The 105,142-nt window shown below is 32.8% G+C and overlaps 1 protein-coding gene across 6 annotated transcripts; it reads left to right on the top strand.

The window, feature by feature from the left end:
• Nucleotides 1-6,279: 6,279 nt before the first annotated feature.
• LOC124543249 (potassium channel subfamily T member 2) lies at nt 6,280-104,212 on the top strand. Of its 6 annotated transcripts, none has more exons than XM_047121397.1 (23): nt 6,280-6,504; nt 83,475-83,554; nt 87,055-87,154; nt 90,609-90,807; nt 91,369-91,443; nt 91,913-91,996; nt 92,079-92,173; nt 93,073-93,256; nt 93,939-94,166; nt 94,435-94,592; nt 94,695-94,892; nt 94,977-95,126; nt 95,201-95,616; nt 96,746-96,898; nt 96,976-97,129; nt 99,305-99,655; nt 99,733-99,867; nt 100,070-100,181; nt 100,252-100,437; nt 100,639-100,848; nt 101,983-102,099; nt 102,769-102,974; nt 103,046-104,212. In XM_047121397.1, exons 1-23 carry the CDS (start codon nt 6,299-6,301, stop codon nt 103,635-103,637), a joined length of 4,389 nt encoding a protein of 1,462 aa, XP_046977353.1. In that variant the 5' UTR covers nt 6,280-6,298; the 3' UTR covers nt 103,638-104,212. The 6 variants fall into 6 exon arrangements, with proteins under 6 accessions (XP_046977353.1, XP_046977352.1, XP_046977351.1 ...); XM_047121396.1 differs by having other exon boundaries at nt 93,073-93,265; XM_047121395.1 differs by having other exon boundaries at nt 93,073-93,265; nt 100,237-100,437.
• The last annotated feature ends 930 nt before the right edge of the window (nt 104,213-105,142 follow it).

Below are 105,142 nucleotides of genomic sequence, written 5' to 3'. Positions count from 1 at the left end.
TTCTAATATAAGGTACTGCTTACTACCACAGAATAGAAATCGTACGAACAGCGTTAAAGATGGGTTGTTTGTTTAGAGAAAAACATTTTCATCGTTTTATAATAATTATGCTAAAAATATGTTAGTATTACATACAAAATATTTATTCTACTGCTTTTATTTCAGGTGAAGAAACTACCAAGTTAGCTCGATGAATTAATACGCATATCGATTGATTATTCGTCAGAATTCTGACAACTATTTAGTTTCGTCGTTTGCTTCAACAGTATTGGGTGTATAATAGGTTGGGGAAAAAGTTTCTTCGTATTTTATATGAAAATTCAAAAAGTTTTTTTTATAGTTTATTTACATTTGACTAAAGTATGTAGGTGCCATTTTGTTCCATAACTTTTTGCCATCTTGTTGGTAGTGACATGATCCCATTGCTGTAAAAATTTTGGGGCTTCTGGTCGAAAAACTGCGACAAGTGGTTTTGGCAGTCCTCTCGTGATGTTAACCTGACACTGCCTAAGGAATTCTGCAGAGACCGAAACAGATGAAAATCTGAAGGTGCAAGGTCAGGACTATCCGGCGGTTGCATTAATACCTCCCAGCCAAACTCTCGTAATTTTTGTTGAGTGGTTAAAGATGTGTGAGGTCTAGCGTTGTCATGGTGAAAAACCACACCCCTTCTGTTGATCAATTCTGGCCGCTTTCTCTCAATTTCTTGCTTCAATCTCATCAATTGTTCGCAATACAGTTCTGAATCGATGGTCCTGCCGGGCGGTAACAGCTCATAATGAATGATGCCCTTCCAATCCCACCATACACACAGCATTACCTTGTTGCGAGTTAATCCGGGTTTTGCCACAGTATGTGAAGCTTGACCGGCCTTTGACCACGATCTTTTTCACACGTTCTTGTCGTATGTGATCCACTTTTCATCACCAGTTATCAGCTTCTTCAAAAATGGTTCGGTGTCATTACGTCGTAATAAAGAATCACAAATGAGTACACGGTTCATTAGGTTTCTTTCAGGGAGTTCATGAGGCACCCATATATCGAGCTTTTTTGTGTACCCAGCTTTATTCAAATGAGTCAAAACCATTTTGTGGTCAATTGCCCGTTCTTCAGCTACATCGTAACTACTAATATGCCGATCTTGCTCCACTTTTTCAAAAATGGCATCAATTTTGTCCGTAACAGGGCGACCAGAGCGAGATGCATCTTTGATATCAAAATTTCCGGCTTGAAAACGCTTAAACCAAACTTGAGCTACTCTCACAGATACTGCATTAGGTCCATAAACATCACAATTTTTTTTCGCGGCTTGAGTTGCATTTTTACCTTTTTTATAGTAAAATTTTAAAATGTATCGAATTTCTTCTTTAGATTCACTCATTTTAACAACAACAAAAACAAATGAAAATCACACAAATTCCTAATTTGAATTTGGAAGTGCCTTCTTTAAAATTAAAACTTTTTAATGATACCAAAACCAGCCAGATACAAATGGTATAGCCAAAGAGATTTTCTTACAAGTTCATACATACTATATGAGAAAAGACTTTTTCCCCAACCTAATATGTACGTCGAGATAGAAACGGAGCGCTTAACTTTCATTCGGTTGAACCAAGTCAAAATGCGTTCTGATGAGTATATCCATCTACGAGATGCAATTATTACAGAATCAAATGCAGCTGATATACGATTAACTATTCTGCCGGCAACGTACATAGGTATTCCGCGTCATATGCATTAATACATGCAAGATGCAATGACATATGTTGGTCATTACGGTCGGCCAGACCTCTTTTTTACCTTTACGTGTAATCCAAAATGGATAGAAATTGTTCAAATGCCGCTTTTACACCAAGTGATCGATGCGACATCACAGCACGTGTTGCCTGAATGCAAAAAAGTGGTCCCTAATGAACTTCTTTGTTAAACAACGCGTCTTTGGATAAACTCGATGTTGGGTGTATTCAATCGAATGACAAAAAAGAGGCCTGCCTCATGCACACATTCTTATTTAGTGAGTACTTTCTGCTAACCAACAACCAATTCAACCAGACCAAATAGATGATACCATATGTGCCGAGATTCCCGATCACGAAGCCGATCCAGACCTACATGATGTTGTAATCACAAATATGATTCAAGGACCATGTGGCGCCATCAATCCTCAATCACCTTGCATGATCGACGGCAAGTGTTCCAAACGATATCCACGGAAATTAACAGCGAATACCGTCACTTGCAACGATGGTTATCTACTGTATCGGTGCCGATAACCGGATGATAACCGTCGAACTATTACAAAAAAGTTAAAGGAATGGATTTTGTGGTCGACAACAGTTGGATTGTTCCATATTCTCCACTTATTTTCAAAACTTTCATTGTAACGTTGCGTATTGCAATTCAGTAAATTCGATTAAATACATCTGAAGATGAACGTCATCAAGAACGGCAGCGATAGAGCGGTTTTTGACGTCCAAGCCTCCAATACGAATGATGAAATTGCGCGCTATCAAGTTGGTCGGTATGTGAACTGCAATGAAGCGATTTGGCGTATATTCTCATTCTCTATACACGAACGTCATCCTACTGTAGTGCATTTGAGCAATTTTGGTCGCTAAGAATAAAGATTTAGATGACTGAAACTACATAATTCAGAATGAGATCATTGGTACACTGCATGCTTTCAAATCTATTGACTGTGTAACAAATGAAGATGATGCCACCAAGTATCCAAATGAATTTTTGAATTTCCTTGGATGTACCTGGCTTACCACCGTACAATTTACGACTAAAGATTGGTTCTGTAGTAATCATGGTTCGAAACTTAAACCAACCAAAACTGTGCAACGGAACACGTTTGGTGGTATGTAAATAGATGAACAATTTGATTTACGCCACAATACTCAAAGAAAAATTCAAAGGTGAGGAAGTTCTCATTCCGTGGATCCCGATGATCGCAACCGACATGCCATTTGAGTTTAAACGGCTTCAATTTCCGATCCGTCTAGCATTCGCCATTACTGTAAATAAGTCACAAGGCCAATCGTTGAAAGTTTGTTGTGTTAATCTCGAACACCCATGTTTTTCCCATGGCCAATTATATGTGGCATATTCACGGGTCGGAAGACCTTCCGCGTTATTTGTTTTCGCGCCTAATGAAAAAACAAAAAATATAGTTTATCACAAGGTGCTACAATAAATGGTAAATAAAGAGTCATTAAATACTTGTACCTATCTTTTTTATTTACAATTATCATAATTTAAAATGTAAGAAATATGGTCATGTGCTATTGCCTACAAGAAGGAACAAAGTTCGTCGGGTCAGCTAGTTGTATATAAACCTGCGTAAGTCTTAACAGTAGAAGACTACAATGATAAATACGAATAATTTTACAGGTTTTACTACGGTATAACTGACAGTATTATTTTATTAAGTCTGGGGTGTAAAACGTTAATCATTAGACAGACGCTCGTTGGTGAAATGTTCAGATAACGAGAGTGCTACCCTTACAATGACTCGAGTATATAGAGAAAAACGGGACTTACCTTCGAAATTTTCCATGTTCTCCGATGAAAAATTGAACAAAAAGGCCGAAACAACTTTATGCGTGGAGTACTTACCAATCTAAAAAAGAATTTTTAAATTACTCCGTCACAGATTTCATAAACTCGCAGAATGATTCAGATCTATTGATAGTGAACATTAGACTGTCAAACGCCTTATCATAAAAATGTACAAAAAATAAATTAAATATTTGTCTTGCCAGAAATGTTTTTTTATAAGGCTTTGTCTATGGGATTTTATTAATAAAATTAACTTACAAAATAAAGGCTGTAATAAAATTTAATTTAGCTGCCTTTACCTTTATGATAATCGTTTCACGCACACTAAGCATCTAGTAAGCTCACTAATGAATGCCGATAATCATTTACCATGAAGGGGCACGCCTTCGTGAGTGAATAAATACTTAAACATCTTTTTCTCATCTAAATAACAGTAGAATGGCGATTATAAATAATAATAACACTTACATAATAAAACTTATTTTAAATTAAAACAGCCTAAGAAAACGTTTAGCTCTACAGTCAATTAGCTAACTAGAATTTATTCAGGTACCTAATAACAACTTTGGTATAATATATAAATAAATATTTGACAACATCACATACATTACTCTGATCCCAATGCAAGCTAAAGCGATTGTGTTATGGAAAATTAGAAATTACTTAGTGGTAGGGCTTTGTGCAACCCCGTATGGGTAGGTACCACCCACTCATCAGTTATTCTACCGCCAAATAACAGTACTCAGTATTGTTGTGTTACGGTGTGAAGGTTGAGTGAGCCAGTGTAACTACAAGCACAAGGGACATAACATCTTAGTTCCTAAAGTTGGTGGCACATTGATGTAAGGAATAGTTAATATTTCTTACAGCTTCATTGTCTATGGGTGATGGTGACCAGTTACCATCAAGTGCCCTATATGCTCGTCCGCCAACCTATACCATAAAAAAGACTACGACAAATACTCAGATCCAAGACAAAATACAAAACTAATGAACTTTTTCTACATCGACTCAGCGGGGAATCAAACCCGGTGACCTCGGACTGGTGTACCCATGCAAACCTATTTACACACTACTCCACCAGGAAGTCGTCAATATACTTATGTATACTCAATTTATTATAGGTACGTCTTATTAGCAAATGTTACTCGAAGACAGATATTTTCTATACTTGATAGTAAAAAGAATATCACATGGTCGATAAATTTAAGCAACCTATGTTTAAAAAATGACATAGTATTAAAATCTACGTTAAAATATTACATATATATATACCTCACTGTATAATAATATGCTCGTTTTATCGCTTTCAATAATAATAATAGGCGTAAGAGCTGGGATTGGTGACGTTATATCTAAGAATACGTACGTTCCTTTAATGCGGATATCGCAAGCAATTCTAGTCGTTTATTGGAACCATGAAAATTTAATGAAAAAGAGAAAGCCAACGCATGTAGTCAATATTGAACTACGTTTTCTAAAACTGTTCTCCTATAAGTTATTTTGATAATAACTATCCTATTATTGCAGCATCTTCATACAATATGAGTAAAGATGTGTTAAAATAAGGTGTTGTATGTATTAAAATTAGGTAATACATAAAAATATACCTATAATCAAAACATAGCTTTATATGAATATCTCAAAAGTATTTCTAAAGCTGGATATACAAATTATACGTATCAAATGACAAATAGTATAATTAAATATACAAATACCTACTTAACATAAAAACTATAGTGTTTTTAGTTTCAACAGACTATACATTAAGACATAGAAAAGTTTTATTTACAAAAAAAACATGAATTGTAGAATTTCGAGTTAATTTTAAAATGTATTCATAATTACTACAATAAAATGACATTTGATATTTTATCTTAATTGGTGGAATAGCGCTATACCGTTAAAGTGGCTGAAAGGCGAACTAAAAGGAAAGTAAGTATGCGGCGAGGCAAATCGATCGGTTTTCAGTCCCCACCCTTAGCTATCTGTGCGCACTTCACGTTAAACATTCCTTGCTCACTTCACGCTCTTTACTTCATGTATGAAACGTAGTATCTATACGCATTTTTGTTTAGCTAACCCCATTAACAAAGATCTGACACTCGAAGGTCAGTCAAGCAATAGTATTTTGTCGACGGCTTTGGCTCTGTTTCTGATCTTTTACTATACCTGCGAACACTACGCGCGTTCCAGCAGGCCATTAGTTAATCTAAGGTCGTGGCATGTTAGTTGTACTGAGAGTGTGATGCTTTGATTTGTAAATCTGTGAAATTTGATTTTTGTGAAAGTTATAAATAAATCAAATATCGGGTTTATTTTATTTACTTACTGTTGCTGAAACTATGAATAAATGAATTTTTGAAACTGTTATCCTTGTATCGGTGACTTGATAAATAATTGTGAAGTGAAGAAGGTGACGTTCGAAAGTTGAGGTTTCCGTCTACTTCGATAGCTAAAGGAGGACGTCACCACGTTCCGTCACAGCAAGCTGCGTTACTCAAATCACTTTCCTGCACGAGGGTCACCGCTAAGGGCCCGCGAGCAGTCCGTTAAAGCAGCGTCATTGAGCCGTATAGAAGCCGGATCAAGGGCGGGCGCGGTCAGCGAGTGCGGCATTGGCGCGCCCGCCGGCGGCGGCGTCCGCCCCGGCTACGGTTATGAAGCTCTCTCAGCGGCCAGTGACGGCAGTGACCAAGATCTTGACGAGGCGCCAGAGTACGCTCCATTCGAGATGGAGATGTCCGGCGGAGGAGAGTCCGCAGACGGTCCGTCGTCGCGCGGCTCAGCTAAAGTTAACTTTCCGCCAGATGTTGAGTTGGAACGTCGTCCGACAGGCACCTTTGCGGGCGCAGCGGCGGCGGCCTTTCATCGTGGTCGTGGTCGCTCTATGAGCGCATGGAGCGACATAAGTCGCTCGAGCATCAGGTTCGAGGAACGGTAAGTTATCAAGTAGAAAGGTAATTTTCAATATTATTTCTGATACATGAAGCTACAATCAGCAATCGGTAGACGTTTCGCATTCCATACAGACAGAATATGTTAAAGGGACACAAACATGCGATAGAATTTTGTTGAAAGGAAAAATGTGCGACAGGTGAATAAATCATTATACGGAGAGTTCAGAGAGAAGGGGCATTAATTTTTGATTAAGGGGTCTACACATACTTACCATATTTCATAATAAAAAGCAATAAACGTAGGAATCATAAACATGGCGGGCATGGGATACACAGAACACGCCTGCCGCGATGCGGCATGCGCAGTAGGGAGCAGTGGGGAACGACACTATAGGTACATGTCTTGAGTACACATGTTTTTCATTCTATTTCAAGTTATTAACTATCAAAAATTTCTGCAATTATCATAGGACACTATCGAAAGCCTCTGGTAATTGTAGTGCTTTCTAGTTAAGTGAAACAAAAATAAATAAATAATTATATTATTATTTGCAGTTGCAACTGACTAATATGGACTCGCTATTTGATTTTTTTATGATTAATCTGATAACAAACTCAAAAGTACATCCTCAGATTTAAATTGGAGCAATCCTTTTTAAGTAAAAGTGAGATATGGTTTTTTAGATTTTTTTTTTAAATTAATAAACTATTTACAAACATACCTATGTAAAGATAATTTTAGAATTCAGTTCTAAATATTTTAAAGCCATGAGGTAAAAAACATTAAAAAAGAACAATCGAATTGATAGCCTCCTAATTTCCTACCAGTCGGTTAAAAATGTAACAAACAAGTAGACATTAGAGATTATTGGTAAGATTAGATAAAACTCTGATTTATATACATGGTAAACCTGTAAATTTTAATAAAATAAATCGTTAATGCTATTATTTATACAATTGAATATTATTTAATGGGTATATACCCATAGATATATCCGTTAGTACCGCGTGCAATAGTTTAAGACAACAAAAAATAAAACGAAGTAAGTAGTAGTAGTAGTCACATACGCATATGAAAGAGACTAACAAACGTATGGCAAAGTAATAAATATATATCTAAATACCGTGTAAGTGTAAGCAACGAAAGTAATCCGTTGTATACATTAAATGTTCACTCATCCAATTTCCAGACGATTTCGAGCTTTACAATTATTCCCATCTCAAAAAGTTGCAAGTCGCTACACAACATGACCTCATTTTCATATTCTGCTAACCTAAATATTTAAGTGTGCTCACAAACTCGTCGTCTAATTTATCCGTATAGTTATCCAAAAGATTGCTATGATATTTGAAGAGCTTATTAAATTTTGTGTATCGTTGTGATAACGTCATCACGTAAATGTCAATATTGTGCGGTATAAGGAGGCCCAAAAAGTAATGTATTAGACCAGAGCCGGAGTAACCTTATTTTTTATTTTCTATAAAAGACTTTCTATAAAGAAGACGTTATAAAAACCACAGAAAACGTATCGTTTCCTAATTTCCCATCTCGAACTTTTATTTGAAATATCAAACAAAATTTTAAAGCAAAATATTTTGATATGTGATATATGCGTCTTTTCGCAAAATTAAAAATTTTAATTAGTGAAGGAGGCATGAAATAATTTTAACAGAAATATACTGCAAACGATATTGTAAACAACCTCAAGAGATATCTCCCGAAGAAAAATATACTACAGATAAGAAGTTCGTAACATAATAAGTCGAGTCGGTCTTAAAACTGAGGTGACAGCAATAAGTCAAAAGAAAGATAATTTCTTCACTTTTTAAGTGTTGTTGGTTCTTTTTGTGTAAATGTTACTAAACAGATACGCGGGTTAATCTTATTGCCGAGATCATTGCGAGTCGCAAAGACATAACTGCCGTTTTATATATATACTATTCTCTACCCGTGGCTTCGCTCGCCTGTGGGTAGGTGTGGTAGTAGGCAGGACTTTTTTTTATTCTGCACCCTGTCAGTCTATCTGTTGGATTATCAAATGTTTTTTTTAGACAAAACTTAATTTCTTCTAAAAAGTATTTTACGTCATTTACTAAAAAATATTTGCCTGCTACGAGCCATTAATATCCACCTATTTTAAAATATTGTCAATTTAAATTTGTCTTTAAGAGTATCTTAGAATATTTACTCATTTGGTAATATAAATTTAAATTAAAGGGAGCTCTCTCTATTATTTAACCTTAACCACCTGTACTTTCCAATATTTAATGATGATCGGTTGTGCAGTTAATACATTAAAGAATATCAATCAAACAACACAAACTTACTCACTCACCAGGATTAAAAGAATGGAATAAGTTCGAGCACTTATTTCACTGATGAAATGACATATATTTTTAATAATACAAGACCAGACGTAGTAATTCATCAAATAAACAATTATCATTCTAGTGGCAACCTTCACATTTTTTAAGTTAAAGCTTTTTAATTTATTTCAAGAAGTTCAGTGACCACAAATGTCAATGACATTGGAAATCATAATCTGCTAGACAAGCACAGTCGTAGCTACTCGATGGCATGCAACAAATGTCATAAAGTTTTCAGGTGCCAAAAGACATCAGTTTTCCAACAACAAAATATTCATTTTGTATGAAATTATAATGATATTGGCATCCATATTCACACATAAAATCATAGAATTCACTTCAACAAAGTGTGAAGGTCATTGTTCTACGATACTCTCATATTATCACAGCAGAAACAATAGTTAAACACACTTAGAAATAAATATTTGAAAATTTATAAGAAAATGTAGTGTGAAAACATAACAATAATCATTGAAAACGTTAAAACTTCAATGTTTGTAAAAATGTCAATGAAATTCAAAATCATTTTGACGATTTTATTTTCGAGTTCGAGAATTAGGATTAAAAACAGATTAAGCGACAAGAGAAGTAAAAACAAAGTTTCCAAACATACAAATATAATATAATTTCTTATTTCTTATATTTATCAAATGGAAGATGATGAATGTTCAACCAACCAACGCCCGATAGACAATCAACATTGTAAGATAAATTATTCCTTTTATTATGCTCCTCCAACCTTGGCAACTAAATATAGTCCCTTATGCCTGTAGTTACACATTAATACTAAGATTGCTGTTTGAGAATAAAGTACAATTAATTTATTCTTTGATACGAAAAAAAGTGTAACTATTTTTTAGTTACTTATGTAGGTCGATATGAGAATTTATTAAACATTCATAATTCACCAAATAATTAGAAGAAGAAAATCTTATTTTGAAGATTGTTATGAACATATGTTAACAACATTATTTCAACCCTAAAATTCCCGAAATTAACGTAACGAAAAGCTTCAGCGGAAGGCGGATATCTAATAAAATCGAACCATTGCTTTAAATAAATTCTACGACACATAAAAAAAATCATTATTTAGTTGTGTAAACGTAAATAAATCTGAAACAAAAAATTTCAGTAACCTCTTGAAAAATGTTTTACTTGACAAAGTAATTTCACCTAATTGTCCTAAACAAGTCAATAAAATACTGAACGCCATGACAATATTGCTGTGAGACAAATAAAATGAACAATCGAATTTAACTTAGAACCAGACAAGAGAATCTGATAAATGTGAGCGAAATAAGTAGTCACATTTTGTGTGACAGTAGCGGTTTGGGGAAAAATACAAACATTACAACTCTTAAGTCACAACATTATGGAAGATAGTTCGCTATTCTTTCTTTTAAAATTGCTTCGACATTTGAGAAGATTTTGCTTATGATGTTGTTGTACTTGTTCTCAGTCGGTTTATTTATCAGAATATAATTTCATTAGTGCAGTCGCACGTTTTTTCTATTCTTCTTCAATTTTGGTGGATCCTCAATAAATACCCAAAACACAAGACACAAAAAACAAAACAATACACCTAAAAAAAATGTACATATCTTCATCATATAAATTATACTTTGTAAATGAAAAATATTGCTTTCTAAATAACCTATGACGGTTCTACCAAAATCTACACTATCCACAAAATGTAAGCTTAACAAAAAAATAACGAGGACAGCGTCAAATCAATCTCGACGAAATCTTCCCTTGACTATATCTCAGAGACAGCACAGCGAGGTGACTATTTTCGGACGACCTGCACTTGCCTAGACGTGTAAGATCGTCACCTCGTTTGTATGCGCAACGTGCTCTTAGAATGTCGTTGAGAAAGATCCCAACGTCGTTCGCAGCTGATGTGCGCAGAAGACACCTATAAGACGAACGTCTTACTTTCCCAAATATTACGTAAGACAGAAATGTTACCTTTGATTTAATAGTGACAAGGAATTAAATTGATTAAATAATAGCTCGTATTATAATACATTTACTAAAACCATATGTGATATATGTTTATGTAAAAGTTTAAAAATAATCAATCATTAACGTAATATGTATTGTGCTGTATTCTGATTATTCAAAATGTTTCCTTAAATTAATAATAAGAATTAATAGCGATCGTTTATATATTAACCAATGGCTTAGTAACATATCCACTGAACGATAATAAAAAAATAGAATAAAAGTAGAAGGGAATTGAGATGTAAACAAGACATTATTTCAATGATAAAAATTTACTAAATTTACGTAGTAACAAAGCAATTTTGCAATGATTTATTCGATTACGTTACGTCCTCATTTTAGTAAACAATAGCTTCAGACTTAATATGAAATAAGTAACAATGAATGAACTACAAAGCCGTTTGTTAAGTTTGGCATTATTTAAAAAAGACCTGAAATTATAAAAAAATATGAAAACTTACTTGAACCTTGCTGGCTCGCATAGAACAAACTGCGCTACCAGACGATTGTTGAAACATTCGTTTGCCATTGTGTTCTTACAAATTTGATAATAATTAAATAATTATAATAACGGCATTATTATTACTTGATTATAATAAAGTCTGAAAAAAAAATTACACTAAATTATTCTTGACATATTAAACTTCAATAAATGTGTTTTTTTTTAATATTATACATTGCAAATAAAACTGGCCAGTGTGACACTGTATAAAAATACGGACAATGAAAAAGGTTTATAGAACGCTTCCATTCAAACCGTTTGGTATATCGTTAAGAAGCTTTTAAGATTAAATCTATTCTCGTTTATCATGTAAGGTTTGAAATGTACACAACAAATACACGACTGTACAATTTAAAAAGTCTTTAAAAATAAATATATCCACTGTATTTAGTAAAAAGGTTTTTTTATATAACAAATCTGCTGTTATTTTGTTATTCAATTATACGTTGTCGGCCTTGTAATCATACGCAATCTGGATGTACAAATTATAAGTTTTCTGCTTTTATTTTTGTTCATAGTCAGTGTTTTCTGTAACCATATCGAATTCACATAGCCTGGACTCTAATAAAGATATTTGTAGGTGCAACTAGGTCACGACCCACTCGAACATCCTGTGAATATCAATTTAGTTTGGAATGAAAGGGACAATGGTAAATCTTCACTACAAATATAGCAGATGATATGTCTCTTAATTTGCAGAATTGGTAAACAAAGTAGAACTCTAAATGTTTACATTTTATTTTTCTTAATGTATATTGTATGTAAAAGCATATGATGCGTTTAATAGTAGGTAGATGATATACATAAAAAGATTATGCTATCATCTGAAACGTTTCTCTTGCTTATATTTCATAAATTATTTACTCTTACTCAAAACCTTAAAGTGCACGGAAAGTGTTGTTCACGGTTGGATGACAAGTTTAATTATTATTTTATCCTTTGTGAAAAAAACACGTCAAGTTTCGAAATACAAAAAGTTCTTTGAATATCGTACGTTAAGTGTGAGTGAATGTAGTGACATCATGTTTCGCTAATTAGTGACATCAAAGTTTAAAAACTACAATTTTCGTAAGAAGAGTCCCGAATAGGTCTGTTGATTTTAACGTGAACGATGCACGCCCCACGTTCCATTTTCAGAGTTCATTAACAAATATGATCCATTTTTTACAGTCATATTTTGGTCATCTCACGCACACCAAGAAATCTTGTAAAACATGAGCGTCACACATACTAATGCATATAAAAGGCCAGTGTCTATCTTTATTTAGTAGCCTACTAAACTATCAGTTACTCTTAATTTATTTTCGAGTTCAAGCGTTTCCGGAATATTTATAAACAATACATTACTCTAGTAAAATATGGAATTGTAATTTGATTTTTTATTTTGTTTAATTTTTTTTAAGTGGATTGTGAATTTAAATGAAATTATTAAAACACTGATCTTATATAAAATAATATATTCGTCTCCAAAATTTCATGCCTATTACATTTCTCGCAATCACTTACTGATTGAATTTGGCTTTCCTACAACGACATCAACGAGAAAGTCCTTGAAATGTCCGAAGCTCCTGACAACCATAACTACATATTGTTGGCAACTCTATGGTATAACTATAACATTTCCATGAATAGTTTTTTTTATATATTATTTTTACTAATTACAAATGTGCTTGATAACTCCTTCAATCTGAACAAGCATACTTAGTCTCAGAATAAATGATATAGCATAAGGTTATAATTTTAAATCGCGTCATACAATCGTACTAATATTTGCATATTACAATAAAGTTTTGCATTGCAAATTTTTAAGATTATACACCCGTATTATCAAAATCAAAATATATTTTATTCAAGGAGGCTTTTACGAGCATTTTTGAAAATTGTCAATCCAGGCTTTATTGAAGCAAATCTCAGACTATACATAGTTTTAATATATTCTTTTAGGAATAAAACATAAATGGGGCAGCAAGATTAAAGAATAAAAAAAAACGGTACTGATATATTTAAGTTGGTTTAACGTATCTCTTTAAAATAATTTGATTATAAAACGATAAACATTAGCTAATGAGAGTTATCACAAAAGGAAAGTCATCTATGGTGAAGGATCAAGGTGTGACGAGATCAGCCAGAGGGGATACGCGGGGAGTGCGATACTAACGGTGAGAGGAATGGGACGGGGTGTGCAGGACGGTGGGCCGGGGAGCGGTAGGAAGGGCATCTCGTGGCGACTCGCGAGCGGACTCAAAGCTCAAATCACGTTCGGCGTTGCTGGCGCACCACGCACTGACGCCGCGTCACGCGATCTACCACGCGCGCTCTCGGCCGTGTCATGTCTTACGCGATCAACACTGTTTAGCTTGTTATGGTTACCGTTAATAAGTAACGATTTTATCGCTCTGTAGGTACCCACTCGTATATATATATATTTTATTATGTATGTATATATGTATATATTTTATTTATATATACCTTAACATTTCGGGACACTACAATTGAGCTGGATGGCGAGTTGCTGTTATGGACGACGAATTAGACGACGATATATTTTTCATTTACGGACGCAGCGGGTTTGTATAACAAATTCGTTTATGGCAATGTAAATTTTTCAAACTTTTATTTATTAGACGGCGCACCGAATGCTAATTTGTCTTGATTTTTCAGTAAAGTAGTATATAGTATAATCGAATCGCCATATCATCGACAACAAATTTATACATAATAAAAATGAATGTAAAGTTTTGTACTATTCTAAAAAAAGTAGTTATTCACATGCTTAGACGCCCATTTGCTAAATCATAAATCATTTTAGAACGCATGGAAGTATTTTCCGAATCAAAATTTTCCGAGGTCAAGTATATGAAACAAGTAGAAACAAAAAAGTCCATTGTACAGCGACGCGCCATCCCAGACACATTCTTCTTTTCTTTAGAAGTTTGCAGCCACTTAGCTATACAAATGCAACACTCGTTTTTGTCTTTCTAATTATTATTACACAACCATAACAAATACCAATAAAACGTAGGTACCTACCTAACCTCAAAAGTTAGCCGTACCGTAAAAATATCATTCCTTTTTTATTTTATACATATAACCTTTTTTATTTATTCACTCATAAATAGTTTATAGATAAAGTAACTGTAATGAGCATACCTTAATTTGTACCAAAACACTCTGAAAGTGATACACTTCATTATATCTTAGAACCATTATGGCGCTAATTTATTGTCGCTAATAACAGTGTATCACGTGCCAATACAACGTCGGGTTCTGCTTAAGGTATTGCCATCTAATTTTACTCTGCGATTAATTTAAACGAGTGTTTTATTAGGACAGAGAAAACAACCACAACCTTTATTTAAAACAATTTGAAAGAACAGCAGACTTTTAAAAGATAAACAGAGACACTTTAATAATTTAATAAAAACAAAAAAATATAATAACAATTTACACATGCTTTAAAACAAAAAACGATCTACTTAACATTAATTGTTTATAACTATACTACAATCGCCCTATTATTTAATTAAGTTTAAATATACGAAATATGTGGTATTTCTTTACTTATTTATGTAGTAATGTTGCCATTGTCGCTCTTCAAATGTTTATATTCAAACATACCGGACTATAGGGATCAATATCTAAGAATATTACGGTCCAAGTTAAATGGTAATGCTAACGTAATAACATAAAAATGTGGTAAAGGACTACAACTTGATTTTAAATTTTGTTTTACTTGTCTCGTACATATATATTGTTGAAACCTTGCATAAATATCATATTGAATATAATTATTTATATTATTTTATTTAATTGCTGTTCAAATTATAATATAATATCAACATCTTATAAAAATGTCCAAGTTGTTTATTTTTATGGTATAGGTATTATATAATATAATCCACTTTAAGAATTTTGGTCAAATATATAAAATTATAACACCTTACTACTTGTTATTTTGTAACCAAACTTTCAAATTTTTTGTACGATTATTTATAACATAATTTTTTAATTACGTTAAAATTATGTTTCTTGTTACATGACATTTGACATAAGATGAAGGATTACAAATTTAAAAGGTACAGATAATATCATCGTAAATAATTATAGAGCAATCTATTCAGTGAAGTAGCTTAAAATAATGAAACACCTTCTTATATTAGGTACCTTTGCAATTCTCGATGATCGATATTTTTATATTAGACATTTTGCTATTCGGTCGAATAAACATCGATTAACTTGATTAATGATGAAATAAGTTTTATTATTTTAGTAGGTATATAATTTTTCAAGCACTGATTTCCAGTTGTCAGTAAAATATTTTCTTTTTGTCGAAGTATTGCATGAGTTTTATAGTCAATATTATAAGTCAGTTGACGTTTTGTTTCAAAAATTTTTGTTAAATCTCATCTTGTTAATGGTAACTTAGTTATCAAGGTCATATCTTTATCAACTTTTTGCAGTTTTACGATAGACCCGATCGATAATTATCGATAAATATAGATCGTTAAAAAATAATAATATTTAGTCGATAATGCCATTCGCAAAATTCGTATAATTGAGATATTTCGTTATTAAATCCATAAAATTCAATGACGTGACAGTTCAACGGGCGGCCATGTTTGACGTTTACGGGTGATGTTATAGATTATAGATGTTTGATAATCGCAGCGTTTATGAAAAAGTAATGTTACATATATGATAAGTAAATGACAAAATATACTTATTTTATATAATTAAACATTTTATATAATAGATCTATCTATTTTACACGAGCATATACGGGTTTTCATGTATGATGTAGTTATTGTTATTTTAAAGCATTTTTCATATTTTAATTACGCGTTCGTATTTAAAATGCATATATAAATGATGACTCTGTTATTAATTATTTTGTAACCTTTTGCTGTCTTTGGAAATATTGAGATTAAAAATAAAACTCTTGTTGTTTAACTATCATATTAATATTAAATTTAACGCCCAAACTTTCAAAAATTGGCTATAATTAATAGACTTTTTAGATTAAAATTAAGCGTTATCAAAAAAGTTTAACGAGAAAACAGCTACGGAGTTGCTTGTTGCTTGACCCGTTTCCATAATAAAAGAATGATTTTAACATACAACTCGGAGTCGAAATGGTTTAGGCACAATACAATGGAACTTTTCACTAATGAGAGCCGACCCCGATTGCAATACATACAAGATATCCAATTTCATGACATGGCATGTCAAATCAAAACGATTACCGAAAGGAAAGAAAAGGTACAAAAAGTTATTAGTTTGAGTAAAATACTAATAAGCATTACTTTTTAAAGAACAATATATGTATACAGTATCGAAAGCTTTATTTTGAAGATATTCGGATACATTGTAGTAAATATTATTATAGTATTTGCAAATACCTAAATATTCTGTTATTGTAAATATAATTAATTTTTACTTTAATAATTGGGTCATCTTTATACGAGTTTTGTTGTTCAATGTAATTTAATTGTTACCAGTAATTCCGATTTTAGCGGAACTCGTCCATGAAATGTTAACTCACGCTGGAATATCGTAAAGTTAATATTTAAAATACGTACATTACGCAGTATTTGTAAAATAATTAAAGGAATGAGAATATTATTTAATTATTAAACGAGACTTATTTAATTATATTTTAAGAGTAATAATTGAAACTATTGTCGTTGCCAACTTAACATTATTTAATAAAAGTGTTAATAAAATATACACACTATTCATGTAATTGTGAGGCTTCTAATTATGATATATATTATGTTGATCGTGAATGTCTACCTATTCTTAATTCGCACTAACAGTAAACAGTTCAGATAAGGGTTTCCACTACTTTTTATAAAAGTAGATTTTTTTAACGGTATTAAAAAAAGTACTTACTTATAATTTTAGTTTTTTCATGTCTGGCTTTCATCGAATGAATCCCGCCTTTTTAGGGTTTCGTACATCCGAAGAAAACATTAAACTTTTATATAGGATCACTCTTGTGTCTACATGACGGAAACTTTTGAAATATAACAAAAGATATAAGTAGTTATATAGAGGTGGGATTCGGACAAGCAACTTGGATTGTTTTTCACAGTTAATATACCTAAGTATTTTTCTTGGAGCACAGAGTCGAGAGTTCGTTTTAAGAAACATTTTATATATTAATAGCACAAGCCGAAGCAGATTTTTGTTCTAGTGATTATGGGACGATAGGTGCACATAAAAATCGGTTATGGTTATTTTGAATAGCTACAAAAAAAGAAGCGATTTGTGGTACTTATACCTATTTTATAAGCAAAAAAAATGTAAACTAAATTGATACCGAATTCAAGTTCTAACTTAAATAAATGTATTTGATATTAAAAAAAATATTTCAAAAAACTTTCATCACTTTGGCGCCAAATGTAGATGAATGTCATGCATTTTACAATGAAATGGAATCAAAACAAACCTTGTCACATGTTTTAAAATTCCTAACAAATCTTTTGAATAATCGCAAAGACGACCCAGTAGTAATTATAAATTGCATAGTTCAATATTTATACGTAACATACACGTACTTTTAAAATAAAAATGCGCATAATATTACCTGGACAATTTGTGAAAATAATCTAGTAATTTGGTTATGTTACCGTAGTGGCGTACCTATTCATACGCTGAATTGTATTTCTAAATTTTGTTAATGTTTTATGTATATATTTTATAGATTATAATTCCTTTCAAAAAAATCGTGTCAAATCTTGAATCTGAATTATAAATGTCAACTGCTTGAATTGATATTTGTAAACACTTGTTTTTTAATAACATTTTTTCAATCAAGTTCAGTTTTCGTTCCTTGAATTATTTATAAGAATTTCTGTGGAGCGTGAGCACGTTTTTTTCTTTAATTTCTATACAATAGTATAAGGAAGTTCTAATTATTTATGTACAATTTTTCTATCGTATTGTACTTTTGAAGACTGTGAGTAAGTAGGTGCCTACATATTTTTCTTTACGAAATCTATGGGTAGTTCAAAACACGATGACGAGACCCACAGTTTTTTTCGATCACTACACTGCAAGTGCGCAATATAAGATGCTAGAATGCGAGTTCTATTGTTACGCACATGTTATATATGTATGTATGTGGGGTGAGGGCACGCACACTACTGTATATTCCAATCGAAAAATGAGTAAAGGTAAACGAACCTTGGTTGTGCGTATTCTATCTATACTATACACTACGAACAGTTCTTGATGAATGCCAATTTATTTAACTAGCAAAGACAAAACTTTTTCATTTAACTACTTACTTTTACTTCTAAAGTTGCGATGATTAGGCCCACTTTTTTCACCAATCCGTATCAATTACCATAGATTGTTTAAATTCTCGTCCAATCACATTACGTCAAATTAATGTAAAAGATTTTTACTTGAATTTATTTCTATCTTACTTGGAATGGCATACAAGTCAAATGACAAAAGAGATCAATCAATAGGCAACTGGAAAGATGTTTCACTAGACATGATCAAATTTAAATTACCATATTTTATTAATTGAGTGTACAACAACATTAAAAATTAACAGTGTACAAGTATTATTTTTGAATAATATTGTTTTTGAATTAAGGAAAAGTATATGTGATGATGGCATTTAGTCAATATAATATATTAGTCTAAATTTTTTTATAAAGAGTATATAACAACTTATGATATAACAAAGATATTTCACAAAATGAAATATTAATAATATTATAGCTGTTTTGTAGATCAAAAAAAAAAATTATCAAAATCGGTCCACCCAGTGAAAAGTTATGAGGTAAACATAAAAAAAATACAGTCGAATTGATAACCTCCTCCTTTTTGAAGTCGGTTGAGAATAGGTATGTGTTGCCGAGCCTCAATGCTTGGGTTGAATTTGACGCACGTCGCGGAAAACAGCGGGGTTGCGTCTTCACGGATTAACTAACTACAATTTAGTAGTATATTTTCCTCTCCAAGTAAGGCTGACTTGTATTTGATTATCCTGTGTGGCTTCAAAGGTATCAAAGTGCAGCTTTAGTCAATTTTGAAAACTTTTTAGTTAATAAGAATATTACTACTTAGTTTCACTTCGACTTGAGTAAGCAATTTTTAAATAATATTAAACCTATGTATTTGAAATTAAATATAACTATATTTTTTTTTAATTTTAGTGTTACAACTCAATTTATATTTAAATATTATAATTTAAAAAAAAAAAACATAAAAGATAATATTTTGTAATGCGGTCAGTATAATATTTATACCATAGGTTAACGTGTATTCGGCCATCGAGGCAAGTAATCGTAGTAGAAAATGTGTATTTTCTCTCTAACTTTATTTACCGCGTGGTGTCTCTCGCTTCTGAAATATGCAATATCCCAAATTATTTTCTCGTCCAGCGCCAAATTATTCGTAATAAGTTTTTTTAGTTACTTTTTCGTTTTATTTTGGTATTTATCCATGTAGTTTTGTATATTTATTTTAAAATTAATTTCAAATACAAATTCTTATATTTCAAGTTTTATTTGAGACAAGTCTTTAATATCGACCTTGAAACAAAAGTTTATTTTAACCTTAATGGCTTTGTACTTAGTTTAAATAATAGGTGCAATTTAATAAACGAATATAGCGAAAAATAATGCGTTAAATTGTAATCATATTTCATTTTTCACTCAGATAGATTGTAATCTAGTGAATTTTGTAATCTTTCGGTGACATATATATGTTATTACATCAATTATAATGCTTGGTACGGTCTGAACATGCGGCTGTATCCGTGCGAAATAAAATACAAATTTCCAAGCCTCGCCATCACCCTTTTAGGCTTTTAGTTTCGTAAAATCCCTTCTGAGCGAATGTCTACTACCTATAAGCATTGGCGTCGTAAGGCCACATAACATTGGGATCTGAGAGTACTGTAAACAAAAAAAGGGCCTCGCAAACTGTCTTTTGCCCACATTAAGATTCGATCTAGCTCCGCCACTGCCTGTAAGGAATCTTCCTGGCAAATTTTAAGTTGATTGGTATTATAGTCACTGAGATTTCCTATTGATGGTCGTAGTATTGCTAAATAAGGTAATTTAAATCGAAATGTGTAGAATCGTTTAATAGACATCGTAATATTACACTATTATCCTGTGGTCTTCGAAGTAAAAATTAATGACGAAATATAATTTCATAGGTAATTTTTAGACTTATTTGTATAAATTATTTCTTAATTTGTATTTGTTACTTTTTAATTGGAACATAAAATCTCCAAGAACCGGTGTTGCCCGGCTACAGTTAAATGTCTTCAATGGGAAGTAAGTTAGTTATAATCGAACCAAAAGCAATAAAACATTTGTAACTAATTAAACTTTGTATGGCTCAACAAGATCTAATATTTAACTTGTAAATATTATTTGCATTTAATACGTTATATTTATTGCTCAGAAACTCTTTTAAAATGTACTAATTAAAAATTATATTGGCTTATTATTGTATGTTATATAATTTAAAAAAAATATACAGATGGAAGTATTTAAATAATATGGACTGGTATCGGTTATTGGCGAAATTAAAATCAGATATATGCTCAGATATAACATTGTTACTGGAGATTTTTTAATTCGTTTTGTTTCCTTTTTACAGGAGCTACTTACTGTTAACGTATTCATGTTCAGTGAACACATATCCTTTGTAATGAATCTTTATAGATATATTGTAAACTCACACCACATGCCCGCAAACAGAATAAATACCTAAATACTGCAGTAATAAAAGTTGCGTGTATGAGTACCTATATGTACGCGCGTGAGTAGTTCTACTTTGTCAGCGTGATTAAAAATAGTTTTTAATTGCATGCAAATATTTTTTTACAATTATAAAACAATAATTATTATTATAAATGGATTTTTTCTTTTTTTCAATACCATAACACTTGTAAATTTAAATTTGTAATCTAGGTAATAAACAAAGAAAAATTAGAAAGTGTGTGCGCGCTTCATAACAGTTCAATCTCACTAATATTACATAGCGTGCCAAAAGAAATATAACTTTTAAAATGTAGGAAATTTTTCATTATCGTGGAAGCCTACCTACACGCACACTGCCTCATGTATTTTCTACAGAGCTCTCTCGCAACGATGTCACACATGGTAAATTTCTATAAGCACAATGTTCGTTTCGCACGCTGCTTTTTGTTTTAAAATCAGATACACCCTTATGATAAAAGTAATGTATACTCATTTCAATAAATATTACTTGGTTGTTTTTTTTTTCTAATACAGATCTTTCCTTATATATATAAATGTCACAATTAGATTCAAATATAAAGATAAAAATAAAAAAAGCTAACAGTTTTTTTCTAAGATTTGAATGCTGAATGAAATCTTGATAAAATCTGTACACAAAGTTGTATAAAAGATTTTCACTGTGCCATCTATAGGTAGCTTATATAGTTTAGTTAAGTTTATTTTTTATCTCGGAACTACGCTAAGTTATAAAGGGCAGTGGAAAAGTATAAATAATAAAAAAAAATCATAAAGAAGATGCTAAGACACATAATGACAGATAATCTAAGCTTTTTTATTAAATTGTTAAATTAATTCTCCACAAAAATAGCAACTAGATAAAATTCCAAGAAATCGAACAGTTTTTTCTTACTCTTTGTCTTTGTAATTAGTTTAGTATATATAGATATAAGGTAGTACCCCTGTCGCATGCCGCCGAGGTATCCTTGACATTTGACGTCTGCGCTTCTACATTGAGTGTTCTCTACGAGAATAAACAAAAAGGGTGCATCAATTATTGCAAGCTTTTGCGTGGTAACATCATCATTAAAACGGGGAAAGTATATTTTAAATAAAAGAGAAAATATATACTTATAAGCCACCTAAAATTCTTGTGAACATTTTTTCTACTGGTCATGTAGATTACAACGTTGACCTTTCATAAGTTCATACTTTAGGATTTTAAAAATAAACATAAAAATTGAAGTAGGCGTCTATATCGGACAATGGAACGGTTGAGACTATAAAATATGTAGGAGAAGTTCTGCGCAGGTGGAATTTTATTAGGCCGTGAAACTCGAGTCAAATAATCGAACTTAATTTGGGGCGATTGTAGTATATACATAACAATATAAGTCTATTTTCAATCAAATATTTTAATGCTCGTCGAATATTATCTGTTAGAAGAAGAATTAACACAAACAAAAACGCTTTTCGATATATCTTTCGTTACCACAGACACAATCGTTACTTTCACATCATTTTATTTTCTTTTCCATAGCATTATACTTATTTCACAAGTACTTTACTCGGTTCGTGACTTCAATGGAGTAAATGAAATTGTTTTTCGCAAAATCGTTATATAAAGACGCAATAAAGGAGCTGCGTCAAATATAATGTCGATATTTTTCTTCCGATTTCACAACCTTCGTCGTGCTGAAGAGAACCGTAAGAAGCAAAACAGAAATTCGAATGATACGCGAAACATGAGCTCCGACACGCTCACCGCTCCGTCGCGGCTGCTCGAGCGGCCTCTCAGCGTGCCCGTCGACAGCCTGGACGAAATCGCTCTTCAGATACCCAGGTGCCCGACACTTCCATACGCTTTAGATGTAACTTACGTGTCGTCCGCTCTAATAAGCCTCTCATTGACCGCTCGTAAATCTATGGTTCGCTGTGCCACTGTATTGCCGGTCTATTGTGTCGCGATAGCTCTAGAAAAAACTATTTGAATATTTCATCCTGCTGGCTGCATGTGAACTTATATATGCATGAACTGGGTGCTTTTTGAAGCCAAATTATCGCTTTAATATTGACTGTCATATTTGCATATTATTTTAATTGTAAAAATCGCATATGTATCTACCGCAAAATCGGTAAAATTATCAAAGTGGACGTATATAAATCTTAATTTGTTTCGTTTCTCACATTTGTTTGTATAAAGAAAATATAAAGTTAATTAGAATGCATGCTATGCGACTTCAGTTTCATATTTTATGCACGACTGTTTAATGTGATATAAACATTACATAGTAAATACGTATATACAAGGTAGACTTTAATCTAAGAGGACGTTGTCCGCACACTGTCTATCTAATTAGATCTTTCCCTCATTTTTCGATTAAAAACAAATCCCAATCAGGAGAATCATCTCATACCAATCATGGTATCCATGTAATTCATCCATTTATTATATATATATCATGTTGTTTATAACGATTTGTTAGGATGCGGGTTGGTAAAAACCATAATGTTAAAACGTTCAATAAGTTTATTTTGTATGTTTCTATTAACATTTATTTGAATTTAGAAAATATTAAAATGTTTAATTGTATTCCATATTGTATATTATGTACTAAGGCTTTGGAGCGAGTCAAATGAATTTTCATAAGAACTGTATAAATCATGACCGCGTCGACCGACAAGAATGTATCCCTTTATTCATACGTAATTTCGCTCCGCGGGAAAATTGTTTCAGTTCTCCTATCAAAACGCAGACAATCACATCGAGATTTTTGCTTTAAACAATTGTATTAAATCTTTAGTAAAACAGGAATGTCATACTGATAAAATATGTAATTTAACCATACTAACCCATAAATAATTATAATCAAACCTTACATGCATAAGTAGATATCTTCACTCAAATATAGAATATTATAAAAACTTACATTTAATTTATTTTATATAAAAATGTATTCATATTTTTAAAAACAAAATCGTCACAGGTTAGTCAGCGGTACGTACTTATCTTCTTCTATAAGCACAAACTTATACCAGAAGCAGTACGTTTCGTATAACGTTTCAGTATATAATAATATTATATAAGTAGTTGCTCTTTGCAGTTTCGCTCGCTTTAAATATGATTTAATAATCGTAGAGTTCGTGTAACTTTGACGACTTAACCCATTGACATCATAATATTTACACAAGATAATAATTATTTTAAGAGTCAACATAGATACATTATAGATAAATATAGATATAGATCGACAGAGATAGATAGATATCGATAGGCACGGTAGTAATTCTTTATTAATACGAGTAACTAAGGGTAAATGTTATATATTTGCTTAATATTGGTGTAGTATTATCCTTATTCGCTTGAAATTAAGATAGGTATTATATGGTACCTATATGCTTTAGACTCGCTTTAAAAATACATGCCCGCGTCTAGGTGAACTGTAGGGTATGTGAGACTCAGTGAGCGGATTTCTTAATACCAGTTCTGTCCTTGAGTGGCGGTTTTCTTGCTCTTGCCACCGTAACGATGGATTCAACATCCTGGATCAAATTCTATAACGTTTATAAAAGCTTACTGTGGCGAATTTGTGAGAGTAAAACAAAGTTCCGAGATATATTTTAACCAAGCGGATATAAAAATTAATACTATACTATTAACTGCGCACTTTGCTTATGGATCATATAACAAGTGCAGCAGCTGCTTTAAAAAAAAATGCTAACTGTGATTCCAAAAAAATATAATGACATTTACTATTCTTTAGATATTTGGGAGAATCATATTTTTTCATTATTCTATTTTTTTCGGACACAATACTTTTGACAGCGTTTGGTTCGAAACTGTCTCTACAATTTTGTTTACGACTACATCTACATTGTATGGGGCTCCAAAAAATATACACCACATTAACATACTATAAAGCCTACGTCCGACTTAGTATTATTATTATAAGTTAAAATAATATGAAAGTTATACCCAATGATAATAATATCAATCGTATTAGTTCTTTTTCTATCTTGATATCTGAAAATCAACGACAGCGCGTTTTTTAAGAGAAATTCTACCCTGCACAATCACTCTGTGGAAACAGTTTTCGTTGGCGGTTATTCCGTACCGATACAACTTGGGAACCATCAAGAAAAGAGTGTACCTACTCCTTCCTTAAAGACCGGCGAGGCGCCTTCAAGCCCCAATCCCATACGTCGTGATAATCACTTTCCATCAGATGAGCCTCCAGCTCGTTTGCCAACTATGACATAAAATGTGATCCAGTTAAATAACATATTTTATGAACTAATAATATTAAAACGATTTTTTTTCCTCAAAATGATTAATCATTTTTATAACGAAATTTCAAATGTCTTTTCATTTGTACGTTCGAAGTTCAAAATTTGTTATTCTTTTCTCGTTTTGAAGTCCCAATAGAATTACCAAATATAAAATGAATACTTTGATTTGTATTTTCGTATGTTCCCTGTTCGTTCGTTTGACACGTACATTTGCATATTCATAAGATAAAAATCGTAATTATTAATTTTAAATGAATGTTTTAGCTTCAGTAATAGAATACTGGTAGTCGATATCTTCGACAAAAGAAAATACATTCGGCTCATTATTAATTCTATTTACTTGTTTGTTTGGAAATAAATAAAAAACGATTACATAGAAAATGCAACGACGTATAATGTTGGAAAGAATAGGTGTATAAGCTTACATGTCATTTGAAAAATATATTTATAGTAAGAGGACATATAATCGTCAACTACTAAACAAAGTAGGTTGCGTTCTTATATGCCAACAGTTTGTTGATAAGAAGTTGTATTTACTGAAGTTGTTAAAATACAATAGATACAATTTAATTGTAATTATTAAATACAGACATAGCCCAAGCAAGTTGAAGTAATCCTACTTTTGTTGAACTAAGTACTATCATTAGGATTCTTATTAAAGTTCACTGAATCACTTCCGGATAATATTTGCATAATAAAGAAGGACGGAAGAAAGAAGAAAAGGAAGAATATATAATTTGCTTTCCGATATTAATTAATTTTAAGTAAAAATATTACAATATACTTCTTAAATAAAAAAAATATCGGGTCGAAAATGAAAACCATCTCTTTTTATAAATAGTTAAATTGAAATACAGACAATTTTTTTTTTAATTTTCGCTCTTAATTTATAACACAGAATAAATTAACTGAAAAACTTATTACATCTCACTTCTTATGTAAAGAATATTTTATGCTATAAGAGTAAAGTAACATTTAGCCCTAACGCGGTTCTTGTAAAATGTGCTCTAGAATAGAAATATGTACTTTACATGTAGACGCGGTTCAAGGCGATATGATCTTGAATGCTTTGGAAAATGCAACGTTTGTGATGTTTATGGTTCAAACAACATCAAAGTCTCTTAGTTGACGTTTGTGCGCGTAACGAAATTTAAATATTCTTCGGATAATGGATGCAAGAGACTCACTTATACGCTATTCGTTTCATCTCTGTTACGTTTTACTTGGAGAATCTTTAAATTGTTTATGACAATGATTTTTTTGAAGATTTACTAAAATTAATGTATATTTACGAATTTCATACGCATTGGTTCCAAAGGGGTCTTTATTTAGCTTACCCACCTTTATTTATTTTTATAAATTCATAATAAATAATAACATAAAAAATAATAATCTTTAAACATACCTAATTTAATTTTGATTGATATCTGACTTTTCACCACAGTAGTAAAGACATCAGTAGTATAATCCATTATAAAGCATTCCTCTCGATATATTTCAATTTAATGAAAAACAAACGCAATCTGTCGAGATGAGAATGAATAGACTACGGAACGAGTACCTAAGAGGAAGTTGAAAGTAGCTTCCGTGACAGAAACGCTTAAGCAAACAGATTATCATGGCATGTAATGCAAATGGCGGTGGGGTGAATGTCTTAACTCGCCTTTCGTTCGTGTAGAAGAATGAAAGGTTTGAATGTGGATGTAATGCATGAGGAAGATCGAAAAAGACGGATTAGCCGGGGCTTGTCATGTGCAAGGGAGAGAAAGAGATAAATGTAGAGAAGAAAACACAACAGTGACAACAAATAAATCAAACAACGCCTATAGGAATTCTATAATCTTTACATGTGGTATGTCCATTTATGTATTTTAAAGAGACATGTTTGATTGATACTTTATTATGATAAAAATCCGGTTCCATGTCGGATGAACGATATTCGTTTAACAGAATCAACATAAATTTTATGAATGAATGAATTATATTTTATTTGATTTCATGTATATATAGTTTATGTTCAATGTAATGTAATCTTTTATATTATATTTAAATGAAAAACCCCTGACTGATCATAAGATCTCAAATCCCATTGAATTGAAATTAACTATTTCACAGTTTCTGTTTTTGTGATTTAAAGGGTAGGTGGGTAGGTTATTTATATGAATTTTACCCGTAATAAGCCGGGACGGGTAGGTAATAAAGGTATAATGATAGTGAACAATGTATGTGTAAATGTTAATATTTAATCTTTTTAAGTTGGAACTAATTTCTCACAGTTACAGGATTAATTTATTTGGCTACCCTTACCCTTTCTAAAGGCTTGAACAAATATGATTATACTCGCACAATTTTCTTAAATCAACATAATATCATATAATAGGATAATTCAGGACTTCTATTGTCTTATAAATATGCGGTTAGAATACACATGTTATTAAAATGATCCGCACTCTCTTTAATTTTAATTCGATCGTAGTAGTAGTGGTGAACACTATCCAGGTTAACTTAATATATATAGCCTTAAATTACGTTAATATGTGAACGCGATCGAGTTTGAAGAGGTGGAGGCTAACAAGGAGCGGGTCGAGGGGCGTACGAGTGACTCGACAGGGAGCACTCAACCTTTTAAGCATTATAGTAGTTAGAAAAACTTCACAGTTTCTATTAAAAATAAAAAGTATAAAATTTCTTACTATAAATATGACCATATATTATAATAAGGATATGCTAGGACTTCCTACGACATTTTTGTGTACTGATGATTTGTATAAAAATCAGTATAAAATCTAAAAATTAATAAATATTTTTTATATTTTATACTGTTGTAAGGAAGTAAATATTTTCTCATGAGTTTATTATTTTCATTTTAATAAAATATATGTTATGTTATGCATATTCAACATAAAACAACATACAATGTAAAGGTTGTAAATTTCCCACTGTTAGGGTATGGTCTTCTCTTCCTCCTGGGAGAAGATTAGTACCATATTCTACCAAGCTGGTCCATTGCGTGTTGGTAGAAATTTCACCAATTTCGTTGAAATTAGACATATACAGGGTTCCTCACGATGTTGTTCGCCGAGTATGAGGTGAATTAAATATATGAATATTCAATAATGCTTGCCTGGGCTTAAACCCACTAATAAATAATAAATAATCGGCTAATACGTACGCGTTCTTACCACTAGGCCGTTTCAGCTCACATGTTATATCATACACCTGAATGAATACAAATAAATATGTATATACATGACATATTCATTTTTTATAATTGAAAGTAAAACACTTGGGAGTTTTTAGGGCACATTTTATAATCTAAATAATTTAATGGTACAATTTTAATATAACAATTATTATATGAGTGATCTTAAGTATTTAATTGTATCGAAATGTTCAAAAAATTCAATTGAACGTGACAGTTTAGTTTTTCTACTTTCTGTGGTTACTACTAAGATTCATTGATATTTCTAACAGAAAATAAACAAAAAATATACAAATAGAATTATGCAGTTAAAAAGTACTTAACTGAAACAATATTTGCAAAACAAGAATGGTAAGAGAAAAATCAATTAATTAAGGTTAAATTACAAAAAGAATAATGCATTACGGATATTGTGCATCCTTTTGTTAGAGTGCCGCAGACTCAACAATTACACAAACTAATTAACGAGCCAAGAGCCTCTCCATTGCAGCGACGGGAGTACTGTGACAGGAATGTGATAAAACCGAAAAACTTGAAACAACACATGAATTTCTTTTACTTTTACTTTATGTGTCAACTAACAATATACTTTTTAATGAATACTACATTCATGAATATATTTTGATATATTTATGAACCAAAGTCATCGACATAGTCCACCGGATTAGTAAGCTGAAGTGGCAGTGGGCTGGCCATATTTGTCGCAGAACCGATAACCGGGAAACGTGTTCTAGAGTGGAGACCGCGTCTCGGCAAACGTAGTGCAGGACGTCCTCGGGCACGGTGGAGTGACGACTTACGCAAGACGGCTGGCAGGAGCTGGATGCGAGTAGCCCAAGAACGATCTCAGTGGCCTGCAATTAAAGAGGCCTATGTCCAGTAGTGGACGGAAATGGGCTGATGGATGGATGGATGGATGGATATTTATGAAAATTAAACTAACGCTTACGTAATTGGTATATAACTCTATGATATAATAGCATAGAAACAAAACTTTCGATTTGAATACGAGTAGTCGTCAAAGTTAAAGTTATTTTTGCGGACGCGCCAGGTCGAGTGCCAGTTTCGCGACGAAGAGATTAAAATAGTATACAGTATAGAAAACGCGATTCCTTTGGCACATTATATTTTATTATATTTTTATGTAATATAAACGCTTTATTAACATAAGAATTAACAACATTAAATGCTTAAATATATATATACAAATATGAACTAAAACTAGTTACTGTATAAATCTTGACCGCGTGGAATGGTGGCAAGAATGCTAGCAGCATTTCCCCGTTGAATCGCAATTTCGATCCTCTGGGCAAAAAACGAACCAGCCCTCCTGTCACCAGTGGAGGCAATGAGGCGAGGTGTTATACTATGATGAAGCTTTTTGCACCACTACTCCAAGGGCCAAGCGTTTCGACAGCTAATAATATTAAGATATATATATATATATATATATATATATATATATATATATATATATATAGTAATATTAGATTATTACATTATTTAATTTAAATAATTAAATCTGACTTCATCGTAAGAACTTTACTACGACCAAATTTTAGACCAACTCTTGCAAAAATATGCCATATTACGTTTTTTATAGATCAATAAAAGATGACAGTTTGGTGAAAATAAAAATTCGTTGATAAATATTATATAGTTGTACGCACTCTTCAAACGATCTTAAGAATTAAGATGTTATGTCCCTTGCGCCTGTAGTTATACTGGCTCACTCATCCTTCAAACTGGAACACAACTATACTGAGTACGGCTGTTTGGCGGTAATATCTGATGAGTGGATGGTACCTACCTACCCAGACGAGCTTGGACAAAGCAATAACAGCAAGTATATAAGACGTATTTTACATTTGTAACTATTTATTGAATTGTATTTAATTTAATGGTTCATTAATTTGAGGTAAATTTGATTCATTAAAAATACGTTTTTTACTCTTTACGTTTAATTAAAAGATTAAAACAACATAGCGATCATATCGATAAGTCCAAAAAACAATTATGTTTTATTTAATTTGAGAGTATAAATATTAAGATGAATCGTTTTGTGGAAAAGCAATTTCATTTTAAACGTTTGACATTTCGGGCAATATTTCTGTTAGAAAAGTTTGAAATAGATAAGGCTGAGGCGGTATTTACAACCAGCCCAAGGCTATCACTATGTCTGTAGCCAATAGTAAGGCTTATATAAGGAATAGTGGCTATAAATTTGGTATCATTCTCGCACACTGCCCAAGGCGAAGCGCTTTCGCGGCTCCTACTGATGGGATTCGTACTCGATAATATTATCGGCTTTCGTCTTTCATTTCAAAGACATCTACTTATTACAGAGGTTTTTGTCGGATATCTAGGGCTTGCAAAGGAAACCATACACTTTATTAAAAGTAAATTTTATCTCATATAAATGACAATTCGTATATAAGAAAATATATATTGCTCACTCTGAAAACTAAAAACAAGAAGGTGTATACTCTGACAAAATATAGCCGGTTTTAAAGTTGCATAAAGGCTATATATAATCGTGTTATCATTATTTATTAATAACATTACATTTGAAACAAAGTTCATGAAACCATTCATAATTCACAAACTACGATTAAAAAGCTAGTAGGTATCTATCTTAAATTGTAAGAAAGGCAATAAGAACATCCTATAGCATTATACATACATATTAGCAGCATACTGAAGTCGACAATGTAAAAATACATAAATCAATATTCCCTTCATTACGTATACATTGTCTCTGTATATTTAATGTATGTATTTTTGAACGTTGCTGATTTACGTATATACAAACATGAATATGCGGAAAGTCGAGAGGTTAAGCTGTGATTGTTCGCAATAAACAAGCCTACGTCGGGCGTGACGTTCCGAAGCTCGTTAATTGCCCCGGCTTTCGGAACGGCAACGCCGGTCAACGGGTTCACTGTGTACATGTAAACGTGATATTTCACACACACACACACACACACACTTCTATAATTATGGGTCAAACTATGAACCTCCTTTTTTAAGAGTCTGTTAAAGCACTAAAACCTTCTCCTGAATGTAACATATATTTTTCTGTAAACCGCATCCAAATAGCTTCAGCCAAATGCGAGATAATCGCGGATAAACATACCTACATACATGCATACGTACAAACAATCGAACTGAGAACCTCCTTTTTTGGTGTCGGTTAAAAATTATAGTGTTTCTTTACTATACTGTCCATGACCATATTATATACAAAAACCTTTCTGTTAAATCACTCTATCTTTTAAAAAATCCGTTTCTAAATCCGTTGAGTAGTTTTAAAGATTTAAGCATAAAGAGAAAGCGTCTTTATTTTATACTAAGTAGCAGTGATAATTTCTAATAGAGTTTTTTTTTTTAATACTATATTGATAAATACAAATCTTGGTCACAAAAACGAAAGCGATAAAAATGTTGGAGATAATGAGAGATTTATGTATAAAAAATATTTTTTTTTGCGCAGGTCGTATATAATTTACACTCGACTACTTTGGTTGAGTAAATATTGGAAAGTATATGATGAATACATCGACAGCAGTCGTTCCACTTCGGAAAATTACTTCGCTAGCTTCGTATACTCTATACTATATTTAATAAGTATTTGAATATATTATAATTATGTACATGACGTAATTAAACCAAAGGTTAAAAATTATAACTTAAAAGTCATTTTGTTTACTCGTAGAACAAGCAAATTGAGTAGTCAAGATTACTCAGCCAGTCTTAAGCACTGGTGTGTGTAAACTCGGCGCAGCGCCACGGAGTATTTACGTGTCAAATTAGTGTTTATAATAATTCATCTCGTGCTCGCCGGGGATAGGAACACACGAGTATTACGTAGGGGATAAGTTCTACATCCTTTATCTTGGGCGAAAAACTCTCTAATTGTGGAATATTGTTTGGTAAATTAAAAAAAAGTTTTACGTTAAAATTGTTGTCTTGGTGCTTCGGAATTTTATTTTAGATTCAGCATTGTCATTATAAATAATAAATAAATAAATATGAGACAACATCACATACATTACTCTGATCCCAATGTAAGTAGCTGAAGCACTTGTGTTATGGAAATCAGAAGTAACGACGGTACCACAAACACCCAGACCCAAGACAACATAGAAAACTAATGGTAATCTACATCGACTCGGCCGGGAATCGAACCCGGGACCTCGGAAAACCGGTGGCGTACCCATGAAAACCGGTGTACACACCACTCGACCACGGAGGTCGTCAAAATTGTCATTGTCTTCATAGTTGGAATTTGTTTGATTATTTATTGTGCATAGTCGATAAAATTCAGTGCAAACCACACAATGTTATCGATAAAAATAATTTGATTTAAAATTTTATTGCATACTTTAATAAAGAACTCGATTGAGTACATTTTTTTAATGAAATGAAATATTTCTTATATTTGACATCAGTAAATTTAGCGATGTTATAAATATTGATGAAAGAAAATTTTATTTTCTTAATGTAAATAAAGTGCATTATTGTTATAACACTTTTTAATTTTAATTTTATGATTTATCGTTATAAAAAATGATGACTGTTTGTAACTACAATATTTATTTGTACATAATTAATAGAATTCGTATACTTTAATACAACCAGCGTGAACCAAACTAGCGAAAAACCATCCATCCATGTAATTTGTATTTGCAGATGACGAAATCTGTGTACACAATATCAATTTTGACGAGTGTGACAAATAATTTTAACTAAAACTTTCGGGAAGTGAGCCTTGTTAGTAAACCCTTATATAACACCTATTACATAATAATGATAACATTGAAACTCTTAAATCGATTACAAAATGAGAAAATTGTGATGAAATCTATGTTTAGATATCAATAAAGTATGTATGTAAAATATAAAATTTAATTTTTAGCATAGTTTATTGAATGTCTCATTATAAAGAAATAAAACAATATTCAGGAAAAACATACAACGATAACTGTCCAGGAAACATGTTTATTGACGAAAAAAGTAAAAATGAATGTTAGAAAGAAGTTGATATGAAGTCTATATCATCTCAATCGGGCAAGCCCTTCGAGTAATCGATGAACATACATTATAAATAAACATTCACGTCGAAAATATAATGTTACCTTTTCCTTTCAAGGCGGCGATTTGGTTCTGCCTATAGTACACATTTGTAAATATACCGCTGCTTATATACATTTTCCGTGAAAAACATCGCGGGGAAGCTTCCATGTGATGGATGAAATTCTGCCAAGTGTATCAAATAACCCGCGGTGGAGAAGACGGAATAACTTTACGGATCTTATTTTGTATCCCTATTGACTGTAACGCTCTTAGATAATTCCGTATTCAAATTGTTGTTCCTGAATTTGACCAAAACTAATCTATGTGCATACATGAGCATAGATAGAGCAATTTAACTTCTAGACTTTATAATAATTAAGTACTTATATTTTAATGTTAGTATTGACTTATTTTTAGTCATCGGTTATATCATAAGATAGAAGCATTTATTTCATGGTCATCTTAAAAAGGAATAAAATGAATATGTGACAGAATGAAACTATCGTCTAGTACCAAAGGGTTTGAACATTTGAGGTCAATCGATTGGACGAAACTATTATAGTTTCAAATTCAGTTGCGAGAATTACATACCCACTAACAAACGTAGCTACTAACTGGAGAAGTTACATAAACGCTTGAAAACTAAAACTGTAATTATCGATTAGTTAAGGAGTTTTAAATGTTAAAGCATTTAATTCACTTTTTTATCTTTATACGGAACAACATACGATTGTTAATATGGTTAACTTAATACAACTTACAACATCATAGTTGTAAGTCTCTGTGCAATTCCGGGTAGGTAGTACCTATCCAAAAAGTACCTAGTATTATTTTATTTTGGTTTGAAGCCAGTGCCACTAGAGGTTGGTAGCGCATTGACGAGATAAGAAATAATTAATATTTCTTACAGCGCCATTTATACATATTTCTACAGGTGGTGGTGACCACTTACCATCAGGTAGCCCATTTGACTCGACCGCTTACCTATATCATAATAAAATACTTAATTAAATAAGTAGGAATATAAACATAATATCTTACAGTGTAATCGTAAAGAATAATCGTATTAATTGTAAGTAGCGATCGTGATTTATTTTTTATTCACTAAAACGCGCAAAATTTCAATAGTTCATAATCGAATATAACATATATCATATTGCGACTTTAATTTAATAGATTTTTGTTTGTATGTTATTTTATTGAAACCCGTTTATCTCTTACGTCCTCATAATGTCCGAACAAAAATTTGGAATAAGGCCATAATCATGATAAATTCCAGCCGGCTAGGTAATAGCATAAGTCTATCGTAGACTTGGGAACCTTCAAGAAAAGAGCGTACTCATTCCTTAAAGGCCGGCAACGCACCTGCAAGGCCCCAGAGTTGCAAATGTTCACGGGCGGCGGTAATCACTCTCCATCAGATTAGCCTCCTGCTCGTTTGCCCTCTAACATAAAAAAGAGGAGCTCATCAAATTATTCAAATCAGAGAGTCGTAGCAGACAAACCTACTGGCTTTCCTTGAATAAGATATACTATTTTCTAAATAAAAATGTAATTACACAAAAGAAACTAGAAGTAAATTTCATCATTTTCTTAACGGATATAATCAAAGAAAAATCTAAACCATGCTTCCTATTTAGGAATGGCGAAACATAATTCACTAACTGGATGATCGTTATTTTTTTTTTTAATTTGGACGTAATTTGTCTATAACGTATGAAATAAAATGTAACGACGCCAGCATTTTTCAAGGCCCATAATAATAATAATCTCCCAATGTTTTGGCGTAAGTTACTAATTTTGGACGTATAAAATGTTGCTTTATTACATAAGTATATTACCAACATATCATACACAAGTTGATTTATAACAATCTACCAAAACCATAACATTATACGTCATTCGATCAAATATTATTATTCTCTGGGGTACGTGACCCTTCTATAATAATTGGTATGGTTAATAATAAATTTAAATCGATTTTAAGTGACAAGCGTATTATTTAACCATCAGAGATCACACACACATAAAATATAATTAATTTTTACTACCAGATTTTTTTATATGTATATAATATATACATATATAATCAATTGTTGAATTACACACTGTGTTTGAGTAGGTTAGCGGTACTTTTATGTTATATAGGTTAATGATTAATTATCATCTACAGTTTCTGGAACTGTGATCAAAGTTAAATCCACTAATTTGAGTTTAATGTGATTTGGTCATTGGTCGCATTTGAGGATGATGCGAGATGTGATCAATGAGCAATCCATATTGATTTTAGAATATAGAATTTGAACAATATTTTATATAACCATAATATAAATGTATAGCGTTTATTATTTTACGATATTTGCAAGCGACCAAATTTCATGCAAAGGTATTCAGCGTTCAGAAATTTAAAAATAAAATTTATACAATATTGCTTTGCAAATTATTTCAAAACTGTAAAATAAATTATTTATAAATATGACGTCAATAATATTAGCATCCACAGTATTTAATTTTTTTAATAACATATACACCTACTCACTTCACATGATATGAAATATCGTGACGGAATAACAGAAGCTGTTCAATTCAAATGAGTGTCGAAGCGATTTCAGATATCAAAGCGATTTCGTATTCGACCGTGGCGTTTTAGAATCGTACTACAAATTCCAGCATTACCTAAATGCGTAAAAGAATCGGAGCATTACAGTGTAAAATGAACTAAGTCGACTGCACGTGAATACTCAAAATCGAATCTTAGATTGTCACTCTACAGTCGATGGCTGCCGGTGAGGGAGCGATCTTGTACTCGCTTGAAATAATATAGTCAATACTATGGTATACAGGTAACAAAATATATAATTTTTATTTTTTATTTTGAAATAGATGAAATCTATATTTTGTACTTTATACCAAAAAGAACATTCTATGTGGGTTAAACATGAAAATCAAAAATTATAAATTTATAGATTACGTATATTTACTATACGGTAAATGGCCCGGGGCCATTAGTTTTACCATCTATAAATGATACCAAATACCCTGAATACATATTTGTTACCATTAAATTTATCTTAATATTAATGATACCTTAAATGTATTCTTGCTTAAGCCCCAACGTGCACGTATAAATACTATATGTTGAATACAATTACGTAGTCAATAACACATCGGAAACGCCGGATTACTCGAACATTGAACAATAAGTGCCTCTATTATTACAGTAGATTGGCGATGTCTTGGGTAATACGAAGATGTGCCTATATTATGTCTCGAGGTACATTATTGTTAATCTTTTTCCCATTTTCAATAGAAGTCCACTTTGAATGGACTTCTATTGAATTATTAATATTCCGTTAAATTTATATTACACGAATATCGATTATGAGATTTATTGCATATAATATTATGTGAATAAGTTTTGATTAATATAGTTTAGTATTTTGTTATAAAGAAATGGTTATATAGCCGAGCTGTAGAGCTAGAGCCGAGCCGCGATGGCCCAGTGGTTAGAACGCGTGTATCTTAACCGATGATTGCGGGTTCGAACCCAGACAGGCACCACTGAATATTCATGTGCTTAATTTGTGTTTATAATTCATTTCGTGCGGTGAAGGAAAACGTCGTGAGGAAACTTGCATGTGTCTAATTTCATATCAATTCTGTCGCATGTACATTCCACCAACGAGCATTAGAACTGCGTGGTGGATTATGTTCCTAACCTTCTCGAAGGGGGAGGAGGCCTTAGCCCAGCAGTGGGAAATTGACAGGCTTTTGAAAGTAATTGAAGTAGTTATTCATAATAATAATTATTCATATTTTGAAAGAAAAAGGTTTAATGCAATCGTATGAGGATTATCGTGAATAAGCTCGATTCTTCCATTAACTGATAAACTGATAAATATAAGAAAAGTGGAAGAACGTACGATGCATTAATGTTAAAGCAACATATTATACAGGTCGAAAATTGTGTTCTTTTTAATATAAATTTAATATTACTGACCGTCTTTGTTTTTACCATTTTAAATAAGTTTCAATGAAACTTTGGACGTTTCCAAAACAAATAAACGATTCTAATATGAACGTTTACAGTTGCAAGTCAAATAAGAGTTTGACGCGGTACGTCGTATTTAAAAAGGGAAGCTTTAGACGTAACATATAATATGTCAAACAAATTTCAAAGTAAACATCGAAACTCATTTCTAGTAAATCACTTTCCGCTTTGGGTTGACGTGAAACATATTTGTAAATACAAATCGAAATTAAAATACTATTACCTTCAAATTAAAAAAATATCCGTTTTTTTATTCAGAGGAAATTTTTTGTGTGAAAATCATTCTCATATACATAGTCACGAGTTTTTCGAAACGGTTATCGTGAATCCATTATGTTCCGTAAGTTGACACTTAAGCTGCTGTGCCCCGTATAAAAGTCGTTACGTATACATCTTTGGCGTTAGTTTGTAAGTAATACAAATTGAGGTAATTGTCTACCGACGTGTCATTAGCAAAATCAGTTTAATCAGCTACCGAACAAAGGCTTAAAATCAGTGGGCCGATTCAAAGGCTAATGTTATCGGGTTTGCCTTTAGTTAGCTTGAAACAGTGACGCGGCGACGGGAACAGGATATTGTATAGGGGACGGCATTCGGGTCCGCTCTCAATACAATTACAAAACAAAGTCTTCAATTCCTATCTTAAGCTTGATAACATCATCTTTGACCTCCGAAATACTATTCTCTTCAAATATATATAAAAATTATAATATTAGGTTTTGTTGTCTTTAAAACCAGTACAATAACAAATCATAAATATTATTCAACAAAACTTTAATCCAAATATTTAAACAAAATGTATACGTTTAGTAAATATGTGATAAAGGAAGGTGTCTTGTTATATAACTTAGAAATGACAAAGAATTTGTGAAAAGATGTAGGCGGGCGTGTGGCCGCAATACGTAACGAGGCAGGCAAATAATGCGTAGTCACCCCCTTTATACCTACCTACCCACATCACAATTACATGTTAGAAATCAAATAATAATAAAATATTAACTTTAATCTTATTATAATGAGCGTTTTATTTTGTCAGTTTCACAATAGTTAATCGCAAGTTATTTAACCTAAAAAAAATTGCTCAGTTTTTATCAAATCCCAAAGGAAAATTACCTTCAAGTATAAAATGTACTAAATGGCAATTCTGTTTACAAATACGCAATGATGACGATGTACTCCTCGCCGTTTTCGGTAACGATGGTCAATCCCAAGGGTGACAAGCCAAGTGCGCAGAACATATTATAGATAAATGTACAGAATAATATAGTATCTTTTACCTAATGATTTATACACATAAGATGGGCCAGCATATTCGACAAGTTCGAAAACTGTCAAGTGTACAAGTTTCCGGGGGACGTGAGTGTAAAAACTGACAACTTCCATACTCCGGGCTGCTGTCCGGAGACCAAATAAATAACTTTTTATTTGTTCAACCCTGTATTTGAAACAAGGATCTTGTGATGCGTTCTTATGTGCTGGTCAATAGGCCAGCATGACAAAGATAAAATGTCATATATATTTGATCAAATTATAAATGTTGTTTATTTTTAAATATTAACGTACAAATCGATGATCATCTCAATTATTACCACGGGTATAATTATACATTAATAACACGCTATTGTTTTCTATAAATTTAATTATTCTTTAATACAATTGTCCAATCAAATAATGCTGTCCAATGCACGCATAAATTTGTTTTAGGAAAGGTGATTGAAGTTAAGGAAATAAATGTTCGTCCAAGTTCCAACTTGGGGCCATGTTTTGTTCCAATTCATGTCTCACGTATAATTTAACTAGTTGGCTGTCTAGCAATTTCTCCTTTTGGGATGTCTCTTAGTCTATTCTCTAAATAGACTTAAGGTAGTTATGGACGTTGCATGTCTCAGCGGGAATATGCTTTATACGTCGTAAGTGAATCTTTATATAAATGTTTTATTTGTGGAAAACTATTTATTCAAAGAATTTTGTGTATTTATATGACAATAAATTGTGAATGACATTTTGATATAGATCGAGTTCTTAACTAAACTTGCTATTATAAAAATTGGAAATTATATTAAAATTTATCATTCACATGAAAATATATGTCATATTTTTACATAGTCTTGTGTCGCACTCTGAGGCTTAGGGAGTAACGAACTAGGCGGTTAGACTGCGGCGTAGAAGCCTCTCCAAACGAACCAAGATAGCGTACAAAAACAAATGAATTCATTTAACAGACAAATGTAATTCTATTCCTCACATATATCACTACAGATCTCACTTCGCGCGATCTGCGATTGTATCACCTCATCTTTCGTAAATATTTATAGAAGATTATTCCTTGTTAATATAATACGAACGTCGTCATTCTTATGATATCTAAAATCCTCCATAAGAAGTTACACAGTGCCTATACAAAGCTCTGAGTTAGCTCTTATGTCTGTTAAGCTGAGATTACGTACTTACCAAAACATCGTAAAACTCGACAAGTATTTCGGATTACCTTCACGATCCAAGTGATCCAATCTCTTCGTATTTTGCTTATTCTAAATTTATTGCCTATTTATATATATAAAGTATATACATCGGCTAATTTATATGGTTACCTCAAAATAAACTATTACTTAAATCGCCAATGCGCCAAAAAACCTTGGAATCTAAGGAGTTACGACCTTTTGTCTGTAATCATACTGGCGCATTCACACTTCGCCCAAAGCGGAACACAACACTACTAAGTAGTTTATACTAAGTCTGTTAATAGTATTTGTGAGAGTGTGGTAACTTCCCAAAGTCCCGCCACTAGCAACTGTAAGTCGCGATTAAATCGAGTTCCCTTTAAGTGTATAAGTTACGATTATATTGTAACATATTATGTTATATGAATATAATGTAAATTATTATAATTTATGTCTAATAATTATAAAACAAAGACACGTTTATACTCTTAGATCTTTTAATATTCTTAACGGATTTTAATGAATACTTCATCAATAAACAGATATATTCAAGAGAAAAGTTTATGTATATAATACATTTATATTATAGTAAAGAAAAGGAGATAATTTGAATCTCAACAAAACAAGAATGATGTGTTTGTTCTTTTATTAGATGTAGGTATATACAATAGCTATACAATACGTTGTAGATTGTGCTGTATGTGCTGTCAAAAGTTAAGCAAACAAATCATTCATAACACGTGAAATGTTACTATCTTTCAACCGAAGAACTAAACTAAGCTCCCTAATGTTGCACGCAAAATAAAACTATTTTCCAAAAAGCGCATTAAGTTAAGGATATAAATTTAGTTTCCAGTTTCAATATAAATCTATGTACTGTTTGACTTTATATCTCCCGTACAATTTAACTCGTTGACTGTCTAGCAAATTCTATTCTCTAAATAGTCTGTGGCTATAGGACATTGACTGGTCCAACGAGAATTCACTTTACGTGTCAAAGTAAAACTTTATTCAAAATTGATATTGATAATGTCATTGGTTTGTTGATCGACATAATACGACAATAGCGAGTCATTATGTATATATAATAATGTTGTGTGTAAATATTATATGTAAATGGACAGGTGTATGGACCACCAGATAGCATGTCACCAGCGACGATAGAAATTAGCGCTGTAAGAAATATAATCCGGACTTTTGATAGCCAATGCCACCAACCTTTTGGACTAAGAAGTATTTTTTCTGGTTTCTGTAGTTTTAGTGGCTCACCCACTCAGAACACATACACACACACACACACACACACACACACACACACACAACAATACAGTATTACAGTTTGGTAGTAGACGGGCTTCCATAAGGCCCCAATACCAAGTTACCCTCTTTTGATTCTTAATTTTATAAAAATCAGTATATAATCCAAGGTTTGAAAAAGAAAGTTGTTTCTTGCCGGAAGTCAGCACGTATTATGTCGCACTATTTTATCAACTTTGCCATTAAAAAATACGTCCTATTTATAAATTATTTATAACAATCTATTTGCATTTTTGAATCTGCAAAGTTCAAATAAGAACAAATGTTATTATCTCACCAATCAAAAACGTCTAACGTATAAAACCAACTTGTAAAAACACACCGAGACAGGATCATATTTTATTTAAAAAGTATTTTGCTCTTTCCTAGACTGCATGCACCTGCATATTTATAATTCGAATATTTGATACAAGCCTGAAACAAAAACTTGTATGAGTAAACATAACTGGTAGGAAAATCCAATGTTTTCTTAAACCAAGGTCACGTTACTCTTCATTAGTACATATTTTTTAAGTGCTACATTCGTGTTTGCCTTTCATCTCGTATTTCATTAATATTATGATAGTGGTGATGGTGACGGCAGACGGTGGTAATCCTCAAAGGTAACTTGTCATCTTTGCATAATATAGAACAAAAATGCGTACGCAAATATTCTCTTTTCTAATCTTATCTAATCTAATCTATTTTCACAACAGGAAACAGTTAAGTTAAATTTTAATTTAGCCACAGAACGATTCGTAACATCGCGCTAGCAGCTTTTATTTTTTTACGTAGGTTTTTATACTTTTTATATATGTATATGATTAACGGCCTCATTGGTCTAGTGGCTTGATATGAAAACTGTTTCCGGTCGTGTCGGATTAGCTAGAACATTGGATTAAATTTTAATGTAGCTACTGATTTTATATATTTTTATTCCACTAATAAAATAAATCGTAATAATAGTCCATACACATTTTTGAGCTAATATCGTATCGGGTTAAATCGGATTTTTTTTATTACGTATATTAAATCTATAAAATCATATGGCAAATTATTTTAAATTAATAATTGTTATTTCTTAGCTACTGTACACTTCAGACTTCAGGATAATAATGCATTTGGAAGTAATGTATCGCGATGGGCCTGTCGAGGTAATGTTCCGCATTAAGCATATTCACTGCAGCAAGAGTGACGTATGCTAGCATTAGGAAATGTATACCGCCTGTAGTTCGTAAAGGCTCCTGAATTTTGATAATACATTTTAGAGTAACTACGAATGCTCTTACTGGGCATTTTTTCATTAAAAGATTATGGTTTCACTTTATATTGATACTGCAAATATATTTGAGCTTATTACCTTGATACAGGCTTACTATAACGTATGGGCAACAATTATGATTGATTTGACAGTTCATCAACTCAGCAGCAGATGCAGCATACCATATTCAGGTCACATTAAGCTAATTTGAACTCAGTGGCTTTTGTTATATTGTTTTAGACTGACAAGCATTACTCAAAAATTCTTGAATATTTAAAATTTAATATAAAATCAAGCAATCTTTTGGAGAATTTTATATCCTTCATGCGATTACTTTATTTCTCGTGTGAAAACATTTTATCGCTAGAAATAATGAATTTTTCACAACAGTTTGTTGTCATGTATGAAATATGATAACATTGTTCCCAGTTAAGAAAAAGCGGTTAGGTCTGCAGTTTCATGGCGATGAATCCTAGATTTATCGTGATTTTCTATTCTGAAAGTAATATTGAATATTAATAATTAATATTCTTTCTATTTATCAATGTTAACGTAACAAAATGAGTATTAATGACATTTATGCAATTTCTATCTTGAAATTAAAGCGAGACATAATTGTTTAAGTTAACAACCTTAAATCTGGTATTTTTTTACTTCATTCTATTGGGAACAAAACATAAATCTTAAAAAAATTTTTGATTACAATATATATATATTTTTTTTTGTAAATAAACTACTATTCCTTCCTTAATAATTACTTCTTACACATAACATAATAATATAATAAAACGTTTATAACCATATAATCCAATAAATCTGATTTGTAAGAAATAAATTTGTAAATAAACCGTAATTTTTCAACAATTCTTTCTATTGCATTGTTTGGTGTGAAATTAATTCAGAACAATAAAAATGTATTTAAAGATACAACACAAAATGTTAAATGATTTCTTACAAATTCTAATTTAATATATTTCAATCTACTTAAAGCTAAGAATAATCTTAAAGTAATTATAATTTTCCACGACTTAGCTGAAAGAAATAATTGGTACAAAGTAATTACTTTTTGCTTTATAAACGTTCTTATGAAGTTAATTGGTAAAAATTAATGAATAGGGACCGAGCTGTCGACGGAGCAAGTGAAAACATTCTCGAAAAAGGATGTCAACAAAGAAACAATCAAACTCAAGTGTTCGACTTGTAATAACCTTAATGTTGATTCCGCTAAGATGGTTTGTGTTGTGAGGGGAATTTATCTAAAATGTCTGTTCTTCAAAAAAAAAAACAAAGTTGTATTAATTTTTAAATATATTTTCGCAAAAAATAAAACTTGGTGATAGTGGTAGGTAAGCCGGTCCGGTGCACACTTTTTTTTATTTTTTCGCTAGAAAAACGCTTTTTGCGCTTCCCCCACGTGATGAAAATTGGTACACCCCGGTTTCCTGCGGTAGCGGTACCCTCACCGTCTCTCGGCGGGCGCCACGGGATCGCTTACGCATGCTACCGTGGCGCCCTGAATCCGGTGCACACTGGCCAAACAACAATACTTATTATTGTTCTGTTCCGGTTTGAAGGGTGAGTAAGCCAGTGTAACTACAGAAATAACACCTTACCTCCCAAAGCTGATGGCGAATTGACGATGTAAGGAATGGTTAATTTTTCTTACAGCGGCAATGTTTATACATAGTATCGCTTACCATCAATGGACCGTTTGTCCATCCGCCAACTAGTATCGTGAAAAGGGAAACCCTTGATGTACAACGATGACCTTATGATAGCTTTAAAGACGTACAGTAGAGTATTATAGAGTACTTGTTTTTCTTTTCTTTTTCTTTGGTGTAGGTTGGCGGGCGAGCATATGGGCCACCTGATGGTAAGTGGTCACAATTACCCATAGACAATAAAGCTGTAAGAAATATTAACTATTCCTTACATCGCCAGTGTGCCACCAACCTTGGGAACTAAGATGTTATGTCCCTTGTGCCTGTACTTACTATGTACAATACTAGCTACCGATAACTTCCCACTGATACAATAAAAGTTGCATAATACTTTTATATTGTATGAAGAAAGTAAAACTCTAGTTTTGTTTGAGACCTCTTGCGGAACATGAAACTAAAGTTATCACAATCGGATGATCGGTGTATCTAGATGAAAAACTTTCATTTTATTTATTACGTATCCGCCAGTCGCGGTTTCGCACGAGTAGAATAAGGTTCTACATAACAAACATATCATTTTACGTACTCAACAAAATTTCATCATTGTGGAATGGATTCGGAACACCCGCTAAGTTGCGACTGCTAGTGCAAGTTCGTGATCGCAATTTATTTATTACCAAGTGCGAAATGCACTATAAAAGCAAAATTTAAAACTAACTTGTGCCTTTTTTAAATTTGCATTCGCAATCTCAAACACGGTTAGATCAACGCATTCGATCCATATCGATAAATACAAATACATTAAAACTTAAAGTAATGTTCGTCTTACTTCATTCAGTTTACACTCACTTTTTCAAATAAATATCTATTAATAATTTGAATATGGAAAATCTATTTTTTTATTTGTTATTATTTTTAAAGACAAAAATGAAATTTATACTATATTTATACAAGTTGTCGCTCACGGCTTCGCTCAGAGTTTTAGAGGTTAGTAATCAGATAATAGGCTATTTCCATTAGAAGAATACTTGCGTTGTATGACATTGCATAAAATTTAGTTCATTTTGGGTTTTAAGTGACAGTACAGTACAGTACAGTACAGTAACAGACAGATAAACGGACAGAATTACTTACGTTCTTAAAATATCAGTATAGATTACGCAGACTATTGCTACATGGCATTGTAAATGACGCATTTATATGAAATGCCCAAAAAACATGTACATTTTGTTTGAAAACGCCCCAATGACAGCCCGCGGTTTGCGACCCTCGTACTGCGCTGTATTGGAAAACACTAGTTATTGCAAAACAACACCTCTGGGTACTCGGTAAAACTGACAACTAACATTTTATACTGGAATTAATCCATTTAATTATTTATTATATTCATTGGGAAAGCAATTACTATTTTATATGAAATACTTAGCTACACAAATCATGGATATTGTTACGTCTCTAATATTTATTAATAAACCTCACTTAGAAGTACGAAGTTGTGCAAGATGTTGCATTATAAAAATGTAAGTAAGTAGAGGTTATCATGCACAAAAAGAAGCTGACAGAGGCTGGAGAAAACAAAGATGCTTAACGTTTTAGATCTTTTAAACGCAAACAAATTAATACAGATATCATTAATAGAGAGAATGACTTAAGTGGAAGGTTTATATGGTTATAGAGAAAAGCCAAGAATATCATATTTCATAGCTGAAAAAAAATAAGAGAAATTTTCTTTTTTGGTAGGATTTCAGTCTAAAAGTTGTACATGTACCCCTTATTGGATCCGCGCGAAGTCAGGACAGGAGGTGGCATTTAATGATTGAAAGATTAACGCAGGCAAAGCATGTCCATTATGCGCAAACTAAATCCAAATATCCGGAAATTATCATACACGTTATACTCACCTAATTAGAAATACACTAGCACTAATAGGATTATTCGAATTTAGTGTGATAGGTTTGTAATTTTGAAAAAGTCAAGATAGTTATATAACTAGTACAAGTAGGCAAATTTATGACGTTGCGTGTCCAAGTGGACAAGTGCGCAAACAATGCAGTAACATGTATGAATTCCCACGATATCAAATTTCAATAACTAAGTAATACATTGTTAAGTTTTATAAAAGATGTATTCATTAAAAATATAGGTATCAACGACAGACCAAATCGAACCAAGTTAACTTATTATTTTTATAATGCTTAAAATAGTATCGACATGTTTTCAAGATTGCTTGTCTTTTAATTCAGTAGATCCATCAACGTTGTATTGATGAAACAGCGATGCATTGATTGGTTAGTGCCTAATTTTATTAATTGTTTTCTTACAGTTCCTTGTTTTGAATATCTTAGTTTTGAACATAATTACGTATAAATAATACAAATAAATAAAATTATTCACATGCATTTTGTACAATTTTTCAAGAGTAACTAACATAAAATTTACCTTTTATTAATGCAATACACACATCATTTTATTTCGTTACCATAGTATAGTACGACACATATTAGATGTAGCATCGGAAAATGCAATGGAATGAAAATAAAACCGATTACTGTCGATTTACACAACCAATAGAAATAGCTTCCGATCGCGCCATTCGAGGCTATTCGTTGCTATAGATTCACGCGTCAGAGAAAGCAAGTGCATGTAAATCGACGCGTCAAATTGACGCATATATATATGGTCATATGATATTACAAGTTATTACGTTTGTGCAAAGATCATATTCGCATGAGAAATGAATGTTGATAATTTGGGATAGCGTACTCAATTCGGATGTGATCGGTTTTACAAATTTTGCCGATGCGACATCTAAGTTGTGTTGTACTATAATTAAATATAACATAAATCAAAAAGTTCTTACGATTCAAAATATTTAGATTTTAAGATCTTACGACGCTAGACATTTGTTTTAAATAATAGTCAATCATGAAATTATTTTTACAGTCAACTGAATTTAACATATCACTCGCAAGTAACAAATTGTCTCATAGAAAATGTTTTAAAAAACATTGAACTCAATATTTTTTCGTTTATTACATGGCCTTAAATCTCCACGTTTCCATACAATATCTTAAAATGGTTGAGGATTTTCCTCGAATTTTGTTCCCTTTATTGCACGTAATCCACAAAGCTAGCTTCGATATTCTTGACTTCCATTTTCTCCAGACTTAACTCTACATTAACTGTACAATATATGATGATTATCAAAAAATAAAACGCAACTAAACATAGTTATGAAATTACACTATGTATAATGATGAGATGTTTGCTTTGTATGTTTATTTAGCATTGCTCAGGTTCATGGTTGTATCTTTAGGTGAGAATCGTATTTGTATCACAGACCTTAACTTTCGTAATAACACATAATTGTACAGTAGTATCGTTAAGTCCGTACTTCACCAATTATACAACGTAATTCAATCGTGTTAAACTTTACTTCTGATTTAATGTCTGGTCTTGTTTGTAATGGAGTAGAATTTACTTTTTAAATATATGCCATGTTTATTACAGACATTTGTAATTGTACACTTAAATCTGTACTCTACTAAAAACGTGCTTTATTCGTTAGTAACCCTTGGTCGCTCAGGTTCATGAGTTTTTCTGTGAAGTGAATCCCAGCAGTGGACAGAATGAAGATACGTGTGAGTCTCACACGTCAAATATTTCCTCACGTACCATATTCCCATCTTATCCGAAATTGAAAAATCTTTATGCAACATAAAAACTATAAATACACTTTTGATTGACAAAATTTCTCAAGCACTTCGGAAACACCTCAAACCAAGGAAAAACCGGTGTAACAATATCGTCATTTTTTTAAAATTATTTTTTAAAGATAATATTTATTTTTCAAACGGGCCAAAGAATATCGTTTTATTCCCATGCATGCCTCAAACATTCTTTGACGTTTTTTTAACACTACAATATGAAAAACTTTCTCGTTTTTTGAAATCCTATTGTAAAAGCGTGTACATTGTCCCGCAAAAGAATTACTAAACTTGTGTAATCAGGTATCATAAGAAACAAGTTTAAGTTTGTTCCTTATTGGATTAGAGTCATGATAGAATAAGACTAATGACACTATTTCACACGCACACACACTCACACTCGTCAGTTACATCTCTAGCCCATTTGGCAAGTCCTTGAAATCTTCAATATCCAAAATTCGGTCAGACGTCCTCATTTAAGACTTCAATGGATATTCTCGAAGGTTCATTGATCTGGGCCGTATTCATTACAACTGAGTACACAACATAAGATATTGAGTTTAAATCGTAACGTTATGTCACTGGCTTCAATGCTCGGTTTAGTTGAATTATTTATTACTTAGAGCAGCTTATGCATTCTAGGTATCATGTATTTGATTGTCTTTAATAGAGGGAAAGTTCCATATGGTTATCAAAGGTATTATTCTCTTTATGCGATTTGATTTAAGTAAATTGTTTATGTAGAGTTCAAATTAAAAATACAATATAGGTGAATGTCTCTAGAACTAAATTTATACAAATAATTCGTAAAGATTACTCCACTTAAATATTTGTACGATTTTTTTTAATTCTAAAATTAAATTTTAATCATTTTTTATCACTAACTTTCTACAAATAAAGTGATATTACCAAAGAGCGACACCTTGCGGGTGACACATAAAATGAGTAGAAACAACGCACGACTAATTACTGAGCTAGCGATTGTATAGAAAACCTTTGTTACGAGCGTTGACATCTAGTGACCACACGTTTAAAATAACTTAGCGTGCCGAGAAATGAGGACGTAGTTAGTTCAGAGATTAATCGGCTTACAGAACAATGAATAATGAATTTTATTCATTTTATAAAGTTCGAAATATTAAGATAAATGATGTTTTTGTTCAATCGAATTCGAATATTTTGAAATGATTCTAATAAAGAAATGACGAGTATTTATATGCGCGTCAAAATATATATTACTTTTATACTGTTTCGTACGACAAGTGATAGTTATATAGTAGTATATTTAGATAGTTATATAGTATAGTCAGATAGTTAGATAGTCATATAGCAGTGTTTTCTTATACCACATTCAATCAAGTGAACCGCAAAATAAAACTTGGTCCTGAGAAATTCCTGCGACTCTTACTTTGAATTATCTTATATGTATAACGCAGAATTATAGTCATAAAGGTAATTATTTTTTCAGCTATTAGCGACCATGTCATGTGCGGTTTCCTTCATTTCATCTTGTACATTGTCAGTGAAAACACGTCTCTATGTTATCGTCCACCTACGGAAATTAAATTCCGTAGCGATATGATCTTAAATTAATAAAGTAGATCAAAGGTATTTCAAAGTATAATAGATCGATTCGTATTGAGTTATTACATTAAAATAAGGATTTGTGAATTAAAAATCAAATGAGAGTTGTTTGTTAATTTAATTTATTTAACATAATATTTCGCTCGTACTTGACAGACGGCCCATGAAGGATTTAACATACATAAATTGAACTAAAAATTGCTCAGCTTTACATAATGTTGAATTAGCTCTACACACGTTTCATCAACATACATGTATACCCTGTATACTGATTTAGTTTAAAGTACCAATGCTACCAACCTTGTCAATTTTAAGCTCAAGCTCGACAACCTAACTAATTTATAAATGATGACAATTGACCGATGAAAACATATTTCCACTTCACTGGATTTTTTTAGATGAAAGGTGTGACCCAAATGTTCAATTTAATAAAAGAATGAATGTTTAAAATTACTAAAAATCGTGAAATGAGATGACATATTCAACTAAAAGACATTCTTTTAAAGCATATATTTCCTTAATATTAATGAGACTCTCCTTTTTTTTTTTGTTTTACGAGGAGGAAAGGCATTTACGTTCCCCGCCCGGCCGGGAAACCGGGACGGGTATGTGGGACTCGACCGGAGCCATAAAGGCCCCGCGCCAGGGCTGAAGGCCCTGTCCTACCCACTAAAACCATCCTCGGGTTTCCACCATGCCGCCGAGTGGTGAGGCAACGGGATCGACCAGGGCATGCAACCGCGACCCCACCAGTGGGAGCCGCCATAAAGCGGCTCAATGACTATCTTGGAAAGCGCGCCTAGTGCGCGCCTTCCTCTTCATCCTCCACGTGCTTATGTGACGAACTCCCCCGAGTCCACCACTGGAGGCTGGGCGTCAACGAAGCTGACGCCCTGCGGTGGAAAAGATGGTAGGCTCCGCCGCTGACCGCCGGTGTAAAACGCCTGGGAGGCTCGAGTAGCGAGTCCTCCCACTCCCTCCTAGCCAACGAGGCCACTCACATGGTCCGCCCTGACGCCGACCAGGAACGTACCAGGAGCAGCCACGCGGCATCCCTCCCACCAGACTTAGCCGTGGCCGACGAGCAAGCTCAAGCCGGCCCCGTTGCCCAGGGTGCACCACGAGGAGGTGACTGACATGGACCCCAATAATCTTATTGGGGTCCAATACTTGATAAATTGTACTCCTAAAATTTTAATGAATTTACCCTAGAAGTAAAGCCTGTCCAATAAAAATTCGGCCATTATAGGAAACATGAAAAGTAATGGTTATTGAAGTAATTTATAATGAAAGACTTAATATCGGTTATAATTAAACATGGGGTAAAATAATTAAAGTGTTAAAGCTATGTTACTAAAAAATACATTTTTCTTATTATTATTATAATATAGGCACACTAGGGAGTAAAGTAGAGAGGGCATGACGACATAAAAGCGTCACGCCGTCACGGCATGCGAGTCGGTCTTACCCCCGAGGCGTGTCAATATGTTCCATATTTCCAATGTTTCTCTTAAAAAATATATCAAAATCAGTTCAAACACGACATATATTTCGTAAAACAATCAAACAAATGAGCTTAATTAATAACCCTTTTCTATTATGTAGCCGCCAGTAACAATTCGACAATGGAAAATGTTGGCACATTCTTACAATTTTTGATTTACAAGCTAGCACTAGCTTGCCATTGTAAGAAATGCAAATTGGCAAAAAAAAACAAATACCTTTTTTGTCATTGCAAAATTGCTTATTCTATCTCTTTACTGTCATTTATTGACTACAGGAGATTCTAAATCTACATCTTATGTCACTGTTATTATTAGCCAGTGCTAGGACCTGATTTAGGGAAGAACAAACGGGGCAACTGCCTGGGGCACCACTACACCACCCCCACGCACACACAACAAAACACAACAACAGACATTTCGACGAAATATCAAACATCTATATATAGTCAAGTTATAATAATATTTCTAATAACTGCTTTCTTACTAACCGATAGAAATTAAATTAATGCATAACATAGTAATAAGTGTTTTCCCGCCTCTGTTACTCCAGGGCCTCCAGACTTGTAAACCCGAATCTGGAAACTACGTGTTAACAAATAACCACAATTAAATATAGATTGATATTAAATGTTGGGTTTCGAAACACACCTTAATATAGCGATGTCAATTATATTTTTCGTTGATCAGTAACATAATAACAGCCTTTTACTCCAAACATAACACAACAAGCATGCAATGAAAATGTGCAATTTACAAATGAACAATAGCCGAACACAAAACGCGAATATGTACAACATTAAAATGTAAATTGACCTATAGAAAACCTTACTATAGTGATCGTAAATAAAGTTGAACAAACTACAACTCGATTGAAATAAATCTAATATTCATATTTCCGGTAAAAACAATTGTTGGCCAGTATGGAAAGCAGAATCCATTTGTTTGTTCAACCATGATTATTAGTTACATGATGTGATATGAAAAATGCTAATTTTGAGTCGTGACGTTGTTTTATCGTTTCGTAGTCTTTACGAAGAACTTAATTATTTATATATTTCGAGAAGTGAGGTGGAAGGTGGCTCATGGTATGTTATGCGGAGGAGTGAGAAACATATTGTGAGCATGAATTCTTGATATTTTTTTATTCCCTTCGAGATAAGAAACAATCTGTGTATGCACAGATGCCCCTTCTCTATTCAGAAGTCTAGACGCACGAAGTACTCTTAGAGACCCCAGCGAATGTGCAAGATGAGATTTCAGTATTTCATGTACCCGGCGGTTTGAAAAGCCGTATTTCCTAATAGTAATTATAGAAAAGAGCTTAGCTAATTACTACTGTCACAAAAAAAAAATGTTTGACTTAAAGGACACGTCGTACGTAAATTGATTAATATCACAATTTAACAGGTTTTAACCGATTACTCGAGGAAATATCAAATCACATTTACCGCCTGGCCACGGGAATTACGCCGACTCAAAATTTCGCGCGGTGCGAACGGCGAAGCGTGTAAATTGCTGTACGTTTGTCTCATTCGCAAGACGCTTCGCGCAATATTCGCGTCCGCAAATTTAAGGTTATTGTTAAGGAGCCCAGCGAATTTTTTTCACCGAATCTTTGTCCATTTGACTACTGTAACCCATTTCTAATGTCACCCTTTTGGGCGGTAAGTTTTAAAAAACGGTTTATCAGATATCTTTATTTTTACATAGAGGCACAAAAACACATTTCTAACATCAGAAATTAAGAAACTCCATACATACTCTCATATTTTTATTTACTTGGTGGTAGGGCTTTGTGCAAGCCCGCCTGGGTACCACCACTACTAGGTACTAGGTACCACCCACTCATCAGATATTTTACCGCTAAACAACAGTACGCGTTTTTGTTGTGTTTCGGTTTGAAGTTACTATTTCTTACAGCGTCATTGTCTATGGGTGATGGTGACCACTTACCATCAGGTGGCCCAGATGCTCGTCCGCCAACCTATTCCATAAAAAAGTACCACCTTAGGGTCTTGAATGTACAATTATAATATCTGAAAAAATATACGCCCTTGAAAATGATGTACCTTTTCATCTATATTAAATAGTGTCTCAAATTTATATTTTCATTATAAATTAAGTGTTAACAAAAACGTTTTTTTTTTTTTACGTTTCTAGACAAAACTCAGCGTGGGTTTCACATAGTGCTAGTACAAAAGGCTTTGTTTGTTGGCATTTCCTAATTTTATTTTTTCTATTTTTAATTTCGGTATGTGTTTGTGAGGTTGGCATAACGTTTTATTTCCAAAAGTGAGTGAGTGAGCATATTCTCTTTGCATACGTAGACAAATATGTCACGGTCTCGGTATGTACGAGTATGTATTAATAATTATAACATCGCAGTTGAAACGACGGGTGCTTAATTCATTTATGTCATTTTCTATATTCCGTCATGAACAAATATCTTATTCAAAAGCGTACTTTACGCAATTTGTTTATTCCTTCACAAAAGATCTTAAGAAACAGTACGCTTGGCGTCCTATTCAAATTTTGAGGAAAAAATATTTAGTTCTTAATACAATAAATAAGAGCACCCGGATGTTGCGCACACATCGCAATAAAACGCTATGTAAAAATTATTGTACCCCTTTACAAATCGGTTCGATTCTGAAGAGTACGTATTTGAATATTGTGAGGAAGTATCGAAAGAATAGAAAAAAAAAAGAAAGTAATAAACTCAATCAGAATTTGATTGTGTTTATTATTTACCATTTACAGTTATGGACCATTTTCTAAATATTTTTCTAAAATTATCATTAACGTTTAGTCTTGAATTTCGAACAATAATTTGAAGAACATTTCTCTTAGCGAGCCAAAAATAATGAAACGATTCCAAGTAGTTTGATTAAAGTCGGGAATCGATGGATTGCAGCATGCTTTTATTTTTTAGTGCTAGTCGAGGTACTCAAATACTGCAAATGCTTTCACCAATAAAAATGTTAGCTTGGGATTTGTCTTGATAATCAGAAATACGGGATTTGTGCCAATATGAATAGATTTCAGTTGGAAATACGTGCAGAGAAACGCCGAGGTCCAGGTGAATTGTTAAATTATTTGCAGTCACAAAGACTTTGTAAAAGGTATTAACCAAAAATCGTTATGTATGTATATTACAGGTAGATTTGTAGATTTTCTTGCCAAATTACCCACTGACCTGAAGCTATCCAGACTACAAAGCACTCTATCATCGTTACAATAAATATTATATTAGCTGAAAGTTGAAAAAGTTCACAATTAATTCCTCACATCGCACGTCAAAACGGTAAAGTTACAGAAAGTTACACAGTCGCTTTTAAGATTGATTGATGACCTTTTAATATAATTCAACAGAAACTTTGTTATTTGTTGTTTCAATATCAATTACAAGATATGAGTCAAAATTACATACAACGAATCGGACGTTGAGAACAATCTAAAAATAGATCGTACTATCCCTAGTTCTCGAAGTAGAAATGGGGATAATTGGATTTATCTTGGATTAAGATACGCTTACTCAAGCAGACATATTTAAATCGTTCCCAACACTATCACAACTTATTACGTATTTGAAATGTATACTTTCAACAAAATGTTGGAGTAATGTTAATACAACAAACAGTAGATTACAAATAAATAAAATATTATAACTTGTGTGGATGTAAATGGGAACGAGTTATGGTTATTTAATCGTGTTCAAATTCCTTTACTTACTCTGCATAGGTCGATTGAGTCATATATGGTATTTGATGATTTACGGGCATTTAACAATTACAGCACTGTACAAAAGACTTAATAATATTAATTATAAACCACTTGTCCCTGCAAACCACTCAACATTTTGACGTCATTACGTGATGTCACACGTACCTACTTTAATAGGTTCATCAAATTAGTTTTAGCAAGAGGTAGTGACGACTAAACAAACAGTCCCAAGTTCGATTCGCGTTCTAGATATGATTGTATTTTATTAGAGCAAAACAAAATTTTCTAACTGAGGTATTGATGTGAAACCTTCAACTATTTAACAAATTTATCTTATATAAAGTAGAAGTAAACTTATCTCATCAGAATATTGTAAACTAATTTGACTAATCTAAAAGCGAAAGTACTCTTAGAACTCGACATTTCCCAGAAGGAATAGTTCAATTTGAAGATACACTTATAGGGCATGAGATCTGCTGCAGCGGATTAATTATTGAATGCGACCAGGGGATATTGATGAAGGGATTTACTCGTAAGAAATTAATGGAAGAGAATTAACGCTGGAGCTTACGTTCACTGATTATTATTCCGTCATAAAATTATGGACAATTTAAGAGTACTACAAGTATTGAAAACGAAATATGAAACAAAAAAATGTTTTGTTTATTTCTCTTTTTTTGTAAAAGATCGATATTTCGGCATTATCTACAACTGTCTTGTTCACGAATCTCAACAAAAAAAATTGAGAAGAGTCGTAAATTATGTTCAATGAAAAATAAATAGTATGCTAGTTACAAGTCTATAATTAGATCCAGCAGGCAATGAATTGAAAATGAACTAGCGAACTCATTAACTTTATTTGAAATGAAAATTTAGAACGTAATTGAATTTATAAGTTTTCAATTAATAATAAATACCTACTGTAACCTTGCGATCAATCGCTCTAATAAAGGTACTAAAAAAGGTAAGATTTTAATTGTTTTAAACGAATTTTAGAGTATGTATTAATTATTTGATTGATACGATATTATTTATTTTATAATAAAATGTTTTCATACGTTGCATGTTTTCTATGTTCCACTCTTTTCTATTTCAAATAGATAGCCGTGCAAATGGTCAACCCGATGGTAAGGGATCAACCGCTGATCATATACATGGTATGGTAAGAAATATTAACCATCCTTTACATCGTCAATCCACCACCAACCTTAGGAACTAAGACGTTATTTATTACCTGTATGTAAAGTACAGACATTTTTCGGAGAGAAATTGCCCGCCCAGACGCTTCCAATCTTCAAAACTATAACATACGCGTAAATGTATTTTATAATTTATGCCACTTTAGACTTTATTTCGTCAAATCAACTAAGTACACTGAACAATAGTCTTATTAATAGAAATATATGATATTTCTACACTTCGTCAACGAGTTTGCATTCATTATTGCAAATCAATATAGCTAATATTTATAATTGGATATTTATTTTATTGAAATTGCATCGTTAACCACTATTCTATTATTAATTTAAATACGTAGTCGGAATAAAATATTTAAAACCGACATGTCGAAGTTATAAAAATAAATACTTAAAGTCATATTAACGCTTCTTGAGTAATAAGATACATATATTTTTAAACATAGAAACAAACTTTAGTTTACTTATTTGGTAGAAAGTATGTAAAGTATAAATTTATAAATTTTTACCTTCCGTTTACACTTTGTAACCGATACCAAATGCTTTAGCGACATTTAAATCCACAAGACTAAAGAGAGACGAGAAGTAGAACGCATTTTGAATCGGTGAGCAAGTATCCAATATACAAAGAGGTACTATGATACCTTCAATACCTGACTTCGGGTGGCATATCTTATGCAATGACTTACATTTTATGAGGACTTTTTGTAAAGCCACTAAATTGCCACCTCAATTTATGGTGACAACAGATCTTTCTAGCAATGCAACATATTAAGCACACTTTACTATAATCAAGCTATAGGATATGAAATATTAAAATTGTTACTGTAATGAAACCGTAAATCATTTAATAACAGATACAGACATGGAATGTTTGTATAGATTTTTGGTATTTCTGTGTATTTGCCGGTATTCCGCTGAAAGCGATCGCATGCTCCAATGCTTTAAACAATAGCCGTGTATTTAACATCAGTGTTATACACATAGACCACACTTTCCCCGGATTTATAAGCTAATATAAATGTTTAATCTAAATGTCAAATGTTCCCCGTCAGCCTTCCTACGCTTGATCTATTTCTAGTCGTGTGGGATCCGTCTTAAAAGTATATAGCGAGAAGAAATAAAAGGTTGGAAGTGTATCTACCATTGCGCATACTTAAGCACTATCACAAAATATAAGAATTGTCTTGGATATTTACTGACGGTAAGTACGTTTTGAGCTGAGCGAATGACAATTGTTATAACATAAAATAAAAACATTGCTACTATTTTGTTATTATAAATCTAAGGTTAATTTTAAAGGAATGCTTGAATTGTTTAGGAAAAATTTAGTTGTATTGTCAACATACAGTCTAAGCGAGCTGATTTTGACGATAATTTTTTTCAGTCTTAGAACTCTCTAATTCGAAGTCTTACTCATTCTTCTTTGGGATAACAGAGCAAAAATCTACATTAAAAAAAAAGATAAACATACAGACGAATTGATAAACTCCTCCTTTACGAAGTTGGTCGAAAAGTCTAACACCTCGCCATATTGGATTCACTGGTGGCCGATAATTTTTAGACCACGGGATTGCAATTCGTTTCAATGTGGAATTCCTGCTAGCATTCTTGCTATCAATCTACCCGGTCACGATTTATTTTTGTTTTTTATTTGTGTATAATTAACGCCTTAATTGAAATAAAACTAGTTATAACGGATTTGAATCACGGGTGGACTGCCTCGGTCTACCCGTGACCACGAACGCTGTAAAGTGCTCGAAACGTCGGGATGTCAAAAATAATTAATATACGCGATTCAAATCCGTTATAACTAGTTTTATTTCAATGTGCAATAATCGCGAAAATTTAAGACAACATAACGCCTTAATGTCAATAATTATCTGTAAATAAAAACTAATGACAATAAGATTATTAATCAATCATAATGCAATGATTAATGGTACTAACTTTTATCGTTATTAAGAGAGGGGCTCGGTGCCTCATTATCTACGTGATGCCAGAGGACAGGCTGTAATCAATTATGCAGTTGGCCGTTAATTTCCCGCTCGTTATACTTAGTCCAGTAGACATTTTTAAACATACAATACTAATAAGTTTTAATTCCGTTCTGTATAAAGTTCAATGATTTATTTCATTAACTCTATTATTAATATAAAATTTCATAGCCATTTGACATTTGGTTTCTGATTTTAACGTAAATACTATTTTAATTACACAAATAGGAAAGAGATAGCAATATTTTTAATCCTATAAAGTAGTTTTGTCAAAAAATAGCGTACTCTATAATTTTAACAGTAATAAAGGTAAGAGTATATTTTATCCTGAGCCGTTTTTTTTCGTTAACCAGATTGTCACATAAATAACTTATTTTATGCAGGGATTACGTAGACGTGAGGAACGGAACGAAGTCTCCTAGGACGATCTGTAAGCTCTTTAAGGCCTGGTACACGGCTTCGTTATATAAACAAGATATTTTATAAGGTAGCTTTCAACTTGATATGTACACATAGTGTATTTTAAAATAATGACATTGTAAAAACATCATTTGAATATCTTAGTACCTTTATGATAAAAAATAGCGTGAAACTATTATGAACTAAGCGTGGATTATTGACTGTGATAATTGGGAACTAGAATTGCTAATCTGCTCGATATTACATTGTAGTAACAAACGTGGAAGAGTCTGTTCAGCGTATCATATGTTTTTGTAATTTGGCGATGTGGATGTGGGCTATTTTTTCACTCGGAGACCATTACAGTTTATGAACATTACGTATATGGTATATCTAGTTGACGTACCTTCTCTAGCATAGCATTTTGCTCACTTTAATATAAAAACTATTAAATATTAAAACCATACACAGTCGTGTTACAGCTACTTTAAACGGCTCGATTAGATGAAGATCTACTAGAATATGACGTCATTTTAATAATCGATGAAAGTTTTTCATTTGTTTTATTTAATTTGATGAAATTACAAGTAAGTCATAAAGTTCTGGCTCAGGATCCACTGTCGTTTTGTTACAGATTTTACGGTGTCGTTGATGCAGATTGTAAAATTTCGTAATATCCTTTAAAATCTACGAACTTTTGTACGTTCTACGGTGCTCGAATGTATAGAAGACGAATGAACTTATCCGACAGGACTCGCGCGCAACTTTGTTGGTATTATGTCAAAAACTTTTATGCAAATGCAAACAACGACTGTATAAAGTTTCAACGAAGTCGGGTGGAAGAAACTCGAACATTATTTTCGATATATTATATTTTTATTTGAACGAACACAGTTATTAAGGCAGACATCTGTGTTTGTTTATGACAAAGACTAATATTTCAATAATAAAAAAATATATATATTTAAGTTCATCGGTCCCAAATTTGTTTTTGTTCCTATTTAAATTCTAGAACTCCATTACCTTTAAATAAAAAAAAATTGTTCTAGTAAGAACATATAATTTACAGAAATCTATCAATATCTAAATATATCTGTAATTATGAAGTAATATAATTGTGCAATAGCGACGTTGTTTTAAATAGAAGCGATTTGGCGTAGCGTTGTAGCCAGGCGGAAAAGGAGGCGGGCGAGGCAGGAGTGGCGTCACAGGTTCAGTCGAACTCGGACGAGGGCCGCGGCGCTCGCTTCACCGCATCCGCGCTCTCCTCTGAAGATCGCGTCGTTTGTTGATGTACAACAACCTAACCGCTTTAAAAAATATCTCTAATCAATCGTGTAATATTTGATCATAATTATCTTTGCAATAATTCTAATGTATATCTATTTTAACTTCCCATACATTGTCTTGCTAGAACGCTTATTATTTATTCTAGTACGTCTCGGAACGAACAGTTGTATATCCAATCATATTAATTACCGTTTAGAGTTTATAAAAGCTCATATTAGTTTATTTAATGTAATAAAAAATATATTCAACTATATTGATCGATCAGAATTAATGAGAGAAGTGTAAAATTGTTAGGCATTATCAGAACTCAATAAACGTAGTGTTGTGAAAGCAATGTTTGTGTTTAACTACAGTCGCTTCATCGACTCCCATTCTTTCCACATTTAATTTACTTGTCGCCTGCCCGCTGTTCACTCTTGATTGGTCCATTTATCACTAGTAAATTAATAACTCTCTAGGATATCTGCTTCAAGTATAACGTTTTTTAGATTAAATGGATCCTTACAAAATCCCACGAATGGCAAAGTAAATACTCAATATAAGTAAATAAAAAATCAATTTCCAGTTATCGAAATTCATTGACTTCTACGATTTAAACAATTTACATGATTTTTGATGATACAAATCTAAAATGATTCCACGTTTTTGACATTTTGATTGTAATTAAATTTAACATCGAATTCTTTATATCTATTGCTACAGTTTGCTTCAATCGTGATAACAGTTTCAGCGGCTAAAAGTCTGCTTAAATATCAGTGTGACATTATCATGGTACATTAGACATGGCGGCAGTCAGTAGATATAGCTCCTACAATTGTCTAACGGGATGGGACAGCTACGACAAGATACCAAGGTAATTACCACACTAAAACATCCAATGCTTTTAAAACACACCCTCTTTCGTTAAACGCTGAATAAAATTAATTTAATTACTTCGATATTCATATTTTTCATTTGTAGCTGGACTTGCAAATAGGCCACACGAGTAAGTTTATCCACCTTTCACGGATATTGGAACTGTAACGAATGTTAACCATGCCTCACAACGCCAATGAGCCGCCAACCTTGGGAGCTTGTTATGAATCATGTTATGTCCCTCGAGCCTGTAGTTACACTGGCTTACTCATCCTACAAACCGGAGCACAACAAAATATATGCTAAAAATATTACACTATTTTGTACGTCTGACATTGTTATATTTTAATATATGTTGGCTTGACGCTATATTACAATTTATTTCTTCATTCCGCTTGAACTCCAAACAAAGGTTTACGCATATGTTAATCGACCAGCACTTCACACACCAAACATTGACGTGTATATGTGTATGTGACCAGGCAATTAGCTGAAAACTGATAATACACAAAACAGTACAAATACCTCTGGTCACGTTGCTAATAACTGCGTTCGTATTTATGATATTTGTTGTTATTTATTGCCTTACGTTTTCCAACGCCGACAGTTCAATTATGAACGACTTCACGTATTAACCCACCCACATTGATACGGGTTTTTTATTCATTACGTGTAATTTGTGAGGGTTCAGTAGCTTAGCGCACCGTACATATGTGGATACGAGATAAATATTTAAATTGGGTAAATTCCTTTTTGTTACCGTCCCTCGTAAAAACGTTAAAACTTTTTATATATCTGATAGATCTATCACGTTCGACGTTCCCTGGTCCGTGTACACATGCGCGAGTTTTCCTCTTAATTACTACACTATTAGCAGAGTTTATGTACTGATTGATAGTTGCGCTGTGTAACTTTTAGTTTAGTAATAGCGCTCCGAACATGTTTGATAAAAGTACACGACTACATGTACTTTCGAACCATTATTTAATTAAATTAAACTTATATTTTTTTAATACCGACATGTATAAAATATTAGTTTTTATTTAAGTTTTAATTTATCCAAGAACTCACCATACATTTTACGCTAAACGTTAATGAGAATTAATATGTATGAAAATAATAATATTAAATTTCTAAATTATTAAGAAATAAATTCTTACCTACCTCTGAAATAAATTATCGGCCGGGGGCTTATTCACAGCCTGTCAAAAATATGAATATAAAATATGTGTGTATCATTTAAAATAAGTATGTAATTAATTAACAAATGACGATTTCTGAATGCTCACACGACAAAATTATACCGTACTAAAAGTGCCACCAGTTACACATCGTATACCAGCACCCGCTCATAGAAATTGGCACTCTAAGCAATATTAACCATTTCCTGCTAAGTCGTTGCACCAAAAACCTTTGGAACTATGATACAATGTATCTTGTTAAACTGGCTCACTCACATAAAAGTAACTCTTGTTTTTTGGCGGAAGAATATCTGTTGAGTTGATGGCACTTATCCAGACGGATTTACAAATAATACTACCCCCATATAACTAAATAGTTTTGCAGAATCAATACTAATATTATAAATTTGAAAGTAGCTCTATCTGTCTGTCTGCCACTATTTCACTACCAAACCAATAAACCGGTTTTTATGAAATTTAATATGAAGCAATTTTGAACTCCAAAGAAAGACATAGGCTACTTTTATTGCCCGAACCCGCAGGCGAAAACTAGTATTAATATAAAGCTAGAAAGGACGAATACCTGGCGCAACTAATTCAATAAGGATAGAATAGAATACTTCAGAGTTCAGATAAATTTGGTGTTTGCGCTATAAATTACATCCTACGTTTAACGTTCACACGGATAGGTGGCGCATGCGCACTTACGGGTGCTCTGAGTAGGGGAAGCCTAAGGCAGCTTCATAATATGAGTGATATACTCGTACCAATGCTTATAGTTGTTACTGTCGACGATCTGGGATATTAATGTCCAGATCCGAAGTGTGATGTTTTATTATGTTGTACAGATTAATAATAATAAATGTTATAATTCCCACTTCAGGCATTATAGAACTGCGACATTCGTAAAGTAAAGTAAGTAAAGTAACAGCCTATAAATTTGCCACTGCTGGGATAAGGCCTCCTCTTCCATTAATGGTTGGTGGAATGCACATGTCAAATTAAGCACATATATATAGAGGTGCTTGCCTGGGTTTGATCCCGCAATCATCGGTTAAGATGTAGAAGAGAAACGGGTTCTAACCACTGGTCCATCTCAACTCGCGACATTCTATAAATCTCAAATCTTATTTATTAGATGGATATCTGTTGTATTTGATGCGTTATACGGAAATAGTACTCACGCGACTTTCTATATTGGTAATACCAATATCAGAAATAACTGCGTCATATATAAGTTTGATATCGAAAACGAATGAACACAAAACAGTATCCAATGATACGTGATAAGTGGCCGAAACTAATGACGATTTAAAATATAGAATTTACTAATTAGACAATGCCATTCGATTGTTATAATTCATTATTGAATGTCAACAAAGGCTATTTTTTTAAATTTTTTAAATCTGTTATTTATACAAAAAAGAGCTCGTTTAGTGGTTTAGTTAATCACAGACTTCTATATTTCTTTTTTTTATTACCTAGTTTGGTGGACAGAATTTTGAGCCTCCTGATAAAATATGGTTTTAATAGTCCATATGTATATGTAGGTGCCGTAAAAAAATTGCATTCTAGTTACGACACCACCAAACTTTCTGCCTGTAGTTACTCTGGCATGTTCACCGTTCAAACCGGAAAACAATCGTACTACGCTTGGCGGTCGGTATTAGTGGTAGGTATTAGATGTTTGACCAATATGAACTGATACAAAGTTTAATGTACTAGTTTATAAAAAAAAAAAAGATTTTAATGCATTTCGAGATTTGCTAGTTAATTTTCAAAATGAAACGTAAAAAGCATATTAGTATTAAAAATGGAAAGTAAATGAAACATATTTACATGTAATGAGTCCGCGCCAGTTCAAGAATTTAATGGTATATTAACCCCTCGAAAACTAGCGAATCCGTAACACATGCAAGCTTTTTAAATATTCAGATGGCCGTACCTGCTACGTTTTAATGTATACAACTTCACTTATATTTTTTTTCTTATATTCAAATAAATAATTATTAAATATACAACGTTAATAATAAAATCAGTAGTGGTAAGAAAGCTAGCAGCATGTACCCGTGGAATTGCAATTGACTTATACTAAACATTACTCATAACTTTCCAATTGTAAAAATTAATGATAATATGGCATATCTGAAAGTACAATATTAGAACACGCATTACGGACGGATTGAAAGAAATTGTCTTCGATATGTTTCAGTCGGCCCGTAATCCGAACCATTTATCTTACTTCAGTTTAAAACCTCACTCACCCAACAACACAACACTTTAAAATTTCAACGTATATAAATATAAAATGCCAAATACTTCGTAAGGATTAGTGTGGATCTAAGCTTTCAACTGATTACTAATATTTATATTTTCTCATTTAAATAAAGCCTAGTGCACGCCGTTAGTATAAAGTCGAGTAGAAAATAATTATGTATAAACATAGTATCTAGTCATTATTTAAATAGTTTATTTACATTATTCTATTTTTGAAATTCATCTGTCATTTTTAGAGTTTATTTAGATAGACAACGTCTAATAGATATTTGACGTGGTGTGGCCAATGTGGCACCAATATTGTTGCCAAGATTGGTACGCACACTTCAAACCGTATCACAATACTCACACGCACTCTTTGTACTGTTGTTTTGTAGAAATATATCTGATGAGTGGTACCCACCCAGATGGGCATGTACAAATTTTGATGCCAAGTGTTTTATTAGTTAGTTTATATTGGACAAGTTATTCAACTATGAAAAAATATAAAGCTTGTGTTATGGATATAGAGAATCTAGAGATCAGGACTGAACATTGCTAATTGGCTCGCTGAGCTGTTGATCTAAACTTTTCATTTATTTCATTTGTTTTTAGTAGGTAGGCGGACTAATAAATAGCCCATCGTATGTTAAATATTTACCGCTGACTATAAGACTCAAAAATAGTAATCATTTATTAGATCGCATTGCGCCACCAAAACTTGATTGAAATCTAAGGTGTTATATCCCTTATGTCTGAATTACACAGCCTCACATGAGTGAAGTGAGGAGTATGAACTACAAAAAAACACACAATGTAAAGTGGTGTTTAAAGGTTGAATATGTGGTACCACCTCAAATGGCCTCGCATAAAGCCGAAGAATATTTATTGAGGAATACTCAACATGAATACTAAGCTGAATTTTTACTGTACTATCGGATAATAAGGCAGTTTTATGGAAAGGATTACCTGTTATACATTCAGGATCAGCGCCAGACGTGAAGCATAGACACAAAATTTTGCATATAAATATAAGATTGTAAGAGCTGAGATGGCATAGTGGTTGGAACGCGTGCATCTTAACCGATGATTACGGGTCAAACTTAGGCAAGCACCACTACACATACAACGCATGCTTCATTTATGTTTATAATTCATCTCGTGCTCGGCGGTGAACGAAAACATCGTGAGGAAACCTGCATGTGTCTAATTTCATCGAAATTCTGCCACATGTGCATTCCACCAACCCGCATTGGAACAGCGTGGTGGAATATGTTCCAAACCCTCTCCTTAATGGAAGAGGAAGCCTTATCCCAGCAGAGGGAAATTAACAGGCTGTTGTTGTTACTTACCTTTTTTATCTTTACTATAAGGTTGTTTAAAAAAATTATCTCGTCACATTTTGAGATAAAACTTTTGCCGAATGTAGCAAACCAATACTTTTCAATCATTTTATTTATCCGGACATAACAGATGTTCCTCGCCATTCCGTATTCTAGTTTTTCGTTCTATTTTATATTTTAGAAGTCCTACAGGATCAGGTGATAAAAACGGTGGCGACAATATTTCAATAATAAATACGGCATGTGTTTGTTGTAGTGTTGCTTTATATAAATATATTAAGAACTAGCTGTGCTTGTGTCCCTGTATGCGTTTGAAATTAACAAAAAAAATTATTGTAGCCTAAGTTACTCCTTATTATATCAGTTATCTGAAAGTGAAAGTGACGTCTAAATCGGTCCAGCCGTTCCAGAAATTAACCGGAACAAACAGACAGACAAAAATTATAAAAAATGTTATTTTTGGTATATGTACCGTCTACATATACATATGCATTGATTAAAAAAGGGCTGTTTTAATGTTACAAACAGACACTCCAATTTTATTATATGTATTGATTGATATTATTTACGCGACAATCAGTTATTCTCTTTCGATCTTGAGTTAAATTGCAAAGTAGTACAGCTAAATAAAGTATTTTAAATTACTGAACAAAATCAAAATTTTCATGAAATAACTTATACGACATAAATATTTTTTATAAAGGTACGTTGTTTAATTAAACCAATTATATATTAGGGCAATGAGCGTAGATAAAGAACTCGAACGAACATTTTAAATTATTTATAAAAGCCACCATTCATAATTTACCTCCTTTTTCGTTTTCAAATAAAATAAAATGATATCCCTTAGGAATAAGAATGGTAGATCAATACGGCTGTGATTGACTGTGATCGACACGCAGACCATCGCTCATTACGTGAGCACAACGGCATATTGTCCACTGACCAGAATTAAATAGACATAAATAATCAATGCAATTGCAGCAATACTTTAAAATGAGGAGTTTTAACAGAGTCAATAATAGTAATCAAAGCTGTCATGTAGGAAACACAACGAATGATTTCGCATAATAATGAATGTAAAGTTATAAATATATCAATTATTTGTTATTATATAGTGTCACTGAGAATTATACTGTATTGTCTATTAATATTTTCAGTTAATTTTAAACATATTATATTTACACTAACTATTTGAAGGATCATTTTTTGAATACTATTAATTGATAAATAGTTTTCTTTCCAAAATAATTACATAGATGTACTAAAAGCTACATAACTGTTTTATAAAAAAATATTCATAAATACCCGGTTCCCAAATAACCGCGTCTGTGGGTTTCGATGTTTTCCAGCAAGTATTGCAATCCAATATTACGATAAAAAAGCTATGCATCGTATGCAAATGATAATTTAATGAATATCTCTTTTTGTAGGTACTGGTTATTCAATTCACAAGGTAGGTTATGTTGATATTGGTCAAATCAAATGAAATTGGCTATGTGTGGCTCAGAGATTGCCTCTGCGGCTTCAATTTATTTTAAAACATTGTTTTTAACCATTGTATAACATTCAAACATGTAAGTTAATGTTGGAATGAAAATTATGAAGGTGTGCAATTAAAAAGTGGTGCCACAATGTTTCACTGTTAGTTTGTAGTTTATCATATTACGTTATGTATTAATCTAATTGGGGCATGATAGTATTTATACGCTTCGTGTTTTATATTTATTTATTCAATTTAAATGCGTTTACTCTTTTTTTAATGTCGTTTATTTTTACTTTTTTTATTATATATTACGTTTTTCATAACCACCTTACTGAAATCACACGCTACTTTGAGTATCATCTCAGAATCTCACTGTCAAATATTACACGACAAATATCATGACCACTACATGACATAAAAGATAAATTCTGTTCTTCCCCATTGAGTTCTAATCGCACCACAGTCATTTTATACTCTTTTTGGGGTTTCTCATACTATAAGAATACTCGAGACGATTCTCGGACGTCAATTTAAATTTGTATTAGACCAATATCAACTTTTCAATTAAAATCTGTGATTCAATAGACCGTTTCAATACCATATCATAAATAAAAACCAAAAGTGAAGTCGAAAAATTATTAAATAATACAAGTCAATTAAAGTATTATGGGCAATAAAAATGAAATTTTTATTCAAAGAAAAAAAATGAACCCTAAATTCAATAGTTGCTGCATGCAGCGTATTCAGGTCTAAAAATGTACGAATTTGTAAAATGTACTTGTTTATTCTCACTCTCTTCTCTCATATTCAGTTTTATATTACGTGTACAAACCCACAAACTCCGAGGATACTAATCAATCCAGAACTAATTGCGTAACTGCAGGGTAAAAGAAGTCATAAAAAAGTAGAAATTCTCAAACCTCGTATTTCTAACCTAGACCAATATGATGAGCTTGATAGAATTTTGTTTAGAACAACTAACCTAAAATTGTGAACCTCTGAAGCTCTGTAAAAGCTATTTATTTTATTAATCCTGAATAAATGATTTTAGTTGTTTTATAACGATTTAGTTTCATATATTAATATTCATCGACATTTTTATTTGAGACGCAATTTGGCGCTAGGATAATTCGATGTTAATTATTACACGTAATACTATTGTTAGACAGAATAACGAAAAATATGTATGTATATATAAATATTATTTATATACATAGACTAATTTCAAAAGAAATCCTCCTTCAAATGAAACTTCGCAAGAGTGTATTATTGAGCATTATAACATCTTTATTTGGTTGATAAAGTTACAGTATTGGTGTTCTTCAAAACAAAGGAATCATTCCTTTGTTGACGTGGATTCCGAGTAATTTTACAGATCGTTGGTGTCTCTTCTCGCCCACGCCTTTGTATCCTACGGTTGTTGCCACGTCTCTCAGTTTATCTGCCATTTTCATCGATATCCTCCTCTATAGCTGACTTATGATTTTTGTTTCTATTTGAATTTCTTCAATCCTATCTTTATTTTTTTTATGGTATAGGTTGGTGGACGAGCAGATGCCACCTGATGGTAAGTGGTCACCATCACCCACAGACAATGACGCTGTAAGAAATATTAACTATTCCTTACATCGTCAATGTGCCATCAACCTTGGGAACTAGGTTGTTATGTTCCTTGTGCCTGCAGTTACACTGACTCACTCACCCTTCAAACCGGAACACGACAATACTGAGTACTGTTAATTCAGATGGTTAAATTATATAATAATAATTTAATAAATGCCAAAATTCCAAAATGTGTACCTTGTACAATTAGTTTTGTTAGGAATTATTAAATACAGATCAATCAATTAATTTTAATGTTGCCATTGTTAGTTTTTTCAGTGTTATATATTATAACTCTTCGATTTCCGTTGATATTAATGATGAACTCATTGAATGTAGACTTTCTTGTTATCTTTTAGGAACAAATGTAAATTAGGCTTACTCTGAAAGAGACCTCCTCAGTGGGATTCTTAAATAGGTGAATCGATCAATCAATCAACCAATCAATCATGATTTTTGCAAATTTATGAACAAAGAAAAATATTAACATAGCTACTATTTCTGTGGAATCGCACCTTTGTTTACTGACTTATACTTCGTTTACTACGGAGCAAATATAATTTATATTATTATATTATGGTAAGGTTTATTAAGCGATAAATATTTGACAGCTCTCATTGGTGAAGTGACTACTTTATAAACTTAACATACACTTTTGTGAATTATCAGTACCAGCTCGGAATTCAGAAATGATCAGTACTTAGACATTTGAAAAGTCATTGACTTTTCTCAGATCGTATCAGTTGTCATCCCATTGTTTTATGAAGCAAAAGAAAAGATAGTTTAATTGTACTAACTCACACACTCAATGCTTCTATTGTACGCCCTGTGCATGGTCGCCCTTAGAACATCGTCGTAAGTGGTTCTTTAATTCACCCTTATTCAAGACTTAATGTGCCCCTATATAATCAGAAACTTAAGTTTAAAATAGATAGAAATATTGATTTTGCTCAGGTTTTTCTTCAGCAGTGTCAATGTTAATATCATGCCCATCCCTTTATCTATTCTTGTATTTAACACTATAGAAAATTAACTGTGTATTTAATCGTCATAATGAAAATACGATCCCATGGGTGCGTGCCCTTCCAACGCGCACGCGACCCTAGCCAATGCCACCTCGTAGCAAAAACACAAACGCCTCATTTTTTTATCGCCGTTCTTTGCACGTGACTTTATGTTTGATGACGCAAAAACTCACCACGTATAAGCGAAGTATTTAAAAATTTTAAAATTAATTGCATTTATTGCTACACTTTGCCATGACTCTTATGTAAAATAAAAAAAAGTTGAACGCTTGTGTGTTAAAGGATAACATATTATGACATAATTGACTTACATAATTTCTTACTCTCTTCAAAATTAAGATATAGATCTTTACAAGTAACAAAAAGAAGTTGTATTAATTTTAAGTACATAATATACTTGTGATAAAGAATTAAAATTTACTTAAAGTACCTCATCTCAGTCCTACATACATATTTATTTCCAAAACGAAACGTATTTGATTTTAATAACAAATAGCAAGTTTTAAAACTTACTACCATACAAAAATTATATGATATTTTTTTTTATAAATATCATTATTGGGTGTTCTTGGATGTGAATTTTGTGTTTTTCAAAATTTGATGTGACAACCAGTGATGGTGAGTTTGTAGTACTCAGGTCACATTGTGACTGTCGGTTGCTAGTAATCATTTTAAATTTGTAAACTTCGTATACGTATTATTAATTGGTTTTGTTATATGGTAGTAGGAACTTTTATAAGTCTATAGTATATGTGACGGTAGTATTTTCCGTTTTGACGGATTAGTGAGCTAGTGTACACAATAGGGTTGTTGAGGAAGTGATTATGAGGAAGAGGAGGAGGAAGAGGATTTTTCGAACGCAAATTTAGAGGATGCGGATGAGGATGAGGATATTTTTCGAATAAGAGGATGCGAATGAGGAAGCGGCAGACAGAGCGGATTAGGAAGATAGGAAAATAGAAATACTAGCGGACCCAACCGAAAAGCCGTTGTCCTGTCTGTACATAACATACATACAGTAAAAAAAGTGCAGTCTTCATATCTTTATTAATTACTTAAGTCAAATATTTTATTAATCAAAATAAAGGAATTGAATACTAATAAAAAATCAAAATTATTATAGGGAGGTTTTTTTTTGTAAAAAATAATTTGGACGCTGTTTCCCCTGACAACCGGTTTCTTAGCTCATTATATACTCGTACTAATCCAACACTGTTAAAACATCGTTCGCTGGGCATACTTGATGGAGGAGAAGATAGGTATTGCCCTAAAGCTCCCAAATATTTCGGATCATTTTTCCACCATAAAAGACTGTGTTCATGCGTATTAATTAGTTTTTTTTAGTGTCGTTTTTTAATAGTAGCTTTAGTAACACGCACCTCTCCTCTATTGGTAAACGTGGAAGCGGTGGATCAGGGCAGGATGTGTCTACTACAGCTCCAGATTCCTCATAAATTGCTCTTAAGTTTTGAGGAAGCGATAGCGGAAGAGGATTTTTAATTTTTATTTATGAGGAAGCGGTATCGGTCGAGGAACCCAAAAATATTGAAGAACTTTTGCATTATGAGGAAGCGGAAGAGGAATCCTCAGCAACCCTAGTACACAAGGGACGTAGCATTTTACCTCAAAAGTGGGTAGTGCATTCTGTTATACGAGTTTTTTAACATTTCTTGCTGCGCCAACTGTCCATTTGTCCGTCCGTGTGTTAAAGTAAAAGTCAAAAGCTACCATAATTTAATCACGCTTATGTATATTTTATTACCTTTCCATAATTATATTTTTTTAGTCTATCTAAACTTTCGGTTTCGAATCCAAGATCCAAGTGACCGAGAACTCCTATTGGTTGGAAGTAACAATATATATTATTCAACGCAGATTCGTCTTACATTTTAGGAATACTTTACCTTTGATGGACTCCACCTCGCGTTCAAAGTCCTCAATAATTTTACTATTTCTATTTATTTTAGGGCACCATACCATATTGTTTACTTGTTAATGTAACCACATTTGTTGAACCAAGTCAATAACCAAGATAATATTAAATTCGTTGTATTGATCACATACCTTGAAAAATGTTACAGACTTCTTTACATATTCATGTCATAATTAATCTTTTTGATGGTAGTCTGGGTAGGCACTATTTGGTAAGAGTACTGACTCATTAGATATTCTACCACCAAATTGTAGTAGCCAATATTATTGTGTTCTGGTTCAAAGCTGTATGAGACAGTGTCACATACACAAGATAGGAACATGATATCTTAGTTACTAAGGTTGGTAGCGCATTAGCGAAGTAAGGTACGGTTATACTCTTTTCCACCTTCCTTTTGATTTAGTCAAAGACCATAAAAGTATAAATATAAAAATATCGAAGACCAACTATAGTTGACCTGTAAATATAATGTGTGCGTCGCGAAAATAGGGTCAAACTAAAATATTTGCAAATCTCTGCAAGAGTCAAATTACACACGTTCAGTTGTTCAGCTTGGGTTCATTTGGGTATATTATAACAAGTAAATATTATTGTTAATATTATGTTATTCCAAGTGATTCCTGAAGTGGCCACGTGAGGGCAAATATACTTGTTATATACGTTTTTAATTGTTGTTTCTTAAAGCATAGCATTGCATTTCATTAATAGTAATTTTCATTTTTTCATCCATTTTCATTCATTGATAAAATTTAATCCATTTACAGGACAACAATAATGATGGTACATTTTATCAACAAACAAATTTTAAATGACATTATTAATTTACAGATTATACTTTTTGTATGCAAGGGTAATTTGACGGATATGACATTTGAATTATTTATTACGACAAAAATTTAAAGAGAGAAACGCAAGACTGTATATCATTCTTTTTAATTCAATCAAAGAACGATCATCTTATGACTTTAATGTATTCAAATACTTATTTTACATTTACATTTTACATTCAACATTTTCAACGAAACATTTATTGGTATTCAAAGTTGTCGTACTTGAGAGAAAAGTTAATGGTTCAATATCCAATTAAAACTTTCTCCAATTCTTGCGAACATTTCGTTAAAACATTAAACAACGGTGCTTTTAATACTAATATATATCAATAATATTCCTGTTTTGTTAACAATCAATTACTATTAAATTGTCGATAAAAGTAAGCCCAGGTCCACCTCTTCTCGTGAATATTTTGGACATTATTCCCGCGCTGCGCTTGTATTAAACCAGGATAATATCATTAGTGGTTTACTTGGTGGTAGGGCTTTGTGCAAGCCCGTCTGGGTAGGTACCACCCACTCATCAGTTATTCTACCGCCAAATAACAGTACTCAGTATTGTTGTGTTCCGGTTTGAAGGGTGATTGAGCCAGTGTAACTACAGGCATAAGGGACATAACATCTTAGTTCCCAAGGTTGGTGGCACATTGACGATGTAAGGAATAGTTAATATTTTTTACTGCGTCATTGCCTATGGGTGATGGTGACCACTTACCATCAGGTGGCCCATTTGCTCGTCCGCCTACCTATTACATAAAAAAATAAATTAAAAAAGTGGCTGAAAATCATCCAACACATATTTACTACATTTTCACTCACCGCTGCACACATGGTGCGCAGAATTTAATCTTTGGCCGGGTCTAAGCATGCACTCTTCAGTCGAGATTAACATGGTGTAGCCACATAGCCACTCAGCTTTGAACTGTTCATAAGAACACAAATTAATTTAGGCAAATTTATCTACTTATTTATCTAACTTCAGAAAACGTAACATAGATAGATTTTTTTTTATTAAAATATATGTGGAATTTAATCTATATGTACGGACGACCTAGTGGATATAATCTGTGGCCCGGATAACCAAATATCACGGAAACACTGGACAGATATCACTGAATTTCATGAATGCTCCAACATTAACTAAACGCTTGTTTCAGATAGAAGGTTAAAGTAGTTTTAGGTGTATGATATATTATTATTGATAGATACTATAATATACATATACAATCTAGAATGACTACTGCAATATAGACCTAACATAAACTTGTAGTATCATGCGCTATAAATCTATAAAAGTGCATATATACTATTTCAAGATTTTACAACATTTTGACGCAGTACTCCCTTATGAATGTACTATAATTCATTTAATAATTTAAATTACTTTAATGTTTTTTAATGTTCATAAACAGCACCTGCATTTAAATCAGCTGGTGTTAGTGGGCAACACCAGTCATAGCCTTTTTATGGCGTCTAACCATCCGATGCATGTTACGTCAACAATGTGACACAAACCTTGGGAACCAACATGCTCCTTTCCCACTTAGTAACATTCGTTTACGCTGCTTTCAAACCGGAAAATAAAAATACTTACCTTACAAAAAAGCGTTCGTACAAAGTCCTACCAACATCCTAGCACCGAGTACCTACCGGTAAAATCGTACAATATATTTTGCTTATAAACCGTTCAAATTAAAGATCTAGAATATCTTTAATATATTTATAAATTTGCCAATTCACAGCAAATGCTCTTTGACATTCTCGGGTCCTTTGTGATCGAGCCTTAACATTCATCCTCTTTAAAATCCTTTTGAAAACCATTGCAAGAGTTCGATTCCAGAAATCTTCAAAACTTTTCTGTAAGAAGAAACTCTATAGCATTCTCCTTGGAATATAATCCATAAAGGAAGATATCCTTACTCCCTTTATATTCAATTTTATATAACTAACAAGATTAGTATGTAAACAATTCTAAAAATATCGAGTTTAACCTACTTCTACTTCTCGTACCGAATTTTACATACTTGAGAAGTTTTCTCAAGTATGTCAAATTTGGGTGACAATATGATAGCTTGGTAGCGCCGAGCTGATGGTAAGATAGAACTCCGAGTCGGATATTGAACATCTTTGATGGCTACAAGTAAGCACCTCAATTTCTATTCTGAAACTTTCAATAACATTGACATTAAACCCGTAATTATTTTATATCATTAAATAACGACATTTAAAATGTATGCAATGCATGATGCAGACTGCTTCAGTCATGATTAAAACCTCCTTAAATTAAATATGTAAAATGTATTTATTCATGATGACTATACACTATATTTAAAATGAGTTCATTACGTTTTTGATATATTTTATTATAAAAATATATACTTTTTCAGTTACTAGAAACGTCTCAAAACTTTAACAAACAATAGTTGTTACTGAGAGCGGAAGAAACGTTATAAAATATTAAGGAAAAGTTTGAGCAAAATATGAGGGTAATCATCAGATGCGCTGCAGTTGTTAGCGGCCTGTGTTTGCGTGTGATTGCTCAAAGCAATGCTCGGCACATTAGACACTAAAAAAAGACTTAAACGGATGGATGCTCGCTCGTTATATCAGATTAAGGCTTGCAAATATACCATCACAAATAATTAAACTTATAATAAAACTTTAATCATAGCAGTAGTATATTTATACGACTAAAGATAGAATGCATCGACCACTCGCACATCGGTTCAATTAAATCTGACATAATTATAATAACGACTATTAATATCTACTAGATATTTCTATAACAGTAGATTCAATTTATATCGTCAACTGGCCATAATTGTTACAGTGAAATAAAATAAAAAGTATAGAGAGGACTGCGAAATAAACTGCTGAGAGACGAAAAAGTAAATACTCGATTTAAAATTTAAGACGTACTCGAAGGTTTGACTAGGCTCTCTAGGCTCTCTAGGCTTCTATTGATTTTGTCGTAAAAGATGTATCATTCGTCTCATTTTATTTTTACTCGGATTCAATATATGTTTTGTTGTTTTTCTTATATTTAGTATAAATTATTTGTAAGAATATTTTATGGCTTCAATTGTGTGACCCCATAATCGTTCGCTTCTGCTATTAATTTTTATAATGATTCGTTCTATGAGAGACAGAAAAATGTAAAAGGAAAATAGAACAATATTTGTAGGATAATAGTTGAATCTTTAATTTTTGCAACTTCTTAACAAACAGAATCAGCGGAACATATTAATATTAACACATTTATAATATAAAATTTTATTAATTTATATAATTCAGAGGCTTTCTTTTAAAGTGTATGAATAAATAACAGAGCACTCAGACATACTAACTACTCATACAATTTATAAAATTATAAGTTTGCGTTTGGCCTACTTTTATTCCATGCTGTAATGATAGCTAGAAGAATTCTTTTATTTTAACATTGTAAAATTTACATTTAAGTATATGTTTTCATACGTATACGTACACAATGCTTTTTTATATAAACATCTAATGAAAGTGTAGGCCGGTAATGTACACTAATTAGTGTTCATTTCTGATAAAAATCATAGCTTATATATTTATTTTAATGATTTACTTCCAGGAATTTGCTATAAAGCCGGTAATACATGCATTAATACATAATTAAATGACCACCATGTGTGGTTATTGAAACCGCAATTGCCACGGGTTGAAATAACTTGGTTGTTTTAATGTATGATTAAAAACAAAAACAACAGACATATAATATTATATTATACATATTTTGGCCTTCAATAAATGCGATAAGGGAGCTTTATTGTACATATTGATGATAAATGTATCGGCTGAACTAAATTATATATAAAGTAACATAAACTATGTTTTTTGTTTTATTTATATTTGCTATTTAAAATTAGGGCACAGACAATATTAGCATATCTTAAGCTGAGAAAAAAAATCGTTGACCTGGAAAGTCGACCGGTAACCGGATTTGATTTCAATATATTGTGACCTAATAGATATGATTAGAATTGCCCTTAAAATCAAATGAAGTCTTTTAAATACTATATTTAAAATTGATACCACAAAATTAGATATCTTCTATCGGTGGTGTATCTATCTTTAGAGGAGTGAGGGCGTGCTATTCATATTTTTAAACATAAACATTGACCATTTCTTTATCAATTTTATTCAATAGTAATTAAGTACTATCGGGAACATTAATTGCTATGCAGACGATAGTACCGTTGACACCTTATACACCGGCCGTGCTAACATTTATCAGGAAAACTTCGAAGAAAACAAACTTGTGTCTGAAATAGAGTCTTCGTTAAACGAAGTCTCGAACTGGGACTGGCTAAATTTAGTCCATTTCAACCCCAAAAAGACGCAAGTTTGCGCATTTGTCCATTTGTCGTATCTTCACGACTTGAGAACATCCCGATAGCCGCTACAGGTAGTATCGGAATACTTGGCGTTGATATTTCGAGCCTCGTTCAGATCCGCGGTCAATTGTAAGGCAAAGTCAAATTGGCTTCAAAAAACCTCGGTGTGCTCAGCAAGGTGGGACACTATTTTACGTCGGCCCATCGCCTAAAACTTTACAAGGCGCAAATTCGGCCTCACATGGAATACTCACCTCTGGGCGGGTGCTCCCCATTACCAGCTCCTTCTATTTGACCGCATCTAACGTAAAGCGGCTCGAGTTATCGACGATCAAGCCCTTTCCGATCTCCTTGATCCTTTGGCTTTGCGTAGAGATGTCGGATCACTCTGCATCTTCTACCGAATTTTTCACGGGAAATGTTCTGAGGAATTTATCGGATTAATCCCGGCTGCTGAATTTCACCTTCGGACATCTCGTCAAAATTCTAAGTTTCACCCGCACCACCTTGATGTCCGAAAATCCACAACAGCGCGATTTCTGCCTCGCACAACCACTTTGTGGAACCAGCTTTTGCCGGCGGTTTTTCCGAACCGATACGACGTTTGAAGGTTCCCGCTTCAAGAAAAGAGCCTACTTATTTCTTAAAGGCCGGCAACTCAAACTCAAACTCAAATAAGTTTATTCAATATAGAAGCATTACACTTTCTTATTGATGGTCAATTGAAACACTACCACCGGTTCGGAAAAGAAAATACCCTGACCTGAGAAGAACCGGCGAAAGAAACTCAGCGGGTTTTCTTTTCTTTTTTTTTTGTTTGTCTCATATATTAATTATATCAATAAACAATTTAATATGAGATGAAATAGCCAGGAGGCGATCGTTTCATTCCCAAGGTGTGCTACCTTTTGCACACAAGCGTTCCTTAATATTTTTTTTTTAATTTGGCAACAGAGGCATTTTGAACGCTTTCTGGGATCCTGTTGTAAAACCGTATACATTGCCCCACAAAGGAGTTACTGACTCTATGTAGTCGAGTAACAGGAGTAACAAGTGTGTGTTTGTTCCTTGCACCAATGTTATGAGTATCACATTTTCTCATTAAATCATTAATATTTTTTCGTACATATGTACATAACATTACAGAATATATATTGAGAAGCAACAGTCAATATCTTGATTTTTTTAAATTTATTCCTTAACGATTCTTTAGCTCCTAGGTTATAGATTGCGCGAATAGCCCTCTTCTGTAGCACAAATATGGTATAGATAGCGGCTGCGTTGCCCCACAGCACAATACTGTATGACATTATACTATGAAAGTAACTGAAATATACTAAGCGAGCCGTATCAACATCGGTACATAATCTAATTTTTTTAACCGCGAATGCCGCAGAACTCAGTCTACTCGCCAATCCGTTAATATGGGGGCCCCATTGCAACTTGGCATCAACAGTGAGGCCAAAAAACTCAGCAGAATCAATTGGATCCATCGATTCCCCGTTGATGAGTACATCGACTTGTACATTTTGTACATTAGGTGTACTAAATTTCACAATTTTAGTAAGTCACAACGCACCTGCAAGCCCCCTGATGTTGCAGATGTCCATGGGTGGTGGTAGTCACTTTCCATCAGGTTAGCCTCCTGCTCGTTTGCCACCTATTTCATGAAAAAAAAAACTAGCTTAAACCCGGGCAAGCACTACCGAATTTACATGTATGGTTTCAAAGTATATCAATACTAACCTAATACTTTACAAACTTTTAACTAGCATTTTACTTTGTGCAACTATAGTTAAAACAACCATTATTTAAACCAAAATGCGATTTACAAGAAAGTTGGCTGAGATCTAAAATGGCACCCTAGCGTGTTATTTATATTCCATTTCCTATAATATATCTTACAGTACACTGTAAACCCCCTAAAGCGTAAACGTAACGTAGGAAATTATATACTGTTAGGAACTACATAGAAATATTTATTTCTAATGTAATACATTTATATAATATGCAAATACTAAGTGTTTGTAGAAGTTTATGTCTTTTTTATTTTTAGCGTGTAATTATACTAAAGTAATGAAACATATGTGATTATATGATTTATAATTTTGAATTATGATTAATGTAATTACGTAAATTGATTAGTAAATGCAATAAACCAGAATAAATGCTGCTATCCGATTAATTACATATATAAACACACAAATATTAAAAATCTTTAAATAACAACGATTTTTTAGTCGTCAACATGTGTACGAAAAATATATTAGAGGTATTTCGATATGAGATCCATGAAATTCAACGGCCGACCGACCATATTTGACGTTTACGGGTGCGTCTGGGTAAATGTGTTTCGTATAATAATTTCGTGCCGGAAACTTATGCACATTAAATTTTTTAGTAAATAATATGTGATATTATTTCTTAATAAATACTATAATATGTTTATATATATAAGATTTGAAATTAACATGGTTATTTTTATTATTAAAGTTATTAATTTCGACACGAGACTGTCTCGTGAACAAGACATTCGTAGATATTGTCGAATTATCGAACTCCACCGAACAAAAATAAAAAACATTAGACACATGCAGGTTTCCTCACAATGTTTTCCTTCACCACCCAGCACGAGATGAATTATAAATACAAATTAAGCACACATATATATAGTGGTGCTTGCCTGGGCTTGAACCCGCAATCATTGGTTAAGATGCACGCGTTCTAACCACTGGGCCATGTCAGCCCATGAAATACATATTTTGAATATTTTAATTTGGATTTAAGCATAGAGTTGAGGGGAATCATCACTGATAAGTCATTAATTAGTCTTACATAAAATATATACATATATATATATATATATATATATATATATATATATATATATATATATATATATATATATATATATATATATATGCATACAGTACAGGAATAATGTGATGAATATTAAAATACCCATCACAATGACAGGATCTACAACGATTCTTAAAAGTGATTTTAATTCTGCAATAAGAAGACCCTCATTTTCTAGTAGGAATAAAATGGACACAAAAGAAATTTTAGAAAATTTTACTTTGACAATATTCTTTTGTAAGACGAGATAAGAAAATTTTTAGTAAATGGAAATGATTTACCAATACAGATAATACTACCAGCGTAGAAGTTTTGTCTATCATTACTAAAGCAAACCTTGGGAATCGAAATCTCGGTTGGTCTTAACAAAAGATCCTGTCGAAATATACTAATCCGAAAGAGCTTTCATAACAGGTAGTAATAGAGTTTTAATAAGATTCAAATTTATGAATTAAATGATTTGTTCATAAATTTGAATAGAACTCACTCAAATTTACTTTGAACGATTTTAACAGTTCTAATGAAGAATTTTGATGACGTACATTATTGATTAGGAAATAAGATGTAAGAAAATTAATTTCCTCAAAGACATAGTCAGGGAATAGCTTATGTTTAATACCACATTGCATTGTATCTTGATATGACCAACATTTGAGACATTCGATAGGTCAAAGGTAGGTTTCGATTGGCAGGGAAGTATAAAATTTAAAACTGAACTCTAAATGTAACAACTGCGTTGGAATCCACGTTTTCCATCCACGATCTCTATTCTATGAAGTCAAGGACCTTTAAATACCCCGCCCCCACCATTAATCCCATTAGAGTATCATTATTAATTGGAATCACAGCCTCATTTATTTAATGTAAGCAAATGACTTAACATAAAATTATTTACAACCGGAGCAGATGAGAATTCGATAATACGATGAAATCTTATAAGCACATATGTAAAATATGTCCATATTTAATGACTCGTATCTATATGCCGGTAGAAGGATCTGAAAGCGAACATGAAAATGAAATTCGTTTAATTAAAAAAGACTTAATCATTATATTTGAGCGGATAAATTAGCATGAGGGTCTTTAATCGTTTCTTTTTTAACTTTTCAGAAAAATATATTTTATCTGAATGTTGACTTGATCGTTATATTTTTAGGACAGAATTAACTTGCCAATTTGCTTCTCCATCAACTGTTTTGTTATGGTATAGGTTGGGGGACGAGCATATGAGCCACCTGATGGCAAGTGGTCACAATCACCCATAGACAATGAAGCTGAAAGATATATCAACTATTCCTTACATCGTCAATGTGCAACCAACCTTGTGAACTAAGATTATATGTACCTTGTGCCTGTAGTTACACTGACTCACTCACCCTTTAAACCGGAACACAACAATACTGAGTACGTTATTTGGCGGTAGAATAACTGATGAGTGGGTGGTACCTACCCAGACGGGCTCTCACAAAGCCCTACCACCAAGTACAGACAGGTTTTATGCACAGACGCATAAAATGCACATATCGACTTTCAATTAGGTGTATAAATATAATATTCTTCTTCAAAAATATAGATTAAAATTGTTGATAAATTATGTAACGAGTATTAAAACACTGAGTCTCCCCGTGACGTATGTCAATCTCCAACGTTATTTCCATTCCAACATTTAGCGAGAAAATACGAGCAAAATTGACATTAGCCGAATAATCCGTCCGCGCCGACTCGAAAGTTTTCCCTCTCTCGGGAGAAGATCTAGTTTACATGTCAGAGAGGGTTTATATTGACGAGATGGGTCAATCGTTAGGTCAGCTAAAAACATGGCAAATTACAAGAAAATACTGTCGGGTTTTCATCCAAATAAACATTTTCATTTGAAAAATTTGATTTTTAAATGCAAAATACAATGAGCATTATTTCGATTGAGAGCCCTTTGTCGAAACGACTAGGAATTGGGTACGGGTTTCGAAGCATTTTTATTTAAAACAGAATACGTAAAATGTTAGCGTCATTGAAATAAACTAATAAGACCGTTTTATGAATATAAAAGGTTTTATTCGTTGTCCTAATGGAATATTCCGTGAACGCGTGGAGCGTGGCATGTGATTTAATTTAAAATAGTAGAGTCGCTTATAAAATATTAAACGAGGTTTTATATTATTTAAAAAAAAAATTAATCGATTAAAAACAACTCAAGATTTTATAATAATATAATTATAATAAAAAGAAATCGTCAAACATTCGAAAATAGTAAGCCAATAGCTTAAATTAACATCGAAAAGCAAAATTAGTTCGCGCACTCACATCGTTCTTCCGGTCATTTAATAATTTTCGATGGCCTGCATGTTTAATGTTGCGTTTTAAGTCACTCAATTTCCGTGATGGATGCTGTAAGCCTTCAAAAAGAACCTTATTTTATATTATAAATGAGCGAGTATGCCGAATTCTGCAAGGTAAAATGCAAAATATTTTGTAAATATTTTAATTAGTGCAGAACTTTAGGGCTTAACTTACTGTTATTTCAGTAGTTAGGGATGGCCAAAATATTATTATCGTTTTACAATGATGCTCTAATCTCTCTATCTTTTATTTTGTTTTGTTCCAATGCCCCGCTCTCGGCCAATTGTTTTATAATGACAGCTCAATCATATTTAAAATAAGAAATAGTGTTACATGCCAGTATTAAATGCTATGCCATATAAAATAATATTAATTACAGTTCTACAAATTATTGATCAATTAATTACAATAATAATTGTATATAATAAAGTAAATTCAATAGCCCGTGCTATATTCATAATATGCAATAATAATGTGATATAAATTATGACATAGAATCAAATGTCATAACACCATATTGAAGGCTAAGGTTACTCTCGTAACATTACATAAAAAATATTTACTAAAATATGACAAATTGGATAAACTTGAAAATAAATGATAATTATTAGTTCCATATTGTTCTCTAAGGATTTAAATTATAAATTCTGTTAGTCGTAATGTTTGTACAACTAATTAAAACTTTGAATAATACTTATATATCTGATTTTGAAATAGGTCAGTAAAATGGAAAATAACTTTTAACGATTGAGTTTTTTTTTTATAATTAAACCGTTTACAAATAAAAGTTCGTTATTTTATGTATCGAAACGAATTATTAGATATTTTCGCGCTCGATAAATTAAGTCTTTCATAAAATATCTTAGAGGATATAATACAGAATTATATTGTATTATAGTTTAGCTTCTCGAATACTTATGTAAAGTTACTAGTACATAACTTTACAAATAGATATTGATAATTTACATCCAAAATTAGAAAAAAAAAAAAATTTTTTTAAACAAAATTTGTTTGCTATCTTTACTTTTAATAGTGAATCGAATTATTTAATATTATTATGTAGTGCGATAAATGCTGCGATATGCACATTGCTTCTATTTATGAATTTGTAGTAATAATCTCGCTGGTCAAGTAGTTCACTAACAAGGCAGCCGATCCTGCATTCCAGATTCAAATCCCGAATCAAGAAAATAAAAAGTTATTGGGTGTTTGAGTAAAAAGTTACTCAGAGTCAGTAGCAAGTAAAACTAATTGCCGAAATTAGTTAACTAACACAGTTACACATCCGTTCTGTTGGTCCTGCATTAACACTCTCTAGCCGTATCGATTTGTTGTCTCATCGACTACACGACACATTTTTTCAGGACTCCATTATATTCAAAGACACATTTTTAATTACAAGAACATGAAAATGACATAAGTTGTTTCATTGTGAGAAATCATCTCTGACTAAGACTAATAATATCTAAAACAGAGCCGTCACGATATGGTTTTATTACTTCTAGGTAGTAATTACACGTTTTAAAATATAATACCCAAGCTTTTATACCTAACATTTGGCACAACAGAATATTTTAATATTAAAATATTATATTATACTATATTTTATGCTTCAGAAAATGATGATTAAATTTCTTCGTGTTATTGTTGCAGAGTGCGAGTGGAGTATTACGTCAACGAGAACACTTTCAAAGAAAGACTGCAATTGTATTTTATAAAGAATCAACGTTCGAGTGAGTATACTCTATTGAACCCTATATTCCTTAGATATATCCATCCTATAATGTTGTCTTAGATTTTCGCGATTATTACACATTGAAATAAAACTAGTTTTAACGGATTTAAATCGCGTATATTATATATTATATACGTTCGTGGTCAGTCTACCCGTGACCACGAACGCTGTGAAGTGCTCGAAACGTCGGGATTATAAAAATAATTAATATACGCGATTTCAATCTGTTAAAACTAGTTTTATTTCAATATATCCGTCCTATCTCTTACGTTTAGATATCGACTCTAAATCTATATCGAAACGTAATCAATTATCACTACATATTATAGAGTACAACCCTGGCGACATACTTTAAAAGTTTTGAACGGATTTTGAAAAAGTTTTCACTAATACACAGAAGGATTTATAAGGAAGGTTTAGGTATAAAATTTATTAAGTATCATGTTAGTAAGTTGACATGGAACGACAAATGTTAAACACGTCGGATAAAAGTAACAAAAAATATAAATAAAAGTTAAATATATAAAAAATCAGCCCTGCTTATGCCCGCGTGAAGCCGGCATGAGCCGCTAGTAAGTGAAATTTAAACTCTACTACGGGTTCATTAAATTAAAGTAATGCTAATTACTATGCAGTGGCATAGTATCATTTCGTGATGTTAAATTAAAACGTAACTATTGTTCTTATCAATAAGAGAGATAATATGAAATAAACAAGCACTATACAAAATACACAAGATTAATGGTTCTATTAACTCGCTGTAAGTTTCCAGAAAGTACGATAATAAATTAAATTTCTGCATAAAATTAAAATAGACACGCAAGTCAAACGAAGGGCACGGACAAATTAAATGATATTAATAAATTGCGCTTGTACAGCCGTGGACGTGTGTAGGCGAAACAGCTTCTACAATATCGCAGTAATTGCATCGCGATCGACAAGTATCTGCTAAAACGATATAGGATCACAATAACACAGCTTACCAGACTCTTGTATATAACTTGTAATAAAACAATGCTAATCCCAGTCGTTCAATTGGCATACATTACAAAGAAATTCGATTCGAACCGAAAGTCTTATCAAATATTTATGTAATTTCTATATTTTTCGATGTTTCCTTAAATAGTTTGTTGTTTGTTGTTCCTCTGTCTATATTAACAGTTGCATCCAAATATTATTAAAAATAGTTAATAATAACAATGGGCTTATAAATTATTGTTATTATTCATTAATATTAAATGATCATCGCAAGAAAGTAATTTTGCATATTTTTTTACAAAATAAATAAAATTTGTGATCTCAAAATCGCTTGTTCGAAATTTAAATCAAATTATGCAAAGTAGCTATTTTAGAATTAACATGCTAAAACGCTATACATGTTCTTTTGTTTTATGTAATTATGAAAACTTTCGATATTTGAAAAAGAACGTTTGATAATATAAATGTTACCGCAGACGATGTTCGCGCCGTCGAAGCGCTCGTGTATTTGACGAGTCGTTTCAGTACTTATATTTGTGTATAATGCTGAGTAATTATCTTATCGCGTAAGCAAGGCACTTACGAAATTGAGCAGTTTAATTGAAACGCTGTCGGAAAGTATAACCATTTCGGCTATTGATGTTGACATCGGTGACCATAGAAGTACCTATATACACTAAACTTTACTAGTTTTTTAGATACGCAAGATATGTAATGTTGTATGTAATCTTTGTTTTGAAAGCATTTATGTAATTATGATAAAACTTGGAAGCGATGAACTCAAGGATATGAGTATTTATAACTGTTAAATGTACGGGAAGTAACCAATTTAAAATTAAGACCATATCCATTGAGTTAGCCGAATAGCAGAAGAAATAAGTAGTTTCAAAAAAATATTATATGAGTATTATGTTACATAGAATTAGTTACGGGTATGATTTACTATATGAAAATATCACAATAAAAAACAGTGTCAAATTATTTCTTAATAAAATATATATATCACTGAACTGATCATTTAACTTTATGTATTTTAAAAAACAATTTAATTAAAAATACACAAAGCGATATTTTCTCTGCGACTTTTAATATAAATGGAATGAAACTGCAATGTTTTTTTCAAAATATATTATTAAAAACATTATACTATAGATATAATAAAACCTTGTTAAAATACTTTATACTAAATTTTATCTTCAGCTTTTGTTTTTTTAATATAATACGAACGGTAGTCGCTAGGTTGTAGGGCTCTATGCATGCTTGTTTTGGTAGGCTACCCAATCAATATACATATATTGTGCCACCAATACAACAGTTTAAGGGGTGAGAGCCAGTGGTAATGCAGGCACAAGGGACATAACACAGATAGATCCCAAGGTTAGCGGCGTATTTGCGATGTATGGTATGGTATATTTTCCACAGCGCCAACATCTATGGTTGGTTGGTTGGTTGACCTTACTTGCTTACCATCATTAAATATCAAAAATAAACTACAAAGTATGCTGTTATTTATCAGGATACTTAGTAGATTTTTCGTACTTTTTGTTTGGTGAAGTGTAAATAATTTAAATCACTGCTTTAAAGATTTTTTCGCAAAAAAAAGAAATTGTAATACTTTAATATTTTTTTCGTTTGGGGGTTAAGCGTTAAATAATAGAGTTTGAAAATAGAACAAATAATTTGTTGTGGGTATATTTGAATAGATGTAAACAAGCAAAGACAAAAACTCAGTACCTTATTAACCATTGTATACTGATTTGCTTTTTTCTTCTTTAACAAACACTAGCATAAGTGTTATTCAGAAAACAATCTACACTTTCATTCATCTTTTTAAGATTTTTGAATTTGAATACATATTAACAACGTGCTAAAAACTCTCTTGATTCAAAAATCATTCAGTTCACCGGTTCTATTCAGTGAGATTGAAAAGCCGCACGATATGTTGTTACAAACAGAAATATCACGATAGTCTATTAGCTAACTTGAGACTGTCGAGGTAATGGATTCAAATCTTGGATGAAGTCAATAACACAGGTTACAATTGCTATTTCGGTCAAACTGTAGTATGAAAGTATTACACTCTCCTTCTTCGAAACTTACGTAAAGTTCTGTGTCTGAACTCTTTGCGGTAGTGTCGGCGTTCCATTTCTTCATGTAATAATTGCGAGAGAACTAAAGGTTACACACACACACACACACACACACACAACAGTTATATTATTATACGCAGTTGATTCGTCTTTATCGAGGATGTTTCCAATCAATCATTCAGAAACAAGATTTAAGATACTAAAACATTAACATGGATACACAATAAATTGTGCAAGAACCAATTATAAAAGATAAAACAATTTAAAAGCAAACAGTAAATAATTAAAATTAACAGTTACGCATATAATATTGAATTGTTCAATCGTATGTACCATTTATTTCTTTATTATTTTAAATATGAAATTATATTGTAATTCATATTAATCAATAGTTCGATTCCATAACTCTAGCGACACGTTTTTGTTTCAGGTTTACGCATTAGGATAGTAAATCTATTTTTCAAGATTCTTGCGTGTCTTCTGTACATTTTTCGCGTTTGCGCCGACGGAGATCCTATATCTGCATCGTGGTAAGTAATTAATATTACTAATACATATATTTTTTATTGTTACACTTTTCGCCTAATTTATTGTCGACTCAAATAATTAGATTTATTTAAATCATAAATCATTATTCTGCTATCAATGGTAAGGGCTATCAGATGACAACCGAAAAGGTATTCTATAAGAAGAAAATCTAATTTCAGTGCAGACCATGAGCTTGAAATGAAACACACATATGTGTATATATACAAACATGTGTAAATTAGATAATAATTATCATAAAATGTTGTTTAGTAAGTGGTTGTATATATTTCACTAATGAGATACGAAATCATATGGCTGTATAAGACATTTATATTGAAAATGAACTATTAAGATTTAAAAAACTCGAAACAGGGCGAAGAATTAACCTTAAATTAATCGTCGTTCTTTTAGTAAAAGCCGAACCTTTTTAGCTTATAAGGCTCTAGATTATGAGAAATTAAATTCAAGATCCGAGTTACGCTTGGAAAAGTTATTAAGATATTCACAGTAGCACTTCTGAGTTAGGACGTGACCAGTTGTAAGCTTCAGCGATTCGGAAAGCGCTTTTTCATAATCTAGTCGAAGTACGTTCAAATAGACCACTTGTGGATTAGTGGTCACCATCGCTTTCAGACATTGGTGCCGTAACAATATTAACCATTTCTTACATTACCAATTTCGCTACAATCCTGAAAACGGAGATCTCATGTCCATTGAGCCTGTTTTTACATTGGTTCACTGACCCTTCAGACCACAACATAACAATATAAAGTAATGATGATTGACTGGGTGGGTTAACCTATCTTGACGGACCCAAAATCTAACTACCAAGCATTCCGACCTGCTTCCAGCTATGTAACGCGGGTCCTTTTCAGATCTGACAGATTTTCTTCCAAATCTATATTTCTATCAAAGTGAAGGCTAAAGTATACTAAAGTATTTAGCCACCATTACGCAGGTATATATTTCTTATTTTAAAAAATAATACTCATTTTGTGTTATAATTAAATTATTATTGGCATTAGTTCAGTGGCTTGGCTAGGTCTGCAGGGGCCTCGGTGCATAGAGAAATAACCTATTGCTCACCCTCTCTTGAACTTATACCAACTTTCTAGCCCCTGGACCTTGTGTTCGCAAAGCTTAAGAGTCCCTGACCTCAGGCCCTGGTATAATGCACTACCTGGCCCTACGATGCCTAAGTCACTCAATTTGCGTATTTTTTTGGCTAAGATCGTACAATCAAGCATTCTTTTCCGAAGGATACAAAAGCCGCCAAAAAAAGATTCCTTACAAAATTGTTTACCGCTTAATAGGCATTATATAAAAAAAGTAAAAAAAAAACAATAAGTTATGATATTCTACATTACAAATGCATATTAAAACAATAGTGTTAGTTTTATAAACTACATATTAGTAATAAAGTAGTTCGATGAAATTACAGTACGGATGCAGTCGTATTCTAGTGTGATTATAGATTGAATACATCAAAGCCGTAATTAAAGTAATATGCGCGTCATACCCGTCTACTGTCTCAGGAATTTACATTTGCTACTAATTGCAGGATAATCTATTTTATTATTTGTACATTTGTACATATCGAATATGTACGTTATCCCACTGAATTTAAGAGAGTCTCAGTGCGGAGACGTCGGAACAAAATGAATTACTTCTTCCGAGTTTGGGATAACTCTTTATTTTGCCCGTGCTGCGTATAGCGATTTCGACTCAAAATGATGAAATTCTAATAAGAAGCATAGGAGGATCCTAGTTAGCCGTACATTCGCCAGCATCATCACAGCACGCAATGTGAGATATTGTAGAAGGTAGACTTTGGCTGTGTGGAGCTTCTGAAGAGCCTGAACAATCCCGTGGAGGCTCTTGCATAGTATAGTTAAAGAAAAAGAGGTATATCCCTATGACCACCCGGTACACGTGACAACTTACAGAAAAAATAATTCTAGGTGTAATTAACCCTTCCGGCACTACATTTAAGGGTCAATTCGTCGATGGTAAAAAGGTTAACGTAACGTAACGTATTTGTTTTTCTTGAGAAAACATTTCCAGAATTTAAGTGAATGTACCCGACATAGCCCGTCTCCTAATACCAGCCAAACTTTAAAAAAAACTACATCAATAGTCAGCTATCTGAGAACTGTGCAATCACTGCGTATTAGCTAGAGTGAAAATCAATGCAAGTGTTTACAAATATAATTAAAATTAACATGTTATTCAGTGTTTATTAAAATGAAACGTAATATATAACATAAAAAAAATTATAATATAACGGTGAAATGATATACTTCCCGAGCCCATCGGATCTTATTTAGACCAGTCAGGGAGCCACACAAAATGTTTCATTAAAATCGGTCCAACTGTTTTTGAGGAGTAAAATATACAGGATTAAATTTTATATTTTTTCATATAATTCTTTTGAATAATTAATAAAAATGAATATATTCGATTTACAATGAATACTACAGAAAATAACTAACGACTAATAAATCGATAGCAGACGTTATAATACAGAAATGGTAATAAATATATTGATAAAATATCCGTACTCAAATTGCATTGCACATAACTAATAATAATTACTAATTATTGAGGACATCGGACTATAGCGTTTAATATATCTAAGAATATTTCAATATAAGCTAATTGAATGAATTGTAAGCTTATTATACTTTATTTTTTATTAGTCCTCATATTTCCATTAGTATTTTCGAAACCATTCGGAATTTTTAATTATACGTGACCCTTTCCTTACAAAGTGTCAAAATGCGGCACGTAGCACTGGTTGAACCTAAAATCAGTTTGACCACATCTGATGTGACACTGTGCCGTGTACTGAAAGCGTACTCCCGATATTAGTAGTTGTGGTTTAAGCTTGGTCATTATTAATTAACAATTTTATCAAATAAACTATAAAAAAATCAATATGTACACCTTTTGTAACAATTTTGATATTTATTAATAATTTTTACTCGTTGGAATTTGTGGACAGCTAACTTATCCCATTATTTCTCAATTTAATAAATTCAGCAGAGGTTTATATAAAAAAAAATTGGTTGCCTGTAAAGTCGGTATACGGGCGAAAGTTTTACATGACAACGACTTTGAGTGGTAAAATAATTTTAATGTGAATATTCATTTATATAGTAGGAAGAAGGATGAAATAATAGTAACAATTTAAAACATTTATTTATACAAAGAATTATATTTAAAACATTAATTTATACAAAGAATCTCGCACTGAATTTTGTCTGTCTCTCTCGCTCCTGGGCGGGCTAACCATGCCCGAGTGGAAGGGACGCGTGCCTCTCACTCGCTCTCATTGTGAGCGCATAACGTGAGCGGAGCGTAACGCAGTTTCTTGAAGTGTCACCCGGCAAACCAATTTATAAGACGTTGTCACGTCAAAATAATTCTACTTTTGATTCCATGTAATTATTTCAGTTACGGTTGTAAGCCTGGAAACAAGACCGAGTTCGAATACTCCGCAAACCTCACCGAAGAGGAGTTTCAAGAGCATCCGATCATCAACTGGGACGGGATAGTATGGGTGAACCGACCGCTGTATCTCTGGGGGGTGCAGGTCGTACTCGCGATGATCTCCTTAGCCGAAGCTATATTGCTGGTCTATCTCGGATACAAGGTAGGATTCAATTACAACAACAACAGCCTGTAAATTCCCACTGCTGGGCTAAAGACCTCCTCTCCCTTTGCGGAGAAGGTTTGGAACATATTCCACCACGCTGTTCCAATGCGGGTTGGTGGAATACACATGTGGCAGAAATTCTATGAAATTTGTCACATGCAGGTTTCCTCACGATGTTTTCCTTCACCGCTGAGCACGAGATGAATGAATTATAAAGACAATTTAAGCACATGAATCAGCGCTGCTTGCCTGGGTTTGAACCCGCAATCATCGGTTAAGATGCACGCGTTCTAACTACTGGGCCATCTCATATTAATTCCTATTTATATATTTATCAATATCGGAAAACATCACATACATTACTCTGATCCCAATGTAAGTAGCTAAAGCACTTGTGTTATAGAAAAGCAGAAGTACCGACAGTAACTCAAACATCTGGGTATTTGGTTCAAGAGAACATAGAAAACTAATAAAAATTTTCTACGTCGACTTGGCAGGGAATCGAACCCGGGACCTCGGTGTGTACCATTGTTTTCGTAACATTGTTTTCTATTTCAGGGCAACATCTGGCAACAGGTATTATCATTCCATTTTATATTGGAGATGGTGAACACAGTTCCATTTGCTCTCACCGTGAGTACTTATTTTAAATTAGAGCATATGTACTATTCTACATTCTTAGTAACTTAAATATATTAAGTAAGCAATTACTAGTATTAGTTAAATAACCTAAAAAAAATATAATTACGTAGATTAGGTATGATTAAGAAAAAACAGTTTTAATGTCTTATGTCTAAGTTTGTCTGTCTGTCTATCTATCTTATGTCTAGGTTCCTTGTGATGTTTTTCTTTTTGTGTAATATGTTTTTTTTTTCTCAAGGATAAGGGCCTTTTAATTTTAGTTTTCTGTTCTCATAATTTCATTTAATTTCATTTGTGCGCGCATTTATTCATGTTTACCCAATAGTCAGGGGCCATCTGAAAACCGATGCTGTGCATTAACACAACTTATACTGAGATGAACCCTACACTGTGTTCTTTAAATTTAATTATTTAATTGTTTAAATGGTTTTAATGGTAAAATGACTGTTGTGGTTTTTAGGTACCATTTCCACCACTTCGAAATTTATTTATACCAGTATTTTTGAACTGCTGGCTCGCTAAGAGGTCTCTCGAAAATATGTTTGTGAGTATTTAAGGAAAGTAAAATTAGTCAAAATAGTATACAATTATGTTTATAATTTTAAGTCATACATTCAACATTTCAGAACGATTTACACCGAGCGATGCAAAAGTCTCAATCTGCCCTATCACAGCAACTCATGATATTGTGTGTCACGCTTCTATGCTTAGTGTTTACTAGGTAAGTTAATTTTTACTAAAAGGATATAAGCTTATCTCCAATTAAAGGAGATTATTTTTGTTACTTAAATATTTTATTATTCACAATTATATTCAACAAAAAATGTCCAGTATCTTCCCGTTTATTTTTCTGTTGCCATACTTACGTAATTATGTGACTATGGCCAGTTTTAACTTATGAATTTGAAACTTATTAGTGTATATATTACACAGTATTTAATAAATACACCATAATATAGTATCTTGGCTAATTAACCTTACATTACCTATTATTAAATAATATTAAGTTCCATTAACAGTTAAAATATTATAACAAATAAATGTATAGACTGATATATCATTTAGATAAGTAATCAAATCTGCTACAATCAAATGAAATCGAAAAATAAATTTTGACTTCTAATTTTTTATTGTACTTTTAATAACCGATTGGCATTTATCACGATTATAAGAAAAACATCGTTCGTATGGTGCTTAAGTTTAATCAGATGAACGGAAAACAAATAACAATTTCCTTTTATAATATTTAGAAAATAATACGGAGTCATCTCCGCGTCGCCGAGCTCATTCAATTTGTAGCCTTTTAGGATTTTTATCATGCCACTTTGAAGCTTTTAGGGACAAAGCGTAAAAAGGATTCTTACCTTTATTTTTAATTTATTACATTATATATCAAGTTTCATCCCGAGAAGAATAATTTAGAAAAAAGCCTTCTAGAATAGTGTAACTTGCAAAGGGTATTACTATGGTAATATTTTAACCAAGTAAAAACTCGATGCCTTTAAAACGTTGAATTCAGCAATAGTAATAGGTTTATTATAGCGACGAAACGAAATTAAATTTGTACTCTCTTTTTATTATCTCTTCGTTTTCAAAGGTGGACTGAATTTTCAATTTCAGCGTGTGCGGTATCCAACATTTTCAACGCGCTGGCCATCGTCACCTCAACCTGTTTCAAGCAACATACTTCGTGGTCGTGACATTCTCGACTGTGGGCTATGGAGATTTCGTTCCGGATATCTGGCCGTCCCAGCTGTACATGGTCATAATGATTGGAGTCGCTCTTGTTGTTTTGCCCACGCAGGTTCGGAATGTACCTATCAGTTTTGTACATAAGCCAAAAACGCTTATACTTCTCTATAATAAAGTTTCAGATCTTCTTTATTCTCTATCTTCTCAGCATGCTAGTTTTTCTTTACTAAAACTTGATTCATTTCAGTATGATTACTACTACATACAATTTATTCTATCCTATAAAATATGTATTTCTTCCATACTTTATAGCTGTATGTCAACGAAATAGAGCCAAGCGTTTGTAGCTTAGAAGATATACTATATATCCTCATCTGTGACCTAAATATTCTATTAAAGTCTTTGTGACGTTGAGACCTAAACCGGCAGCTACTGATGTCTTATCGGAAACGTTCAAATTCATCTTTAATTATTAATATAACACTTTGTCTAACAAGTTCATTCGCGGTATTAATGGAATTTTCAAGGAAGTAATTCTTTTCTCGCAAACTGAATTAAGTTATAAAGTGCTTGAAGAGACTCGAGTTCTCTTTACCACTTTATTAATATTCCATTTTTTTTCTCATAAAACTTTTCGAGATATTTATTGCGTTTTCAGACTTCAAAGCAATTAATTAACACATCCTACATCTTTCAGCTACACCTACTATATTAATGTACTACTTTTTATTTTTATATCTTGCGAACTAAATAAATGAAAATTTTCTTCAAAAGTTTTATAAATATCATTACAGTTTGAACAACTGGCGTTCACCTGGATGGAAAGGCAGAAACTTGGCGGTTCTTACTCATCGCACCGCGCACAGTCAGAGAAACACGTGGTTGTTTGTTCGACAACGCTCCATGCTGACACAATTATGGATTTCCTGAACGAATTTTACGCACATCCACTACTTCAAGATTACTACGTTGTGCTACTTTCACCCATGGAGTTAGATACAACCATGCGAATGATTCTGCAGGTATGACTTATTTTATATAAAAAAAAATATTAGATTTTAAATTAACATGGTTATTTTTATTGTTAAAGTTATTCATTTCGGGATAATTACCATGCTTTTTTTGTCTCGTGAACAAGGCATACTTGTCGAAATATCGAGCTCCACCGAACAAAAATAAAAAACATGGTAAATATCCCGAAATGAATAACTTTAATAATAAAAAAAATAGTATCCAAATTTACAATAAGGTTTTAATGGACATATTTAATGATCATATTAATTATTACAGGTTCCAATTTGGGCTCAACGAGTTATTTATATACAAGGTTCATGCTTGAAGGACACTGATCTGATACGAGCGCGTATGAACGAGGCCGAGGCTTGTTTTATATTAGCTGCTAGAAACTATGCTGACAAAACTGCTGCTGACGAGCATACGATACTTAGGTGATATCAAATTATTGTACTTGTAATTTTAATCTGTGGTCACTATTACACTGGTAATTGAACAATAAATATATTAATAATGAATAACTTTGATCGTTTCAGATCCTGGGCGGTTAAAGATTTTGCCCCGATCGTCCCCCAATACGTACAAATTTTCCGACCGGAGAATAAACTACACGTTAAGTTTGCGGAGTTTGTGGTGTGCGAAGACGAGTTCAAATATGCACTTCTCGCCAATAACTGCACTTGCCCCGGTGCATCAACTCTCGTTACATTGCTCCTGCACACGAGCCGAGGCCAGTAAGCCTAAATCTATTTTACTTAAAACTTATTTATACTTTTTAAACCGCGTATAAATACAAATAATGTTTTAATTTTTTTCAGAGAAGGTCAACAGTCACCAGAGGAATGGCATCGTCTTTATGGCAAATGCTCTGGCAATGAAATATACCATATCGTACTAGGTGATAGTCGATTCTTTGGTGAATATGAAGGAAAAAGCTTTACTTATGCCAGTTTTCACTCACACCGAAAGTATGCATATGCTTAATTACACGAAAATATTGTAAGCAATTATATTTTTACTTTACACATTTGTTTTCGTTTAGATATGGTGTAGCTTTAGTTGGAGTTCGACCAGCGGAGTTGCCTGAGTTTTACGAGGAAACCATACTCTTGAATCCTGGCCCACGACACATCATGAAAAGCACCGACACGTGCTACTACATGAGCATCACGAAGGAAGAAAACTCCGCTTTCGTAGTATCCGACAAACAGACTGAAAGCAAATCCAATGCCATACCAAAAGATCAAACTACATGTAGCCTCCTCTCTAACGAAAAGAAGACAGGAGACGCGGAAGGCGGCACCGGACAGCAGAAAAGACCAGACGGTACTAATGTGGCTCAGTACGACCTCCCACAAGTGATACTACAAGCTCCCGCGAGTTCCACACCAAATACATCGCCATCACGCATCTACCCAGCTAATACTGTATCATCCGCTAATTTAACTGTTGCTGGCTGTGAGTGTCACAGTTGGATTACTGCCTAAAGTAGATTGGATAAAATCGCCGTTTCACTAGTTTATTGGCGATCATTTGGTCTACTTTATAGTTCTATTGCTTAAGTTGCTCGATGTCAACCAAATTTTTTATTTTATTGAATCTTATAGAACGTCGAATCGATTGGCCGACCTGGACAGAGAGCAGCTCGCCATATTAGAGGATTTTTGGGTAATTCTGATCACGGTGAAAGTAAAATTAATGGTACGACACGGTCACCAACGTTTTGCATTGATATTATACAATATCAATTTTTCCTTTCATCTTATTCACTTTGGTCCGAAGAGTACATTTTCCTACATAAGTAGACGAATTTAATAACGAATAATATTATAATATGCTGAATATAGTGCAAGCGCAAACGAGCTGTCAAATTTAAAAACACAAATTGAGTGGCAACATTAGCTAATTCTGATTAACATCAGCTAATGAATGTTCTTTTAGAATAATAAATCGTATCGTGCATGCCAGTTTTGCTAGCATTTTACAGTAGGCAACAAATTTGAAGTATGGCAAGTACATAATCAATATCGAAATGCAAAATTTTCGTTATGGTTTCATCTAAGAATTTCAATATTCGTTTAAAATTTCATTAACTAATGGTTTTGCGTACGATATGGTTAACGTATTATTGCATCGCTGTTTGTATTTGTCAAGTATTCATGTTTTTATCCTAGCGGCTAGTTTGTGCGTTATAATCGTGAATAGCCTATTGCGTATGCCTCATGCGATGCCTTAGTTCCGTAGTATGAATTCGAAATTCATCAAATACAATCATTATATCACGAAATTATCCCCATGTCACATATTCTTGTCGAATCGCTATTAATGTATATTCAAAATAATCGTATCATTTAGAATGAAAAATAAGATATGCGATACAAATATTATATTAAATAATTGATAAAATATATGACAATTACTAACATCCTTATACAATCGAGGCTAGTCAAGCAGTAGGAGTCAAATTCGACTCGAAACATAAATTGTTATTATTTTATCAATTATGAAATTTTAAGTTAAAATACTGACGCATACGAGTGTTACATAGTTGACAAAACAATTACGACAAAATAATAACAATTTTCAGCGAAATTCGGAGAAGCGTCAACGTCAGCATCAGACTCACGAACTTGTCTCAAAGAATCTCCGGCTACGGATAGCGCAACCGATAGTCACCTATTACTTCCTCGACCTGATAACACCAACTTTTTAAGTCCTGATAGTCTCCATTGTCGACGAGGTAGCGCTTAGTTTTTTAACATTACATTAAAATACCAAAATCGATTTTTCGGTATTTTAAAAATTGTTCTAATTCAGGTAGTAGAAGACCATCGATACTTCCGGTGCCGGATATGGTAACGAGCAGCCTAAATATTGCATCTGATAATCAAGAGGAAGGTGTTGGAGTTGATGAAAGTGAAGATGAACTGGAGGATGATGTCCCCTGGCGCTCCCCTTCTGAAAAGATAGCGTAAGACACACCGCAGACCGAAACGCCATTACCGCGATCATGCACGCACGCATATTTATTTTTGTCACTTCGCTGTCTTTTCAATATTAGTAATTAGAAACTTTAAAAATACTGTTTTAATCGGATATACATTCAGTAAATTAAAAACATGCAAAAAATTATCATTACATTGTTTACATAATTATTAGAAACACGCGTACGTTTTTATATTTACACAATGTAGATCCATACAAGTATTAGCAAAACTTAAATCGTATTTTCATTTACAAATTTCATTAATTAAATGAGTAATTGAACAATTTTAAACACGTAATTAATTTGCAACCGAGAAAAATCTAGAATTAAATTTTGCTAATTTTTTTATTTTATTTTATCGTCAATACAATTGTGCTCTGTTTTAAAACGACACAATATCTTGACGATCTTCCAAATTTGTTTCTTATTGTTTTAGCCTGTACATTCAAATCGTGTAGATAGAAAAATCGGATCTCGGCAGCTGCATGCACTCAGCACAAAGTACGTCATTGTATCTTACTCGTAAGTTCTGTTGTGCATCGAACATGTGTATTGCTTGGCTTCTAGCTTACACTCCGCACTCCTGCGATATAGAAACATTAACTTACGGTATTGGTTCTATAGTTTTCAATGTTCATATAATATGAAATCGAGTAGAGTCCTAACATAAAATCAAATCGAAAATCCAAATTTAATGAAAAGAAATCTCAATGATCATAACATTTTTATTATAAGAAATTTTGAGAAAATTTTACAAGTATTTCAATTTAACATAACAAATAAACTTTCAATTACAAAAAGATACATGAAGCATGTACATGTACATGTATAATACGTACAAATTGTTCTTAACCAGCGGCTGTAACGGTTTGTCTATTCGTATTTCATTTATACAAATCAACACGACAAAACAAAATATGAAAGTAATACCAGAAAATAATACCAGATCTTTCTTTGTATTTTTAATGAAATATATAATATGAAAATATTAATAAGAAAGAGGAAATAGAATTGCCATGAATATCCATTAACTGTTTACATTATCATATTGCATTATTTTAAAATAATTATTGAGCTTGACTACAGTCATTTTATTGCTACAAGCATGTGCCAAAAATTATTCACATTCAAATTAATAACATCAAGAAGATATTTTAATAACTAATTTCACAATGTTATCAAATGAATTGCTACAAACCACACATTCTTAAGTAAATTCGAAATATTCCACTTTTTAATATGAAATTAACAAGAACTAATATAGCGCACGATTCCTTAAGCTCGTATGTAGCACACACGAATGTTACCCCTCGTGAGTGTTTAGTTGATACGAATGTGTGCATTGTGTACGTACCCTTGAGTCCTGAGTATGTCCCCACTGCCGCGGCGTGTGCAGTGACGACGCGACTACGAGCTCCATCTCCTCGCTGGGGGGGAGCGAAACTCGCACTGCTTGGCGCAACGACTTCACCAGGTAAGCATGAAGCAACCCTAGCTTGAATGTCCTGACAATGACTGTTAGAAAATACTTGTTCACAATCTAAGACATCGATACACTACAATGTCGTATGAAATCATTTCTTGTCTCTGAGTGTTTTTGGTGTCTCATGAAATTATAAATGGTTGTTAAATTCCATGAAGAATTTACCACACACAATATTAATAGCGATTAATAGCTAATTTTCAGTGTTAATTATTTGTATAAATATTTAGTGAAAATTAGATATTAATTTACTCGACTTATTTATTAAAATGTGTATTTTTTCAATGTTTTCTAAAAGAAAGCAAATGTACTTACAACTGATGGTAACTTTATATAGTTAAAATTAGACGTGCACACGATATTCTTTTAAAGCATATTTTAAAACTGCTTGATATTGGATGTTAGTTTATATTAGCACATTTTTTAATATAAATTACTATTAATTCACATTTTTTTCTCGAATTTTAACATTATTTTTAAAAAAATCTATAAAATCTGCATAATACTGATTACGCAGTAAACAAGCAGTAAGTATTTCTTTTATTTATTTTCTTTTTTAATTTCCTAATTATAAACTATCTTTAAAATAAAAAGCTTTGCTTTGCCTTATTTAAGTTACACGTGAATAATAATAGCAATTTTCAGATTAAAAAACTGTCGTATGTCTCGTTTTACAGGATCGTGAAAGGCTTCCCTCCAGTGTCACCGTTCATAGGAGTAAGCCCAACGTTGTGCTACTTGCTGAAGGAAAAGAAACCTCTGTGTTGCCTTCAACTTGCTCAAGTGTGCGAACATTGCGCCTACCGTAACGCAAAGGAATACCAGTGGCAAAATAAGACCATAATACTTGCTGCCGATTACGCCTCCAATGGAATATACAACTTTATTATTCCACTACGCGCACATTTCAGGTCAAAAACTTCACTCAATCCTATAATCCTCCTGCTGGAACGCAGACCTGATGTCGCTTTCCTTGATTCCATTTCTTACTTTCCATTGGTCTATTGGATGCTTGGCACCATTGATTGGTAAGATACTTATTTATTTATATCCTTGTATTATAAGATTTTCAAGCCCAAGCTAATGACTTAACGTAATTTTACAGCCTAGACGATCTTCTGCGCGCAGGTATAACTTTAGCCGAAAACGTGGTGGTTGTAAACAAAGAATTATCTAATTCAGCCGAAGAGGACAGTCTCTCCGACTGCAACACCATAGTGGCAGTTCAAACAATGTTCAAGTAAAAATCTTCCTTAATATAGTCATTTTTATTTTATTTCTAGTCTAGTTTATAAGATACTAGGTAAGTTGCGCGCTTTGCGAATATTTCTTCTCGAATTGCAAGCGACATTCATGAAAATATGTAATGCTCAGCGAATAATAGGTATGCTCCTGCGGTCTGGCGCTATTTCATTAGGCTCAAAATAATTAATCTTTTTCAGATTCTTTCCATCTATTAAATCAATAACGGAACTATCTCAATCATCAAACATGCGATTTATGCAATTCAGAGCTCACGATAAATACGCGTTGCATCTTTCGAAGATGGAAAAGGTTTGCTATAATGTTTTTAGGTCATGTGAAAACACTAAAATTATATTTATCACAGCATCTTTTATTGCAGCGCGAAAAAGAAAGAGGGTCCCATATCTCCTACATGTTCAGACTTCCCTTTGCCGCTGGTTCCGTCTTTTCCGCTTCTATGCTGGATACTCTTCTATACCAGGCATTCGTAAAAGATTACGTCATAACTTTTGTCAGACTCTTGTTGGGCGTTGATCAGGCTCCAGGATCAGGATTTCTTACTTCTGTAAGTTTCATTTAATACGCTTGCGAATATATCATTTGCGAAAGCTGTAAAAGATCTTATTGCAATCTCATTTCATCTCATGCTGCGCGAATTGGTGCGTGAAATATTTATTGGTATTTTCGATATATTTATGACTTCATCTTTAAAATTGTCTTACCGAATATTATTAAGTAACATTTTGCTACCTTGGACTTCTGACAGATGAAAATAACAAAGGAGGATATGTGGATACGTACATATGGTCGGCTATATCAAAAGTTATGTTCCACCACATGCGAAATCCCGATTGGGATTTATCGCACTCAGGATACGAGCTTAGCTGATCAAGCGCACCACGTGAGTATGTCGCCACGGAGCCCGACTGGGTGGTTTTGGTCACGCCTCGCGGGATTGCGACCATCGCGAGCATCGGTGAGTCGGCCTGCTGTACCTCTCAGATAGTACTCCTTAAATACAGTCCTTCGCCGCTACCTACCGCTATATTGAAGTATTTCACGCAAATTAAGACGTACATTAAAATGAAACTAGATCACGTTGCATCATGTAGTCCTAGTCTTTGGACTGTATTTCGGGTACCTTTTTAAATATAATTTATCTTTCCTACGGGTCAGCGTTACACTTACTCATTATAAACTGTCTTACATCAACATATGAAGCCTACACTTGTGGCGTCTTTGTAAATTAGTTTTTTTGCATTTGTACAACTTTCTATTTCTCATACGATACTCGATTTTCTTTTAAAATACACGAGCTTAATTTTCTATTCAATCGCAAATCGCTATAGCCAAAATGTCGACCCTTTGTGCTTTTGCGTGAATACGGATCTGACTAAAGAGTGTTTTCAATTGACATATTATCGCTGCGGGTCAAATCAAACACAACAACTAAAACTGAATTGCACGCATATCGGTATCGAGCTCGATGATCGCAATCCCGCCATCTTGTTGTCCTATTAGTACGTATTCTGCATGGACTGTTAGATAAAGAAATAGTTGGACGACGACATCATATTACATCAACCTAGCGATGGACCACCGCCGATTTGATTTGCCAGAAAATTTGCTGCTATACGCAGAGAGCGTAAACACCCTTCATCAGAATCCGATAATAGACATGATCTTTGCATGGTTTCTCATAAATTCTGCTAAAACATGTAAGGTTTTCTATTTAATTTGTCTATTGTGAAAGTGATTACCAACTGCCTTAGCTTAGATTTTAAACTTCACTTGATGCCTGTAGTATAAAATTGTATATTTCTAGTACTGCATTTAATTAATTGTATTAAACAAACGATGCATAATCTTAATACAATAGCATGCACCTCATAAGAACGTAGAGCGCAGATATCATTTTTCACAATTTTGATGCTCTCTCGCATTAATTAAATAAAACACCTGTCATGCTGTTGTCCTCTGAAAGATTTTTCGTAAACTATTCGAAATATGAGAATAGGTCAAGATTTATATTGTTTACGATATCAGTATGCGAGCGAGCGTCGCACTAGGGACTTATAGGCGGAGCAGACGTGTGATAGGCAAGTTACAGCAGGCGACGGGGGATGCCGGGGCAGCAGGAGACGGTGGGTCGGAAGGCAGGGGAGCCCGATCGCGCCGGGGAACCACGGGTTGTCTCAGCGGCTGCTACGGAGACCGCACTCCAGCGGTAAGACCCCGCCACTATCGCGAGCATTGGTGACTAACAAAACGTCCAATAAAAAGCGTTCTGCTGTTTTGTTTTCACCAATTACGAAGAATATTATCTGATAGTCGCCAATGACCCATGCCTTGGGGTTTTATATAAACTTAATATTTGTTTTAATACTTTTAATTTTGCTGTAACAGACGCTGGTGTAAAGGTATTTTGTAATTTAGATTTTTATAACTTTAACATATTGTTAAATCATCGTAAGTTTATAGCAGTTTTATAATTGCTATTATTCTACTGCTTATATCCATTTATCGAGCTTTAGATTAGTCTAGATCCTAGCAGTAGAAATTTCGCAATTGTGCGTTATTTGCACTTAGTTTATTAGACTTAAAGTAGAACAGTCTGTTCCAGTGTGCACAAGGCATAATATGTTCGATATTTTAAATTACACATTATTTTAAATAAAACGTTTGTCTTGGGTAACATGTATTTGGAATTTTATGATCCAAGACATGCATTTTGTTGAATCGTCTTAAATCAAATATAAGTCACTCGTTAAATGCATGCACGAATCTCAAATAAAATTTAGTAAGTGAGGCGGTAACGCACATATATTAATATATTCTAGTTTATTTGCTTCTTGAATCTACAACGCATTGTTTCAAAAGATTACTTATGTTTTAGTATTCAACGAGTTTGGCTGACGAAGCTCGAGATAACCATGCACAGCAAATTGAGAGAGCAGAGATAGCTAATCTCGTGCGATCTAGAATTGAGTCGTTAAACTTGACTGGAGTCGATTATGACGACGTTAGCGAGAAACGAAACAGTCTCTCATACGTTATCATAAATCCAAGCTGCGACCTCAACTTGCAAGAAGGCGACATCATGTGAGTTTTTTCTGATAGGATTATTGAAGTCATAAAATTAAGATGTTTTTAATGAAAATTTCTCCTTTCAGATATTTGGTGCGCCCATCACCATTCTCAGCGCAAAAGACGTTTGAACGTCATAACAGCCGACGCAAATCCAACATCAGCTTCTGCTCTGGTGCACTTATCCAGGCTGCTGCAGCAGGCAGTCGTCGTGGATCAGCACTTGGTGGCCTTTCAAGTCTTTCGCCTCGAGCGCCGCCTTTAACAAATGCAAAGGCGAACTCCCTATCTCTACCTGATAGCCCCACTATCATTACTGACTTTCGTGGGCGTTCAAATTCCCTTCGAGTGGTAGACGATATCTTGCTGCGTCGATCCAACTCCCTGCGACAGGGACTGGGTACGCCTGCTAGTTCTCGTCGCCGGAAGAGCAGTTTGGAAGAAATTGGAATATCACACTTTAATTCACTTCTTCAACACCAGCAACAACAGCAGAACGCGAATGCTATTAAGATTGCTCTCAATGGAAGCATTGGTCTGGAGGTGACACCACCAGATGAGGGTCCCATGGATCGATTTGGATATCAGGACATGGCAGCGGCTCTTCCCTCTACATCGGCGGGATCTGGCTTGCCAGCTACCCCAGACCCCCAACACCTTCAGGGTACGATCGTATGATATAATCTTATGTGGGGACGGCGACTGAGTTCCGTTGTGAGGAACAAGTGGAACTAAGCCTAAACGACTCCGGCTAGAAAAATGTCAACGGAACATATTTTCGTCTCGTAGCGTCTCTACTATGCACGTAGTGTTTCAACTATAAAATTTCCAAAGAAACTTCAAAGTGAGTGACTGGATCGGGACAATACGCGGCAGTGAAATCTGTGTATTGTAAGCGGGATCAACTAGTTAATATGTAAAGGGAATATGGCCTATGGCTGTACATAGCGGGGCTTTCTTTGGTCTTATTCTATTGTATGTATATAAGAGTGTGACTATCAAGAAAACTCTTTCACTAAATTAAAATATTTACAAAATGTTTATTATGTGTACCTAATATTATGAAATGGATTTATTAAGTAATGCTGTAGAAAATATCTATTTTAGATTTAATAGATATATATCGATTGTAACTTCATTATTTAATCAACATTAAAATATATGTACTTATATCACTATAATTAGAACTATTGATTGTCGAATTGTATTTCAATTAGTATCTGTGGCAACCAATAAAGTCGATACGACCTCTATGAATTATATTATTGAAAATTAAACCTATATTTATTTATCGCATACACATTGTACCTTACGTTATCTAAAACTATACTTATCAGTATTTTTAAATTGACTACAATAAAACTTAAGAGTTTTAATTATTGAAATCACGCCTTTCATTGTATTTATTAACCTTCAAAATGTATTTAACTTGTAAGTATTAATTATAATTTTAGCTAACTTTACTAAATACACAACAACCATGGAGGAGTATATGATAAAATGGCAATATATTTTTAAACGACTTACCTACGTGTATTACTGGACAAAGTATAAAATTTGATTATCAATCTGTGAGAAAAGCGAGAAATAATTGATTATGTCTGTATATAATTGATAAATTGATTGATTTATCATGAAATGAGTGAGATCAGTACATGATACCTTTCCTATGCTACAATGTCATCGTATACGGTTACAGTCACGTTAATAATAACGGTATGTTCTAAATATATTTCGAATACTAATGTATTGAGTTCTTGTCAATTTCATAACTTAAAGAATGGTATCAAATTAAGCTAACCCCCCTTTTAATTATTTAAAAAAATAAAATTATTTCGTAAAAGTTGTTGTTCTCTGAACTTTGCATACTGATAGTCCTAGATAGGTAATGAAAATGACCACATTTTTAAAACTCAATTAATCCAGTTTGCCATATGCCAAGGCCAGGCGTCTGCCCTACTAGCCAGTAGCAACCATGCGGGGTAGAAACGAAAATTACTTTATTCCCATACAACCAAAGGCAGTAACTTTTCCTCTCTTTTAGATTTTAGCGACTGAAAATATTATAATACGAGGATTACGGAGAGTAAGTTTTCTTATATTTTAGAAACAATAGGAAATAAAAGCTAGGGAAATCCATTCAATGCATTGCATTGTATAGTCTAGATATTAATGAATTGCGT

Source organism: Vanessa cardui, chromosome Z (assembly GCF_905220365.1).
Source record: "Vanessa cardui chromosome Z, ilVanCard2.1, whole genome shotgun sequence".
NCBI lineage: Eukaryota > Metazoa > Arthropoda > Insecta > Lepidoptera > Nymphalidae > Vanessa > Vanessa cardui.
Note: the sequence above shows the minus strand (reverse complement) of the source record. Positions and strands in the feature narration are given on the sequence as shown.

Coding starts and splice junctions, on each gene's coding strand:
- LOC124543249 (XM_047121395.1), top strand. CDS start 6,299: ATGGAGATGTCCGGCGGAGGAGAGTCCGCAGACGGTCCGTCGTCGCGC. Junction 97,130..99,304: donor TCCCCTTCTGAAAAGATAGC/GTAAGACACACC, acceptor CTCGTTTTACAG/GATCGTGAAAGGCTTCCCTC. Junction 102,975..103,045: donor TTGCAAGAAGGCGACATCAT/GTGAGTTTTTTC, acceptor TTCTCCTTTCAG/ATATTTGGTGCGCCCATCAC.